The 133,846-nt window shown below is 37.8% G+C and overlaps 6 protein-coding genes and 3 long non-coding RNA genes across 13 annotated transcripts in view; 4 read left to right on the top strand and 5 right to left on the bottom strand.

Annotated features, from left to right (window-relative positions):
- Positions 1–3,304: 3,304 nt before the first annotated feature.
- On the bottom strand, positions 3,305–4,974 carry LOC149718638 (uncharacterized; the record flags this gene model as incomplete). The annotated part of the gene is made up of 1 exon (XM_089860957.1): positions 3,305–4,974. A coding segment is annotated over exon 1 (1,347 nt), but the record flags the coding sequence as incomplete, so codon positions are not given.
- A 42,001-nt stretch (positions 4,975–46,975) lies between these two features.
- Positions 46,976–53,080, bottom strand: LOC149718637 (uncharacterized). The gene is made up of 2 exons (XM_089860956.1): positions 52,925–53,080; positions 46,976–52,636 (listed from the first exon to the last, which is right to left on the bottom strand). Exons 1-2 carry the CDS (start codon positions 53,078–53,080, stop codon positions 46,976–46,978), a joined length of 5,817 nt encoding a protein of 1,938 aa, XP_089717082.1.
- A 1,315-nt stretch (positions 53,081–54,395) lies between these two features.
- On the bottom strand, positions 54,396–55,687 carry LOC149718636 (uncharacterized). The gene is made up of 2 exons (XR_016373805.1): positions 55,552–55,687; positions 54,396–55,491 (listed from the first exon to the last, which is right to left on the bottom strand). It is a non-coding gene; the product is annotated as an uncharacterized LOC149718636 (long non-coding RNA).
- Positions 55,688–79,059: 23,372 nt separating this feature from the next.
- Positions 79,060–83,873, top strand: LOC149718635 (uncharacterized). Its single transcript, XM_089860955.1, has 3 exons — positions 79,060–79,621; positions 79,711–80,955; positions 83,837–83,873. Exons 2-3 carry the CDS (start codon positions 80,318–80,320, stop codon positions 83,871–83,873), a joined length of 675 nt encoding a protein of 224 aa, XP_089717081.1. The 5' UTR covers positions 79,060–79,621; positions 79,711–80,317.
- A 20,482-nt stretch (positions 83,874–104,355) lies between these two features.
- Positions 104,356–105,558, bottom strand: LOC149718634 (uncharacterized). Its single transcript, XR_016372369.1, has 3 exons — positions 105,429–105,558; positions 104,658–105,370; positions 104,356–104,552 (listed from the first exon to the last, which is right to left on the bottom strand). It is a non-coding gene; the product is annotated as an uncharacterized LOC149718634 (long non-coding RNA).
- LOC149718633 (uncharacterized) lies at positions 104,417–108,168 on the top strand. Of its 5 annotated transcripts, none has more exons than XR_016372364.1 (9): positions 104,417–104,624; positions 104,692–104,731; positions 104,796–104,872; positions 105,065–105,389; positions 105,446–105,614; positions 106,297–106,514; positions 106,575–106,894; positions 106,952–107,288; positions 107,576–108,168. XR_016372364.1 is itself a non-coding variant. In XM_089850868.1 (9 exons), the coding sequence occupies exons 1-9, from the start codon at positions 104,572–104,574 to the stop codon at positions 107,160–107,162; spliced, it is 1,326 nt and encodes a 441-aa protein (XP_089706994.1). In that variant the 5' UTR covers positions 104,417–104,571; the 3' UTR covers positions 107,163–108,168. The 5 variants fall into 5 exon arrangements, 4 of the variants coding, with proteins under 4 accessions (XP_089706994.1, XP_089706993.1, XP_089706995.1 ...); XM_089850868.1 differs by having other exon boundaries at positions 105,065–105,137; positions 105,225–105,389; positions 106,952–108,168; XM_089850867.1 differs by having other exon boundaries at positions 106,952–108,168.
- Positions 108,169–109,627: 1,459 nt separating this feature from the next.
- On the top strand, positions 109,628–113,841 carry LOC149718632 (uncharacterized). Its single transcript, XM_089860954.1, has 10 exons — positions 109,628–109,680; positions 109,744–109,783; positions 109,861–109,937; positions 111,653–111,725; positions 112,388–112,552; positions 112,622–112,638; positions 112,714–112,790; positions 112,945–113,162; positions 113,226–113,545; positions 113,603–113,841. Exons 1-10 carry the CDS (start codon positions 109,628–109,630, stop codon positions 113,811–113,813), a joined length of 1,251 nt encoding a protein of 416 aa, XP_089717080.1. The 3' UTR covers positions 113,814–113,841.
- Positions 113,842–130,378: 16,537 nt separating this feature from the next.
- Positions 130,379–131,251, top strand: LOC149718631 (uncharacterized). Its single transcript, XM_089851047.1, has 3 exons — positions 130,379–130,597; positions 130,661–130,980; positions 131,041–131,251. Exons 1-3 carry the CDS (start codon positions 130,556–130,558, stop codon positions 131,249–131,251), a joined length of 573 nt encoding a protein of 190 aa, XP_089707173.1. The 5' UTR covers positions 130,379–130,555.
- Positions 131,252–133,373: 2,122 nt separating this feature from the next.
- Positions 133,374–133,846, bottom strand: part of LOC149718630 (uncharacterized) — a 1,255-nt gene continuing 782 nt past the window's right edge. The window contains exon 2 of the long non-coding RNA XR_016372360.1: positions 133,374–133,609. This is a non-coding gene — a long non-coding RNA (uncharacterized LOC149718630). The remainder of the gene's footprint in view (positions 133,610–133,846) is intronic.

The following is a 133,846-nucleotide window of genomic DNA, read 5'->3' as shown; positions in this document are numbered from 1 at the left end:
CCCGAGACGAAATGCATTGAACATATTCTACTATGTTCTATTAAGGACTCAGGTCCTGTTTTATTTCTATGTTACCTCAAGTGTGCTTAACGTAGTTTATGCTTAGTTTAATTATTTACTAAACATTACCCGATAGAAGACATTGTGAGATAAATGAAAACTGAGAGACTTTATTAGGTTCTTTACTCTTAACGTCCAAACCCTCTCTGGCTGTTGCTTTAGCCAGAGAGTAGTCTTACAAAAAATATCGATTGACCAGTATCTGACAGAGAAACATTACAGCGACATCTAGGTCGTTATTCTTACAGGTCCAAGGCCCAACTTTTGTACCAAAGGTTGCGTCGCTTAGCGGATAATTTGTACGATGCTTCTCCTTGGTTTTTTAAAATGCCCGGTATTCGAAAGAAGCGCGTTATCTGTTTTACTTGAGCAGCTTCTACAACAAATTCTAACCGTTTTATTCTTAAAAACTGGGTACACAACACGTTAAACCGACGAGCCTATATCTACCAAAATGGCGTCGGCACAAGACGAAGGGGAATCGGAGCTGGTTCAGTGTTAACGCAGAACCGAACTGAAATGAATTTGGGTTGATAGTGACTCTGTATTTATGACATCTCATGTTGCCCTCTATTGAATCTCTCAACAACTATCGTTAAATTTATTACTTAAATAACATAGATTTTATTAATTATAATATTAAAATATGTTACCTCAAGTGTGCTTAACGTAGTTTATGCTTAGTTTAATTATTTACTAAACATTACCCGATAGAAGACATTGTGAGATAAATGAAAACTGAGAGACTTTATTAGGTTCTTTACTCTTAACGTCCAAACCCTCTCTGCCTGTTGCTTTAGCCAGAGAGTAGTCTTACAAAAAATATCGATTGACCAGTATCTGACAGAGAAACATTACAGCGACATCTAGGTCGTTATTCTTACATCTTTTCCCTCAGATATGTTCTTTATACTTTAGAAAGGTTTGAAACTAGAAATTATATGGACATTGCAATACAGTGTAAATTGTTTCTTAAAGATTAAAGCATAGTTTTTTTTCTTGTTTGTTTAACTATCTATTATTAGAAATTTGTACTTTAATATTTATTTGAGCTGTATCACGTTTTATTAGAAATTTGTACTTGAATGTTTATTTGAGCTGAGTTACTTATTATTAGGAATTTTTAGTTAATACTAGACGTGTAACTATCACGTGTGGAATGTTAGATTATCACTAAAGATTTAGCCTCTTTACTGGCTTGACTTGTCTTGTCGACCGTCGAGCTGCAACTGGAGTCTCGTTCTGTGTCGGTGAGACGTGTTTATCGGAACTTGTTCGTGCGTCGTTTTCCAGTGGTGGTGTATAAATTTCAGTTGTGCTACTTGCTGGAGACGTGGCGTTAGGAACAAGTCTTGTTGGACTTTGGGGGTTAGGTGTAGCTGACATCCTGACTGGCGACGTTGGTAGCGCAGTGAAATTGAACCGTATTGGTGTGTCAGTACCCTGTATGAACGAGTCTTTCTCCAGCACCTGGCGGAGCTGTCGTCGATTACGTCGTAACGTTGTCCCGTCTTCGGTTTCTACTATGTACGATCGCGGTGCGGTTTCGTTTACGACTAAGGCTTTGCGATCCCAAACGCCTAGTTGGTTTTGTATGCGAACTTGCATCCCTTTTTTGAGATGTGGGAGTTCGTTGCCAGTTAACTTGGGTTGCTGTTTGACGAGGACGCCATCGCTGGTGTTGTTTTTGTCAACAACGGGCCTGTACTCAGGCAGACGTGTGCGAAGGGGTCTACCCATTAATAGCTCTGCCGGCGATCGGCCATGGGCTTGTGGAGTGTTGCGGTAACTTAAGAGACCCAACTCATAGTCTTGCTTAGAATCCACAGCTTTCTTGAGCAAACGTTTGGCAATTTGTACACCCTTTTCCGCCAGCCCATTTGATTGTGGGTATTTGGGACTAGAGGTGGTGTGCGTGAACCCATACTCTTGAGAAAATAACTGGAACTCTTGTGAGCCAAACGGAACGTTATCCGAAAGAACCTCCCGTGGGATGCCGTGCCGTCCAAAATGCTTCTTTAGGCAATGGATTACGGTTGGGGCTCCAAGTGACTTAATTTCATCTACTTCCAGGTAATTGGAATAGGCATCAATCACTACGAGATAGTCCTTATCTTGATAATGAAATATATCAGTGCCCACGCGTTCCCACGGGTCCATTGGCAGCGGGCGCATGATTAACGGCTCTTGGGGCTGGGTATACTGATACTTGTTGCATGTTGAGCAACTCTTGCAAGTACGCTCAATATCAGCGTTGATATTCGGCCAATACAATGCCTGTCTGGCGCGGCGTCTGCATTTTTCAATTCCCAGATGGCCATCATGGATTATGTCCAGCATGCGTTCCCGGAGCGACGTCGGTATAACCATGCGGGTTCCTTTTAGGACTAACCCATCTGCTTCGGTTAACTCTGAGTGCACTGTGGCATATGGGGACGTCACCCGGTCCGTGGGTTTCCAGCCTGTTCTGATATGGTCTTTAACCCTCGTTAAAACGGGATCCTTGCTAGTCTCTTCCTTGATGAGCTCTAACATAGCGTCACTAACTGGCAGGGACCTGAGTACGGAATTGACGTGTACCTCTAGCTCGTCAGATGTTTCCTTACATAGCGTAGCGTCGCCGTGAGTTAATGGCAAGCTCGATCTGGATAGAGCATCGGCTACAACTAGGTCCTTCCCAGGCTTATACTCCATTGTATAATGATACTTGGCCAGTTTGAGGAAAAGGCGTTGCAGGCGGGGTGGCACGTCAGCCAAAACCCTCTTTACCATCGCTAACAACGGCTTATGGTCGGTTTCCAAACGAAATGTTCTGCCGTACACATAAGTGTGAAACCTTTGGCATCCAAAAACGAGACCGAGGCACTCTTTCTCTATTTGTGCATACCTCGTCTCGGCATCTGTCAACGCTCGTGAGGCATACGCTACAGGCTTCCAGCCGCTATCTTCGGTCTGCTGCAATAAGACAGAACCAAGTCCACTGTTCGACGCATCCGTTGATATTTTGACAGGTAATGATGGATCGTAGAACTGTAGGATAGGACTACTTGTGAGCGCATCCTTTATGTATTGCCACTCTTCGTCATGCTGCGGTAGCCTTTGTGGGTCTGTTTCCGACTTGAGTAGCGAGCGAAGAAACGTTGTGCGTGAGGACAGCTGTGGTATATATTTACCGACATAGTTTACAAGGCCCAAAGCTCGTTGGACTTCGGCCTTCGTGCTTGGAGTTGGCATTTTTAATACGGCTTCGACCTTGCTTTTTTAGGCAGCCAATCCCCGTAAAAACTGTAGGAAATTCTTTTATGATGGTTTCCCGAAAGTTATCTTGTACTTCGTACGCAGGGAGTTCAGCAGTGTGTACTCGTTTAATAAAACCCAAATCTTCGCAGGACTTGAGGCCTAAAATTGGTACTAGGTTCGCCGAGACTAAGACGAAACTGGCGGGGTACCTGCGGCCTTTAAAGTTAACTTCTGCATCAAACGAGCCAAAAGACTGTATGTTCGACCCACCGTACGCAGTCAGGTTAGTCTTACTGCTACGTATTGCCGGCCTTGGTTCTAAACAGTTGAAGATGTCAAGTGGGAACAGGTTAGTTTGAGCACCTGTGTCCAGTTTGAATTGAACCGTCTTGTTGTTCAACGTGAGGGGTTCAACCCAATCGTTGGAAGATGCATTTGAGGTAGCGGTGTTTTGTTCGGCGACCGCCGCTCCTATGAAGAAATCTTCATCTTCCTCAGCTTGTACATCATGTATTTGGCCAGACGCTGAACTTTTGCAAGCCTTTGCATAATGGTTCCTCCCATGGCAGCGTAAACACTCCTGATTAAACGCAGGACATTTTCGCCTCTCGTGGGTACCCAGACAACGGAAACAGTTTTTAATCATCCCTTTACTTTGAGGTTGTCCTCCTGTACTCGTTGTAGTCGGTCTCCCTTGGGCTTGGTGTTGTGTATTCTTTGCTGCTTGCTGCTTTTTGCGGCCCCGTTTCTTATCGTAATTGGCGTGTATCGCATGTACGTCTTGATTTGCTGCTGATAACCCGTTATCGTCGAAAGATTTCAACTGTGTATTGAGGGTTTCCGCGGCTTGACATATCGCCATAGCTTTAGCAAACGTGAGATCCGTTTCTGCCAATAACTGCTTACGTACCCGAGTGTCTTTTATACCCGCAAGAATTTGGTCGCGTACAATCGAGTCTTCTTTAGTTTCGAAGTTACACGACTGGGCTAAAAGTCGCAATGCTACCACATATTGTTCTATCGGTTCGCCATCCTTCTGTAGGCGACAACGGAAAACATAACGATCATGTGCTTCGTTACCTTTAGGGGTACAATAATCGTCGAATTTTTGAATCACATTAGCATACGTGCGATCCGTAGCTGCTGCGAACGTGAAAGAGTTATATATATCTATGGCTTCCTGACCCGCAATAGTTAAAAACAGCGAGAGTTTCTGCTTATCAGTTCGTGCAGTCGTAGATTCAGTAGCCATTTCATATAATTCGAACCTCTGTTTGAAAACCCGCCATGCCTGCTGGGCATTTCCAGTTCGAATTTTAAGCTCCGGTGGTGATTTTACGTGATCCGTCATTTTTTATAGATCTGGGCGGGCAAGGCTTAAGGACACAATGAGGTGTGCAAGGCCTATCGCTCAACTTTCCCTCTCTTCAAACAGCGAAGAACGCGTGAAAAACGTAAAATTCTGGCACCATGTTTTATTTCTATGTTACCTCAAGTGTGCTTAACGTAGTTTATGCTTAGTTTAATTATTTACTAAACATTACCCGATAGAAGACATTGTGAGATAAATGAAAACTGAGAGACTTTATTAGGTTCTTTACTCTTAACGTCCAAACCCTCTCTGCCTGTTGCTTTAGCCAGAGAGTAGTCTTACAAAAAATATCGATTGACCAGTATCTGACAGAGAAACATTACAGCGACATCTAGGTCGTTATTCTTACAGGTCCAAGGCCCAACTTTTGTACCAAAGGTTGCGTCGCTTAGCGGATAATTTGTACGATGCTTCTCCTTGGTTTTTTAAAATGCCCGGTATTCGAAAGAAGCGCGTTATCTGTTTTACTTGAGCAGCTTCTACAACAAATTCTAACCGTTTTATTCTTAAAAACTGGGTACACAACACGTTAAACCGACGAGCCTATATCTACCAAAATGGCGTCGGCACAAGACGAAGGGGAATCGGAGCTGGTTCAGTGTTAACGCAGAACCGAACTGAAATGAATTTGGGTTGATAGTGACTCTGTATTTATGACATCTCATGTTGCCCTCTATTGAATCTCTCAACAACTATCGTTAAATTTATTACTTAAATAACATAGATTTTATTAATTATAATAATCATGTTAGCTAATTATAATTATTTAACTTTAAATGAGTATGTTTCATAGATTTAAATTATATTGCTAAATTAAAAAATTGGGGCGCGCCTTAAAGCCAGACAGCTCTCTCTCTCTCGTCTCCCGCTACAGCCACGCAGAAAGTGGCGGGCGTCGGGGAGGGGGGTGGGTGGGTCCAGATAGTGCTACCTCTCTCTTCTCTAGACTCTAACTTAACTCGCTCTATATCCTAAGCGAGCGTGGCTACGTGGTAGCGCGCGCGGGCGTCTTCACTGGAGTCTCGTATGGATCAGGACGTCGCAGGTTTGCCTCCCGGCACCGACAGGAAAATAATTTTAATTGAAATAAAATACGTTACGCCACGTATGAGGTGTAACGTGAACTACGGGTGAATTTCGAGTTGAAAATTCGCGGGAAATTTAAAATTCGTTTATGAAAAAATTCATCAGGTCACAACATTTCCAGTCACAACATATCCAGCCAGCCGACCAGTCAACAGAGGTCGGAACAATAGTTTTCCAGCTCTAAAGAGCAGCAAAACTAAAAATGAGCTCAAACAAAAACGTTAGATCTAGGAGGATATAGGGGTGAAGGAGTCTTCGACTGCCCGATCTTTGAGCTCAGCAGGTTTCGACCTCTCCCATGGGAGATTCGTTCACGCGCACCTAGTGACCTTGGTTACGCGCATCACGTGACCACGCTAATCCCAATTCAAAAAAGAGCGGGTTTTTCATGCTAGCTTAGGCCTTAGAAGCAACGACGCCTATATGTAGGCGGCGTTGTAAAAAGTAAGAGATTTGGGGAAAGAATGATATTTTTTAATGTTATCGGGTGTTAACTCTACTCTCCCACAGGCTTTAATCCATCTTAAACACTTTTTTACTTAAGTTTTTGGTTTAGGGATAGAGTAAAAAAGCGTTCCCTCTACAACAGTTTTATCAAAGAACCATAATTTACAATTAATAAAAAATTAAATAATGATAAATGTTCCGTTAAAGCACTAAAAAATGCAGCCTTTACCAAAAATGAAATCAAAAGAAAAGACGACGCCCGATGACAATGTGCGCGGAACTAGTTGCGCGGCTATGAATCTACCAGAACAAGACAGCACGGGGGGGGAAACCACGCCCGATAGTCTGTAAGCGCGTTTCAATGGGAAATCGGGCAGTCGAAGACTCCTTCATCCCTATATCCTCCTAGCTTAAGGCAAATCGCAACTTCAACCGGAGACTCCGAAATGAACTAGGCCCATGCGTGTCGCGAAGCGAGAATATTTTTTTAACCAATTTAGTTCGCCGTGGGTTTACTATTGGGGGCGCTTATATTACCGTAAAATAAACAAAGTTCAACCCCGTGACCCTGTCGACTGCTTAAGTATTTTGGGCCAAGGTCGCGGATTGTAAGTATACGTTTTTGTTACTCTTACTGAATTATTTTAATTGAAATAATTTATTTTGTTGTCATCAATACAATCTAACCGAAAGATTCAATAAAAAGTGAATAGCCCCAAAAACATTTACGTTAATTTTAGGATGAAACATTTCTCTATCATAAAAATTTTATGAGTGACCCCTAAAATATCAGCGATAATTTAAGGAAGACCCCTGTCACAACGGTAATATAAGCGCCATCTTGTACACATATATGGTGAACATATTTTCCTTAACAAACTGGATATTTCCCCACATAAAATTTGACATGCATGGGCCTAGTTCATTTCGGAGGCTCCGGTCAAGCTCAAAGATCCAGAAAATGGCCTGTTAGAGATTCCAAGTAGAAACATTTCTGCAAACACATAAATTTCTGGATCCCACAACAAATCTAACTCTACGCTTCTCATGTAGAGGACGCTTTCCACGCGAAACCGGGACTCGTGTAAGAATAGGTGCTGTCCATTTTATAACAGCTGATGCATGTGCCTCGGATCGATTCGAATACGTCAGCCAACTGTAGGGTGTGATATTCTCCCCTATTTCTAGTAGCCTCCCGCGTGTAGCGAACGAGAGCTTCATCTGGCGTTGCCTATTGGCGCGAGGAGCTAGCCTAATATGGCGGCCTCTCTCCTGTGTGTTGGTTTCTCTGCAAGTATTTAATAGAACCGGAAATAACTATGTCGAAAACTATCTAGAATATTTTGATGGCGCATACTCCCGGCTTGAACCGGTATAACTTGGCAGAAACCGTGTTGGTAGTTTTGTGAACCCCCCAAGTTGTTCAGGAAATATCTATTGGAACGTTTTTCCTTTTTTAATTCTGTAGCTCAGTAATGACATACAAGCATGGCTGATTCTCTAGCGCTCTAAAACAAATAGACCTCGTTATTGAAAACAGAATTGTTTACCAGAAAGACTTAATATAACTGCATTCCCTAATGGAAAACGAAGAGCCTTTGGCTAGATTCAGTACAAAACGAAATATATTTCATGTATTTCGAAATGTTTCCTTTTCATTTCGATTTTAACATTAACTAAGCATTTTTTGAATAACATTGCACGAGATCCGACTATATTTTAAATTAGAATTTTGACCCAGATTAAGAGCGTGTTTGTTTTGAATTGTCGTTGGTTCTCTGAGATGCGTCAGTGAGACGAGTACCGAAACTTCGACTGGAAACAAAATAGTTTACACCTCTTTTATATTCCCCCTCTCTCATGAGGAGAGGTTGACCATCGTTCAATATATATTTGGTAACCAATCATTTCGTGACTTTCTGTTTAGCCTCGCCTTAAATTCTATATTTCAACTCTTAAATGCCAAAAGTCGATGCGGAGCATCCGAGATATCTAGGCCCGTGCCTGTCGCGAATCAAGAATATTTTTTAATTAATTTAGTTCGCCGTGTTTTCTCACTTGGGGCGCTTTTAGTATCGTAAATAAAAATAAGTTCAGCCTCGCGAGACTGCAACAATATTAGGGGAAGGCATAGACGTAGAGCGGTGAAGCTGAGGTCGCTGATAGTAAAAAAATGTTTTTTAAAAATTTCGGAAGACCTTTATTAAACAAGCATGCCAAAGAAGTAAAGGATAAAAAAGCTAAGTTTAAAAAAATTAAAGGTTACGAAGGAGTAAAAAAATTCCTCTTATGGTATAATAAAACTGTGTTTTAGCAACTTTAAGAAAATCTCATAATTAATTTTGTTGTCCACACAAATCTAACTAAAAGATTGAATAAAAAATAAATAGTCCTAAAACAATTACGTTAATTTAAGGGGAACCTTTCTCTTTCATAAAATTTTTATAATTGGCCCCTAAATATCAACGCCAATTTATGGAAGACCCCCTTCGCAACTGTAACAAAAGCGTCATCTAGTACACATATTAGGTGAAAATATTTCCTCTATGAAACTGGATATTTCCGCACATAAAAATTTACACGCACGGGCCTAGATATCTCGGAGGCTCCGGTCAATGCTAATTGCAACAGAATAAATGTTTAACGATTTGCCTTCATCGCGGCATTAGAGCATTAGAGAACGTTATTTAGACGTCACTTAAGGTATGCTCTACGGTTATACAAAACTGTGCCTAAAATTCCTTTATCCATCGAAAGTATAACGAAAAATACAATAGAGTTCTCGTTTCAACGCTGTTCCTAGATTGGTGATTTTAATATGTTCATTTAGATACGTGCTCAATTAGCTAAAGCTTTCGCAAATTACTCTTACAACCCGCATTCTACTTGCTCTTTATTTACTAAATATTTATCAATCAAGTATTTAATTGATACTTTTTCCCAATGGTGCAAATTGTAACGCGACTTATTTCCGCCGTTCCTTTAAATGAGAGACTCGGTTAAAATTTTTAAAACGGGGAACGACGTGTTTCGGTCGAGTGAAAAGTAAATTAAAACTGTCTTTGAAATCAATCACCGGGAAGTGATAGGTGAGTGATTGAATTATTTGACGACATTATTTATATTTGTAATTTTTCACCAAATTTCTTTTACCGAACATAGGCCTATTTCATTTTAAGATTATGCGTTGTTTTCATGGGGCTTATGTCTGGGTGCACGGCAGTGCACCCGCCAAGTTGTCGTGCACTACCAGCAATCCTTTACCCGAAACATTTCAGCCTCATTTTGACCCCCTCGTAACTCGGTACTGGCGAATAGTACACCACTTATATTTGCACCTCAAGGGCACAGTGTTAATCCTAGGAAGTCCTCCAACTTCCAGCTTTCTAACTCATTTGGTTTCTGTGATAATCCTATGTGAAAATGACACATTATGAGACTGACTGACTGACTGACTGACTGACACATCATCAAAACCTCTAGGGCATTTCCGGTGGTGCTAGAATGATGAAATTTGGCATACTTGTACCACTAAGCATACAAGCAAAGGGAAAAGTCCCAAAAGCGGAATTTTTCCCCATTTAGCCCCTGAAATGGGGGTTTAGAATTAGAGTCATCATCTAAACCTCTAGGGCACTTCCGGTGTTGAGGGAATGATAAAATTTGGCATACAAGTAGGACTTAGCATACAAAGAAAGGAAAAAGTCCCAAAAGCGGGAATTTTCTCCTGTTAGCCCCAGAAATGGGGGTTTTATAATTTAGATCTCCTCGTAATAGGACATTATAATTCAATTTTTTCGTGTTTTAATATTAATATTTTTACTAATATGATTCTTTCGTATGGTAAAATTTATGTTTTTTACTTAATGTTTTAGTAAATAAATTTTTTACTCATTTCCTTTTCCTTTCGTCTGAAATGGTTCTAAGCGTGTTTTGATTCATTTAGTTTTTCTTAAATCTATTCTGTTGATTAAAAGTGTTACTTGCCACAATATAGTGTTCTTCGAATAGAAATACGGTTAACAACTGTTATTATAGTGTTCTTCAAATAGAAATACGGTTAACAACTGTGATAAATGTGGTAATGTGGTAAAAGTCGATTAAAAAAATATTTTTAATCTTTTAATAATAATTTCGCGCTTTCATACCATTGGCTCAATGCGCTTGAATTGGATCTAAAAGTACAAATGTTTATTTCACTTCATAATCCTACTTCTATAAATCTACAAGAACATGCACGTACAAAAAGGAGTGAAATCCCAACAAAAACATCTCTTTAAAAATATGCCAAGTTGTTTGGCCGTAAAAAGAAGCGAGATCTAAAATACGGCCAAGTTATTATCTCCAGGTGAACCAACAATTTATTCGACTTAAAACTTCTCAAGAATGTTTTTCTGACTTGGCCATTAGCATTCCAAACTTGCATCCTTCTTCTTTGCGCCCGTGAAGGTGAAGAACGGAAGTTACAAGTTTAACCACAAAGGCTATTCAAGAATATTTAACAAATTTGATTAAATATTTTAATTTCGACCCATATCTGGAATTAAACGAATTTTTCAAATGCTAATGGCCAAGTCAGAAAAACATTCTTGAGAAGTTTTAAGTCGAATAAAATGTTGGTTCACCTGGAGATTATAACTTGGCCGTATTTTAGATCTCACTTCTTTTTACGGCCAAACAACTTGGCATATTTTTACAGATTAAAACTAATTAGCTCGCACTTTAACTCCTCGAAGGAAAACTTAGCTGTTCAGCGACCGCTAAGGGTTAGAAGAATTCATTCTAAACAGCCATTAGTCTTAACACAAAGCGGCAGCTTGATCAATTAAAGAGCGAGGTTTTTCTATGTCGAGCCGAGCCGACAGACTCGCGAGCTTCGTCACTGAAATAGTGCTTTCTTTTTAGTCTATTTTTTCTTCATAAATAGCATTCCGTTGTATTTTTACATGAATTAAAGCATGGGAAAATTTGCTTTCTCTCGCCTTTAACCGTGGGAATATAACGATTTCTTCACTTTTTACTGAGTGGCTTGGTTTTAGCCACATCGTTTTATGCACGCATCAAAATAATACTACTAAACGTATAGATGGCACTTGTAGCATTTGTATTTTTATTTTTATTTTTTTTTTTGGCGGTAATTTCGAATAAGTGTCAAAAGTGATATTTAAAGTGGCCTGCCAGTTAATACGACTGTAAATACTTTGCGTTCCTGGAGAAGAAGGGTGCAGGAAGACAATATTTCTAAAATAAACTAGGTGTAGCGCCAACATTTTAAGGTTCCTGTCGGAATTTTGTCAAAGACGTTGAAAACCAAATTGTGGAACTAACTCCTGAAAAGTAGGGAGAGGAGACAATTTTATTTGAGAAAATAGTATATTTTATTTGAGAAAATAGTATATTTTATTCGAGAAAATTGTATATTTTATTCTTCTTTCTTTCATTCATTATTGTTGCTGTCTTTGAACCCGTACTGGAGACCACGGATTATTTTTTTTGGCCTGCGCGACTTCTATATCAGAATCGCTTTGAAAATAAGCGGTCATCTATTTCATAAAGATTAAAATTTAAATCCAGACCTGCCTTGTTAAAATCCCGCTAAATTTGTGAAGAAATTTTGGGATTAAAGGGAAAATATATGAAATCAATTGTAATTGTAAAAATTTCAAAACTGAATTAAAAGAAATTTTATTACTTTTTTTTTTACAGAAACATGCAATTCAAGATTTCAATGTCACAAGTACGTAACACATGAAAGTTAATTTTATGTGTAATACTATAAATTGATTTCATGTCGATTAATTGTCTTTGAGAGTTTTTATTATTTTAAATTACCATGTCATAAAAATCTTTGCTTAGAAGAACTAGTGTTCCAATCAGATAAGGATAAAAATTACACTCCGTTTCTATCAGTTATTATATACAAAATGAAGAACAAATTATGATATTTCCAAAAATTTAAAAAGGAACATGCATTTTACAATGTTAATGAGAGATTTTTTTATAAAATTCCCGTTCTCAGTAATTACATATATATTTAAATATATGTATATACACTTATAACAAACACTATGAAGCGTTCTCCGCCCTTCAATCTAGCTCGTATTTACACTTAATAATAATGTGGAATTGTTCTGTTGCCTGTGAAAGGGTGAGGCAAACGGAAAGCTACGCTCATCATTAACCACTAGTTTTCCGACAAATGAAATCGTTCTAGTTCCTTTTATTTCCAACTGGTTTTCTTTCGAACTACAATTGTCGTTTATCATTCGCTCTTAGAAAGGTTAATTTATAAAATCATTATGCACTTCGTTAAAATATATTAGTTTAACAGCGTCTTCATATTTTCCTCGGTTTTAAAAAATATTCCCATACCTCAAGATTGAGTGGTTAAATACATCCCGTAACTCGTTTCGTTTCCCTAGACAATTTCCCAGATGTATAGGACGCGTTGATCTTGATAGTTGTTAGTTTCAACTCATTTCAGAAATTATCCTAAAGACAAGAGTAGAAGTATAATGCATGTTCTGGGACAATGTATTTCTATAGCCGAAACTGCAGCGCATGCAGCAGCTTGAGTGTAAAACCAGTGGTAAAACCGATATCGTGTTCTTGTCGAATATGTTTCACTGCCGCTCTCCATTTCCGATCCCCATTGTCAACACCCTGGAAATCCCATGTATGGTACGGTCTTGTCGAATAACTTTGACTGCCGACCCTCGATGTCGACCCCTATTTCCGACTCCAGTGAGTCCAGTTGTCGACCTTCTTCTTTCTTCTCTCACTATTTCGAATTTTGTCAACGTTTCTCCTGAAAAACAAGCTACTAAATAAATGTAAACATCCATATTTTGGAAAAGGCATAATAATATTTGGGAAGTAAATGAAAACACGCTCTCTCTTAGAATATTCATTTTTGACAGAGGGACACAACACATACTGATGTTTATATACACATATCCAGATAATTGTTTTAAACACGGGAATACCCTACTGATATTATTGTTCATGTCCTGTATTCGACGGGTTTAGGCCTAAGGTTTCCATATAATTATTGTACTCAATTGAAAATGATATCGGATAATATACTTTTCGTTTTATTTGAAATAGGTTGCTGAGGAGTATTACGCATTGCGTATTTTTAACGGAAACATTTTCCCGTATGAATATGACCTTTACATGCAGTGTTCGTATATATACAGAAATATTCAAAATGTGACGTAAGTTTGATTTTAATATCAATATGCTAAACAATTCTTAATATCACAATATTGGTAGCTACTCTTAAAAAATCGAAATTTCAAAGTCCAATAATATACTTTGAAAAACTACGATTATTTCACAAATCAATTAAATTAACTAAATTTCGCTGGGAAAAAGGTATATTGTCATTTAAACGGAAGTATTTCAAAGTCAAAAAATTCCGCTCAGTCGTATTTTCATGAAATTTGCCATTATTTCATAAGAAAATAATATAGAGCTATAAATTATTTTCTTATGATTATATATATATATATAAAAGAGGAGAAACGTATTAAGCTTCATTTCCCAAACATTGACTACAATGGATTTGGTTTACCTTTTTTTTACGACTTACGGAAAGAGAAAGAATGTACGCAAAACTGATTATGGCATCTTATAGTGTCGTGGACACTGGATGACGCGACCTTTGAATTGGGCATACATTCCTTAAGTGTATGTGGCACTTTAGATACATTTTTAAAGTACGCGAGCCACTGAATAGCCATAGCGCGTTGTAAACCACACGGATTATTGCATAATGTTTTTAGCATCCTCTGATTTTCAAGATGTTGTTTGAAATATTTTCATAAAAACCGATAGGCGTACAGTAGGCCTCCATAATTACAGAATGGCAAGAAGTATGACACTCTTAATTGTCGTTTTTAATAATGGTTTTACGGGATTCCAAGTGCAGGGAAATTCTAAAAAAATATTTCTACAAGATGTTTGTACCCTTTGACTATGCCATAACAGGGGTCGCTATTATTGACAAGTATCAAATTATTTGGCCTTAAAATAGGTTTTTCTCAGCATGACAGCTCTATTAACGTATTTGTTTCGAGTGTCATACTTATTTATTATATGTTACCTAGGTTAATTACTTGATTCCGATGTATAATATTTGCAGGTTAGAACTGTTGAAGTATAACGACGTAGTATCCACACTCTATGAAATCTATGGAATAAATAAAACCTTTACTGGAATGACGTTGTATAAAGCTGTTGAATTAGGGGTAAGATTTTTGCATTTCTAAGTTTCTACAAGCCTGTAAAAAGGACGAAATAGCAGCGAAACGCTTTTTTATGGTGCATGAGAGAGTTAGCACAGAACTGTAAGTACAGTTTTCACACAACAACACTCGCGCGGCCCCTGAGGGTAGCGCGAATTTAGAATTTTAGCAACACTTGGTGGTAGATGTTTCCGAGGAATGAGGCAATCAAACGGTCACTTGCAGGAAAGAGAATAGGCAGCAAAGCAATGGGGAGAGAAAACGTGCCATCCTGACCTTGTCTTAGAGGTCAAAATCTTTGATAGTTCCGAAGAAACAAGTGGCAAAGGAAGGCCGTTGCTAGAAGGCCTTTAGGACAACTTTACTCGGCAGGCAACCACAATTTTCACTAGCCAATCTTAACCTGAAAGTTGTCTTTCCTTACGAACTCCAGTTTTGGCTTGGCAAAGCTAGAGGCATTTGTGGGCGGGATTTATACGTGCATGTATAAATCCCGCCCACTTGCCTTTGCCAAGCCAACGCGGAGTTCAGGAGGAAAGTCCCCTTGCAGGGGATACACTGGAGCCGCGCTATACTTTCCTGTTCGTTCTTTGGGTACCAAATGTTCTTATCGATCAAAGAAATGGTTTCCAACCTAATAATTTTCTACCTTTTTTTAGGTTTCGGACGCTGCTGTTGATTTTAACTTAGCACATCCAACAGAGGTGGAATTCTTTCACGTGTCATCTCCGGCTGATACTGCACGATTTTACATAATGACGACTGTGAAAGGCGTCGACAGCGCCAATGAGGAACGCTTATCATTACAAGGCTTCGATACAACTATTTGGCTCATTGCGATGGCGTTTATCGTGGTGGTGGCTTTCGTCTCATTTCTTGAAGAGACCATCAAAACTAAACTGCGTTGCCAGTTGAGGAACTACTACGAAAATCTCTGGGAGTTCATCTCTTTTTTCTTCGAAAACTGTTAAGTATTTACAAGTAGGAATTTGCCATAAGAAGGCTTAAACAAGGCGACCCAAGGGCTCGTAATAGTAGCCACATCGTACGAGTGAATAGCCCCTCTATACCCTACCCTAATGAGTGGATAACCCCTCTATACCTTACCCTAATGAGTGGATAACCCCTCTATACCTTACCCTAATTAGTGAATAGTTCTATATTTTACAATGCTTAAAAAATTTACCGTGCATAAAATCTGAGTGAATAGCCCCTCGACGCCCTACACTAAACGGTGATAGAATTATTACCCGTATAAATTTACTTATGCCGTAATTGTAATATTCCGGCGAAACGAATAACAGATAGTTTTAGTGATTATCCCCTCGATTAGTTTACAACATAGACTTATGCCGATGCACACTTATCGCTTCTTATAAATTTATAACATGAACTTATGGTCAGAAGAGTTTGAAAGAGAAAGAATTCGGTAAAACACCCAATAATTGTAATATCCCGGTGCCTTAAGACCATTCTAAAAAGAACGTCAGTAAATACTTGCTTTTGCTTTCAAAATTTCCCTCGATTTCTTTGAATGTTGAAAGAGAAGAGCTGTCAAACTCTTATTGTCGACGGGTGAGAGGAATTTTTAAGGGAGAGTATATGGCTTAACCTAACTATCATAATCCCCACCCTTTTAAAATACACGAACGAAAATTATCACCTCACCACAATTCTCTCCCATACACTCTCCCTTCAATGACGATCGAAAAATTTTATACTGTCTGAGGCAGTTCTCTTTCACGACGCCACCACCACCACCACCAACAGGCCAGGTCAAACTAAGACCCACATCGTAGATGTTCATCATACGATGTGGCTAAAAGCGTCCGGCGCTCGCGTGATAGTCAACAATCCCCCCTCGTGGGTGGGGGAGGGTGGAAACGGAGGCGGGACTTAATATTTTATCTTACTCTATGTTTTCCACCATCTATATCTTTTACCATAAGTAACAAAATAATATTATGTTACCAGAGAGAATTTATAATAGGGAGTGGAAACTGAGGAATATTATGTAGCTCAAAAATCACGTGATCAACAGAACTGGCCAGGTACATGTCCGGTATAATTATTTGTGACCCCTCTCTATAGGGCGGTTCTTGAATGTTGCGGGAGGGTCTCTAGGGGAAATTGACACTACCTTTTTAGGGAAATGGAAACGTCTGATTTAAAATAACTCCAAATGACGCCAGTCGCACTCGAAATCGCAAACCCTTATTGGGTAATTGAGGGCAAACTTTAAAATTAAAGGAGTGTCATGTGACCGGAAATTTATCTGGCTAGTTTTAGCGTCGCAGCCTACTTGTTTGAGCTACATAGTATTTAGCACTGTCAAGGGCAACAGCTTCCACTCCCTATTATAAATTCTCTCTGGTTTAAAAAGCTTTAATCTGTACTACGCAAACTGAATTAGTCTTAATAGGCAAAAGTTAAAATCTCCTTTAAGCTATTTAATTACTTTAACAATTTGACTATATCCGCGGTAAAACGACGAAAGTTCAAGAGTGGCTTTCAACACTACTTAACCCATGCTTAAAAGTCGCAAGTTTCACAGTTTGCATGTAACTAAAACTATGAAAAACTTATAGCGAATTCCACTTACTGCTCTCGGAGCGCTCCCATGGAGCAATAAATATAGGAGACCCTGATTGAGCAAAAACAGTCTTTAACGAAGCCGAGAACTACTTCTCCCATTTATATGGCTCCATGGGCCTTACAAAAATCTTCTTAAGAGTTCTAAAGGAATTTCTTTGGAACCCGACGGAGCCCTTGGGATCATTTTCTAAAGAAACTATTTCCAAAGACTTCCTTGGAATTTCCTAAAGAATTCTTGAGATAAATTTCTAAAGAATGTCTTGGGACTATTTTCTAAAGAAATTCTTTAGGAATTCTAGAGAAAACTTTCCTAAGAATGTCTTGGGATTATTTTCTAAAGAAATTCTTTAGGAATTCTAGAGATAAATTTCCTAAGAAGGTCTAGGGATTATTTTCTAAAGAAATTCTTTGGGAATTCTAGAGATAAATTTCCTAAGAAAGTCCAGGGATTATTTTCTAAAGAAATTCTTTAGGAATTCTAGAGATAAATTTCCTAAGAAAGTCTAGGGATTATTTTCTAAAGAAATTCTTTAGGAATTCTAGAGATAAATTTCCTAAGAAAGTCTAGGGATTATTTTCTAAAGAAATTCTTTAGGAATTCTAGAGATAAATTTCCTAAGAACGTCTAGGGATTATTTTCCAACGAAATTCTTTAGGAATTCTTGAGATAAATTTCCTAAGAACGTCTAGGGATTATTTTCCAACGAAATTCTTTAGGAATTCTTGAGATCAATTTCCAAAGAAGGTTTAGGGTTTATTTTCCAACGAAATTCGTTAGGAATTCATGAGATAAATTTCCAAAGAAGGTTTATTTTCCAACGAAATTAGTTAAGAATTTTAGAGATGAATTTCAAAGGGCCAGATATATTGCAATTATGCGCAGCTTTACATAAAATTATCTCAAAATATTTTTACCCTAATTGTTTAGCTAAAGTTTCTAGATAGACATTAACTTGATGGTTAAAAAAATTAAAAAGGCTTGTTCCGCAGCTAAGGCTCAGCAAGCGCTGAAATGGAATGTTATACAGTGTGGAAGAGATCAGAGCAACACCTACCTTTGTGGAAAACCCCCCAAAACCCCTGACGGACTACTTCACTGCAGTACATTTTCGAGCTCGTATACAGGGTGTGACATGTGTCATTGTATGCAAATGAGAACGTGCAACAAGTATCATAGTGAATATCGTTTAATGATACGCACTTTGAAACGTTAAAGACCTACGATTAAGCTTAGGAACTAAGGCATCACACTACAAATTAAAGGGCTGTTTGGTAAACCCATCAGCGTAAATGTTCGATGTGCCTACCGTCGTGGTGTAGGCACTTTTCAAGACGATTGTCCATGCCTTGTATTACGTTTTCTAGCATTTGAGGAGTGATTCGTTCAATTGCGCTTCGAATTCTGGCCGTCAAGTCGTCTACATTTAAAGGTTCTGTTGCAAACACCTTCCCCTTAACAAATCCCCATAAGAATAAATCAAGTGGGGTTAGGTCAGGGGATCTTGCTGCCCACGGAATTGGTCCACCTCTACCGATCCAACGGTTTGGAAAGTGCTCAGTTAGCCATTGGCGAACATTGACCGTCCAATGTGGTGGCGCACCATCCTGCTGGAACCACAGGTCCCGCATCACTGCTAGTGGTATTGCGTCTATCGCATCACTAAACTCGTGGCGCAGGAAGTGCAAATACCTGTCACCAGTAATGTTGTCCTCGAAGAAGAAAGGTCCGATGATTCTGTTCCCCAGAATGCCACACCAAACATTTATCTTCCATCGAATTTGATGTAAGTTATGTCGGTTTACCGTACCATCTCTGTGAAATGTCGCCTCATCAGAAAAAAGAACCTTTCTTAAGAACAATGGATCGGCTTCAATTAGCTCGCTCATGGTAAGACAGAAGTCTTGACGTCTTAGGTAGTCATCGTCCGTCAAGGCTTGATGGAGGTGTATATGATAGGGCCGGTAGTGATGCCGATGTAAAATGGCAAGAACGGTTGAATGGCTTAGACCAACCTCTTCTCCGACCGCTCTACTACTAGTATGAGGATTGGCTTCAAAACGTGCTAGAATGTCGACTTCCCTATCATGATTACCAATTATACGGTCTCTTCTACGTTGACGGTCTTGCACGAAAAAACTCCGGAAATCTCGTATGTTGTCTCTAATGTTCGTGAAGGTTCTTCGAACCGGCCTTCGTCGGTTTGGGAAGCGTTCGGCATAAAGCAATGCCGCTTGTTGAACGTTACCGCGACATTCACCTAAAATAAACGTCATGTCCAATTTTTCTCGGTTGGAGTAGGCTGCCATTCGTCTACGACACAGGACTTACAACGTTTATACGAACTAAGCTGCTAGTAACGACGCGTACGTTTGATTGAATAATGTGCCGAATTCTCAGTGCCGCGGAAAATTCTGACCTTCGTAACCTCATATGGATTCCTTATCTAAGTAGGCCAAAGCCACGAGTTTAGTGATGCGATAGACGCAATACCACTAGCAGTGATGCGGGACCTGTGGTTCCAGCAGGATGGTGCGCCACCACATTGGACGGTCAATGTTCGCCAATGGATAACTGAGCACTTTCCAAACCGTTGGATCGGTAGAGGTGGACCAATTCCGTGGCCAGCAAGATCCCCTGACCTAACCCCACTTGATTTCTTCTTATGGGGATATGTTAAGGGAAAGGTGTTTGCAACCGAACCTTTAAATGTAGACGACTTGACGGCCAGAATTCGAAGCGCAATTGAATGAATCACTCCTCAAATGCTAGAAAACGTAATACAAGGCATGGAAAATCGTCTTGAAAAGTGCCTACACCACGACGGTAGGCACATCGAACATTTACGCTGATGGGTTTACCAAACAGCCCTTTAATTTGTAGTGTGATGCCTTAGTTCCTAAGCTTAATCGTAGGTCTTTAACGTTTCAAAGTGCGTATCATTAAACGATATTCACTATGATACTTGTTGCACGTTCTCATTTGCATACAATGACACATGTCACACCCTGTATACGAGCTCGAAAATGTACTGCAGTGAAGTAGTCCGTCAGGGGTTTTGGGGGTTTTCCACAAAGGTAGGTGTTGCTCTGATCTCTTCCACACTGTATTTACCTATTTTTTGGATTTTTTTTTTTTTGCCTTAAATAATCTGTGAGGTGTTTATGTAAAGGATAAAATAGATTAAAAGTAAAATAAGAGTAATTAAAATCGTTATGTTTAGATTTACAGGGAATCTAAGCTGTCAGTCGGAATTTTTGCTTAATTCTCTTATGGCATGTTTTATCTTTATTTCGAGCGTAATTAGAGTCCAAAATAAATATTTTTTTTAAAAACATTGTGGAGAAAATTAGGTTAAATGCGTTTCTGATACTCGAAAAACTCTCAGTGAATATACATTATTAAATTTAACAACAACGTCTGTATCTACTGCTTGGCCGTTAAAGCCTCCAAAACCCACTTAGTACCCCATACAATTGCACAAGATTAAAACTTTCTGCCGTTTACGGATGTTTTTAAGTCGATTAAATGTCTGACTTCATAAGCAATTTCACACTGCATGCGAGAACTGCCCTCGCTATAAGGGGTGAAGTCGAAGGCTCCGGTGTAGTTCAGCATATAAGAACCACACTTCCAGTATTGGGATATGGTTCTGCATGTAAGAACTATCCTCGTTTCAAGTGGCTAATTTAATTTACCCATTTCTCTATATATTTCCGAAGAAAATTCCATAGATATTTCCCACGAGAATTCCAAAGATATTTCCCAAGAAAATTCCCAAAGACATTTCCCAAGTAAATTCCAAAGACATTTCCCAAGAAAATTCCCAAGTAAATTCTAAAGACATTTCCCAAGTAAATTCCAAAGACATTTCCCAATTAAATTCCAAAGACATTTCCCAAGAAAATTCCAAAGACATTTCCCAAGAAAATTCCAAAGATATTTCCCAAGAAAATTCCAAAGATATTTCCCAAGAAAATTCCAAAGATATTTCCAGTAGATAGAAAGTGTGCGAGCTGGGCCACTGGCGTCAGACAGTGCCAGATGGCACCTGCAAATATGGCGTCAATGGGCGCCCACATCATTTTTCTTCTTATGGCGCCAGTGAATCAAACATTTTTCCCCCAATATTGTTGTGACGTCAGTGAAACGTACACGACGTGTATGGCGTCAGTGAACCAATCATGGCGTCAATGTTAGGCTTAAGCGTCATATCCGACAACGCGGTAAATAACCCTTGTCATACACGCGGTTTAAACGCCATGTCGACTTGTGCGAGCTACCTCACTGGCGTCAGTGTGTCAAATCTGGCACATGATCTGGCACCAGTAAATATGGCGTCAATGAATCAAACATAGCGTCCACAGCATTTTTCTTCTTATGGCACCAGTGAATCAAACATTTTTCTCACAATCCTGCTATGACGTCAATGACGTGTCTTCCTTTGGCGTCAGTGAATCAGGTTTATATTCAAATTTAATACTATATAACTAAATATATATGCATATTCCAAATTTTAGGAGTTATTTCAACTTTATATCCGAATTTAATACTTCTAAATATAAACTTTAGAAATTATTTCAACTTAAACCAATTTCTCTTATTGATAGGCATATTTCAGGGATAGGAAATGTAAATACGAGGTTGGTGAACGGGAATGGAGAAACTCGGATGGTAAATAAACGGCCTATGTCAATAATTAGAAATCATGATAAGCGCTTGTATGAAAGAGGTTAGTGTCGACATGGGATGATAGTTGGGGTTGCAATGTTTGTTTATGCTAGGAAACTTGTAAGTAAACAAACTAGATTGAAACTTGGCGTGTATTTCGAAACATGGCGCGGCTCTCATCGTGACGTCAATGGGAAAACCCATATGATAGTTCAGACATAGATTAAACGGACGACGCCGCAATGTTTGTTTATGCTACGAAACGTGTAAATAAACAAACTAGATTGAAACTTGGCGCGAATTCCGAAACATGGCGCGGTACTAATTTTTATTATTAAAAACATAAAATTTCTCTTATCATAATGTATTTTTTATTTGAACTGATAAGGGAAATATACTCTATGTCCAAAACTCTGTCTCACATTGCCAACAGTAATGTGAACTTTCGATCTGATAAGAGAACCAATAATGATTTTGAAATGATAAAAACATATGCCTCGATTTATCCATTCTTTCACATACCTGCCGAGGAAATGAACAAATATTTAATCTTCCTAAAAGTATGGATTAACAGTAAATAGAAAAGATGGCAATTGTATCTCCTAAACACAAACAAAATCAAATTCAAACCATACTAAACAATGATGAAAGGGTAAAACTCCTTTCAAAATCATCGGTAAATTTCCTCCGAGCGTGAGCAAACAAAGGTTAAATTGATAAGTGCAGAAGTGAACTAATTTAAGAAATATGGCGGGTAGACTTTCGAACTACCCACGTTAGTCCATGCGTTTAATCCACTTCTAAAGTCAACATGATTAGAGCAAACTTTCCTATTAGTGTTCAAACCTTTCTGTTCAAAGTTTCACTCTTTCTGTTCAAAGTTTCACTCTTTCTGTTCAAAGTTTCACTATTTCTATTCGGTGTTTCACTATTTCTGTTCGGTATTTCACTATTTCTGTTCGGTGTTTCACTATTTCTGTTCGGTGTTTCACTATTTCTGTTCGGTGTTCCACTATTTCTGTTCGGTGTTTCACTATTTCTGTTCGGTGTTTCACTATTTCTGTTCGGTGTTCCACTATTTCTGTTCGGTGTTCCACTATTTCTGTTCGGTGTTTCACTATTTCTGTTCGGTGTTTCACTATTTCTGTTCGGTGTTCCACTATTTCTGTTCGGTGTTTCACTATTTCTGTTCGGTGTGATCTTTACTGCTAAAATAAACAGACTGGGATAAATTCTGCGTTCAAAACCTTGGTTTATATTTCAAACAAGTTTAGCAATTGTTAATTTCTCACCAATAGGTTTTGACTAGTATTAAGTGTCTAAAGGTCTCCTCGAAACGTCGTGATATACCGAAGTTTTGGTTATGATAGTATCAAATCACGATTGAAAACAAATGGGTTTATTTCTTGGTAATCATCCACATTTGTTACGTTAATGGACCAATTACTGGTAACATGCGTGTGATCAAATTTCACACACTGTTGAGATCTGCGAGAAGTATTTATACCCTTGTAAAATTTATAGAAATATTAAACACATTACTTACAATTGTACTTTTGTCATTTCATGAACGTTCAACTGCTTTTTAGTTCCTTTGAATGTGATTTGAACCACATTTTAGTAGTTTAACAAAACTTTGATCCACTTTCTTAGTCGTATTAGTTCGCTTTCAATCGAATGCTTTCATTTCACATCAATTTCATCTGAATTTCAGTAGATTAACAACACTTTCGACCTCTTTTTCGTCATTCAACTTCATTATCTGTTTTATAATAGTCATATACAAGTTGGGAAAACCAAAATATTACCTCTCCGAGTCAAGAGGTCTACTACTACAAACTTATTTACCTAGATATGGAATTATTTCTCTTTTTTGAAGTAAACATTTACGAAATATTGAAGCAGTATTCCAAGTATAGCGAATAATACAGTAAAGCAGACGACATTTTACATCCAATAAGGATAAATCTTGGACACATGGAAATCAGTCAATGGGGAAAAGATCAGGAAATGAAGTCTACGCTTCAGCTGTTTACCGTATATTCTGATAGCTACATTCACAACTGGTTTGCAGTGTAAACACTATCGTCTCGTCTCACCTCAACAATATTCTTAGTTTGCCAACATGAATGTTAATGTTAAATAACACCAAAGCTAAATTGTCGCTAGACGCACTAATAGTCAATGCGCACCATAAAGAGAAAAAAGTCTGTAGCTACTACCCGTTTACCATTAGCCCTTTTACTATTCTAATTGCCACCATGATCTTTTCTTCTATTTTAAAATCTTAACTTGATTATTGAATAGTGTATTTAACTTTCGGCTCACTCTGAACCGTTGATGTCTCTTCATTTCAGACACGAAAATCAAAGCCACAAGTTTACTTCACCTCAGGCCTCAATTATTTACTATTTGTTTCACTAAGCCTATTGCGGATGATACTTAATACTCCCGCCGGAGTCTAGGTCTTAGTTTCCTTCATGAAATCACTAAACCAGGGATTATTCTATATACAGATGTAGTATAGCTTAAGTAATATATAAACAGCCATTTCAAATAACAATATTAAAAAAAAACTTTGGAATATCAAAATGAAACAGAGCTTTAAAGCTACAAAAGTACTAAATGCAACATAATTACGAAAAATACTTCCACATATTCACTTTATATTATGGAAAAAGGGAATATTAAGGTTCTGTATGATTTCCTAACACATCAACACAAGGCTAACTGCTAACGCGACGCACTAGTGTAACAATGGACGGACACACACAGACACAAGTTGGGAAAACCAAAATATTACCTCTCCGAGTCAAGAGGTCTACTACTACAAACTTATTTACCTAGATATGGAATTATTTCTCTTTTTTGAAGTAAAAATTTACGAAATATTGAAGCAGTATTCCAAGCATAGCGAATAATACAGTAAAGCAGACGGCATTTTACATCCAATAAGGATAAATCTTGGACACATGGAAATCAGTCAATGGGGAAAAGAACAGGGAATGAAGTCTACGCTTCAGCTGTTTACCGTATAATCTGATAGCTACATTCACAACTGGTCTGCAGTGTAAACACTATCGTCTCGTCTCACCTCAACAATATTCTTAGTTTGCCAACATGAATGTTAACGTTAAACAACACCAAAGCTAAATTATAGCTAGACGCACTAATAGTCAATGCGCACCATAAAGAGAATAAAAAGTCTGTAGCTACTACCCGTTTACCATTAGCCCTTTTACTATTCTAATTGCCACCATGATCTTTTCTTCTATTATAAAATCTTAACTTGATTATTTAATAGTGTATTTAACTTTCGGCTCACTCTGAACCGTTGATGTCTCTTCATTTCAGACACGAATATCAAAGCCCAAAGTTTACTTCACCTCAGGCCTCAATTATTTACTCTTTGTTTCACTAAGACTATTGCGGATGATACTTAATATACCCGCCGGAGTCTAGGTCTTAGTTTTCTTCATGAACTCACTAAACCAATGATTATTCTATATTCAGATGTAGTATAGCTTAAGTAATATATAAACAGCCATTTCAAATAACAATTCTAAAACAAATCTTTGGAATATCAAAATGAAACAGAGCTTTAAAGCTACAAAAGTACTAAATGCATCATAATTACGAAAAATACTTCCACATATTCACTTTATATTATGGAAAAAGGGAATATTAAGGTTCTGTATGATTTCTTAACACATCAACACAAGGCTAACTGCTAACGCGACGCACTAGTGTAACAATGGACGGACACACACAGACAAAAACATAGACTGCTTTTTAACTCTTTCCGTATTAATTTTGAGTTGAGAAACAAGATTATCTTCAATATTTAAATAAATATAATTATTTTTAATTATTTTAATCTTCAATAATTAACATTAATAATAGTTAAATCGTTTAAAATAAAGTTATACCTATTATCATCTCAAACTTTGCTAATATTGACGTTTAAAGTGAAGGGTACCCCTCTTCCCGCTTTCTTCAAATTTTGGGGTATATATACGATTCGTTTCCATTATAATTGTAAGGAAAAACCGCAAATGCGAAAACCTTTGGTAGCGATCCTACCTTAGGGAGGCTAGACGTTTCTCGTAACCCTAGCTGATCGCCGCGTATATCCTAAAACCAAACGATGATAATGGAGTAGCAGCCAATGATACAGATTGGTGTCTATGTGGAATAGACGGAAGACCAGTGGATGGTGGTGTTAGAAGCCAGAATGTACAGACTGGTGTCCAAGTGGGATGGACAAAGATCAAAAGATGGTGGTGATTAGAAGCCAGTAAGTACAGACTGGTGTCCGTGTGGGATGGACAAAGACCAGAAGATGGTGGTGTGAGAACTCAAGTAGAGGAGCCATTTCCGTGACTGTGAAAGCAGTTCGGCAATGGCGAACACGTTTGCTCCGATTTGGAAACTGCGAACGCGGTCGCGTGGGGTCTGACAGACAGACAGACAGACAGACAGACACACAGACACACAGACACGGCCGGTGTAATACCTCTCCGTGACGTCATCGTCACTCGGAGAGGTAATTAACAATATCGGATATATTTAAGTCGAATAACGAAACGTTTACTAAACATTTATCGAAACTTTAACCAATTTTTAGTGTTTTGCCGATACTATAAAATGAATTATAGACACTTCATGTCACTTTCAACCACTTTTTTAGTTCCTTGTGAAGAAAACTTAATCGGAATTCTGTCATTTGAAAACGTTTTCTGTAACGTTAATACCTATAAACATATTAGAAACCAAACTGCAATAATATCAAAACATAAATTAATGTTAATGAGGAGATGGTGTTTCATTGATTTTCTGTTATTTAGTCTGAACTTTGAAATCATCCGTTTTACACTACGTATCTTTCACCTTGAAAATTCGTTTTCCATATAAACTTTTGCAGTTGGATTAGGAATTTATCTGGAGTTCTAAATCTCACAATACTAAAGTAATTTAAGATCATAAATTAATGTATTCCGATTAAGAGTAAGACGTTTATATTCTAGGAATTCATACATTATTAGGTAATAAGGTATTCATCACATTTATATCACATGGGAATTTTGGTTATGGAACATTGAAATTCGATTTCAAAACCATAGAAATTAGTAAAGCGATGTAGAATTTCGGAAAAAGGAATTAAATCGCCGAAATAATAAAAATTAGAACAGAAACATGAAAAGCTTGAGGAAAAAGGATAAATAAACTTGCAACAAAATAAGAAGTTTGAAACGTTTCAGCAGGAACAACAAAAGTTTGAATAGTAATAAAAAAACGTATCAGCACAAATAAGAAAAGTTTGAACAGTAATAAAAAAACCATTCAGCAGAAATAAGAAATGTCTGAACAGAAACAGGGAAAAATTGAACATAAATAGTGAAACTTTAAACATAAATAGTGAAACTTTAAACATAAATAGTGAAACTTTGAACAGAGAGAGTGTAACTTTGAACCGAAATAGTGTAACTTTGTACATAAAGAGTGAAACTTTAAACATAAATAGTGAAACTTTAAACATAAATAGTGAAACTTTGAACAGAGAGAGTGTAACTTTGAACAGAAATAGTGTAACTTTGTACATAAAGAGTGAAACTTTGAACAGAGAGAGTGTAACTTTGAACAGAAATAGTGTAACTTTGTACATAAAGAGTGAAACTTTGATCAGAAAGAGTGAAACCTTGAACATAAATAGTGAAACTTTGAACAGAAATAGTGCAACTTTAAACATAAATGGTGAAACTTTAATCATAAATGGTGAAACTTTAATCATAAATGGTGAAACTTTAATCATAAATGGTGAAGATTTGAACAGTAAGAGTGCAACTTTGAACATAAAGAGTGAAACTTTGAACAGAAAGAGTGAAAAATAGAACAGAAACAGTGAAACATAGAACAGAACGAGTGAAACATAGAACAGAAAGAGTGAAACATAGAACAGAAAGAGTGAAATATAGGACGGAAAGAGTGAAACCTAGAACAGAAAGAGTGAAACCTAGAACAGAAAGAGTGAAACCTAGAACAGAAAGAGTGAAACCTAGAACAGAAAGAGTGAAACATAGAACAGAAGGAGTGAAACATAGAACAGAAGGAGTGAAACTTAGGACAGAAAGAGTGAAACATAGGACAGAAAGAGTGAAACCTAGAACAGAAAGAGTGAAACATAGAACAGAAAGAGTGAAACATAGAACAGAAAGAGTGAAACATAGAACAGAAAGAGTGAAACATAGAACAGAAAGAGTGAAACATAGAACGGAAAGAGTGAAACCTAGAACAGAAAGAGTGAAACCTAGAACAGAAAGAGTGAAACCTAGGACAGAAAGAGTGAAACATAGAACAGAACGAGTGAAACATAGAACAGAAAGAGTGAAACATAGAACAGAAAGAGTGAAACATAGGACAGAAAGAGTGAAACATAGGACAGAAAGAGTGAAACCTAGAACAGAAAGAGTGAAACATAGAACAGAAAGAGTGAAACATAGGACAGAAAGAGTGAAACATAGGACAGAAAGAGTGAAACATAGGACAGAAAGAGTGAAACCTAGAACAGAAAGAGTGAAACCTAGAACAGAAAGAGTGAAACATAGAACAGAAATAGTGAAGCATAGTACAGAAAGAGTGAAACATAGAACAGAAAGAGTGAAACCTAGAACAGAAAGAGTGAAACCTAGAACAGAAAGAGTGAAACCTAGAACAGAAAGAGTGAAACCTAGAACAGAAAGAATGTAACATAGAACAGAAAGAGTGAAACATAGAACAGAAAGAGTGAAACATAGAACAGAAAGAGTGAAATCTAGGACAGAAAGAATGTAACATAGAACTGAAAGAGTGAAACATAGAACAGAAAGAGTGAAACCTAGGACAGAAAGAGTGAAACCTAGGACAGAAAGAGTGAAACTTAGGACAGAAAGAGTGAAACCTAGAACAGAAAGAGTGAAACCTAGAACAGAAAGAGTGAAACCTAGAACAGAAAGAGTGAAACCTAGAACAGAAAGAGTGAAACTCTGAACAGAAATAGTGAAACTCTGAACATAAATAGTGAAACACCGATCAGAAATAGTGAAACACCGAACAGAAATAGTGGAACACCGAACAGAAATAGTGAAACACTGAATAGAAATAGTGAAACTCTGAACAGAAATAGTGGAACTCTGATCAGAAATAGTGAAACTCTGAACAGAAATAGTGAAACACCGAACAGAAAGAGTGAAACTTTGAACATAAAGAGTGAAACTTTGAACATAAAGGGTGAAACTCTGAACAGAAATAGTGAAACTCTGAACAGAAAGAGTGAAACTCTGAACAGAAATAGTGGAACTCTGAACAGAAATAGTGATACATCGAACAGAAATAGTGAAACATCGAACAGAAATAGTGGAACACCGAACAGAAATAGTGAAACACTGAACTGAAATAGTGAAACACCGACCAGAAATAGTGGAACACCGAACAGAAATAGTGAAACACCGAACAGAAATAGTGAAACACCGAACAGAAATAGTGAAACACCGAACAGAAATAGTGAAACACCGAACAGAAATAGTGAAACACCGAACAGAAATAGTGAAACACCGAACAGAAATAGTGGAACACCGAACAGAAATAGTGAAACACCGAACAGAAATAGTGAAACACCGAACAGAAATAGTGGAACACCGAACAGAAATAGTGAAACACCGAACAGAAATAGTGAAACACCGAACAGAAATAGTGAAATACCGAACAGAAATAGTGAAACACCGAATAGAAATAGTGGAACACCGAACAGAAATAGTGAAACACCGAACAGAAATAGTGAAACACCGAACAGAAATAGTGAAATACCGAACAGAAATAGTGAAACACCGAATAGAAATAGTGAAACTTTGAACAGAAAGAGTGAAACTTTGAACAGAAAGAGTGAAACTTTGAACAGAAAGGTTTGAACACTAATTGGAAAGTTTGCTCTAATCATGTTCTTAAATTAGTTCACTTCTGCACTTATCAATTTAACCTTTGTTTGCTCACGCTCGGAGGAAATTTACCGATGATTTTGAAAGGAGTTTTACCCTTTCATCATTGTTTAGTATGGTTTGAATTTGATTTTGTTTGTGTTTAGGAGATACAATTGCCATCTTTTCTATTTACTGTTAATCCATACTTTTAGGAAGATTAAATATTTGTTCATTTCCTCGGCAGGTATGTGAAAGAATGGATAAATCGAGGCATATGTTTTTATCATTTCAAAATCATTATTGGTTCTCTTATCAGATCGAAAGTTCACATTACTGTTGGCAATGTGAGACAGAGTTTTGGACATAGAGTATATTTCCCTTATCAGTTCAAATAAAAAATACATTATGATAAGAGAAATTTTATGTTTTTAATAATAACAAGTTGGGAAAACCAAAATATTACCTCTCCGAGTCAAGACGACTACTTACAAACTTATTTACCCAGATATGGAAATGTTTCTTAAGTTAAAATTTATGAAATATTAAAGCAGTATACAAAGCATAGCAAATTTACTGTAAATCAGACGACATTTTACATCCAATAATGATATACTTGTACACATTAAAATCATCCGATGGGGGAAAAACGGGTCATCGGCGTTTTATAAATGACGCTAGCGCAATAAAGCGTGCAAGGTACCAAGGCTTAACAAAAATTGTAGGATAACATATTTATAGAGATAGATAACAACTTTTATAATTAAAATTAGAAACTAACATATCTCTTAAAATTCTCGCGTGATCAACTGGTTTCACGCCAATTAAATAGCTATAGTCCCATAGAGCTATTTGTATTAATTCCTCCATGGTTTTTTCGCCAAGCTGAGAACTACGCGTTTTACGTCACGTTATCATAAAAGCAGACTATTTTCTTTGAAGACCGCGCTAGCTCAGCGCTAAGCACCGTGACGTTAAAATTCAAAAACAAAATCCCTGGGCCCGTTCAGCAACGCGAGGCTCTGCTGAACGCGACCCAGATTTCCACCATGATTATAAAATCTAAGCCTAATTATTTAAAAGTGTATTTAACTTTCGGCTCACTCTGAACCGTTAATGTCTCTGCATACAGAAACGAAAACCAAACCCAAACTTTTACTTTTTGGTTCACTAGGCCTATTGACAAATAAGAGTTCATTTGACCAACATAGCAGCATTGTACTTGTATTCACTATGATTTTAGAAAGGATTATGCTATAAACAGATGTAGTATAGCTTAAGTAATATATAAACATCCATTTTAAATAATAATATTAAAAAAAATCTTTGGAATATCAAAATGAAATAGAGCTTTAAAGCTACAAAAGTACTAAATGCATCATAATTACGAAAAATATTTCCACATATTCAGTTTATATTAAGGATAAAGGGAATATTATGGTTGTGTTGGATTTCTTTACACATCAAAACAAAACGAACTTCTAACGCAGCTACTGTAACAACGGACGGACACACAGACAAAAACATAGACTGCTTTTAACTCTATCCGTATTAATTTTGAATTGAGAAACAAGATTATCTTAAATATTAAAATAAATATAATTAATATTTAATATTTTCTTCGTTAGTTATTCGCCTTATTGAACATTACATCGTTTTAAAAAAGAACAATTAAACACTCTTGAGAGACTTGACTAATATTGGCGTTTGAAATGAAGCATACGCCGGTTGCTTCGCCTTACTAAAATAGGTAGTATATAAGGGTTTCGAATCGCAGCCATGGATAAGAACAGCGCAATTGCGTGAACCTTTGGTGGAAGCCCCACCTTAGGGAGGCCGGACGTTTCTCGTAACCCTGGCCGATCGCTGCGTATGTCTTAACCTTAACGATGATGATGGAGTAGAAGCCAGGTGTGCAGACTGGTGTCCATGTGGGATGGACAAAAACAATGACCAGAAGATGGTGGTGTGTAGAAACCAGTGTGTACAGACTGGTGTCCATGTGGGATGGACAAAAACAAAGACCAGAAGATGGTGGTGTTAGAAGCCAGGTGTACAGACTGGTGTCCATGTGGGATGGACAAAGAGCAGATGACGGTGGTGATTAGAAGCCAGTGTGGACAGACTGGTGTCCATGTGGGATGGACAAAGACCACAAGAGGGTGGGGATTAGAAGCCAGTGTGTACAGACTGGTGTCCATGTGGGATGGACAAAGAGCAGCAGATGATTGTGATTAGAAGCCAGTGTGTACAGACTGGTGTCCATGTGGGATGGACAAAGACCAGAGGCTGGTGATGTTAGACAGGCAATGGAGTAATAGCCTGTAAGTGTAATACAATTTTCGAAATTTCCGGAAATTGAGAACACGTTTGCTCCGATTTGCAAACTGCGAACGCGGTCACGTGGGTGTAACAACAGACAGACACACACACACAGACACGTCGAAATTAGAACCTCTCCGTGACATACGTCACTCGGAGAGGTAATAAGCACCGTGACGTTAAAATTCAAAAACAAAATCCCTGGGCCCGTTCAGCAACGCGAGGCTCTGCTGAACGCGACCCAGATTTCCACCATGATTATAAAATCTAAGCCTAATTATTTAAAAGTGTATTTAACTTTCGGCTCACTCTGAACCGTTAATGTCTCTGCATACAGAAACGAAAACCAAACCCAAACTTTTACTTTTTGGTTCACTAGGCCTATTGACAAATAAGAGTTCATTTGACCAACATAGCAGCATTGTACTTGTATTCACTATGATTTTAGAAAGGATTATGCTATAAACAGATGTAGTATAGCTTAAGTAATATATAAACATCCATTTTAAATAATAATATTAAAAAAAATCTTTGGAATATCAAAATGAAATAGAGCTTTAAAGCTACAAAAGTACTAAATGCATCATAATTACGAAAAATATTTCCACATATTCAGTTTATATTAAGGATAAAGGGAATATTATGGTTGTGTTGGATTTCTTTACACATCAAAACAAAACGAACTTCTAACGCAGCTACTGTAACAACGGACGGACACACAGACAAAAACATAGACTGCTTTTAACTCTTTCCGTATTAATTTTGAATTGAGAAACAAGATTATCTTAAATATTAAAATAAATATAATTAATATTTAATATTTTCTTCGTTAGTTATTCGCCTTATTGAACGTTACATCGTTTTAAAAAAGAACAATTAAACACTCTTGAGAGACTTGACTAATATTGGCGTTTGAAATGAAGCATACGCCGGTTGCTTCGCCTTACTAAAATAGGTAGTATATAAGGGTTTCGAATCGCAGCCATGGATAAGAACAGCGCAATTGCGTGAACCTTTGGTGGAAGCCCCACCTTAGGGAGGCCGGACGTTTCTCGTAACCCTGGCCGATCGCCGCGTATGTCTTAACCTTAACGATGATGATGGAGTAGAAGCCAGGTGTGCAGACTGGTGTCCATGTGGGATGGACAAAAACAATGACCAGAAGATGGTGGTGTGTAGAAACCAGTGTGTACAGACTGGTGTCCATGTGGGATGGACAAAAACAAAGACCAGAAGATGGTGGTGTTAGAAGCCAGGTGTACAGACTGGTGTCCATGTGGGATGGACAAAGAGCAGATGACGGTGGTGATTAGAAGCCAGTGTGGACAGACTGGTGTCCATGTGGGATGGACAAAGACCACAAGAGGGTGGGGATTAGAAGCCAGTGTGTACAGACTGGTGTCCATGTGGGATGGACAAAGAGCAGCAGATGATTGTGATTAGAAGCCAGTGTGTACAGACTGGTGTCCATGTGGGATGGACAAAGACCAGAGGCTGGTGATGTTAGACAGGCAATGGAGTAATAGCCTGTAAGTGTAATACAATTTTCGAAATTTCCGGAAATTGAGAACACGTTTGCTCCGATTTGCAAACTGCGAACGCGGTCACGTGGGTGTAACAACAGACAGACACACACACACACACACACACAGACACGTCGAAATTAGAACCTCTCCGTGACATACGTCACTCGGAGAGGTAAAAATTAGTACCGCGCCATGTTTCGGAATTCGCGCCAAGTTTCAATCTAGTTTGTTTATTTACACGTTTCGTAGCATAAACAAACATTGCGGCGTCGTCCGTTTAATCTATGTCTGAACTATCATATGGGTTTTCCCATTGACGTCACGATGAGAGCCGCGCCATGTTTCGAAATACACGCCAAGTTTCAATCTAGTTTGTTTACTTACAAGTTTCCTAGCATAAACAAACATTGCAACCCCAACTATCATCCCATGTCGACACTAACCTCTTTCATACAAGCGCTTATCATGATTTCTAATTATTGACATAGGCCGTTTATTTACCATCCGAGTTTCTCCATTCCCGTTCACCAACCTCGTATTTACATTTCCTATCCCTGAAATATGCCTATCAATAAGAGAAATTGGTTTAAGTTGAAATAATTTCTAAAGTTTATATTTAGAAGTATTAAATTCGGATATAAAGTTGAAATAACTCCTAAAATTTGGAATATGCATATATATTTAGTTATATAGTATTAAATTTGAATATAAACCTGATTCACTGACGCCAAAGGAAGACACGTCATTGACGTCATAGCAGGATTGTGGGAAAAATGTTTGATTCACTGGTGCCATAAGAAGAAAAATGCTGTGGACGCCATGTTTGATTCATTGACGCCATATTTACTGGTGCCAGATCATGTGCCAGATTTGACACACTGACGCCAGTGAGGTAGCTCGCACAAGTCGACATGGCGTTTAAACCGCGTGTATGACAAGGGTTATTTACCGCGTTGTCGGATATGACGCTTAAGCCTAACATTGACGCCATGATTGGTTCACTGACGCCATACACGTCGTGTACGTTTCACTGACGTCACAACAATATTGGGGGAAAAATGTTTGATTCACTGGCGCCATAAGAAGAAAAATGATGTGGGCGCCCATTGACGCCATATTTGCAGGTGCCATCTGGCACTGTCTGACGCCAGTGGCCCAGCTCGCACACTTTCTATCTACTATTTCCCAAAAAATTCCAAAGATATTTCCAAAGTAATTTCCAAAGAAAAAGAGGCCAATATTCCCCAATTTCCTAAAGAACGCCTTAAGGATTAACAAAGAAATTTCCCAAGGAATTTTCTTAAGAGTTCTTAAGAAGATTTTTGTAAGGGTAAGTGGAATTCGACATTAAACTTAGCTTTTCTTAATAAAAAATAGGAGCCAATTATAAATATAGGGTTTTCATTTAAGACCGTTATCAAATCTATCAAACGTTTAGTTATTTTTGTAAGGGTATGGACAAAATTGGTAAGTTTGGAAAATTTCCCATGTTATTTCTATGGACATTTTCTAATTTTTCGCCAAAATCTGATTAATTTTATGGAAATGAAAAACACCCTTAGCAACTTTATTTTTTATAAAATAAACTATTGGAAGGATCAAATTGAAATTTTACCACATATAAAGGACCCGAAATATAGTTTTTCAAAAAAGTAAACATAATACGAAAAAGTTACATCCAATCAAATAACCTTCCTTATTCATTAGAGCCGTCATCAGGCCTTACCTAAAGAAGCTACCGCTATAAAATTGTTATGCCAAATTCCAGAATAATTGATATCTTCCTATGCTTCGCTCAGCATAACATTCTTAATGACTTCGCTTTCGTCTTGCCATGGTTAAAACTGAGCCGTTCGGAAATTTTCGGCAAAATACCGTGGAGGAAAATGTAGAATTTACCGGACCGTTTTATAATACACTGAATTTTGTAGTTATATTAATAGAGTTTACCATGCTAAGTTAAATTCAAACCCCAATCCTAGATCAGACATTAAAAAGCAAAAGAGCAGCCGACAATTAAAGTTCTGAAATTTGAGGCGTTGCTGAACGTGTTACCGTTTTTTGGCGGTCGATTCTCAAAAAGTGACTAGAAAAAGCGCGATCGCGTGAACTGTTGGTGAAAGACCCGCCATTGGGAGTCCGGACGTTTCTCGTAACCCTAGCAGATCGCCGCGTATATCACACTAACGATGATAGAAGAGACGACCATGTGACAGATTGGTGTTCATATGGCACAGACATGGATTTAGAAGACAATGTGTGATAGAAAAACGTGTTCCAACTTCCAAATTGCAAACACGGTATCCTACGGTGTAACAACAAATAGATAGACCGCGCCGAGCGAGCCGCCGCGTTCGCCACCTAGCGGATTTTAGAAGAACAAATTGGAGGGAAAATGACCGCGTCTTTAATGAAGCCATAGGGTTGTTGTGTAGTTACTTGTAGGAATTATTACTGATATTCCCTAGAAGGGGTGAAATTTTACCCATTTTCGAAGTTCTAGAATTCATTGCATTAAAGAGAAAAAGTAAGTTTTTAGCCATTATCTTATGTAATCCCAACACCCAAATTAAATGTACGCAACGCCTACCTCAAAAATGTGTCTATCTGGAAGCACTTGCAAGCTAACTTAATTTTAACTTACAATATAAACATATTTATTTAATTTGAACACTTACATAGATGGTAATATCATAAACTTGCTTAGTTACAGAAGTTTCCCTGAGCCTACGGTATTAACTTCGTTTGGTTTACAAACATCTCTTACGTTAAAAATGTGTTTAGTTTTTATTAGATTTTAGACTTTTCGACGAGTAGAATCCCTAAAATAATTTTGTAAACCTTCTAATGCTAAAAATGCGACGTATTTTATAATTGTAGCGCTCCCCATTTGTAAACTGCCAATCTACCATTCGCGAACTTCCCGCCAAAGAGTTAATTATAAAGACCAGAAAATCGTGGTGTTAGAAGCATGTATGTACAGATTGGCGCCTTTCTTTGGTAAACAAAGACCAGGAGCCAATAAGTAGATTAGTATACATGTGGAATTGACGACTAGCAAGGTAGATGAAGGAATAAAGGCCAGAGAAACAGAACTTAATGATATACAATTTTCTAAATTTCTGTGAACTGTGGTAGCGGTCAAGAAATTAAGAACATGTTTGCTCCGATTTGCAGACTGCGAACACGCACCCCTACGTTGTAAGAAAAGATTTTTCCCTTAATCAGAACCTCTTTTCATTTCCTTTGCGATTTGCTTGTCCCTAGTTTAATTGTCAAAGTCATTTTTCGTCTAATTTCGCTGGGCTAATATGTCTAAAAAATATCTCTAAAACGGTTTTTTTGCGATTAAGCTCATAGAACTACACTCTAAGAAATGGAAGTGTTAAAAACGTGATAAAACGGTGTAAACACCGTAAAAACACCCAAAAGAGAGTTTTATTACCTTGAGTTTTTAGGGGCCATTTAAAGTGTAAATTCGGTGTAAAATAACACTATTAAAACACCGTTCGAAATTAAACATGAACAAGTTGGGAAAACCAAAATATTACCTCTCCGAGTCTAGAGGAGGACTACTTACAAACTTATTTTCCCAGATATGGAAATGTTTCTTTTTTTATGAACAAATACTGAAGTTAAAATTTATGAAATATTAAAGCAGTATACAAAGCATAGCAAATATACTGTAAATCAGACGACATTTTACATCCAATAAGGATATACTTGTACACATTAAAATCATCCGATGGGGGAAAAACGGGAAATGAAAAGATAAAACTTTGGAGGGATATTACCTTTACGTGTTTGTAAAGGCCAAATTTTCTACTCCTCAACTGTATACCCTCTATGTTCAAAGCCATATTCACAACAGGGTTGCCATGTAAACACTATCCTCTCGTTTCACCTCAACGATTTTCTTACTTTGTCAACATGACTTTTAACGTTACATAACACCAAAGCTAATTTGTGGCTACACACACTGAAGGTAAATGCGCACCATAAAAAGCATAAAAACACGAAGCTATACTCCGATTACGATCAGACCTTTCTCTGATCTGGGCTGCGTTCAGCAGAGCTCACCAAAAAAGACAGCGGATTTTGGAAAACGTTTACCTGTGAGCTCTGTCGTCATAGCTTTTCTCCGGTCATTGGTGTTTTAAGAATAACGCTAGCGCAATAAAGCGTGCAAGGTACCAAGGCTTAACAAAAATTGTATGATAACATATTTTAAGAGATAGATAACAACAACTTTTATAATTAAAATTAGAAACTAACATGTCTCTTAAACTTCTCGCGTGGTCAACTTGTTTCACGCCAATTAAATAGCTATAGTCCCATCAGAATCAGCAAGAGCTATTTGTATTAATTCCTCCATGCTTTTTTCGCCAAGCTGAGAACTACGCGTTTTACGTCACGTTATCCAAAAACCCGACTATTTTCCTTGAAGTACGCGCTGGCTCAGCGCTGCGCACCGTGACGTCAAAATTCAATAACAAAATCCCGTTCTGTAGGTCACTGCTAACAGCGCTGCCTATTGACAAACAAAAATTCATTTGACCAATATAGTTGCGTTCTTCTTGAAATCACTTTAGAAAGAATTATGCTATAAACAGATGTAGTATAGCTTAAGTAATATATAAACATCGATTTCAAATAATAATAATTAAAAATATTCTTGGGATATCAAAATGAAACAGAGCTTTATAGCTACAAAATCACTAAAGGCATCGAAATTACGAAAAATATTTCCAAATATTAATTACACATTATGAGAAAACCAAATTTTAAGGTTTTGTAGGATTTATTTCCACAAAACAAAGCGAACTGCTAACGCGGTGCACTAACGGACGGACGCACACAGACTAAAACATAGGCTGCTTTTTAACTCTTTACGTTTTAATTTTGAGTTGAGAAACTAGATTATCTTAAATATTAAAATAAATATAATTAATATTAAATATTTTCTTCGTTAGTTTTTGCCTTATTGAGCGTTACATCGCGTTTATAAAGAACAATTAGACATTCTTGAGAGACTTGACTAATATTGGCGTTTGAAATGAAGCATACGCCGGTTGCATTACCTTACTCAAATAGGTAGTATATAAGGGTGTCGAACTACAGTTAAAAGCAAGAACAACCGCAATTGCGAAAACCTTTGGTGGACAACCCACCCTAGGGAGGCTAGACGTTTCTCGTAACCCTAGCTGATCGCCGCGAATGTCTTAAACCCAACGATGACGATGGAGTAGAAGCCAGGTGTACAGACTCGTGTCCAAGTGGAATGGACGAAGACCAGAAGATGGTGGTGATTAGAAGCCAGTATGTACAGACTGGTGTCCATGTGGGATGGACGAAGACCAAAAGATGGTGGTGATTAGAAGCCAGTATGTACAGACTGGTGTCCATGTGGGATGGACGAAGATCAAAAGATGGTGGTGATTAGAAGCCAGTATGTACAGACTGGTGTCCAAGTGGAATGGACGAAGACCAGAAGATGGTGGTGATTAGAAGCCAGTATGTACAGACTGGTGTCCAAGTGGGATGGACGAAGACCAAAAGATGGTGGTGATTAGAAGCCAGTATGTACAGACTGGTGTCCAAGTGGAATGGACGAAGACCAGAAGATGGTGGTGATTAGAAGCCAATGAATACAGACTGGTGTCCATGTGGGATGGACGAAGATCAAAAGATGGTGGTGATTAGAAGCCAGTAAGTACAGACTGGTGTCCAAGTGGGATGGACAAAGACGAGAAGATGGTGGTGTGAGAACTCAAGTAAAGGAGCCATTTCCGTGACTGTGAAAGCAGTTCGGAAATGGCGAACACGTTTGCTCCGATTTGGAAACTGCGAACGCGGTCACGTGGGTGTAACAACAGACACACACACACACAGACACACACACACGTCGAAATTAGAACCTCTCCGTGACATACGTCACTCGGAGAGGTAAAAATTATAATACTGCGGGTTTCTTAAATAAGGTCTTTCATTTATTTTTCATTAATGTTTTAATATTAAAGTCAATACAAACAGTAAAAAATTATTGAAAAACGTAATTGTTAAACCATTTTTAAAGATGATATTCATGAAAGAAAACAGTTTTATCCTTTAAATAAAATTAACAAAGAAATTGGTAATCTTCATAAAACTATGCTAAACGTGTTAGGCGACACTCTTACAGGTGTTAGGCGATACTCTTAAAAAACGAGACTAGGTTAGGTACTGGCCTCACAGTAGGGCCAGCTTGAGAAGCCAAAGTGAGGCACTTGCTTTTGTGACATGTTTTATCATTATTTTGAGAAAAATTAGAGTACTAAATGGATTTTTTTTTGTAAAATCTGTAGTGCAAATTAGATTAAACGCGTTTCTGGTGCTCGAAAAACTCTTAGTGAAAAGAGATTATAAAATTTAACAAGAACGTCTATATCTACTGCTTGAATATTCTAGCCTCCAAAACTAATTTAATACCCTATGCATTTGTACAAATTAAAAACTCTCTGCCTTTATCAGAAGTTTATAAACCCGTAAAAATGACTTTAAATGCAACAACCCTCGCTTAAAGAGGTATAGTTCTGCATGTGAGAACTTTCCTCCCTATAGGTGATGAAATTCTCTCAAGATGGAACCCTGCTATGAATATAGCACTAATTGGTAATAATACTGCGGAATGGCGGATAATCAAAATTTAATTAAACAGGAAAACCATACTCGATATTTGAGTTATGCCTCATGAGTGGTCAAAATGTAGCTACTATAGTGTTTTTTACGTCATCGGTTTTGCTCTTAAGTCTAGGAAAAGTTCTAGAATTTCTACTACTCTCCTACCAAAAATCTCCCACTCTTAAAGGTGTTACGCGACACTCTGAAAGGTGCTATGCCGCACCCTTTAAGGAGTTGCACAACACTAATATGAGAGTAAAAATTCACTTTCAGTGCGGTATAAGAGTTAAAAAGGTGTTAAACTGCACCTCTGTTGCACAATTTGATACTTATCTTTGTCACCAATTGCTCAAAATAGTGTTATTAAACCCTTTCAGGGGTGTAAATGAACACCTGTAACGGTGTCAAATTTGGACCCATATAAACTACTTTTAAACGTGTTAAAGCACACCCCAATTTCTTAGAGTGTAGTTCACCGAACTTGAGCCCAACCGTTGGAGATTAACATAGTTTAAATCTTTACAGATTCAAAAAACTTTGGCATCCGGTCCATCTTTGTTCAATGTGGTTGGTTATTCTTTTCCTTCATTTTCTTAAAATGCTATTCTTCAGCACTCAAAAGCGAAATGCTAATTGACAATACGAAGTACATCGATAATATTGATGACCTCCTACGGCAACCTCGTCTTGTACCAATGATCCGAAAACCCTTCTTGATATACAGTCAATTAGGAGTAAATATATTGACGAATTATTTTTTTTCAGTTGAGCAAAATCATCTCTACTTTAGGATTGTCGTGTTTTTATTGCACATACGTTGTTTATAAAGTTTTCATTGAATTAAAGTTTTCTCGCCATTCACTTCGATGTTTTATGTTCTAGGCAGGGATAAGGGAGGTGAGATGGATTGGAATTATGATTGGCGCCCTGCGGCACAGTAATTCTCCCAGTGTACCTCGCGCACTCCCCTGCGTTCGGTAGGTGATTGCTAAGTGCTGCCGCGTAGCGCCGTTATATTTGTATGAAAACTAGGTTCTTTTTTAAAGATAGCGGGAGCGTCCTTTACAATTTTGTACTGAACGACCCAACCTAACCGCTGAGGATGCTGGGAGTACTACGATGCCGTAGGTAGGGGTACAGAGGCAATGTTATAGTTATTGGGGTTTCCACTCCATCTCTCTCTCCTTAAAGTTTTAGTCAAGGCAGTTTGCTCCTCTCAGTCTTTCAAGTTTGTGATATTTTTACATATTTTAAGTATGTTCCATTCAGTAACATTACAAGAAATTTCTAGATTATGTAGCCTTAGCGTATAAAAAGTATCTCTTTTTTTAACGTGTTCTGGGGTTTTTATCATACCCGTGTGTTATGGGACAAAGGTGGCACCAATAACATTCGAGGGGTGCACCATCCCGTTGGTAAGAGTACCAATAATATTCTAGGGGTACTCCAGCCTGCTGGTACAAGTACCAACATAAGAAAATAATATATAGCTCCCTATAAGTATGAAACGTAGTACATTTTCCTACTACAGCATTTGCTCCCAAATTTGGTGCACTTACGCTTTTACGCCCCGTGGGAGTTTCGGTATTACGAGTAAAAGGGGGGCGAAACCACCGCCGCCACCTAAGGTGTCCGCGAAAGGCACGATGGGCCCGGGAAATCGCCGCGCCCGTAGAGACACAAGATGCTCCTTACCTCGTACCAGTGTAGGCGCTAGCCTCGTTCGTCAAAATCTCGGGCCATCTATTAATTTATTATGATAATTTTGACATGTACTTAATCAGTTATAATTACACTCTAAGAAATTGGGGTGTGCTTTAACACGTTTAAAAGTAGTTTATATGGGTCCAAATTTGACACCGTTACAGGTGTTCATTTACACCCCTGAAAGGGTTTAATAACACTATTTTGAGCAATTGGTGACAAAGATAAGTATCAAATTGTGCAACAGAGGTGCAGTTTAACACCTTTTTAAAGGCCGACTTCCACCGAAAAGGGTTCTTACGAACTGAAGACCGTGCATCGATTCTTAACAATAGAGCAACCGTGCCAATTTTCGAGTCCCCACTGGGGCAAAATTTGGAGGGGTTCTTACGAACTGAAAACCTTGCTATGCGGGTTCTTACGAACTGAAGATAAACAATAGAAAGTCTCTTAAATATTTCATTCCCGATTTTTACGACCCTCTGAAGGAAAATATCTATTGTTTATCTTCAGTTCGTAAGAACCCCCGTATCAAGGTTTTCAGTTCGTAAGAACCCCTAAAAATTTTGTCCAGCGGGGATTCGAAAATCGGCACGGTCGCTCCATTGTTACTCTCGATGCACGGTTTTCAGTTCGTAAGAACCCTTTTCGATGGAAGTCGGCCTTTAACTCTTATACCGCACTGAAAGTGAACTTTTACTCTCATATTAGTGTTGTGCAACTCCTTAAAGGGTGCGGCATAGCACCTTTCAGAGTGTCGCGTAACACCTTTAAGAGTGGGAGATTTTTGGTAGGAGAGTAGTAGAAATTCTAGAACTTTTCCTAGACTTAAGAGCAAAACCGATGACGTAAAAAACACTATAGTAGCTACATTTTGACCACTCATGAGGCATAACTCAAATATCGAGTATGGTTTTCCTGTTTAATTAAATTTTGATTATCCGCCATTCCGCAGTATTATTACCAATTAGTGCTATATTCATAGCAGGGTTTCATCTTGAGAGAACTTCATCACCTATAGGGAGGAAAGTTCTCACATGCAGAACTATACCTCTTTAAGCGAGGGTTGTTGCATTTAAAGTCATTTTTACGGGTTTATAAACTTCTGAAAAAGGCAGAGAGTTTTTAATTTGTACAAATGCATAGGGTATTAAATTAGTTTTGGAGGCTAGAATATTCAAGCAGTAGATATAGACGTTCTTGTTAAATTTTATAATCTCTTTTCACTAAGAGTTTTTCGAGCACCAGAAACGCGTTTAATCTAATTTGCACTACAGATTTTACAAAAAAAATCCATTTAGTACTCTAATTTTTCTCAAAATAATGATAAAACATGTCACAAAAGCAAGTGCCTCACTTTGGCTTCTCAAGCTGGCCCTACTGTGAGGCCAGTACCTAACCTAGTCTCGTTTTTTAAGAGTATCGCCTAACACCTGTAAGAGTGTCGCCTAACACGTTTAGCATAGTTTTATGAAGATTACCAATTTCTTTGTTAATTTTATTTAAAGGATAAAACTGTTTTCTTTCATGAATATCATCTTTAAAAAAGGTTTAACCATTACGTTTTTCAATAATTTTTTACTGTTTGTATTGACTTTAATATTAAAACATTAATGAAAAATAAATGAAAGACCTTATCAGGGAGTAAGGAACGTTAGAGGAAGTTTTGATCTAATGCTAAAAAAACCGTCATACAGTGGCAAATGGTAAAGAAAGTGGGGGGGGGGGGTAGGAATTTTTATCTCCGTTCCTCAATTTTTGCTAACGCGCAGGCGCGAGTGACGTCGTTTACTACCGCCAGCAGAGAGAATTTAAAAATTATCTCTGCAGCCAGCGCCAGCTTCCGCTTCCATCGACTGCTGCCCCACTCACTCTGTTCGACTCGCCGTCGAGATAACCGGGAAGCCCGGAAGGCGAATTTGCGGTATCGTTCGGTAGGCGTTATAAAATATTCAACGTTTAAAAGCTCAAGTTTCGAAATTTTTTGAGACATTTACCAAGTCTTCAACTAAATATTATAACATTTTCTTTAAATTTCAACATAAATATAGCTCTGAGAATAAAATTAGACACGAAAACTACACTAAGCCTTGGTTAGATATCATCGGCTGAGGCCGAGCGGCGCATCTCGAGCCGCCGGCGGCCGAGCTTGCCGTAACGGCGAGAACAGAAAAATACCTCGTTAAAAAACAGATGCACGACGGTTTTTAAATTTGACGCATGCGCGCGGACACCGCGTTGAGTCCCCGAGTCAGCGCCAGAGAGAGACGATTTTAGCCACGAATCTAACGAACGCGCCTATTCACTTTAATACTCCCTCTAACGTTCCTTACTCCCTGACCTTATTTAAGAAACCCGCAGTATTATAATTTTTCATGTTTAATTTAGAACGGTGTTTTAATAGTGTTATTTTACACCGAATTTACACTTTAAATTGGCCCCTAAAAACTCAAGGAAATAAAACTCTCTTTTGGGTGTTTTTACGGTGTTTACACCGTTTTATCACGTTTTTAACACTTCCATTTCTTAGAGTGTATCATAATAACAATTTCTAGACCTTTAACTATTTAATTACAAAATAAAATTTGAAAATTTTCTAAACAAATATTTTATCTTTTTAACGCCAAAAACTCTTAATAGGTGGCATTAGAAACTTTTTATTAATTTTAATGTAAGAAAATGCTGTTTACATGGCTTAAATGGAGAGTTTCATACTTATAGGGAGCTATATATATTATTTTCTTATGGTACCAATAACATTCAAGAGGGGCGTGTTTTCTTGGGTAACGTGGTACCCATCGTAAATGATCACTTGGTGTACGATAACCATGATTGGATGAGTTGGTTACATGATCTCGCCACTACTGACCCCTTCACCCCTTTTAAATTAGTGACGCGCACATTGGAACCGCACACAGAAAGCTGTCAAAGGTTATTAATGACATCTGCGACCACAAAATATATACCGTAACAACCTTATTATTTGTTAAATATAATAAATGACCATTCGCGGCCGCCAAAGCGGCCAAACGCAGAAAAACAAAATATACACAGTAAAACAGTTAACAATCTTAAAGTTTGGTTTGTCAATTGGCAACACATTTCTCAAAAGGCATTAAATTCTAAACAAGATGGCCCCGGCCATATTAACGTTTTGCCTGGGCTAGCTAAATTTATTGTAAGGTGACCCCGGCCTATATACTTTACCGGTTTTTTTTCTTTTAAATATCAAATATCATTCCAATTATGAATAAAAATAATCTAGCATGATTTTGGGTTATAGATTAATGAAACAAGTAAATAGCAAACTTCTGTCCTATGAATTGGAACAACTTTGTTGATATTTTTGTTGCAAACCTAATATTTGTGGGATAATAGTAGTGTTTGGGTACTAAAATTATTCTTGCCGGCTATTTTTACTTAACGGTTTTGTTAATTTAAATATAAAATAATATTCCGATTTTGAGAAAATCAATCTAGTATGATTTTGGTTTACAGTTTAATGAAATTAGTAACAAATTTCTTTCCAATGAACAAATTCTTGACTTTTTCCTTAATGCAAAAGTAACATTTGTAGCATAATATATGACTGATGGCTAAAGTTATTCAATGTTTGTACTATTATACCAATATACAACCATTGCCTAGAATTAGCCCCCAGTCATGTTGTCTGAAATTTGATACCAGAGAAAACAAATAGCCTGTCTAATGAGTAAGAATCATACATTAGTAGGTTTCTTTATCAAAATTGTTAGATTACTTTCTTACTAATTGAAATTAAATTGATAAATTAGTAGTTGTACTGTTTGGAAATGCTTCCCTCGTTGGGGGGCCTTGATTCCCTTATTGAAAAAAAAAATTAATTTGCAGTGTTGGCTCTATTACAAGTATAATGTATTTTTGACCTGGTAGTTTTACTTACTTCAATTTCGAACAGTGCTGATTTCTTAGTTTTATCTGGGTTAATGTTGTTGTTGCAGCTTATATGGGGGGCCTCTTTTTCCTATAATCTGAAACGTAAATGGGTGTCTTTCTCAAGGATCCCAAGCCTTATATGGGTGTCTTTGCCAAGGGTCCCAAGCCTTATATGGGTGTCTTTGCCAAGGATCCCAAGCCTTATATGGGTGTCTCTCTCAAGGATCCCAAGCCTAATAGGGGTTTCTTTTTCTGGGTTCTCAAGCCCACTGTTGATCTTGACAGTTGTAGGTAGCTCAATCTGGACATTGTAGATCAAGTAGTTCTATTTGGGCTACCATAGTACCGTTCAACTTGTAGCATATATGTGGACTTCATTTTGTAGGATCCTAAACCTAATATGGGTGTCTTTCTCAAGGATCCCAAGCCTTATATGGGTCTCTTACTCTAGGTTCCCAAGCCTAATAGGGGTATCTTTTTCTGGGATCCCAAGCCCACTGTTGATCTTGACAGTTGTAGGTAGCTCAATCTGGACATTGTAGATCAAGTACTTCGATTTGAGCTACCGTTCATCTTGTAACATATATGTGGGCTTAATTTTTCAGGATCCTAAACCTAATATGGGTGTCTTTCTCGAGGATCCCAAACCTTATTTGGGTTTCTTACTCTAGGTTCCCAAGCCCACCATTGACCTTGTAGTTGAAGTTTCATCTTGTTACTGCAGATCTTGAAGTTTCAAGTTGCACTTGTAGATTCATCTGGAATTCTGTTAATTACTTAAAAAAATATGATTATAACATTAGATCATGTTTTATTGCGAGTGAGAGCATCTTTCTCTAGGGCGCCAAGCCTAATTTGGGTTTCTTTAACTAGGATCCCAAGCCTAATATGGGTTTCTTTAACTAGGTTCCCAAGCCTACCATTGACCTGTAGTTTCATCCAGACAACTGTTGACCTGTAGTTTCATCCAGACAACTGTTGACCTGCAGTTTCATCCAGACAACTGTTGACCTGCAGTTTCATCCAGACAACTGTTGATCTTGTAGCTTCATCCAGATCAATCTTGATCTTGTAGCTTCATCCAGATCAATCTTGATCTTCTAGTTTCATTAAGAATAATGCTGATCATTGAAAATTTGAAAAATTGGATTGAGAAGTCAGATGATCTCTTAGATTCTAGGTTATTTAAAATGTAAACATATTCCTTTATGATAAGAATAGTAACATTCTCGATAACTAGCGCTGAAAATGGTGGAAAATTTCTCATCGCCAAATGCTAAATCCAGTTGAGTACCACCATCAGTTGATTGCTTCAAGTTAAGACCTTGTAAAAGTTGAAACCCATTATCAGAGAAGAAATCGATTAGCTTCTTGGTTTCAAGAGATGATGTCTCAAGAAGGTTAATGTTGAAGTCACCAACAATGACGCTGGGAATATCGTCATCATAATATTCCGCCACGCATTTCCCAATACCATATATTATGTCGCGAATGTTGCAAGCTGGGGAAGAGTAAACTGCTAGTACAGAAAGGCGTAAATCATTTAACGATCCATCCAGCCACAAGCATTCAATATGAGAGGTTGTTGTTGGTTCGGAAGTGTACATACGAATTCTGGTGTGAGTTACAGTTTCTTTGATATAAGCTGATACTCCATATGGTTTTCGTCGAGACTGACGAGGAAGGCATATACCATTTAGCTCCGAAAACCCAGGAATTTTAAAATTGTCAGTTTCTTTGGCCCAGGTTTCCACAAGAAATATCATATCCGATTCCATTATCTTGAGATCCGAGGTTACATCTTGTAAATGACAGTTTAAAGACTGTACGTTATGCACATAAATAGACATTTTTTGATCCAAAATAGGTAGCATCAACGGGCAATCTTTTCGAAGTCGCTCCATCTCTAAGGCAACAGAGTCTTTACTTTTAACCACTGGGTTAGGCGCCGTGAACTTTCCCACGATGAACAAACCGTTTGAAGTTTTGGCTCTACTACAAGCGACGTATAACTGAGGCCTTTTCATCTTTCGCTTTTGATTAAGATGAACAACTACTTCGGAATAGGTGTCTCCTTGGCTCTTGTGTACAGTAATAGCTTCGGCAATTACTAGAGGATACTGCTTTCTTGAAACGTAGATGTTTTTTTGTCCTGAACGTCTAGTGAAACTTCTGACAACCTTCTCAACAGGCGTCCATAATTCATTAATATTATTGGCTATCATTAATCCTTGAGACTGGGCTCTAGTCTCTTTTCCAGTCTTGTTATCGTTAAATTCAATCCAAACTCGAACGGGGACTTGTTCACCTTTTTGATTTTGACCATACTGTATTTTTCTTAACCTTCCAGTTGCACCATTTACTAGACCATCGGCGGTGTTCAAATTATTGGTGATCATGTACCTGATACCAACCATTAGGGTTAATTCTCTTGGTAAACCGCTGGTTTCTTGGGGTTTCAAGGTTTTTACGGCTTCAAGAATTCTTGTTTTGATTTCATTGCTAGCGTCACCCGTAGCCGAGTCAAATGCGACAGAGCATATCTTTTCAGCATTCCGTGAACATAACTTTGATTCATTGAACGCATTTACTTCATCATTTGTTGCAAACAAATGAAGGGCTTCCAGAGGTAGAGGCCTTGAAATAGATGTTTCCAGGCTTCTAAACAAGTCAACGTCGGCGGGTGTCATCTCTCCCATGGACATTCGATTTAAAGCCATAGCGAATATTTTGTCATCTTTCTGTCTCATAATTTCATCAAGCTCATACAACTTAAATTCCTCCCACAGTGGACTTCCAATTAGGGCCGCATAGGGGTTGTTCTTTTCTTTTAAGGGCATAAATGTGTAATTATCCCCAACAGGGGGTAACTGGTTGAAGTCTCCCACGAGAACAACTGAAATACCACCAAAATGCTTTGGAGATCCGAAGATTTGTTGGGCTCTTACATTAATATAATTGAAGATTTTGGCTCCACACACAGATATTTCATCTATTATCAGAAGTTTCAGGCCTAAAAGTGAACATCTTTTTCTGTTCAAAGTGTCGTTGTCCAAAGGATTCATCTTGCCAGAAAATTGATTTGTTGGCAAGTTAAAGGCAGAGTGAAGAGTGACACCATCAATATTAAAAGCCGCTTTCCCGGTGAATGCCGTTCTTAGAACAGATAATCGTGATGGATCGGCACCGGGTTTATTCTTTTCATGCCTGGATACGGCTTCAAAAATGGCTTGAATCAAGAGACTTTTCCCAACACCAGCACCTCCTGTTATCAGAATCCTCAAAGGTTCTTCTTGAGATGTTTTGAAATGATTAAGTACGTAGTAGAAAATTTCTCGCTGCTTTAAATTTAGTTTTCGAAGCATGCTGTAATATTCTTCATTGTTGACAAGAGTAATTGTTGGAGTGAAGTCGGCAGCACTAGACTGTTGAATATCAGAAGTTACGTCACAAACGGCTTCTTGAAGAGAGTTGACAAAAAATTCCGGGTCATCCAATGTGAAACTTCTATCACGCTCGTTTTGATGTTCAATCATAGGTTGAATGTTTTGAACGTCATTTGAGTGTTGGTTTTCTCTTACTTCTTGAATCATTTGGTCCAGATCCAAGTCATCAACTTCACTTATAAATTCCCTTCTAGCTTCAGATATTTCCTGCTTATGGGCTTCATAAATTTCTTCTACGTTAGCTTCTAGCAATTCGGTTTCCTCACAACGCCAAGGTAAAAATAACATAATTTCAACTCGACAGTAGTTTTTGAGATCTTTCACCATACTGTACTTTTTGAATCTGATTACTTTAGCCTGCATCCTTTTCCTGACGTATCCTGAAGAATCTTTGAGCTCAAGAGACGTTTCCACAGAAGTCGTTTCAACTTCTTGGTCTTCATCTTCGTTCAAATTTTGGGTTCTCCTATTGCGTTTGGTTCGGGAAAACTCATACCATGAGGCGAAAGTGGCTAGACTGAGATTTTCCAGTTCATCGGGTCTCGCAATGTAGTGCTCGATGATTCCATCGGAAAAAACGTTAGTACTATCATCAGGCAATAATTCCAATTCAGATGGTCTTTTCAAAATGTGTACCCTTTCTTCAGGGGGTGAAGTGTTTATGAAAATATAAGCACGACTGCTCCGGCAAATTGGAATGGAAAGTAGTATGTAACAGCATTCTTGGGCACTAATTTCTTCACAATGAATAAACTTATTAGCAATAACTTTTAATCTTTCTTTTATACCACTGCCTTTATTTTTCGCTTCCTTGATTGCCTCCCTCAAGAGCTGTGACATCCCCTTTTGGGCTTTGCCGATGTAGGAAACTATATACATGAGACAGGCGTAAGGGTCTAGGACGTATTGAAGATCCATATTAGCGTTCCATAACTCCAAAATCTTCTTGTTGTATGGATTAATTCTTATTTCCTGCGGTGACCTTTTCAGAAGGACAGTGAGCCTTCTAATTGGATAAGTTATAGCTGCAATATATTGCTCTTCCGTTATGTTCAGCGTTTCCAAAAATTCTTCAAATGTTTCCGGTGCAGTTTCGACTTTCAAATTCTCGATAGCATTTCGCACCAATTTGCTTAAGGCTTCAACCTCTTCAACGTTTTCGTTTTCATCACGCTTAGAAGGGTCGTAAATAAGGGTTCTTCCCATTGGCGGAAAAGGTATGCCAAAACGACACGATGACTGTCCACTATCGTTCTTCTTACGACAGGTTTTGGAATGCTTGTGAGTTTGCAGCTTGACCAAGTTGTTCCATTTTTCACTTCCATCCCCTTTCGAGCAGGTAATGTTGGAATCAATGAATATGATAACCTCTTCTAGATTGGAGTTATCGCTTCTCAATTGTGGGGCGTTTTTATTCCATAGTAGAATATGGGCGTGTGGTGATCCCCTCATTTGGAACTCTATTCTAATGTAGTAATCATCAATGATTCCAATCGGTGACTCCTTGCTTCGCAGAAACTTGAAAAATTCTCTCAAACGATAATCAAAATATCGGCTGCAGGTGACAGGGTCCTCGTTGATAAGCTTAGCTCTCTCCATAAATCCCAAGGTTTTTACATACTCTTTCGCAGTTTCTCGAGGGTGCCCGGCAATGACGCACAAGGACTCCAAAAGCTCTTCCCATTTCGTCTCAGCGGCACTCAGAGTGAGGAACCACGTAGGATTACCAAGTTGGCGAACCATAGCCAGAAGATCTTTCTCACGCTGTTGTAAATAGCCAGGGGAAGATCTGACGCTTTCTAAAACTTTGTAACCATCATCGTGTTTCACCAAAGAATCCAAACTTCCAGGCGCTGTTAATGCTCCCGCTGTGTATGCTTGGCCAGCTTTGGACTTGGTTTTCCTCATGCAAATATTAGTAGCGCTCCGTAGTTTTGACGATACTAATTTAACATAGGAATAAAATATTTTTGGAATACTAGAGGCACAACGCCTATCGCTGCATCTGAACTCCCATTTTATTTGCTGTGTGTACGTTGCCTTAGGTGGTAGCTTCAAAGCTTGGCCAGCGTAAATACTCGGGAAAGAAAGGTATTCGGAGTCCTCATCATAAAGAATTGATTGTGGTGTCTGCCCTTCTCCAGGAGCATAAGCAATACTTTCAATCTGGGGCGTAATTAGATCTTCAGATGAAAGCAAAAGGGTATCACTGTTGCCATTGTTCAATGCTGTTTCTTCATCAATTTCGTCCCATTCCTGGTCGCTGTCAGGTGCTTGTTGAGGTTCTACAGCAGAATTACTTGGTTGATCTGTACCAACAGGAGGCGTGTGCTCCACTTCAGTTGGCATATCTTCCTCATTCGATACGAAATTATTTAGTTGATCTGTACCAACAGGGGGCGTGTGCTCTACTTCAGTTGGCATATCTTCCTCATTCGATACGAAATTTAAACTATTAGATTCGCTGAACTCCAAAGCCACTTCATCTGGAACTGTAACTTCATGTTTCAAATACAAAGGAGTTGTTATTAGAATCTTTAAAGCATCCAGTATTTTTCTGGGACGAACTGTTTCAAACATATAGTGGTGTTGATATTCCTTCTTCCTCATGAGTTTAATTTGAATAACTTGAGTGTCAGTGGGGCCTCTGGGCAGAATTGAAACAGAAGAGTCGATTGAAACTGGTACATTTACGACATTACCGCGAATGCCTCTTTGCTGATCAACTCCTAGTTTTCTTATTTGCATAAACGGTAATCGCGGAGAAATCATTCTACATTCAAGTTCTGTAAGATCTTTCAACTCCATGGGCAAATCAGGAAAAAAATAGCCGTTTTCTCTAGAGAGTGGTGGTACTTTCCTTCTAGAAACGTAGCTGTGGCAAGAACCACACAACAAAATATGCGACGGAAGCACTCTCTCGTGTACTCCTTCAACTGACAAGTATTTCACCGACTCTGTTTTTTTAACAGAAGTACGGAAAAATAGTCCAGAACAGCATTCGCATTTATAATCTGGACCATATGATATATTTTGCAGATAGGCGTTTTCGAAATATTGTGAGTGTTGTCTCCTAATCTGCCTTGTAGCGTTGTCCCTCTGCATTTCGGCTTCTCTATAGTTGGGATCTTGACGCCTGACAATTCTTGACAGATTATCTCTCTGGTTTTCGGCTTCACAGTACACAGGATTTTCACGCCTAATTTGCCTTGTAGAATTATCTCTCTGGATTTCCGCCTTAGCATAATCCATATTTCCTCTTCTTTTCTTCCTGGAAAGATTATCCGTTTCTAACTCAGATTGAGCATAATTTGAATCTGTGCGCTTTTGTCTCCGTTTCAAAAGATAAGTTGATGGTTCCTGCTGAGTTAAAGAACTCTGACTAGTTGATGGTTCCTGCTGAGTTAAAGAACTCTGACTAGTTGATGGGTCCTGCAGAGTTAAAGAACTCTGACTAGTTGATGGGTCCTGCAGAGTTAAAGAACTCTGACTAGTTGATGGGTCCTGCAGAGTTAAAGAACTCTGACTAGTTGATGGGTCCTGCAGAGTTAAAGAACTCTGACTAGTTGATGGGTCCTGCAGAGTTAAAGAACTCTGACTAGTTGATGGGTTCTGAAGAGTTAAAGAACTCTGACTAGTTGATGGGTTCTGAAGAGTTAAAGAACTCTGACTGGTAGAAGGGACCTGACTAGGAGGAGATTCTAACACCAACTGCCTCTCTCGCTTCTTTTTGGCCGCATATCTCTCTAGTCTTCGAGCTTTTTCTCTTTCTCTGTATTCTGGATTCAAACGTAGCCTTCTCATCTTTTCCGCTGATGTTTCTTTCACATTAGATGCCATTTCTGAACTCTCTCGTATTTGTATAACAGCCGAGTTAAACGGCACAAAGTCAATTTTGATTTCAGACCGTTGAAAATGTCCTAACTTAGTTCATGACTTGTTAGATATCCTGAAAATAATCTTAGTTTACGCGTAAATAGGCCTAACTAATAATAATATATGACAAAACTACCCGTTCAAAGAAATACTTACTTGAAATTAATTCTGAAAATAAACTATAATTAGTGGTAAATTAATAGGCCTAATAAAAAAATGAGAACTATGGTAACAAAATTCAAAACAAATACTTATTTCGAACAATAAGTTTTCAATTGGCATTCACAAAAAGCAGAAGAAATCTTCCACAACCGTTAAACGCAGAGCTCGCAAGAGAAAGGAAAGGATGTTCAAAGCAGTGATGCCAGGTGGGAAAAATGAAATTTCCCTTTCTCACCCTTAAAATTTCCCTTTTTGGACCAAAATTTCCCTAGTTCAGGGCTGCCAGATTCCGCGCCTAGAACCAAAAGTTTCACTAGTGCCACCGTGCGGAGAAAACGCGAAGCTTGACCTAGGGGAAACCTGTAGCATCAGCGGCAGTGTATTTGACGTTTAAACTTATAATTCAGTGCCAAATGAAAATTAGTTCTCGAAATTTCTTGCAATGAATGAACCACAATTTTCAGAAGAGAATATTTTCAAAAATTGTAAGTGTTGAAAACCTAATCACCCTAATATTAACCAGATTAGTTATGTAAACTCTTAAGCCTTGGTCATAACATGAGTATAAAAATTGGTAATACTGTTTTGTTTTGTTTAGTACCTGTTGCTCTCTCTCTTGTCAAAATTGCTACGAGTATTACACATATTTTCCAAAAAGATCCTACTGAAAAAATTCAAAAAGCTCTTCAGTCAAACTTTAAGGCAAATTAATTCACACAGTATGGAATTACAAACGGAAAAAAAACACTTTTTTCTTTAAAAGTCTAATTTAAAAGTACCGAAGATTGGTTTTGAAGTCAACCCTTCTTATCCATTCTTGGGGTGTTCCCCTGACGGTCTAGTCAACCATAATTTGGTCGAAATGAAGTGTCCAGTCATTGGTGAAAAAGGAAACTTGGAAACAGTCCTCAAGAAAACTCCTTACGTAATCAAGAAGGACGGAACATTTTCTTTGAAACCCTAACAAATGTATTATGGGCAAGTGCAACTTAGACTTATTTTAAAAGGTTTTTTTGCTTATTTTAATTACTACATTCCAAATTATTTGAAATGGAATAAAAAGGACGGAATGTAAAGGCGCAAATAAGGCTGTGATATTTTTAAGTTCCTTAAAATCTCAGAATCTTACAAATTTATTAAATAAAATTGTTTTACAAAATTTCAGGGCTCATTATTTATTTGCATTTTTTTTCACGGGTTTTAACAAGCTTGGGAACTGCGTAAGAGTTAATTTAAAATGATTTGAGGTCTGAACTTTACTTATTCCAAACAAAGCTGATAGAGCGGTGAATGAAATCAAATGCTAAGTTTTGGTTTCATGAGTGTCAAAAATACCCTATCTCGAGACTCGTAGTTTCCCCCATTCTTGGCCCTCTCTACCTTTTTTGTCCATGAAAAAGGGGTATGAATTTACTGTTAATATTTTTAATGATCGCATCAAATAGACCAGTACTTTGTAATCCTGTTAATGAAATTATAGAGGTGGCATTCAATATTCCATTAGAAGCATTAACATAACATGTATGATTTTCCAAGGTGTTGACCATAAAGCATTTACAGGGTTGCCACGGAATATTCAAAACCAAATTCCATGACTTTTCCAGGTTTTCCAATGTATTTTTCACACCAAAACGATTAAGAAACATTTTTCACCAAATTATTAAGAAACATTTTAACTATAAATAACAGTCTGAGAGATTTCTTTAGAGAGCATTAACTTTACAAAAACAATTCTAGACATTTTTTAGGATTGCTCTAGAGTTTTCTGTGTTAAGAGAAGATGAGAAACTTTCATTACTCTTTCAATAAAGACTTATCCCCAGAAATTTTACCTACTAAAATAAAATTCCCTGACTTTTCCCTAACCTTTTTGGCTCATTTTCAAATTCCCTGACTTTTCCAGGTTTTCCAGGTTCTCCCTGACCCGTGGCAACCCTGATTTATCATTGGGGTTTGGAGTGGTGCATTTGTCGGTCGTAGTTTCCTCGGTAGTTTGTTGAACAGCATCAATCCCCAATCTTTCAGCTAGAATTTCTGCGTCTGCTGGTCCATTTATTTCAGCATGCAAAGTTGGAGATTGTGAGAGCTGATTCCGTTTTTCAGTCTTTCCAATCTCCCATTAGCCTTGAACTTTTGTTGATCATGTTTCCTTAACGGGAGTTTTTTGGAAGGAACAGCCAAGGGTCTAAGTCTCGGAGGGTAACTTAACTTATCTACAATAATAATTCTTATTATAATTGGTTTTAAATTAATATTATACGCTTAAAACATACCTGAATGTTCATATTTCGGTTGAAGGCGGTAATCTTCTTTGAGCAATTCAATTTAATTAACTTTAATTAAACCATGAGTATGTTGATTGCGTTTGTCATTAATCATGGTATCGCCAGGATTAAGTTACATTTAAACACCTGATTAAACTATCCAATGCCGACTCAATTTATAAATTGAGTCGGCATTGAACTATCTAATCATCGATCATCTGTTAAGCCTTGGACCTTGCAATAGGACAACAAACTAATATTTATGACATCTCATGTTGCCCTCTATTGAATCTCTCAACAACTATCGTTAAATTTATTACTTAAATAATATAATTTTTTTTCAATATAATAATCATATTAGCTAATTATAATTATTTACCTTTAAATGAGTATGTTTCATTGTTGATTTAAATCACATTGCAAAAAATTATTGGCGAGCGCAGGCAGTCTACGGAAAATTCTCTCTACTCTCTCTCCTCTCCCACTTACAAAATCCAGCTGCAGCTGGTTGGCACGCGCCGGGAAGGGGAGGGTGGGTGGGTAGGGGATCCACATCCTTCTACCCGCTCGCTTCTACCTCTCTCTACTCTACAGTCTAACTTAACTCGGGTTTTGTACTAAGCGAGCGTGGGTCAGTTGGTTGAGTCACGGATTCAGGCGCCTTCACTGGCGTCTAGTATGGATCGGCACATCGCAGGTTCGAGGCCCCGCACCGACGGAAAAATAATTTCAATTGAAATAAAATACGTTACGCCACCTATGAGGTGTAACGTGAACTACGGGTGAATTTCGAGTTGAAAATTCGCGGGAAATTTAAAATTCGAAATGTTCATTTATGACAAAATTCATCAGGTCACAACATTTCCAGCCAGCCGACCAGCAGAGGGCGGAACAATAGTTTTCCAGCTCTAAAGAGCGGCAAAACTAAAAAGGGGAAGGTTTGGTTTTGTAAAATTCTATTTGAAAGGGGTTACCAAGATCAGAGACCCAGACAAGGCCCAGGCCCGTCGTGCTTCAGATAGAGATAAAGGTCGCTAAATGTATATGGTGGATACTACCTGACCAGCAGATCATCCCCTCTCACTACACAAATAAAAGCATAGTTATCGAGCATCGATCCAAGTACCGGAAAACTCGGCGACACATATTGTTTGACAGCTGAAGCCCGAATTTATTTTAAAATAAACTTGTGGGAACTGGAACAATTTCAAATCTTAAAATTTGTTATATTTTCTCAAAATAATTATATAATCCTACTATTTTAATATTTTTATATTTTTTGATAAAATAACGTAACAATTATTTTATTTACCTTAGTTAAAACACAGTCAAATCAGTAATAAGACCTATCTGACACTCAAAACCCAATTATTTATGAGTTTAAATTAAAGCTTTTGTTTGTTCTGTTTTTAAGGATAACAGAACTAAGATATTTAAACTGCTTTCGAATCGCATGGAACAGAACGGAATTTACTTCGAACACTTTAGCCGTAAAATTCATTACAAATTCGTGAAAGGACTTGGAGCACTGTTTCTCTCGGATAAGGAAATACCTTACGTTCTGCACAACGTTCAAAATTGGTTGAAGAAATTGGATAGGAAAAGATACACTGGAAAAGAGGTTATTGCAGAAACCTATGGATATTTTCTTTTCAACAAACGACTTCCTCGCATCATCCTCGACAGAGTGGATTACTTGTGAGTTAGAATTAAACACGCACTATTTTATCTACAAAATTCATTTAGTGGCAATGGGATATTTTTTCTTGAAAAAGTCACGCTATAGGATCTGGTGCCTTAAAACAGACTTCGATAGTTCCTGTAACGCTAAAAATTTGCAAAAATGTGCAAAATTATATGAACACTCTGCATGTGTTCCCGTTTCATTTCGACCAAAAATCCCTATATTACTCGATGATTCTCGCAAATCCTGAAACCATTTACATGTTAATTCAAATATTAGTTAATTAAGAAAAGCAATGATTCTCTATTGGAAGTATCAAATTTTATCTCTATTTTACCTGAGTTTTGTAGGTGCAAACTACAACTATTCTGCTTATTCCCATTTTGTACCGTAGTTTTTCTTGTCATTCGATTTTAGTGTAAATTTGATACAAAAAAATGTTTTCACTAAAGTACCGTAAACCTGATGGAGTTAAGATTTAGAACCATTATTATTCCAAAATAATATAAAAATAATTTCAATTATGTTTCAGAATTTTGAGGTATGCCGAAACGAGACAACTCGAACCAAGGAGAAGATATGTAGCTTGGTATACCAGATACATTATGATTGATGAAAAGATTCAGCTTCAGAAAGTTGGACCGCTCTCGCTTGAATTTCTATCCCAAGTTTTTGTAATCATTGCATGGGGACTGACTTTGTCAACGGTGGTGGTGTTTTGCGAAATCATAAACTCGACTTGCTTGTCGAAGCCGATGAAGACAGTCCCACGCCTCTTCGAACATCGATAAAAATGCTGCCTTGTAGGTGGAGTGCGTAGTGGTTAACGCAGCGAGAGAGTTCCGGGTTCAATGCTGGCTGGTGCGACACCGGGTACAAATCCTTCTGCGTAGAGTTTGCAGGTTATGTGACCACTTCTTAAAGGAATTTTCCCCCGCTATGTTACCAGTTTCTCTTATCCATCAAAACTTGCCGAGATTAATGGTAAAGCTAGTATATTGAGCAGGCGGCTAGCTGTAGCATAGCAGCTCGCCACCATCCTTCTATGCGTTGTAAAGAGACCCACCTGCATATAAGGCGTATGCTTAGTTTCGACACCCCTTTGTATGTAAAAATGCCTAGATTACTATTTGAGTTCTATGGGCGTATCCCGAATCACCATACTTTCACTATTAATAGAACCCCTCTAGCTCTATTCCATAACCAGGATCAATTTTAGAAATTTCAATTTCTACATATTTTAATCGCAAAATAATTTAAGAATCTGGACATAAGTTTATAGTGAGTGAAAGTTATCTAAAAAACTTTAAATCTAAGCTTTGTCTATGAAGGAATGTCTACACTATTAACTTGATTTCATTAATTTAAATTGTTGTGTCCACAGACGGTTATTAAATTTTGCCGCTTTCCCTCAATAATTGTTAAAACTTCAGTCGCCGTCTAAAATCTCGCCTGCGTCAAACATATCCGCGATTTCACATCAAGATAAAAAAGTAATAATGCTGTAAAATAATCAGCCTTTCCGTGTAGAAGGTGCAAATAAAACCAATGCGTATTTGCCGTTCTTATCCGCATAAGTCAATTTTTTTCGAAAATATAAAAGCCTTTTATACATGGGGGGGGGGGGGTATTTGAGTCTCACTTAGGGAATAAAGCTGCATTGACAGACTACAGAGGCGTGAAAACTTATTGTCACTTCAAAGCGTTAGTACTTGATGCGGTTACTATACCTGAGAAAGTAGGAAACTAGAGGTTAGAGACACTGGCTGTTTTTAGCGTCCCGACAAGCTAAAAGCTATAGAGCCGACGGTCGCGTAATTATGCGTTACCAAATCGTAACGACAACACAAAAACAAGTATTTTTAACAGTTATAGGTTTTTTATACTGTACTGCCAACCCTGGAATATGTCTTGAATTTGTGAGTGTGATTCGGCAGAGTGAATTTAGCTCATAAAAATAATTGACCTAAATTTTTTACCGTAATTGCAACCTTTAGTGCCGTTTCATATTTTTGCTGAACATTCACTATTTTATCCTAAAATTTTGAATTTCGCGCCTATTTAAGTACTTTAAAGATAATTTTTACTTAAGTCTGAAAAGTAAACCTGGAGTTTTACCAACGGCTTCAGTAGTTTTAATCTTAATTATGTAGTTTATTTTAAAGTTGAGTTTGTATCCATTTAAATGTTTATTTTTGGTTTAATTTCACGTTAATTAGGACTGTGATTCGGAAGTGTTCATTTAGCTTATAAAATGAGTTTCAAAACACTATTCACCTAGATTTCAATTTTAGTGGAGCTTGTTTTAACTGCCGTAGCGAAAACACATAGAATTTTAAGACATCTTTCCTGTAGTATTTTGAAATTGAATTTTTCGCATTTTCATTTCAGTCAATTTCAATGCCTTAATAATAGACTCAACCAATAAATAAACAAGTTGGCTTGGATTCGTCTCCATCTAAGGGATAGGATCACGTGACTAACAAAGTATTTCCATCCGTCGTTGAGCGACGAAAATAAATCTCTTATTTTTCTGATTGGATTAGAATCAGACTATTGGGGTAAAACAGGTTCTGCGCATGGCAAAATCAAGCCAATCAGGCTATCCCTTTCTCGCCTCAAAACCCGAGAACGAGACCTGAGCCGTTATAAAAATTGAAACCATTCGTTGGTTGGGTCTATTTGGATAGATATGCCATTTTTTACTTCAAATTGGAAGTGCCAACGAACATGAATGTAGTGTTAACTCGTGAATCCCAGGGTCAAAATAAGTCCGTACTTTTAGCATGAAACGAAACGGACTATTTTAGACTGGAAATGAGGTTTTTTTTTTTATAATATTTGAAGAGGAAAGACACTATAAAGATTATATTACATAGACGAACTAAAATACGACTTAAGCCTTGGCCGTAAAGACCGTCGAAAAACTTACATCAAATGATAAAAGAAAATTATTAACTGTAATTATTTACTTAATTACTTTCTTAGACGAAAACTCGAACTGATAACGAAGTATCTGTAATTAAGGGTGCTAAATAAACTCAGATGATAGTGCCAGTTTATTTTCTGTCACGAACTTGAATGTGGTAACGGATCTTGACTGAATTCGTTTCTAGCCACACTTTTTTTCGTGTACCCTCCACAGATGACACACTATGGTCACAATAGGTAGTCTGGTTTTTACATAACCACACCTAGCTTACTAGTTACTGGAATCTTCTTCTTCAGAAATCTTGCGTGATTGGCTGGACGCTGTGGGAGACCTAAGCGCTCAGTCTTGAACAAAAGCACAGTTTTTTCCGGGATGAAAGTATACTCCTAGATTAAACCAGGGGTTTTAAAATTTTATGAAAAAGAAAGGTTTCACCCTTAAATTAACGTAATTATTTTATTGGCTATTCACTTTTTATTGAATCTTTTGGTTAGATCGTATGGATGACATCAAAGAAAATTATGACATTTTAACATTGTTGTTTGTAAAAGTAAAACAAAACTTCTCGAAGTGGCTAATTCACAGTTTTAAGAGGAATTTTTTTACACCTTCATAATCTTTCAATTTTTTAACCTTTTGTTTTTTATCGGTTATTTCTTTGGCATGATTGTTTAATATAGGCTAAATCATTATAGCGCCTAGCACTCAGGTAAATAAGGATTTTTTTAAACCAGTCCTTGGGACCAGTGACCCCCTTGATTCATAAATAATGAACTGGACCTTGGACTTGTCTCCCCCCCACTTAGTTTTCCTACATATTTTCAATTAATAAATTGGTCCCGAGGACCAGAAACCACAGGTACTTCTTGTATTCAGAAACTGGTTCAAGTATTAAATAAATGGGTGTTCGACAGAGTAAGTGTGCTATTTCCCAGACTGGCGCCACATAGTTACGCGTTACTGCCATGTGTCAAAAATTCCCACGTATTTTACCTCGAACATAATTGCGAAAAAGCGAGAAATCACTACATAATTTCTATAATGAAAATGTATGGTACAATCCAACTTGAGAAGGGATAAATATTCCCGATGAAAACGTGTTTTTTACAATGTTAAACTCTACTCCTTCTAAAGGTGCGATTAGATACAGTTATTATCCACAACACTAGAAACAATAATGATGAAACGTTTGGTTTTTTGGCGTCACATGAAAAACAAAGTAATTTAGTTACATGCATTTACTTCTACATAGAGTCAAGCTTGATTCCCCCAATATTTTGCCATTTTTTTTTGGACCCGAGAAGCAGTTTAATGTTCGGGAGAGAGTGGTCAACAATCAACGCAGTTAAAACGCTGGTAATGACTCATTGGCCAAACTCGACTTGATTTCAACCTTCCAAAGGCAAGTGCAGTTTAGTTCTTCTGGCTGTATTCATGTGCAATTAATCTCAAACCAAGAGCGTCGATAGAGCGCAACTATAGCAAATAGCTATAGTTGCTTTAAAACCGTCATCGAAATATACACAGAAAAAAAAGTGTTTAGGTTTGCAACATCTGAACATGTTTTAAAGTTAAACATTGGTGTGAGGTAATGTTTAATGCTTCAATGTTGATGTCTAATTACATCTCTGTTTCTCTATAGGGGTCCTTAAAATGTGTTCCAAATAGAAACACTTCTTATTTTATCACGTTTAAGAGGTAAACACAGAATAATCTTAACACTAAGCTAAACATCAACGCTTGCCAGGTGTTATTAATTGTAACATGTTTTTAATACGTTGCTATATGGTTTAATTTTTTTAAATCTTTATTTTATGAAGAATTATAATATTTTAGAAAAACAATTAAAAGGTGAAGGTATATTTTATCACAAGGTGAATAATCTAACACATTGTGGCTATATTAATCAGACATGGGCGCTCTCCTCTCCTTTTGGAGCGAAATGAGCGTTTTGAGAGGAGATAATCAGAAATTATACTATTGTGAGTGGAGGGTGAGTGGGAGTGGTAGGCCTTAAACAAAACTATAGGCAAAAAATGAGTGCAACGTTATAATATCATGAAACATTGGAGTGAACCTCTTGGCCAATTCGAAACACAAATTTTAAAAGAGCGCGAGTTTTTACGGGCGGCGTAGAAGGGGTGTAAAAGGGGGTGAGTTTGAAAGGCATACGTTTAGCAATGGCTCGTGAGTGTGAGAGGTGAGTGGGACGAAAAATGTTTTGGGAATTTAACGACATCTAAATTTCCAGTTCTGCAAGCCTCGAAAAACGGTGTTTCTCCAAACATGTCAGTCGTTTCAACTTTAGCTCCCTTTTCCACAAAGAATTTGACGACAACTAAATTTCCTTTTTTGCAAGCCTCGAAAAACGGTGTTTCTCCAAGCATGTCAGTCGTTTCAACTTTAGCTCCCTTTTCCACAAAGAATTTAATGACATCTAAATTTCCAGTTCTGCAAGCCCAAAAAATTGGTGTTCGTCCAAATATGTTAGCCGTTTCAACTTTAGCTCCCTTTTCTACTAATAATTTGATGACATCTAAATTTCCACTAACGCAAGCGAAAAATAGCGGTGTTTGTCCTATGTTGTCAGTCGTTTCAACTTTAGCTCCCTTTTCCAATAAGAATTTAACGACATCTAAATTTCCACTAACGCAAGCGAAAAATAGCGGTGTTATTCCAAATCTGTCCGTCGTGTCAATTTTACCTCCCTTTTCTACTAAAAGCTTGACGATCTCTAAATTTCCATTACTGGAAGCCGCTAGTAAGTTCCAGACATGGGCGCTCTCCTCTCCTTTTGGAGCGAAATGAGCGTTTTGAGAGGAGATAATCAGAAATTATACTATTGTGAGTGGAGGGTGAGTGGGAGTGGTAGGCCTTAAACAAAACTATAGGCAAAAAATGAGTGCAACGTTATAATATCATGAAACATTGGAGTGAACCTCTTGGCCAATTCGAAACACAAATTTTAAAAGAGCGCGAGTTTTTACGGGCGGCGTAGAAGGGGTGTAAAAGGGGGTGAGTTTGAAAGGCATACGTTTAGCAATGGCTCGTGAGTGTGAGAGGTGAGTGGGACGAAAAATGTTTGGGAGAGGGGGTTCTCTCCTTTAAGCTACGCTTTTGGAGAGGAGAGAAAATCACAAGTTGGGAAAACCAAAATATTACCTCTCCGAGTCAAGACGACTACTTACAAACTTATTTACACAGATATGGAAATGTTTCTTAAGTTAAAATTTATGAAATATTAAGCAGTATACAAAGCATAGCAAATATACTGTAAATCAGACGACATTTTACATCCAATAATGATATACTTGTACACATTAAAATCATCCGATGGGGGAAAAACGGGAAATGAAGACAAAAAACTTTGGAGGGATATTACCTTAACGTGTTTGTAAAGGCCCAATTTTCTACTCCTCAACTGTATGCCCTCTATGTTCAAAGCCATACTCACAACAGGGTTGCCATGTAAACACTATCCTCTCGTTTCACCTCAACGATTTTCTTAGTTTTGTCAACATGACTGTTAACGTTACATAACACTACGCGTTTTACGTCACGTTATCCAAAAAGCCGACTATTTTCTTTGAAGACCGCGCTAGCTCAGCGCTGAACACCCGACGTCAAAGTTCATAAACAAAATCCGGTTACATAGGACACTGTTCACAGCGCTGGGGTCTGCTGAACGCGGCCCAGATATCCACCATGATTATAAAATTTAAGCCTAATTATTTAAAAGTGTATTTAACTTTCGGCTCACTCTGAACCGTTATTGTCTCTGCATTACAGAAACGAAAACCAAGCGTTTACTTTTTGGTTCACTAGGCCTATTGACAAATAAAAGTTCATTTGACCAACATAGTAGCGTTGTGCTTGTATTCACTTTAGAAAGGATTATGCTATAAACAGATCTAGTATAGCTTAAGTAATATATAAACATCCATTTTAAATAATAATATTTAAAAAAATCCTTGGAATATCAAAATGAAATAGAGCTTTAAAGCTACAAAAGTACTAAATGCATCATAATTACGAAAAATATTTCCACATATTCACTTTATATTAAGGATAAAGGGGATATTATGGTTCTGTAGGATTTCTTTACACATCAAAACAAAACGAACTTCTAACGCAGCGCACTACTGTAACAACGGACGGACACACACAGACAAAAACATAGGCTGCTTTTTAACTCTTTCCGTATTAATTTTGAATTGAGAAACAAGATTATCTTAAATATTATAATAAATATAATTAATATTTAACATTTTCTTCGTTAGTTATTCGCCTTATTGAACGTTACATCGTTTTAAAAAAGAACAATTAAACATTCTTGAGAGACTTGACTAATATTGGCGTTTGAAATGAAGCATACGCCGGTTGCTTCGCCTTACTAAAATAGGTAGTATATAAGGGTTTCGAATCGCAACTATGGATAAGAACAGCGCAATTGCGTGAACCTTTGGTGGAAGCCCCACCTTATGGAGGCCGGACGTTTCTCGTAACCCTGGCCGATCGCCGCGTATGTCTTAACCTTAACGATGATGATGGAGTAGAAGCCAGGTGTGCAGACTGGTGTCCATGTGGGATGGACCAAAACAATGACCAGAAGATGGTGGTGTGTAGAAACCAGTGTGTACAGATTGGTGTCCATGTGGGATGGACAAAGACTAGAAGATGGTGGGGATCTCATTAAAAGCCAGTGTGTACAGACTGGTGTAAATGTGGGATGTTCAAAGACCACAAGAGGGTGGTGATTAGAAGCCAGTGTGTACAGACTGGTGTCCATGTGGGATGGACAAAGAGCAGCAGATGATTGTGATTAGAAGCCAGTGTGTACAGACTGGTGTCCATGTGGGATGGACAAAGACCAGAGGCTGGTGATGTTAGACAGGCAATGGAGTAATAGCCTGTAAGTGTAATACAATTTCCGAAATTTCCGGAAATTGAGAACACGTTTGCTCCGATTTGCAAACTGCGAACGCGGTCACGTGGGTGTAACAACAGACAGACAGACACACAGACACACAGACAGACACACAGACACGTCGAAATTAGAACCTCTCCGTGACATACGTCACTCGGAGAGGTAAAAAACTTTCCACTGTTACTGGATGGGGGTTAGGGAGACTAGGGAGGGAAATAGAGAAACATGACTGCGCTTTGAAATAGTAACGGGGGTTTATTTGTAAGCCAAGGCGAAGGTTAGTGATTCATTGAGGTGGAGACACGGCTCTCTAGGTTTGAACATGCTGTAAACACAAATTGTATTTGACAGGCTACAGTCACGTAGCCTAGTGAAATACGAATGCTTATTGGCTGAGCCAAAACGTTGAGATTTTCGAGGAACGTTGCTAGGCTGGTAGTGTGGGAAACGCTGGTATACAAGATTCAATAGAATAAACGAAGTGTGAGAGTTAAGCTGAAAGTTTAGGAAAGAAAATTATGACACTGACAGTTTCCGCAGCTCTCACCCGTGGTGTGCCTTGACGCGCTCTCTTTTTTTATTGGATGGTACTTAATAAACTTAGTTTTAAATGCCAAAATTAGAAAATAAATCTAGAAACAAAGTTCGCTTTAGTGTAGGACCTTATCGAAACCAAGGTAGAACTTGAGGGGCATCGTCTTCAGGTAAGCTAATCGTTCAAGAATCACTGATTTCCGGACGTTTCTGGACAAAATAAGTAGTCGGTGCTTTACACTACAAGTTCTGATTCTGATTCAACAAATAATGAAGCTCAAAAGCAGAAGTTATAAAAAGTATATATATTTTATGTTGCAATGAGTGTTGCCACAATTATTACAGTGACACGGAAGTTGTGCTAGGCCTAGGTTTTAATCGAATTTATCTTAACGGTAATTTATCTTAATTGAGAATAAGATGAGATATAATAAAACTATGAAATAAAATGAGTATAGTGAGAGGAGTGGAAAACTTAATCTTAATTGAGATGAGAGGAGGTTTAATAAAACTACGAGAGAAAATGAGCGGTGAGAGGAGTGAAACATGTTCAATTTTATCTTAATTGAGATGAGAGGAGGTTTATTAAAACTACGAGATAAAATGAGCAGTGAGAGGAGTGAAAAACCTTTAGTCTTGAATTAAATACTGGTGAGAGGCGTGAAAGTTACAATGATGTTTTGTTAGGGAAAGGAGTGGAGCTTCCCAGTTTTGTGGGTATACATTTGGGAAAGGAGCGAGGTTTACTGGAAAGGCCTACTATGGAAAACCTCTTGGAGTGAGCTACTCGTTCCCCGCTAAAAAACTTTGAGGAGTGGGAGTGGGAGAGGCGGATGGTTCGCCCATGTCTGAGCCCTACTTCTACCATAAGTTTATGAGATATTTTCCATATGTATGACATTACCTATCTCCTTCCAAATGCTAGAGACTTACAGCTCGAGCTAGTTCGAGAACGACAAGCGAGAAATCACCACACTCGGTTAGTTTTGCAGTCCATCTTCCAATTTAGTCTGTACTAAGCCTTTGACAGCACCTCACCAGGCGTCGCTTCACCTCGAATCTATGACCTACGTCACTTCATGACAAGCTCCAGTTTGTAACCAGTGACAAACGTATGCTACGTATCTTATGAATTTAATATGTTTCTACTAAATGCTTAATTCATAATCCTCCATGTGCGCTTTACTACATGTATATATTTAAACCATAGCTATATCTAGTTGGCTATGTTTAAACAATAGAGAGCTTTCAGATGGGTACGTCACACCCTCCCAAGTCTTACCGCTGTTCTGGTAGCCATATTGGGTGGTCTCAGCTTCATTCCTGCTTTAAACCCACCAATATGGCGTCGTAAATTATGTCACGAGACTCAGCTCCTCCTCCAATTGAAAGCTCTCTATATAGTTGCTAAGCAATCCCTTTGGGCTTACGAAGGTCTACGGCGCGGTAGGTTTCGGTTATGATTCTAGGCGACGAACCAGAAGGCAATGTGTCCTCTGATTGATTTTAGAGATCTCGTTCGCACGTTCATTCCAAAAACAACCAAAGTGACGTGCTGAGCTTTCTAGGAAAATTTCAAGGTAGAGAGTACCCCCTCGGAAAGAGCGTACGTACGTATTTGAAGAGTGAAGGAAGGAGGGGGAGTGAATCTTGGCTTTTACCATCTGTAGAAGGGTCGACCCTTTGGGCAGGCGTTAGACTCTTATCTATATATATATTCGTCCCTAGCAGCAACCCTTTTTAATTGGCATTTCGTTCTCAAGAGCTCTTACGCGCCATTTTCTCCTTTTTATTAGTGGTAGAGAATAGGAGCTCCTCGCAGTTAGCAAGGTGTAAGGGAATGGGCGTAGGACTCGACTTCTCTTTGGGGCGCTAAAAACCCAGGCCCCTTACACGGAAGCCTCGCTGCAAAATTGTGTGAATTAAATGGCAGTTTTACCATCGTTTTCTACATCTATACATAAAAGCAGAAGTGAGATGAGACTATACAGTACTGAGCTAACGAAATTCTTCGCTTGGCGAAAGTGAATATTCTTGATAACACACCAACGGTTGGCCCTCTGGTAGCGGTTTCTGAATTTTCCCTCTAAAATGTGAGACGCTCGTGGCGGTAGACGGCCGATCTAGATTCAAGCACCCGCGTCCGTGTTCCGCCGCTTTAGGTTGAGGGGAAGGGGGTAGGAAATTTTTTGGAACTCGACCAATTTTTTTATCTCTAGTGTAGTCGCGATGGAGCGGCATAAAACCCTCAAATTTGTTCACTAGTGCCAGGATCTACTACCAATGCTAGAGCTCTTTACTTCTAGTCTCATTACGTCTGATAAAAGTGAAAATCCTGACTGAGTGATAACAAGTTTTTATAAAAAAATTTGGTTCATGACTTCAAAATATGTTATTTTGCTAATTTAGGCTTTTGAAAAATAGTGGTTTGCTCATTTCATTCTCCCTTAGAAGTATGACTTACATAATGGTCGTAAACAGAAGCGTGTTATTTGATTTTGCGCGTTTGATTAAACTGTATGATTCAAATTTACAAAGGTAAAGCACTTTCTATTTGAAATATACACTGTTTTCACCTTTTTTTAAAATAAAGAACGGTCAGTATTCTTTTCTAGTACTTTTTTAAATATTGATAGAACAGTGTGAAACATTTTACTGGTGTAGTAATTCCACATGGTTCCTGTTCCAGATGAAAAGACATGGTATTTTCTGAAAATTTAAAGGACTTTATACATCCCAGATATAAGCAGCCCCCATCGGCAGGTTTCAAATCCCAGCCGTTAGATAGAATCTCCTTGCAGCACGGAATTAACTCACTAAAAGTATTACTAATGAAGTATAAAGTTTTTATTCGTAATTACAAGCAATGGTATAAGAAAGTCGACGCGTAAGTTTATAGTACTTGGTTATTGCTACAGTTTTCGAGGCTTGCACCATATAAGGGCGTCCGGCCTAATTTATCCGCGTGTCTAACTTGCGCTCCATTTTCTACTAAGAATTTGAAGACCTCTAAACGCCTGTTAGCGGAAGCCTCTAACAAAGGCGTTCTTCCAGAATTGTCCGCTGTTTCAACTTTAGCTCCATTTTCTACTAAGAATTTAACCACATCTGAATTTCCAGATCTGGAAGCCGCTAATAACGGTATTTCACCCAGTTTGTCCGCCACTTCAATTCTGGCTCCCTTTTCTACTAGGAATTTCACCACATCTAAATTTCCCTTTTTGCAAGCCTCGAAAAACGGTGTTTGTCCAAATTTGTCAGTCTTTTCAACTTTAGCTCCCTTTTCTACTAAGAATTTAATGACATCTAAATCTCCACTTCTGCAAGCCCAAAAAAATGGTGTTTGTCCAAATATGTTAACCGTTTCAACTTTAGCTCCCTTTTCTACTAAGAATTTGACGACATCTAAATTTCCACTAACGCAAGCATAAAAAAACGGTGTTTGTCCAAATATGTTAACCGTTTCAACTTTAGCTCCCTTTTCTACTAAGAATTTGACGACATCTAAATTTCCACTAACGCAAGCATAAAAAAACGGTGTTTGTCTAAATCTGTCAGCCATTTCAACTTTAGCTCCCTTTTCTACTAAGAATTTAACGACATCTAAATTTCCTCTTACGCAAGCCTCTAAAAACGGTGTTTGTCCAATTTTGTCCGCCATTTCAATTTTAGATCCCTTTTCTTCTAAGAATTTAACCACATCTAAATGTCCAAATCTGGAAGCCTCCAATAACGGTGTTTCTCCGTGGCGGTTCGTTGTTTCAATTTTAGCTCCCTTTTCTACTAAGAATTTAACCACATCTAAACGTCCTAATCTGGAAGCCGCTAGTAACGGTGTTTCTCCCCGTTTGTCCGCCACTTCAATTCTGGCTCCCTTTTCTACTAAGAATTTAACCACATCTAAATGCCCAGGTCTGGAAGCCGCTAATAACGGTGTTTTTCCGTCATAGTCCGCTCTTTCAATTTCAGCTCCGTTTTCTACCAGGAATTTCACGACGTCGAAATGTCCGCCTTCTGAAGCCGCGAATAAAGGTGTTTCTCCATCATTGCCCGCCCTTTCAACTTTAGCTCCCTTTTCCACTAAGAATTTAACCACATCTAAATGTCCAAATCTGGAAGCCTCCGATAACGGTGTTTCTCCGTGGCGGTTCGCTGTTTCCATTTTAGCTCCCTTTTCTACTAAGAATTTAACCACGTATAAATGTCCAAATCTGGAAGCCGCTAGTAACGGTATTTCTCCCCGTTTGTCCGCCACTTCAATTCTGTCTCCCTTTTCTACTAAGAATTTAACCACATCTAAATTTCCATTTTTGCAAGCCGCTAAAAACGTTGTTTTTCCGTCATTGTCCACTCTTCCAATTTCAGCTCCGTTTTCTACTAGGAATTTGACGACATCTAAATTTCCTTTTTTGCAAGCCTCGAAAAACGGTGTTTCTCCAAATTTGTCAGTCTTTTCAACTTTAGCTCCCTTTTCCACAAAGAATTTAACGACATCTAAATTTCCTTTTTTGCAAGCCTCGAAAAACGGTGTTTCTCCAAACATGTCAGTCGCTTCAACTTTAGCTCCCTTTTCCACAAAGAATTTAACGACATCTAAATTTCCAGTTCTGCAAGCCCAAAAAAACGGTGTTCGTCCAAATTTGTTAGCCGTTTCAACTTTAGCTCCCTTTTCTACTAATAATTTGATGACATCTAAATTTCCACCAACGCAAGCGAAAAAAAGCGGTGTTTTTCCTAGGTTGTCAGTCGTTTCAACTTTAGCTCCTTTTTCTAATAAGAATCTAACGACATCTAAATTTCCAGTCCTGCAAGTCCAAAATAACGGTGTTATTCCAAATCTGTCCGTCGTGCCAATTTTAGCTCCCTTTTCTACTAAAAGCTTGACGATCTCTAAATGTTCATTTCTGGAGGCCGCTAATAACGGTGTTTCTCCCTGTTTGTCCGCCACTTCAATTCTGGCTCCCTTTTCTACTAAGAATTTAACCACATCTAAATGTCCAAATCTGGAAGCCGCTAATAACGGTGTTTTTCCGTCATTGTCCGCTCTTTCAATTTCTGCTCCGTTTTCTACCAGGAATTTCACGACGTCGAAATGTTCGCCTTCTGAAGCCGCGAATAAAGGCGTTTGTCCAAATTCCTCCGCCCTATCAACTTTAGCTCCCTTTTCCACTAAGAATTTAACCACATCTAAATGTCCAAATCTGGAAGCCGCTAATAACGGTATTTTTCCGTCATTGTCCGCTCTTTCAATTTCAGCTCCGTTTTCTACTAGGAATTTCACGACGTCGAAATGTCCGCCTTCTGAAGCGGCGAATAACGGCGTTTGTCCATCATTGTCGGCTGCTTCAACATTCGCTCCTTTTTCTAGCAACAATTTGACCATGTCTAAATACCCTTAGACTCAGAAATAGAGGAGTGCGTCCATCTTTGTCGCTCTTGTTGACGTCTTCCCCATTGGACAATAAGATATTTATCGAATCTTGGAAGCCATTAGAGAAAGTGTCGTTTATAATTGACAACCATACTATTAACCACAAAACCTTCATTGCATCTAAAGGCAACCTTTGCAAAGTGGCACACTTCGGATGGCGATACCTGCGTTAGAATTGTGAAACCATGCGTTATTTAATGATTCCCATTATGATAGTAAGGTTAAAAATGCCCTTGATTCCATTAGAGGACCTAACCTGGCTGAACACTATTGGGGCTCAAATAATTAACCAAACCTAACCTGGCCTATTGGGGTTCAAAAATATTAACTTTACGCTGACCAGACCTAACGTAACAAAACCTGACCTAAAACTATTGGGATTCAAATAATTAACCAAACCTAACCTATTATTATCCATCTGACTTAGTTCTAGTTCATATAACCCAGCCTACACCATAATAAACAACTCGTTTTTCGCATCCCTGTTTTTCTGCTCTTGAGAGAACTGCTGTAACGGTACGCCACGTTTACTGCTCTTATTATTTTTAACATTTCATTGGATATTTTAATTCTTACCTTTATCCCAAAACTACGAAATTATTCCCAACTGCTTGACACACGACTTGTCTCTATAATTCCAGCGGTGTTTGTGCCAAATTTCTTCGCGATTAACTACATATATATATGTTTATATCAGATAAAGGGTAAAACGACACTGAAACGTTCAACGTGGCAATCATAGCTTAATTTTAAAGGAAAAACGCGTCCCTTCATTTGAAAGAGTGTATCCAACAACGAATAGTTTAAATTGGCGCATATGTATTCGTCTACAATATTAAAACTTAACGTTTGTATGTTACTTTGATTTTTCCTTACGAGTTTCTATACAATTCTTCGGATTGTTACGAAACTTTGGTGAGTTGTTGAGCGCAAGTCCTTCAAGGTTTTGCAAGTCCTTTGGTTCACTTACTCAAGCTTGGGACGGAGGTGAACCCCTAGCCATTAAGCCTCTATAAAGGTCGTCCTATTCCAGATGCGTAACATTTTAGCTTTATGAATAACCCCCCCCCCCACGGTTTCTACTCCCTTAAAAATATCCCGGGAAACGCTGGGAAGACGATACCAACAATCAGGAGAAAATAGCAGGAGTGGCTCTATGTAGCTTTGACCTGTGCAAGGCGTTCCAAAACCAACGAAAACACTCGCGATATAGATAGCCGGAGAAAATAGCTCAGCAACAATTACATGAATTCGAGGTTGTTACGTAAAATTATACGGGATGAAGTTAATATTACAACCAGCTGTCTTGTTCGTGGTCAGCTTGTACCACGTGACGGGTCCCCGGCTTAGCTTCATCACACTGAAGCCTAACGCGCGTACGCTCTTGTTGGTATCCACTTTAATATTGTTAGTGAATATTCATTACTTATTGTGGTCTTTCATTTTGATAAAACGAAAAATTAAACGATGAGTTTTTCCTTTAATTGATAAGATACGAAGAATTACTGAAAACTAAATACTAGGAAATTTTTAATATATCGAAAGAGTTGCGTATATCATATAATATTTCCAAGGATTGAAACGAGATACGTTTATAAGGGAATATGACCGGTCTCAATCGAACTGAAAAGGGAGTATGACTTATGCAACGTTGAACGAATTCATTATGAAACCAGGGACATTAGATGATTTAAGAGGGACTCGAAGGAGGCCCAGCATTTTTGGGACGTCCTTAACGTGATTAGCGAATATTCCCCATCTAACCCTAACCCCTATCGGCAATCTGCAGAATCAAGAATAAGGGAGGGAAGAAAAAACTTAACCCTACATTGAACTTGAATGAAAAGATATTTTGTTCATACGCTGTTATAGATATCACAAACATATTGATTGGAAAATATTCATCCACAAGCAGCGCAGAACCTGTAAACATGGTAATTCGCAATAGAGAATTTCGATGGAACTAAGAGGGTAAGACACGGGGGTAAAACTTTTGACTTTTACCTCGCTTTTTGGCGCAAGCGCTGTAGTCTTTTTGTATCATGAGACTGCGCCGACGGAAATGTATAAACCCCATGTATGTCCTGACTTTTTGGTACTAAATCCTCAGCAATCAACTCATAAACCTCGTCTTGACATGGGACAAAATTCCACAAGCGCACCAAGGTTAAAAAGTTTATAGTAGTAGTCCTCCTCTTGACTCGGAGAGGTAAGATTTTGGGTTTTCCAACTTGTTATCAGATGAACTTGGGCGCGTTCGTTTACTTAACCAGAAAGATCGGGTAGAACGCGCTTTTGCCGCTCCTTGCTCCCAGCTACATGTCATAGCCTTGGAGATTTTATCCAGAGAGAATTTATAATTGGGAGTGGAAGCTCTTGCCCTTGACAGTGCTAAATACAATGTAGCTCAAACAAGTAGGCTGCGACGCTAAAACTGGCCAGGTAAATTCCCGGTCACATGACTCTCCTTTAATTTTAAATTTTGCCCTCAATCACTGTGGGTTGTACAATTACCCAATAAGGGTTCGCGATTTCTAGTGCGACTGGCGCCATTTGGAGTTATTTTAAGTCGGACGTTTCCCTTTCCCTAAAAAGGTAGTGTCCATCTCCTCTAGAGACCCTCCCGTAACATTCTAGACCCACCCTAGAGAGAGGGGCCACAAAAAATAGTACCGGAAATAGACCTGGCCAGTTTTGTTGATCACGTGATTTTTGAGCTACATAATATTCCTCAGTTTCCACTCCCTATTATAAATTCTCTCTGTTTTATCCTAGGAAGCGCTAAAAGCCCTTTTATAAAATAAATTTTTTTCCTACCTCTTCCTGACGTAATTTCCATTAAATTTTCCAAGGGTCCCCTCACAAGTCAAATTTTATTTTCCTTTAGGCTCGTTTTCGAACCCCACGGTGTTTTCAAAACCGAATTTAGCTTCGTCCCTTAGCTCGTAAGTAACGTGTTATGCTCTGGTTATACCAACAAGATCACTATTTATATATTTATATTTCCACCGAAAGGTGGCTACATTCACTGATACCAACCAAAAATAGCGTTTTCTGTCATTTTTACACAGCTACAGATGGCTACTTTCAGAATCAAGCTTTACTAATACAAAGTTGTATCATAGCCGCTGAACTGTGTTCTTTTGGAGTTCTATACCTATAAAGTTGATTCAAAGGAGTCAATAGATATAATTGTTTCAATCTTTTATTTTTAAGTTGATTTGTCAGTTCGTTTGTTAGGGTCACTCAAGTTCAATGGGGATTTTTGGGAATGTGAGGGTAGGACTTGATTGCCGTTGATGGGGGTCGTTATAGGTTGATATCGTAAATAAACCGATGTCGATAGAGGTACCGATATCGAAATTTTACCAGAACCGTTACCGATTTTAACCGATTATTTTACCCAATGAAACCGATTATCAACCGACTTTTACCGATAAATCGGTAAAAAGCCTTAAAATAACATCGAACTGATTTATCGGTAAAAATCGTTAAAATAACCTCGAACCGATTAATCTGTAAAAATCGTTAAAATTACCTCAAACCGATTAATCGGAAAAATAGCAGCAACCCTTTTTAATTGGCATTTCGTTCTCAAGAGCTCTTACGCCCCATTTTCTCCTTTTTATTAGTGGTAGAGAATGGGAGCTCCTCGCAGTTAGCAAGGTATAAGGGAATGGGCGTAGGACTCGACTTCTCTTTGCGCTAAAAACCCAGGCCCCTTACACGGAAGCCTTGCTGCAAAATTGTGAGAATTAAATGGCAGTGTTTTCATCGTTTTCTACATCTATACATAAAAGCAGAAGTGAAATGAGACTAGAAGTAAAGAGCTCTAGCATTGGTAATAGATCCTGGCACTAGTGAACAAATTTGAGGATTTTATGCCGCTTCCATCGCGCCTACACTAGAGAGAAAAAAAATTGGTCGAGTTCCAAAACAATTTCCTACCCCCTTCCGCCTTCCCCTCAACCTAAAGCCGCGGAACACGGACGCGGGTGCTTGAATCTAGTTCGGCCGTCTACCGCCACGAGCGTCTCACATTTTGGAGGGAAAATTCAGAAACCGCTACCAGAGGGCCAACCTTTGGTGTGTTATCAAGAATATTCACTTTCGCCGAGTGAAGAATTTGGTTAGCTCAATACTTCTAGTCTCATCTTACTTCTGATAAAAGTGAAAATCCTGACTGAGTGATAACAAGTTTTTATAAACATTTTGTTCATGACTTCAAATTATGTTATTTTGCTAATTAAAGCTTTTGAAAAATAGTGGTTTGCTCATTTCATTCTCCCTTAGAAGTACGATTTACATAATGCTCGTAAACAGAAGCGTGTTATTTGATTTTGCGCGTTTGATTAAACTGTATATGGTACAAATTTACAAAGGCAAAGCATTTTCTATTTGAAATATACACTAGTTTTCACCTTTTTTAAAAAAGGAAAAGTCATTATTCTTTTCTGGTAAATATTGATAGAACTACAGTGTGAAACACTTTTACAGGTGTAGTAATTCCACATGGTTCCTGTTCCAGATGAAAAGACATGGTATTTTCTGAAAATTTAAAGGACTTTACATCCCAGATATAAGCAGGCCCCATCGGCAGGTTTCAAATCCCAGCCGTTAGACAGAATCTCCTTGCAGCACGAAACTCACTAAAAGTATTACTAATGAAGTATAAAGTTTTTATTCGTAATTACAAGCAATGATAAGAAAAAGGACGCGTAAGTTTATTGCTACAGTTTTCAAGGCTTGCACCATTAAAACAACTTCTTTTAGCATGATTCATAGATGTAATACCAATAAAAAACATAAGAATTCAATAACGGTAAACCAAAAGTAAATTGAATTGAAACCATAAAAATAAAACCAAAAATTGAAAACTGCACTGCACGTTAATAAAAGTATTAAATGGTATAGTGTGTTGTAAGTAATTATATCTGAAAGCTAATGATTTTCGACAAGTCATGACGTGGTATTACATTCTCCTTGGTCATTTCGGACACTCAATTGCAACTTCAGTTCCTCTATTTTTTCTCGCATTTGCTTAATCTCATCATTTTTCTGCGCAATAAGCGACTGGAATTGGGCTTCCGCTTCGTCTTTATTCTTAGAACGAGCTATTTTTGCTTTGTGCTCCGATAACATATTTTTAATTTCTTCGTTTTCTATCGCGTTCAAATCGAGTTGGTCAATCGCGCCAATACCGGCACCATTATCGAGTAAGAATCGAACAACTTCCAAATGTCCAAAGCGTATAGCCTCCGATAAGGGCGTTCGGCCTAATTTATCCGCGTGTCTAACTTGCGCTCCATTTTCCACTAAGAATTTGACGACATCTAAACGCCCGTTAGCTGAAGCTTCTAACAATGGCGTTCTTCTAGAATTGCCCGCTGTTTCAATTTGAGCTCCATTTTCTACTAAGAATTTAACCACATCTGAATTTCCAGATCTGGAAGCCGCTAATAACGGTATTTCACCCAGTTTGTCCGCCACTTTAATTCTGGCTCCCTTTTCTACTAGGAAATTGAGGACATCTAAATTTCCAGTTCTGCAAGCCTCGAAAAACGGTGTTTCTCCAAACATGTCAGTCGTTTCAACTTTAGCTCCCTTTTCCACAAAGAATTTGACGACAACTAAATTTCCTTTTTTGCAAGCCTCGAAAAACGGTGTTTCTCCAAGCATGTCAGTCGTTTCAACTTTAGCTCCCTTTTCCACAAAGAATTTAATGACATCTAAATTTCCAGTTCTGCAAGCCCAAAAAATTGGTGTTCGTCCAAATATGTTAGCCGTTTCAACTTTAGCTCCCTTTTCTACTAATAATTTGATGACATCTAAATTTCCACTAACGCAAGCAAAAAATAGCGGTGTTTGTCCTATGTTGTCAGTCGTTTCAACTTTAGCTCCCTTTTCCAATAAGAATTTAACGACATCTAAATTTCCACTAACGCAAGCGAAAAATAGCGGTGTTATTCCAAATCTGTCCGTCGTGTCAATTTTAGCTCCCTTTTCTACTAAAAGCTTGACGATCTCTAAATTTCCATTACTGGAAGCCGCTAGTAAGTTCCAGACATGGGCGCTCTCCTCTCCTTTTGGAGCGAAATGAGCGTTTTGAGAGGAGATAATCAGAAATTATACTATTGTGAGTGGAGGGTGAGTGGGAGTGGTAGGCCTTAAACAAAACTATAGGCAAAAAATGAGTGCAACGTTATAATATCATGAAACATTGGAGTGAACCTCTTGGCCAATTCGAAACACAAATTTTAAAAGAGCGCGAGTTTTTACGGGCGGCGTAGAAGGGGTGTAAAAGGGGGTGAGTTTGAAAGGCATACGTTTAGCAATGGCTCGTGAGTGTGAGAGGTGAGTGGGACGAAAAATGTTTTGGGAGAGGGGGTTCTCTCCTTTAAGCTACGCTTTTGGAGAGGAGAGAAAATCAAAAACTTTCCACTGTTACTGGATGGGGGTTAGGGAGACTAGGGAGGGAAATAGAGAAACATGACTGCGCTTTGAAATAGTAACGGGGGTTTATTTGTAAGCCAAGGCGAAGGTTAGTGATTCATTGAGGTGGAGACACGGCTCTCTAGGTTTGAACATGCTGTAAACACAAATTGTATTTGACAGGCTACAGTCACGTAGCCTAGTGAAATACGAATGCTTATTGGCTGAGCCAAAACGTTGAGATTTTCGAGGAACGTTGCTAGGCTGGTAGTGTGGGAAACGCTGGTATACAAGATTCAATAGAATAAACGAAGTGTGAGAGTTAAGCTGAAAGTTTAGGAAAGAAAATTATGACACTGACAGTTTCCGCAGCTCTCACCCGTGGTGTGCCTTGACGCGCTCTCTTTTTTTATTGGATGGTACTTAATAAACTTAGTTTTAAATGCCAAAATTAGAAAATAAATCTAGAAACAAAGTTCGCTTTAGTGTAGGACCTTATCGAAACCAAGGTAGAACTTGAGGGGCATCGTCTTCAGGTAAGCTAATCGTTCAAGAATCACTGATTTCCGGACGTTTCTGGACAAAATAAGTAGTCGGTGCTTTACACTACAAGTTCTGATTCTGATTCAACAAATAATGAAGCTCAAAAGCAGAAGTTATAAAAAGTATATATATTTTATGTTGCAATGAGTGTTGCCACAATTATTACAGTGACACGGAAGTTGTGCTAGGCCTAGGTTTTAATCGAATTTATCTTAACGGTAATTTATCTTAATTGAGAATAAGATGAGATATAATAAAACTATGAAATAAAATGAGTATAGTGAGAGGAGTGGAAAACTTAATCTTAATTGAGATGAGAGGAGGTTTAATAAAACTACGAGAGAAAATGAGCGGTGAGAGGAGTGAAACATGTTCAATTTTATCTTAATTGAGATGAGAGGAGGTTTATTAAAACTACGAGATAAAATGAGCAGTGAGAGGAGTGAAAAACCTTTAGTCTTGAATTAAATACTGGTGAGAGGCGTGAAAGTTACAATGATGTTTTGTTAGGGAAAGGAGTGGAGCTTCCCAGTTTTGTGGGTATACATTTGGGAAAGGAGCGAGGTTTACTGGAAAGGCCTACTATGGAAAACCTCTTGGAGTGAGCTACTCGTTCCCCGCTAAAAAACTTTGAGGAGTGGGAGTGGGAGAGGCGGATGGTTCGCCCATGTCTGATATTAATAATGTAAGCCACAATGACTTTCATTTTATATTGAGAAAAGGGACTTCCTTTACTCAAATTTTGAGCAAAATATCTGTTTAAAGTGATGGTTCGACATGAAGAATAAATAAGCTTTCTTGGCTTGAATAATAGAACAACATTTCCAACAGGTCGGCTAGATTTGTTTAAATTGGTATATTCCCATTGCGCAGAATGCCATTAGACCGAATCCCGCCAAAGTTTCTAATGAATTTAGAGACCTCAAAAGTCCTAGCGTTTTCAATACATTCTTACTGCCTTGGAAGCGCCACTATTTGACAACTATGCAACAAGACGATAATAAAAAACGACCTCGGGAAGTTTTCTAAATATACAGGGTGTTTCTGAAAAGTCCATCACAAATTAAGGGGCGTGTTTATGGGACCAAACTGAGCGGAAAGTACCAAAGAACATGGGGTGTACAACATTTTGTTACGGAGATATGGCCTTCCAAACATTCGCCCCTAAAACAAGGAAATATCCAAAAATGAGGAGTAACACTAAAGACCGACTAACCAGCTTGTTTAAAATTACTAGACAATTTCAATAGCCTTTAATCGAACAATTGATTTCTACCTTTACTAATCAGAAGCGTATAAATGAGTAGAAGTATGCCTACGGTGGTAATGTAAAATTAATCCCAAGTGACATGATGTTTCAAGATCTTCCCAGCACCAAGTAAAATGGTTCTGATTGAAGGGACTTTTATTAGCACAGCGTAAACAACGTTATTTTCAGGAATTAGTCCAAATGTCCACGGGCGGCATTACAAAAACGAGGCAGTCTTTCGAATGATACTTGGACATGTTGGAAGATCCCTGGCTTGTTCCTGTTATCTCAAACCGTAAAAAGCTACGCAAATCTTCATCATCACGGACAACACTCTTGTACGTTAGGTATGACCTTGAGAAAACCTAAAAGGACATCTCGAATGTATTTGAAAAACCCATCTCCAATTAAGGGGCGTGTTGTTTGTTTCCAACAGAGTAAACTCGCCCAGAGAACAATTACAATGCAGAGCCACGTTTCGGCGTTAATGGCCCACAAAGGTGGTCCCAAACAAAAGAACAAACTTTAATTTGTTTCGTTCAGTAAGTATTTCATGTGTCATAGATAAAACGCCATGATTAATGCACAAAGAAAATGTTATTGACAAGTTTTCGGACCGCGATGCTGAAATGTGGTGGTGCACCATCGTGCATGAACCACATTCTGTTTATTAAACCTAAGGGTACGTCTTCGAGTAGTTCTGGTAAATCGTCCCGTAAGAACTACAAGTAAGCCACACCGTTTAACCTGGGCTCTAGGAAATATGGCCCAATTAAATTGTCACCCACAATACTACACCACACGTTTAAGCTGAATTGTACTTTGTGAATTCTAACGCAAGTTGCGTGTGGTTTTTTCTTAATCAGCAAACCAATTGGCGGCTGCTTGTTTTTGGATCGTCCTCGAAAATAGTGAGAACTTCGCCTATTCTTAAAAAACAGAGCACTAAAACAGAGCACTATGTTTTTTAAGAAAGGAATAAAAGAGGTTTCACGTACATGTGTTTGTTTTATTAAACTCATAATTCAACGAAGTCTGTTACAATGCCTTTCTTCACAAATGCCGAATATGCGGATATGCACCTAATGTATGGACTAGCCGAGGGGAATGCCGCTGCAGCTGTACGCTTGTATCAGGAAAGATTTCCGCAGAGGCGACTACCAAATCGACTGACGTTCGAGGCTGTGGACAGACGTTTGAGGCAAGATGGACGAATCCAACCGGCTGGACCTCAACCTAGAGCGAGAGCCATCCCAGAGGCCGTAGAAGACGAAGTTCTCACCATTTTCGAGGACGAGCCTGAATCAAGTACCCGCCAAGTTGGTCGCCGATTAGGCGTAAACCACACGCTCGTGTGGAAAATCCTCAGAAGCCACCGGTTTCATCCTTTCCATGTTCAAAAAGTTCAAGGTTTGAATCCAGCGGACTACCCACGACGCACGGCGTTTTGTCAGTGGTTTCTGGCTAAAGTAAACGATATCGATTTCCCACGGGATTTGTTGGTTACTGACGAAGCTAACTTTTCACGGGATGGTATTATTAACTTACATAATAAACATCAATGGTCCCAGCTAAACCCCCACGCAACTTGCGTTAGAAGTCACCAAGTACAATTCAGTTTAAACGTGTGGTGTGGTATTGTGGGTGACAATTTAATTGGGCCATATTTCCTAGAGCCCAGGTTAAACGGTGTGGCTTACTTGCAGTTCTTACGGGACGATTTACCGGAACTACTCGAAGACGTACCCTTAGGTTTGGTAAACAGAATGTGGTTCATGCACGATGGTGCACCACCACATTTCAGCATCGCGGTCCGAAATTATCTTAACGCGACCTTCCCTTTGCGGTGGTTAGGTCGAGGTGGACCTGTGGAGTGGCCTGCTCGATCACCCGATCTGAACCCTTGTGATTTCTTTCTTTGGGGCCACCTGAAAGACTTAGTTTATCAGACTGAAGTGCCCGATGTTGAAGAGCTACGTCGACGAATAATTCACGGCTGTCAAACAATTCGCGAAACTCCAGGCATTTTTCAACGTGTAAGGGAATCATTTGTAAGACGTGCTAATGTGTGCCTTAACGCGGGTGGTGAACACTTTGAACAATTTTTGTAACTAGTTGCAATTAAATGTTAAAACTTGTCAATAAATTCATTTTCTTCGTGCATTAATCATGGCGTTTTATCTATGACACATGAAACACTTACTGAACGAAACAAATTAAAGTTTGTTCTTGTTTTTGGGACCACCTTTGTGGGCCATTAACGCCGAAACGTGGCTCTGCATTGTAATTGTTCTCTGGGCGAGTTTACTCTGTTGGAAACAAACAACACGCCCCTTAATTGGAGATGGGTTTTTCAAATACATTCGAGATGTCCTTTTAGGTTTTCTCAAGGTCATACCTAACGTACAAGAGTGTTGTCCGTGATGATGAAGATTTGCGTAGCTTTTTACGGTTTGAGATAACAGGAACAAGCCAGGGATCTTCCAACATGTCCAAGTATCATTCGAAAGACTGCCTCGTTTTTGTAATGCCGCCCGTGGACATTTGGACTAATTCCTGAAAATAACGTTGTTTACGCTGTGCTAATAAAAGTCCCTTCAATCAGAACCATTTTACTTGGTGCTGGGAAGATCTTGAAACATCATGTCACTTGGGATTAATTTTACATTACCACCGTAGGCATACTTCTACTCATTTATACGCTTCTGATTAGTAAAGGTAGAAATCAATTGTTCGATTAAAGGCTATTGAAATTGTCTAGTAATTTTAAACAAGCTGGTTAGTCGGTCTTAAGTGTTACTCCTCATTTTTGGATATTTCCTTGTTTTAGGGGCGAATGTTTGGAAGGCCATATCTCCGTAACAAAATGTTGTACACCCCATGTTCTTTGGTACTTTCCGCTCAGTTTGGTCCCATAAACACGCCCCTTAATTTGTGATGGACTTTTCAGAAACACCCTGTATAATATAATAGTATACTGAAAAAGTGAAAATTGGACTCGGGTTAAGCATTAAACAAAAAAACTTTCGTCCAAAAAAAGGTTTTTTTTTTTCAAATCCAGGTTAGGTTAGTAATATTTTATAAATCATTTAACACTGTTACGCCTTTTCCAAAATATTGATGTTTATCTTCATTGACTTCTCAAATAATATGCCTATTCCAAAACGTTACTGTTCGGTTAGGTTTGGTTTGGCTTGGTTAGAAGTACGTCTCTTCCTCTTTGGGGCGGTTATACACTTCAAGTAAAGTAAAACGGCTGGCTTAAAGAATTTTCATAAAGAATATAACATAAAAATTAAATCAATATTAGCATTTGGTTTTATTATGTCATATTTTGCTGATTTATTACTATTTCGTTCTTATAATCCTTAGTTCTAAAATAATAATTTAGAAAATGTTTGGATCTAGTGTTCATTTTACGTAGGCCGGAAATTGTTTTAAGCTAATTTAATTTACATTCCATCGGGAAAAACCCAAAGTGCAGGTTTTTTGGTGTAACGGGATTGTCCCATTGGACAGCATCGTAAATCCGCCAAAGTGAGGGTTTTACGGTCGAATGGGATTCGGCGCAATGCTACTGAAGTGTTTAAATAAAGCTAATTTGAAGTTCAATGGAAATTTTCTGTTTACCCACTAGAAGCGGCACGGGTTATTCTGAAAACAATGTATCTTATTTCGCAGGAATTATTTCAACCCATGTATTTAAACCGACGCACGTCGTAACATTATTCAAAATATTTCAAGATAAACATGCAAATATCTTTAAAACTAAGCATATAAACCCTTAAACATGATAGGAAGCTAAGCTTAAAAACCTTTAGTCATGTTTAAAACCTAAACATGTAATCCTGAAAACATGTTAAACAACTAGGCATATAATCGTGTAAAAACGTCTTGTTACTAAGCATTATAATATAATAACATGACATATACCACCTTAAACATGTTTAAATACCAGATATGACAAGCGACCAACACATTTTGAACCTAAATATAAGGTTTTGCAAACCCAAACACCATTCTTACTTAAATATGAGTGTTTTTAAACATGATAAAATATCTGTTGCATTGTCGTGTTTAGGCAAGTGTTTAGTTTCTAAACACTTTTATTTCTGTGCAGACATTACATCATTTTGTATAACCACGAGTAAAAATCTAACTGTGCCTACTGAATTTTCCGCCATTGTTTAAAATGTTCCACTGCGAAACATGCCGGGCACAAATGGGGGGAACCTTTTAAAACTCAATGTCATACACGTACTCTCTCAAAAGTAATTAATGTAATGATAAAATGTTTTGGGGGAATGGAATTGTGCCCGAAAACCCGAGACAAGTAAACTTTTGAAATTGATTACCTGTAAAATAAGTTATTTCAACGGAAAACGGTAATGGAACGTTTTTTCTTAAGCATGCCTTTAAGTTTCAATTAAAAAGGAAAATTAATATCTGATCAAGTGATAACCTCAGTCTTATCGATACTTTTTTAAGTCTTGTTGTAATCAAGGCATTTTTGATTAATTAAGATAAGGGCTGGTTGAATCAAAGAACTTATTTTTAACTAGCAGCAAAGAAACTTGCATGGCTTTGCCGCCCTTTTAAAATATGGAGTACGTCATGTTAATTTACCCCAAGGGTTTACCGTAAATCTTGTTTATACTAAATAGTACCGAAGTACATTGGGGAGTTTGGTGTGGCTATGGCAAATCAATTCTGAGTCCAAAATGTAACCGATATAACCGATTTTGACTTAAGGAACACCGTTTAGAAGTTAAATTTAAGTAGTAAGCTTAAAGACAATGATTTCTAATTTAATCAAGTGGTCAACCGTAAAACAGTCCAGTTATAACTTGTTTAGGGTGTCCTTTATCGACTTTTGTCCTACTCCGAACACCTTGCGTAGTTTCATAGATTTTCAGTATCATGTGATTTCTGATGCCGTAGGCAACAGTTGAACAAAATGCGACCAAAAGGTTTTTTTTCGTTTATGTAATCTTATTGGGGATTGAATAGAAAAGTTAAGAATGAAACTCCATTTAATTGAGAAGGAAATACTTGACGTTTCTAACTTATATAATAGAAATAAGTATTTGAAAAATTGATTTGAAGACGTGTGTGCGTGCCTACTGTTCAATACTTGAGGTATGTCTTATATAGAAAAATTCCGACTGCCACCTTTTTAATAAAATATACTGCATTCATCTCTAACCGAATTGCGCAATTTTGGAATTCATTGTCCATCCTTTCAAAGGAATGTTTTTACCTCTCCGTGTGACGTAGTCCAGGAGAGGTTCTGTAACGGCCGTGTCTGTGTGTCTGTCTGCCCGTTGTTACACCCACGTGACCGCGTTCGCAGTTTGCGTATCGGAGCAAACGTGTTCCCAATTTCCAAACCGCATTGACAGTTCACAGAAATTTGCAAAATTGTATTTCTCTGCGTTGGCTACTCTATACTTGAGTTCTCACACCACCATGTTTGGTCTTCGTCCATCCCACATGAACACCAGTCTGGTACTTTTCTGGCTTCCAAAACCATCATCTTCTGTTCTTTGTCAATCCCACAATGACACCAGTCTGCACTTACACTGGCTTCTAAAGGCTCGTTTACATGTGCGCGAGAAATGAAAAAAGTCGAAGCGTAAAGCTGAGAGATGAGGCGTATTGGGGTTTGCGTTCCCTAGGCGTACCGTTTACAAACAAGCGAGAACTTTTTAAGTCGCGCTTGTTGCTCATAGATGAAGCGGGTTTTTCGAAAAAGCTCCGATCTGCCGTGGTAGATTTTTCAGCTCATGTTTGCTTGTCGCAAAGAGTCACGTGATTTTCCAAGCCAATAATACCGAAGGACCGAATATCGTTAGATATTTTTGCACTAGTTTATCTCGCAAAATAGGCCTAGGCACCACCATTGAGAATATCTTTAAAAGAAAGACAAGAACAAGATAAAATTTTTGAAATACGTGTAATCACATTGCCTCATCCTTTCAAGCTAGACAATTAAATCAAAATTATTCTCAAGCTCAAGTAGAGAAAATATACGTATCTTGACAAATTATATCAAATAACGTTCCAAAGTGCGAAAATAGCCTAATTTGTTTCTCTTTCTCCACATAGGATGTACCCACCAACGACGTTTCATTCTAATTTTCTAGTTTTATTTGTTAAAATGTCGAATGTTTTTCAAAAGCAATAGTTTCTTTTTAAGCAGAAGCAAACTAACGACAGTCGACGCCATTTTAGTTGTTTACTTCTGACTGAAAAGCAACTCTGCAATATCGGCTCATGCTACCGCCCAGCTCGTATGTAAACGAACGAGCGGGTGGAGCAGCGGGAACAAACGCTTTTTGCAGACGCGATTTATTTAGGCGCGAGAAAAAGATTCGACTTTCAACTTCTACTCTCCGCTTTAAAGGGTATGAGAAGCTTCGTTTGAAAAACCTCTGATTTATATAGCAAAAGATAGAATTAATTACTGTGAATTCAAATATATCAAGCTTTTAATTCTCCGATTTCTAGTTATTTGGCAATATGCATTTGAAAATGCTTCATATGAAATTATTTAAAATCCACTTTTTAAAAGTTTTTAAGAAAGGCTACATCGTTTTCTTGTTTTTGACGTCACGCACGCGAGATGGTGCCACTCTCTCCGCGGACAGAGCTCGAGACGCGTATAGCTCGGCTAAGCTCGCGCTCGCGCGTAAGCCGCGTATAGCTTTCCCGCGCTTTTTTTCTCAACGTCATAGTGATGTCATAAACCAACCGAACAAGCTGACAAGACAAAATTATTTATATATCGAAACTGAGTTTTCGTGATTTTCCAATGGATTTTAAAAATAGAAACTTTGGTTCAATTATATTAAAAACATTATATTTTGAAAGTAGAGACTTGAAAGTGTAATATAATACCACTTTCGTGCTAAAATATGATATGAAATTGTAAATTCTCATACCCTTTAAGCTTAATTCTCGCGCACATGTAAACGAGCCTTAAATTGCCTCCTATATCTATCAAGGCCCGTGCATTGTGATATATTTCATTCATTGCCTCCTATATCTATCAAGGCCCGTGCATTGCGATATATTTTTCAAAACAACCAAAATGGGAAGCTCCTCTCAGAAACATAATAATTAATTTTCTCTGTATATGAAATAAAAATATGGATGATATTGCGCTCCTTCTTTAATGGTATGAATCCTTGCCTGTCTATTAATATTTTACCTAGGACTAATAAGTTTTTAGCGAAGTCTAGAGAGAATAAACATAAACGAGATGGTTTCGGAAAAAAAATACTGCTTCCACTAATGGGTTTATACTCCTTGTTACTGTTGTATAGGGTGATCATGATAAAAGCTTAAAAAATTACAAGAGGACAGACCTTTTTTATCCTCTTGTTTTAGTCTTAATAAGAATATAAAACATTTATTTTGTATCAAAAATATTTTTGGTGCTAAGATTGCTTTAGAAAAATCCAAACGGTTAGGCATTGCTAAAAAAGACATGTGTAAGCAATTTGCAGAGATGATAATGGTTTTACATGTTTTAAATAAGACTGAAGCTTCCACTATTGTGTTTATGCTCCTTGTTTGTTTCACTGAAAACCATCTAGGTGTAGATAACAGTCAGACCAAAAATTTCAAAAATATATATTTTAAATCTAATCAGATACGCCCACCTAGTTGAAAATAGACATTTTAAATTTGCGGGAGCCATACTTGAGAATTTTTCTTTGCTTGTAGGTTGTCAATTTATCTACCAATAAATATTTGTGTTTGGAAGTTGGATAGTAAGTCAAATTAAGTGGTTGTAAAGAGCCAGCAGGTTTTTGCCGCTTCTTTTTGTGAGTATTTGATTTTTGTATGTAAAACGGAGGACGATAATGTTGAGAGTAAGGATGAAATGCGGAAGCGCAAAGCGCGGGAATGGATGATGGCAAAAAGGTCGACGTTTTCATTGGGTACTTAAGGTTATTTAATCTTCTCGACACGGAGAGGTAATATTTTGATTTTCCCAACTTGTTTTATTATTATTTCTTTTGCATCGAGATTTAAGGATAGTATTATAAAATAGTCTATAGACCAGGAAGATTGATACCATTTACCCCAGGAGGCTAGGTTAAGTAGGCGGACACAGTACAGAACTTACCAAGTAGCCTTTGTAATATTATCCTATACACTCGGTTAAACCTATGTGTCTGTCGTTGAATAAATACACGTGGATAAAATTAAGTTAAGTTTATTACTCGACGTCTCAGACAACTCTGACTTATACATAAAACGTTATCGTAGTAGTAACCTCGTATTTACATAACAGTAGGCCAGTTTATTCTTTATACATTGTTTTTTCTCTATCAGTTAGCTAGTAGGCCTGGGTGTATTTTTTAAGCTGCTTTAGCTATCGTTACATCTTTCCTTTCAGCCAGACTTTCCTATCTTAACTTTAACATTTTGGGTTGTATTTTAATAGTCTACATCTTCGAAGCTGTAGTGATTTAGCCTGCGTGGCGGCTTCCGTTGCCGTTGCGACCTTCTGACTGGTATTCCGATCTGTTCGTCTTTCTTGCTTCTAGCTTCTCTTGGAGCTTTGCTTATCTGCACCTCCGGTGTTGAATCTGTTAAGGACTGAGCTTCCGTGTTGCGTTCTGGAGTTGTCAGATCCTCGTGGGCTACATCTACCCTTGGCCTGCTCCTAGTTGCTACCTCTGGTGTCGAGGCTCGTAGTCTCGGTCCGTCGTCAATTATCGTCTGGAGCTCTCCTTGCTCTTCGTTAGACACCCGATATATGAGAGATGTGTCCACAATGCTTTGGTTTTCCGGTTTGCTTGTGGCTCTGTCAAGTCTTTCGTCAACTCGTCTTAGTTGTCTTCTGTTTCTTCTCCATATTCCTCCTTTCTTTAATTCTATCTCATACGATCTTGGTGCTACAGCCTGTCGTACAACTGCCCTGTTCCTCCAAACTCCTTCTTGGTTCTGCACTCTGACCACATCGCCTGGCTTTAGTTTTCCCAGCTCCTTTCCTTTTAGTTGTTGCTCCTGTTTGATAGGTTTACGCCCTCGTACTTTTGTTTCCAACTCCGGCAGACGAGTTCTAATGGACCTTCCCATTAGCAGCTCCGCTGGGGACTTTCCACCTTCTAATGGCGTATTCCTGTAGCTCAGCAACCCCAACTGGCAGTCTTCGCCCGATTCCAAGGCTTTCTTCAATAGGCGTTTTGCAATCTCTACACCTTTCTCTGCTAGGCCGTTTGATTGCGGATACTTCGGACTTGATTTCGTGCTGATAAAGTCATATTCCGTCGCGAAGTCGTTAAACTCTTGCGACTGAAACGGCATGTTGTCGGACAAGAGTTCACGTGGGATTCCGTGCCGTCCAAAGATTCGTTTCAGAACGCTGACTACCGTTCTAGCTGACGTGGTTTGTATTTCTTCCACTTCTATGTAACTCGAGTACGCATCTATGACCAACAGGAAGTTTTTCCCTTCGTTGTGGAAAATATCCGTGGCTACCCGGTCCCATGGTCGGTCTGGTGTTTCTCGTAGCATGTAAGGTTCTTGTTGTTGCGTGTATTGGTACATGTTGCAGGTGGAGCATTTCTTGCATTGTTCTTCTACTTGAGCATTCATATTCGGCCAATAGACAGACTGACGGGCCCTTCTTCGACATTTTTCGATACCCATATGGCCATCGTGAATTATTTCCAACATTCGTTTCCTCAAGGCCGTCGGAACGACTATCCTGGAGCCTTTTAGTATTAGTCCGTTTGCTTCTGTCAGCTCTTCTCGTACACTTGCGTAACTGCTTGTTCGCGAGCTCTTCTTTTTCCAGCCCTCTCGTATTTGTTGTATCAGATCTTGGAGGTCCTTGTCCTTGCGGGTTTCGTCTACTAAGCGATCCATCATTGACTTGCTCACTGGCAAAGACTGGACTACCGCATTCACGTGGATCTCTACTTCCTCGTGCGTTCTGTCATCTTCTCCTGGTTTCTGAGGTATGCTTGCCCGTGATAGTGCATCTGCCAGAATTAGACTTTTCCCTGGTGTGAAGGTGAGCGTGTACTGGTACTTCATCAATTTCAGAAACAGCCTTTGCAGTCGCGGTGGGACTTCAGCAAGTGTTCGCTTTGCCATAGCTAGCAGCGGTTTGTGGTCAGTTTCGAGGATGAAGCCGGACCCGTAGATGTAGTTATGGAACTTCTGACAGCCAAAGACTAGCCCCAAACTTTCCTTTTCAATTTGCGCGTATCTTGTTTCCGCCTCAGTCATGGTTCGTGAGGCATAGGCTATCGGACACCAACTTTCACCGTGTAGCTGCATCAGCACGGCTCCTAGACCGTCTTTTGAAGCGTCGGTTGAGATTTTCGTAGACTTTCCCGGATCGTAGAACCTCAGTATTGGCTGCTTGGTTAGGACCTCTTTAATGTGATTCCATTCTTTATGATGTTCGGGCAGGATTTGTTGGTCGTCTACATCCTTGTTCTTAAGACTTCGTAAGTGGACTGTGTGTGCTGAGAGGTTCGGAATGTATTTTCCAACGAAGTTGACTATGCCCAACGCTCGTTGCACTTCTGCTTTCGACGTTGGGGTTGGCATTTCCAAGAGCGCCTCTACTTTCTTTGGATCAGGTTTTACTCCGCATTTGGACATGATTTCTCCCATGTACGTGACCTCTCTTGCTCTGAATACACACTTCTTGGCATTTAGCGTCGCTTTAGCTGCTCTCAACTTTACCAACGCTGCTCGGAGGTTCCGATCGTGTTCCTCCACCGACCTACCCCACACCAGGACATCGTCATGTATTGGTCTTGCGCTTGGCACCCCGTCAAAGATTTGGCTGAAGTGCTTGAAGAAAATTTCTGGAGCGGACGCTATGCCAAACGGAAGTCTCTTGAAGCAATATCTTCCGAACGGAGTGTTGAAAGTTGTGAGCAATTGACTTTGCTCATCCAGTGGGATTTGATAGAAGCCTGATGCTGCGTCTAGTTTCGTGAAGAACTCTGCTCCCGGTAAGTCTGCTTCAACCTCTTCTTTGGTGGGTATTTGATAATGCTCCCGTTGAATATTCTCATTCAGTGTTTTCGGATCCAAGCAGAGCCGTAGAGTACCGTCTGGTTTCTCTCTGATTACCAACGGGCTGACCCAAGACGTTGGTTCGTCGACCTTCCGAATCACCTTCAACTTGTCCAGCCTTTCCAACTCCGCCTTTAGTTTCTCCCTTAGTGCGTATCGTATTCTCCGGGGTGGTATGATAACTGGAACCGCCATGTCTTTCAGTTTTATGTGACATACCGTCTTTAAACAGCCAATTCCGTGGAAGACTTCTGAGAATTCTTTAACTATTTGCTCGCCAAATTTCCGGCCTCCTGTCTCCTCGGGCTCTGACTTTCTGTTATCTTCCTTTTCCGCCACCACTTCGTAGATCAGTCGGACCAACCCCAGGTCCACACAAGTTTCTCGGCCCAAAATTGGTCTTTCTCCTCTCTGTACCAGGATCATTTCGGTGTGCACTGTAGCCCCCTTGACTTGAGCCAGTACGCTGATTTGTCCGAACGTTTCAATCTTCGAGCCTCCATATGCGTTTAGGACTCCGGTGGTACTCTTCACGGGTCTGGGTGACATTCTCTCTAGATATTCGAGTGGCAGAAGATTCGCTTGTGCTCCCGTGTCCAATTTGCACGGTACTGAGATACCATTTATCGTAACTGGTACTATCCAGTCCCTCTTCTCATTCCGGGTTTCGATTGCATCGATTATGAAGTCGTCGTCGCTGTACTCTACTTGTTGTACCGCGTCTATCTTCGCTTTCCAACATGCGTCAGCGAAGTGGTTTTTTCCCTGACAACTATGGCAGGTCTTCCCGTAGGCCGGACACTTGTTACGGTCGTGCGTGCCCTTGCATCGCTTGCAATCTTTAACTCTCACGGACCCAGACGTTCCTTGTTGCGGTTGACTGTCCCTCGTCTGTTTGTGTGACCTTGGTTGTTGCCGCCGCCTGTTGCCTCTCTCGTTTCGTCGTGGACCTTTCCCCGTGATGGCCTCAACGCAAACCGCGTTCGTCGTACTCTCGGTCCAGGTCTGCATTTGATGGAGCATGGTTTCTGTCGCTTGACATAACTGCACTGCTCTCTTCAGGGTTAGGTTTTCCTCAGCCAGTAGTGTTCGACGCACTTTCTGGTCTGTCACCCCGTACACAATTTGGTCTCTTATTAGCGAGTCTTCAAGGTCACCAAAGTTGCAAGATTTCGCTTTTAAACGTAAATCGACGACGTATTGCTCGATACTCTCCCCCTTTTTCTGCATCCTCCCTCGGAAAACGTAGCGTTCGTATGTTTCGTTACGCTTCGGTGTGCAGTAAGCTTCAAACTTTGCGACAGTGTCTTGGTAGGTGGGATCCTCCGTGGCAAAGACAAACGTGTTGAAGACGTCTATTGCTTCCTGTCCCGCAACATGGAGGAGAAGTGAGAGCTTCTGAGCGTCGGATCGGCCCTCGCCTTGTGACGTGGCTCTCTCAAAGAGCTCGAATCGTTGTCGGAACACCCTCCATGACTGATCCGCGTTGCCAGACAGACGTAACTCGGGTGGTGTTTTTAATCCGTCCATCGTTGAAGACGCAGGAGAACGATGTCTTGAGTAGGCGCGTGGAATTCTGACACCATGTAATATTATCCTATACACTCGGTTAAACCTATGTGTCTGTCGTTGAATAAATACACGTGGATAAAATTAAGTTAAGTTTATTACTCGACGTCTCAGACAACTCTGACTTATACATAAAACCAGAAGAAATATAAGAAACCTCCCTACGGGAGGGAAGTATACAAGGCGCCATAGGCATAACGTTAAAACACGCGAGACATCCTCGAACCGCCAAATACCATATTCAGACACTATTGCTCATGGACAAGGTACGGTAGATCTTAGTCCTTTGATATGGTCGTTGGAAAGGGAAAGAGGAAAAAGCGCTTCAAACTAGTGTAGTCTGCTTAGCCGTCTGTCGTAAAGAAATAGAAGATTCCTGATTTTGCTAATAAATATTCATATACGGTTATTCCGAAAAGAAAATCTAGTTTGTTGTGATGCCAAGAAGATGATGAAAATTATGAATACAAGAACAAAATTTCGAGATAGATAATAACACCATTTTAAAATCTATCTATGTATAGTGTTAGTCATATACCTTGGCAAGGTAAGGGTTTAATTTTATGCAAAAACCTATGAAAATCCTATATCGAGTCACTGCCTGTTTATTAATGATTGATTATCATCAAAATCTAAAAATACTGCATGAATTATTTCATTGGAAAAGTTTAAAATTACAATGAGTCTGTGAAATTGACTTAACTTAAGCAGCCGACGCAATCGCGAGATCAGAGAATGTATTCGTACGCTTTACGCGGCCCGGCCCTATTTTTGTAACTTTGTTTACGGCCGTATAAGTGCGCGGGGACATTCTCGGTACGAGGATGTATCGGGAAAAATTCGCCTTTGTATACTTTCCTCCCGAAGGGAGGTTTCTTATATTACTTTTGATAAAACGTTATCGTAGTAGTAACCTCGTATTTACATAACAGTAGGCCAGTTTATTCTTTATACATTGTTTTTTCTCTATCAGTTAGCTAGTAGGCCTGGGTGTATTTTTAGCCACATCGTAGTATACGATAGGCTCTTAGTTTGACCCGAGCTGTAGTAGTAGTAGTAGTAGTAGTAGTAACAGTAGTAACAGTAGTAACAGTAGTGGCCGGAGTTTTCGCTTTCGTTATCGTCAGATTTTAGCTTAAAAGGAACTTTATATTACCACAACCCACCCATAGGGGTAACTGGGCTCGGTTAGAGATTTAATTTTAATTAAAAATTTTTTGAGATCGCGGCCGGGATTCGAACCCGGGTCGCTCACGTAGAAGACGGAAATTCTACCACTGAGCTATAGAGACTTGATAGAAACCCCGAGTTTTTTATTATTTATTTTTATCTCTAAAATGTCAGGGTGATGTGGGGTGGGGTACCTCTTAATCTGTGGGGTCGGATACTTTTGAATTTTTATCTGTGGGGTCGGATACTTATGAATTTGTATGTTTGGGGTTTTTATATTTATTTCCATTTTGTTTATGTGCTAATTAAATAGATAACGATTTTCCCTGTTTTCTATTGCGCTCCTCGTGTGTTTCGTTCTCGTTCGGTAGCTTTGGCGGTTAATTCAAATGTGTCTCAAGAGTCGAGGATGGGGGCGTTGGGGGAGGGTACCTCTCTATCTGTGGGGTCGGATACTTTTGAATTTTTATCTGTGGGGTCGGACACTTCTGATTTTTTTTCTTTTAGGTTTTTACATTTATTTTCTTTTTATTTATGTGCTAATTAAATAGATAACGATTTTCCCCGTTTCCTATTGCGCTCCTCGTGTGTTTCGTTCTCGTTCGGTAGCTTTGGCGGTTAATTCAAATGTGTCTCAAGAGTCGAGGATGGGGGCGTGGGGGTAGGGTACCTCTCTATCTGTGGGGTCGGATACTTTTGAATACAGATACATTGTATTCATTTCTAGAGAAAAGGGTTTTACATCTTACATTCCTATAACGAAAGGGTATTACATCTTGCATTCTCAACGAAAGGGTTTTACATCTTGCATTCCTAGCGAAAGGGTATAACATCTTGCATTCCTAGCGAAAGGGTTTTACATCTTGCATTCTTGAGGCCCTAAATGCTAAACTTTTAATAACATGCATATGTGTACCTATACAAGTAGAAGAATTTTTTTTCCGTGTAAATTTCTTTCAGCACTAAACACTATAATTTTGTACTCGGGTTCTAAGATATTTTGAAAAGCTGAAATCTGTTCAATACTAACGGGTCCTACAGGTAAGTTTGCTTCATAGTAAAGTTTTAGGGCTTCTTCCCTCTGTAGTCGTCTGTCAGATGCCTGTATTCTACGGTATCGGTTATAGTCGAAACCAGATCTGTCTAGTTTTTGTTGTTTTAAATAGGTTAAGTCTGCCACCATTTTTCCGCACATTATGCTTCGAGCTACGCAAAGATCATCATCGTTTAAAATTGGTAAAAAGTGCTTCGGTGTAATGTTATAATGATTAACATCGCTCTATTTCTGACTGATTTTCTATACCAGATATTGGAATATCAGATTTTAAAAAATTGCATCAATGCTAATGTCACCGTCTAAAATGAATATACGATTTGATTGACTAACTTGGCTTATAGCAGCAAAAAGCCTATCAGCTGTCAGTTCATTCAATGCCATAAATCTTAAATCTCTACCCGAGTTGATAATAGTCTCAATTATTGATTGAAATATGAGTTTCAATTTTTCAAATAGTTCCGTTACGCATATTTTATCAAGGTTTTTAAAGACAATTTTGTATTCTTAAGATAAACAATTAAATTTCCTACATTTACTTTAACTAATTCATAAAAGTTTTCTGGTCTAAAAATAGAAAGGTCAAGTGGTTCATCTTCAGACATTTTACTGCTTCAATGTAACCTTCTTCAAAATGCACGATATTAGTTCCACGACTTCCGGTATATCAATGGCCTTCAAATCCAGTTGTTTATCGCGCGATTGGCCCCTGTATTTCGTTATCAGACATCCCTTTTCATTTATTTTTTCGATTTCCACCATACTAGGTCAGCAGGCATTTTGCGGTAATTAATTTAGAGATGCTAACTTTAAAGCTTTAATTAACTCGTCTGAGGTTTCTCTGGGAAACTTAACTCCTATTTCTTCCGATTGACTAAATTGAAGGTGAAGAGTTTCCCATGGATTACTGCAGGAGCTTTGAGCCTAAATAACGTAAAAAATGGGGTATTAAGAAAAAGTACCAAAAATATTTATATAGGCCTATATATTTTTTATTACCAATAATGAATGGAGGGGAGTTGGAATGGCTAAGGTCAAATCATAGTAGGCGTGAAATGATCTTGGAAACATCTGGAGTGGCTTATTTTATGTTAGCGACGTCATAGACTGACGAAATACGATTATTTCCCGCTTAAATATTTTCACTGGCTGCCAAAAAAGTGAAAATTCTTCTGCTAACTCCACCCTCTATCCGCTCGGTCCCTAGTTTGAAACGACTAGACATTTACCGCCTTCAGGAGATGGCTAAGCAGACGATGGGGGAGGAGCTACACTTTTAATAAAAATAAGGCCTCGCCATATGATTCCACCATCAAGGGAACACCGGGAGCCCCTTTAGCCATTCCTGATACTACTTACCATTTTGAAGAAATTAATAATTTTCGCAGAGAGATTAAGCGAAAGCAATGAGGATATTTTACAGTTTGTGGGGCGGTATTTATATTGTTTCAGACTTCTTAAAGGGAGTGTGAAAGGTAATTTATGTAGTTTATCATGCCTACCACTTTTGCACGTGAAAGCAGGGAACATTGGCGCGAAATACTTTGACGAATAGAGAAATAAAACTTAACAACCACACCTTTAAATAAAATTAAAATTTCTTGAAATTCAAGCCTTGGAAACAATCACGTTTTAGTTAATTCAAAGTTCTGGCATAAAAAGGATTTTTCTTGGAATTATGACTCAACGAAATCTAATGAGTCTTATATATGCTTTACTATACTTAAACTACCTTTGCCAAAAAATCTAAAATCACCTCCGTCATACATTGTATAGAAAGTAGTTATTGGAAAAATAGATCTCCTATAGTTTTACACGCATAGACCACAGGTAAAGTAAGATCGATTGGTAGCGTACTGTCTGATAAATATGGAGTTCGACGGATCCTAGTTCAATTCCGGGTATCGGTAGGTAACTTTTCAATCTATCTAATGTTACTTTTGGCAAATATTTTTTTATCTAATTAGCCGTTGGTATTTAAGTGGATATTAAAAATATTATGGCACATACAGCATTCAGTTATTACCATTTAAACATCTCTTCATTTATTTACAATCAATGGGGAATCTCGTTCATCCATGTCTTTGAAATCCATTGCCGCGAGAGTTTATTTTGGCAAACCTTCAGTGACATTAAGAAATGAGTTCCACGCCATCTTTGGGGAATATGTGAACGTGTATTTTGGAAAGCGGCAATTGGTGAGCGAGAGAACCTAGGCGAAGAATATTTGTATCCCGAAGAAATCCCAAATTGGCTTTGGAACATAGAATCTGATGAACGTGTATTTTGGAAAGCGGCAATTGGTGAGCGAGAGAACCTAGTCGAAGATGATTTGTATCCCGAAGAAATCCCAATTTGGCTTTGGATCACAGAATCTGAAATAGAATTCGAAGTAGAAAATCGCTTAAATTTTGCTCAATTTCAAGCTACGCAGAGGAACAGAGTTACCGTCCCTTTTTCTTATTGGATGAATACCATCGCATAAAATATAACTACTTCTTAAAAACATGGAAAAAAGGAAATGCATCTTGCATTCCTAGCGAAAGGGTTTTACATCTTGCATTCCTAGCGAAAGGGTTTCGCATCTTGCATTATAGCGGAAGGGTTTTACATCTTGCATTCCTAGCGAAAGGGTTTTACAACTTGCATTCCTAGCGAAAGGGTTTCGCATCTTGCATTCCTAGCGAAAGGATTTTACAGATACCATTTCCAGCTTGATAAGAAAAGGGTTGGATTATCTATCATTTGAGACACCTAATTAGATGAAGCTCTATATGCATTGCTAATTTAACTGAAAAGGAGGAGGAATTCGCTGATTTTTCGTTCATTAACAATTTATTTCATGTATATTGATCTTATTTTAGTGGTCGACACCCTGTCACGTTTATAACTTATCAGTTATAGAACATTTTCCTTGAAATTTATTTCAAAAAATATGCACCTCAAAAACTATTTTAAATATAGCAAATAATGGTACCTTTCAATGTGAATATATGCATTCCTTGTGTTGACGATGACAAAAACAACCGCGCGTTTTTAAGCGAAAATTACACGCTTGATACCATTACATCCACAAAAATTATATTTTGCATTCATACTTAAAATCGTTTTCATCACAAACTTTAAACCAAATAGAAAACAAAAAGCCTTTTTTAATATTGACAATTTTTCTATTGAAATTTTAGCTAGCTTGTAAGACCTCTAAAAGACCGTCTTTAACTGATTTCTAAGAAACTTCCGATTCCAATAAATACTTGTAACAGTAAAATCACGTGCTATAAACGTTCCAGTACACAATTTCTAATTGGTTAGTTTTGAACCTACAATCTCAGATGGTTAAGTTAGCCAATAAGCTTAGCACTTCTTTATACAAACGTAGATCTTTCGATTTCTATTCCATATAGCTGTCTTGTAATATTTAATAAGAAAAGGACGTGACTTTGTAAATATCGTTTTCATTATTTGCCATTTGAAAATGCTTACGCGTCGACCCTCAAAAAATAAAGTAACTTTATCACTAGAAGTGTGTAACAAATAGTCCCAGTACAACAATAAAAACGTTTGCATCAACTAAAATATTAGAGTAAAACTTTGGCTGCGTTCAGTAACCGTCATCAAAAACATCGATGACTAAAAGATGACATCGATGTCTTACTGAACGGTTTTTCGCGTCTTTAGGCGAGACGTCAGTGGCCCATCAGAAAAATCAGCTGTGCAGGAGGTTTTTTTGATGAGCATCGGAATCATGACGTAAATTTCGTCATTTTGCGCCGTGACAAAAAAAAATTGGAGGGAACTACATCCCAATCTCCTACAATTTTAAATAATGAAAAATTGACAAATATTATCTTCCTAAAAAAAGGATTATGACAGAATTTTAAGGGGTAGGAGTTTTGATTTAATGGATAAATTGAAGTACAATATCTTTGTAAATAGTTCGGTTTTATTATTTAAGCCTCTGCCATAACGTTATCATAATATCGTCGCCATTTTGAAAAGCATCGATTACACAAAATTGTGCTGATCAACAAACAGCAACGTCATCACGACGTCAAAAGAACGCCTATTTCATTTTCCCAAACATCGATTTTTTTCCTGATGAGTGTTACTGAACGCAGCCTTTAGGTAAAAATGACGTCATTCGTCGAACATTTTTAATATAACAGCATTCATTGGTTGAATTATATATGACGTCATTCGTATTACTTTTTATTAGATCGCCTAAACTTTGAAGAAAAACTAAATAATGTAGGAACTCAACGACAAAATGGTCATTTCTTAACCGCTTTAAAATGAACCAACTTAACCAAGTTCACAATATTTCGGTGAAAGTAGAAGTTTCGGTTGGTAATGTCACGACCCCAAAGGCATATTTTAGACGTACTGACACTTGCGTACAAATATCATTAAAGAAACACGTTTTTGTCTAAAGTTGAAACTATGAGAGAAGCAAGCACAAGGGTCGAAAAAAACCTAGTGAAAGCTTTAAAAGTAATTAACTACGATAATGTCATAGAAAAGTTTCGAAAAGATTTTGGTACTAATCTACCTATTGATGAACCATTTCTTTACAATTACATTATAAACGATGTAAATGATTTAAAAACTAAACTAATATATATTTGAAGGCATTGAATAAAACATTATATCGCCATTTCGTGTTGTTGAATAAATAATTCCTATTACTGATTAGTCACACGTAAGGTAGTATGAACAGAAAGGTTAATGTTTGTTGTTACCGAGGGAAAAAGATCTCTTAATTCTTTAAAAGTACAGTCTCAGGATAAAAAAGTAAAGGGATAGTCTCAGAATAAAAAAACGAAAGGGATAGACTCAGTATAAAAACCAAAGAGAAAGCCTCACGTAACTATTTTCCTGGAATATACATTGAGCCTTTCAGGTACGAAACTAGCGCCGCGCTCGGGGTTAAAATGGGGGAATGAACTCGCAGCGACCAGTTCAAACCATTGAAATATGCAAATTTTTAGTTCCCACGCTCTTAATTATACCTCTACCGTGGTAAATAGTGGGACCTTATACTAATCAGCATAAGTCCATTAAATAAGCCTAGGAAGTAACCAGTTACAATAGATGGTATAGCGTACTTTGCTGGGGTAAGAACTCCATGGATGGGGGGTTAATTTTTCCCCCTTTCCTAACACTTTCTTCACGTGAGCGGGGCGTAACTTCTTCAGTCCATGAACGCTGGATGTCTAAAGGGACCGGAAAACGGGATTGTCTACCATTGGGTCGAATCTCCTTGGATCGAATGTCTTGTTCGACCGAATCCCATTAGACCGAATACCGCAATTTGGGCGCTTTTCCAATCATGAATTTTCCTTTCATTCCTATTTTTCAATTGATTTTCTAATTAAACTTCTTGATATTGAAGCAAATAATATTTATGTTCACCAATAATATTCTTCAATAAATTTTAGTAATTAATTATCATTGTTGGAAATTGTCTAACCTAACCAAACCTAACCTAACCTGACCTAACCTAACCTAACCAAACCTAACCAAACCTAACCAAACCTAACCAAACCTAACCTAACCTAACCAAACCAAACCTAACCTAACCTAACCTAATCAGACCAGACCGGATAATAAAATTTATATTCTTATTAAACTTCTTGATATTGAAGCAAATAATATTTATGTTCACCAATAACATTCTTCAATAAATCTTAGTAATTAATTATCATTGTTGGAAATTGTCTAACCTAACCAAACCTAACCTAACCTGACCTAACAAAACCTAACCTAACCAAACCTAACCTAACCAAACCTAACCAAACCTAACCTAACCTAACCTAACCTAACCAAACCTAACCTAACCTAACCTAACCTAACCAAACCTAACCTAACCTAACCAGACCAGACCGGACAATAAAATTTATATTCTTATTAAACTTTTTGATATTGCAGCAAATAATATATATATTCACCAATAACATTCTTCAATAAATTTCAGTAAATAACTTTCATTTTTGAAATTGTCTAACCTTAACCTAACGTAACCTAACCTTACCTACGTAAGAGATCTCCCTCCCAACACGGAGCTTGTTAATAGAAGCTCCGTGCTCCCAAGTATACTGACGGCGCTCGATGCTGCTTAACTTCTTCGATGATCCAAATCACTTAATCCATTGCGCTACTGGAGCTCGGCAACTCAAGGAAAACGCTATGATTTAATGTGTAAACCCATCCCATTCAGTCGAAAGCTCTTCCATATAAATATTCCCATTCAGTCGAAAGCTCTTCCATATAAATATTCCCATTCAGCAGAAAATCGCTCCTTGGGCTATAAATTGTTTTAAATTTGGCTACAATTGTAGAAATCTGAATTCGGTGCAACGGGATTCTATCCAATAGGAGTATACCGAAAAGATTGATGATGCCACTATATATCACGTTTGCTTTATAAATAAATAAAAAAGGAACGGCCACGGTCGTTAAATAATTTTTTTTTTTCAATTAAAATTTAGGGGCCGGGCCAGGCCGGGCTTTTTGTTTATTTTCCAAAATTCCGGATCGAACTTGATTCTCCTTTAATCCAAAATTCAAATGAAAGATAATTTAAATGAGTATAAGCTTCTAAGAACAAATGTGACGTTCTGACGAACAATTATCAAAATAAATGAATAATACACGACCAGAAGCGAATAAAAGACACGACGTTAAAGCAAATATGAATTCAATTCATTGATATTATGTAAAAAATATAAAAATTACAACTGCACTACGCGTAATGGGCCGGGCCCGTTCAATTCATGCAATATGCCGGGCTTGGTTAATACCAGAAGTAAGATGAGACTAGAAGTAAAGAGCTCTAGCATTGGTAGTAGATCCTGGCACTAGTGAACAAATTTGAGGATTTTACGCCGCTTCCATCGCGCCTACATTAGAGAGAAAAAAATTGGTCGAGTTCCAAAAACATTTCCTACTCCTTTCCCCTCAACCTAAAGCAGTGGAACACGGACGGGGGTGATTGAATCTAGTTCGGCCGTCTACCGCCACGAGCGTCTCACGTTTTGGAGGGAAAATTCAGAAACCACTACCAGAGGGCCAACCGTTGGTGTGTTATCAAGAATATTCACTTTCGCCAAGTGAAGAATTTCGTTTGTTCAGTACTTCTAGTCTCATCTTACTTCTGGTTATAATTATCATAATAATACCTTCTAGACCTTTAACCATTTAATTACAACATAAAATTTGAACATTTTTTAAACAAATATTTAATCTTTTTTAACGCCAAAAACTCTTAATAGGTAGCATTAGAAACTTTTTACAAATTTCAGAGGAAGAAAATATTGTTTACATGGCTTAAATGGAGAGTTTCATATTTATAGGGAGCTATATATTATTTTCTTATGATTTAATCTTATTAAAATCATTTTTGAAAAACGTTGGTATATGTTTTAATGTAAAAATCTCCTCTTAGTTTTTTATTTTTCAAACCGCTTCTTCCTTATCAGGATGTTCATATTGAGCGGATAATAGCATGGGTATAGAACACCTACTACTTTTACTGTCAGCAAGAGCTTTATCGTACGATTTTTCTTTTGGCATTTTTCCTCTAGGTTTTGAATTAATGTTCCGACATATTCTATAACATTTGGTTCAATTAAAGGAAATTAATTTTTCTTCATGCAAGATATATACCATATGTCGATTCAAGCATTATGGGTTTAACCACGGATGTTTATTGTAGAAGGAGTAGGCCTAGACAAAAGCGTACTAGTGCTCCGCGCACAATTTTCGCGCATACCGAGCCTATGTAAACACTCACTGACGTCATGTGTTTTAGTGTTTTAAAGAGGGCGTAATTTTCTTCTTTCCCGGCTTAATTCTTTGAATATTTTCCATATTATAGTTGATATAAATAGAAATAATAGTAAAAATAAAAATTTAAATAAGATTTGCAAACGCTTGAGAAACTCGATACACAAAAGACCGAGGCTTAACCTTCCTCAACGTCCTTAGCTCGCGCCTTGCGGCCATCTTTCTTGTTTACATTGCCTCGCCTAGGTTTGGAGGAAGGGTCAAAATTCATACCCCCTTTTTATGGACCAATAAGTTCTAGCTTTTTTAGTAGAGGGGAAGCTACGAGTCTCTACTCCTTCTACAATACAGCTCCGTGGTTTAACCGAGTATTCTCATTTTTTAGCTTTTGGGAAAAACATTCCTTCTTAATTTCCCATCTTTGTTCTAAGCTGAATCTTCGTTGAAGTGAAGCGCTGCCAAAACATCCTACAGATAATACTGTATCATAAGAAAATAATATATAGCTCCCTATAAGTATGAAACGTAGTACAACTACATTTTCATACTACAGCATTTGCTCCCAAATTTGGCGCGCTTACGCTTTTACGCCCCGTGGGAGAAGTTTCGGTACTAAGAGTAAAAGGGGGGGGGCGAAACCGCCGCCGCCACCTAAGGTGTCCGCGAAAGGCACGATGGGCCCGGGAAATCGCCGCGCCCGTAGAGACACAAGATACTCCTTACCTCGTACCAGTGTAGGCGCTAGCCTCGTTCGTCAAAATCTCGGGCCATCTATTAATTTATTATGATAATTTTGGCATGTACTTAATCAGTTATAATTATCATAATAAAAACGTCTAGACCTTTAACAATTTAATTACAATATAAAATTTGAAAATTTTCCAAACAAATATTTCATCTTTTTAACGTCAAAAACTCTTAATAGGTGGCATTAGAAACTTTTTACAAATTTCAGTGGAAGAAAATGCTGTTTATATGGCTTAAATGGAGAGTTTCATACTTATAGGGAGCTATATATTATTTTCTTATGACTGTATTCATGGTTCTCGTTTCACTAGAAAATATGTTGATTGAATAGCTTTCCTCGTTTTATGGTAAAATCACAGTTCAAATTTCTGTTATTTATTTGATTGATTTTAGTACAAAGATTAAATTGTACCAAAGGGTTAAACGAATTAAATATAAGCTGGCAACATTATTTTGCCAAATCAATATAGCGCCTAGCAGTCAGGTAAATAACAATTTTTTAAAACCAGTCCTAGGTACCAGTGACCCCTTGTTTCAAAAATAATAAACTGATCCTTGGACTTGTCCCCTCAGCTTAGTTTTCCTATAGATTTTCAATTAATAAACTGGTCCCGAGGACCAGTAACCACCGGTACTTCTTATATTTAGAAACTGGTTCAAGTTAAATAAATGGGCTTTCGACCAGAGTAAGTGTGCTATTTCCCAGACTAGCGCCACATAGTTACGCGTTACTGCCATGTGTCAAAAATTCCCATGCATTCTACCTCCAACATAATTGCGAATAAACGGCCAATCGTTACATAATTTCTATAATGGAAATGTATGGTACAATCCAACTTGAGAAGGGATAAATATTTCCGATTATAACGTGTTTTTACTATATTAAACTCTACTCCTTCTAAAGGTGCGATTAGATACAGTTATTATCCACAACACTGGAAACAATAATGATCAAACGTTTGGGTTTTTGGCATCATATGAAAAACAAAGTAATTAAGTTGCATGCATTTACTTCTATATCGAGTCAAGCTTGATTCCCCCAATATTTTGCCATTTCTTTTAAACCCCAGAAGCAGCTTAATGTTCGGGAGAGAGTGGTTAACAATCAACGTGGTTAACACTCTGTTAATGATTCATTAGCCAAACTCGATTAGATTTCAACCTTCCAAAGGAGAGTACAGTTGAGTTCTTCTGCAGGTTATCTCCATACCTACGAAACAGCAACGACGTCCTCCTAGTATCCTCGGGGGCGTTTCGGTAGGGTCGTACGGGTACGAAAACGTAAAGGATGACCCCTGTGTTTTAAAAATAGAAGCTAGTTCTCGTACAAATACAATGGCGCCACGCGGCTGCGCTTAACAATCACCTAGCGAAGGTAGGGGTGTGCGCGAGGTACACTGGGAGAGATACGGTGCCGCAGGTTGCCCATCATTATCACCACCAAACAGCCTGGACGTTACTCTTGATACCTTTATGTTAATTTACTTCGCAATGCGTTAAAAGTTTGGGCACTTAACTGAAAGGTGCGTACTAGAATTCATTGTTTATTTGAAACTATGGGGGGTATTATAGTAGAGTACTTATAATTAAACGTGTATTTCAATGAAATTAGCACAAGAAAGTCTCGTTTTAAAAACTAAATTCAATTGACTATTCTCCATGTGTCCAAGACATATCTTTATTAGAATACTGCTTTAATAATTCGTAATTTTTACTTAAAATAAAGGAGAAATAATTCTATATCTAGGTTAATACGTTTGTAGTAGTAGTCCTCCTCTTGACTTGGAGAGGTAATATTTTGGTTTTTCCAACTTGTTTAGGTTGTAATAGCCCTTTTTGAAAAAATTGAAGTTGTTATCAGAAAGCGTAGCATCGATGACCGACAACAAAAGCACCTAAGAAGAAGAACCCAAAATGACAATGAACCAAATGACATTTCTTGGAAATAACCGATATTTTAAATACAGGTACAAATCGCATTTTCAAATCGTAATGCTTACATCGATTTGAAAAATCACTTTTTTTCTATTAAAGGTACGTCCAAGAAACTCCAATAAACGTTACGACAATTACGGTGAGCTTATCGACAATTGGTGGCGTTTTTTAATGGCTAGTAAACTTTTAATATTTCTTGTCAGGAATCGTGGAGCTTGGAGCGAATGATCACATCTTACAACATCATAGCGGAATATGCAAAACGGTCCTTCAACACCCGGTATTTTTCACACTACTCTGAATTTGTAAATTGGGCCGAGCGAGAAAGAATTATGTTGTTAACTCGCCATAGTCTTCGCTCGCTCGTTCGGTCAAATGAGGGCCCGAATATTCGAGAATTTCACTAAATGTTTAGCCTTTTGGCTTGATTAGGCAATGTCTCTATGTAATTTAATTTTGACGATGATTTTAGACTATATTACGAAAACCATGAACTTAGCTTTTTCGATCTTGCCAAAGTATACAATGAACCTGATGCTTTCAACGTAAGTGAAACTGAAAAAGAAATCATACCGAATTTAAATACAAAAATAGAACAAAGTTTGCATAATTCATCATTAAATTGGTTTAAGAAATCAAATATTATCATGATTCCCTTGCCACTCTCAACTTTCTATGGTCGACAGGAACATTTCACTCCGTCTCCTGTGTTTGAAACGGCCAGGCTGCTTATCGTGTCAGCAGCGCCGAAAAGAGTCTTGTCCACATCCTTGTCCTTCTTAAATATGGACACGAATGTAAACATTGTTTAATTACAATCCAATTCGTTGAATTACATTTTTCGATCAATTAGGTGGTGATTTTAGTGGGGTTTACCTTGGTGCTTCTGTCATTTTTGCTCGTCATTCACTCCATCGTAACCAACAAATACAAATCGGTGCCCACCAAGAGAATCGTCAAGAAAATGACACAAGAAACCCTAGGGAATGTCTGGGAGAACGCCTCCCTCTTGTGCGCAGAACGTAAGTGATGGCTTATCTATATCAATATAAATCAAAGTCCTGACTGACTTACTGACTGATAATCAACGCCCAGCCCAAACCGCTTGCCCTAGAAGACTGAAAATTTGCAAGAACGTTACTCATAAGTAGTAGGCGCGTACTAAGAAAGATTTTTCCAATCCGCCACTATCTTAAAAAATGGCGCCCAGAAATGTAAAAAATCTTCTCTATGCAACAAGTCCGCGCGTTTCAACCGATTTCGCAAATATTTAGTACACTGGTTTCCTTTATTCTATCGGGCTGAATGGACTTTTGGTTTCGATTTGTTGCCATGTTTTTAAATGGCGGCCAGAAATTTAAAAACCCTTCTTTATGGAATGATGTCCGCGTGAAAAGTAATAAAATATGTCCCGACGGGCTGACGGGCAACGCCCAGTGCCTTCGCTCCTAGGGGGCTACAAAAATATTAGTCATCAGTTAAATCTACCCATTCTTTATATCATTTTAATGGAAGTTCCTATTACACGGGAGCGACGCCGCGGTCAACAGCTACTATTTGATAAAAATTCCTCATTATGTCAAATTGTACAGCTCCACCCACTCCACGTGGATAATTCAACGATGCACAGATTATGCCCCCTTACGAAAGGTCACAAGGTGGATAGCGCTGCGCTTTAATAAAACATAATTACGTTCCCTGTAGCGATTCCCTCGATTTTGCCTCACATTACTTGTCGTCTGCTCGCTGCGTCGTGGCTGATTGGAGTGACTTTCATTCTGTTTTTCTTGGGTTGTTTCTTGCGGACGGAGTTCACGACAGAAAGCTTCAATACCATCGACACCCTCTCGGACTTGATCAAATCGGGAATTACACCTATCATGGCAAAGGAAACCGGAACTTTCGATTTTCTGAAGTATTTGGTAAAATGGCTTTTTCGTGTTAAGAAATCTATTCTTCTGATTACTGGTGCGCATCTATAGGCAACCCAGGATCCAGTTGTTAAGGAATGGCTAGACGCACTCGATAAGGAGAAACTATTCGCTGATCCAATAGAATATCTGTCGCTTGAAGCATACATTCCGATACTTTCTGGGGAAAAAGCTGTGATCGTGAAAGACACTTTTCTGGTTCAGATCTTGAGGCAACTCTTGACATCTGATTACGAGAATAAAAAATTCATTGACGACAACGGGGGGCTTTACTTTTCGCAACAAGAACTTACCTTCGACTACTTACACAGCATGTTCAACACCTCTTGGATGAAAAGCAGCCCCATGGTGCACGAGTCCCTCCAACTGATGTCGGTATGAATTTTATCGTAAATTAATCCAGGGGGTTGATGAATGATCTATTGCAGCATGGAACCGTTTTTAGAAACGCAAGCGTTGGATTATCTGGATTTCGAGATGCGTCACTTAATTGAACAGATCACTTGGAAGAGATCGATGAAGACCGCGGATAATTTGGACCTCAGTAGCGTCATTGTTCCTTTCCATTTGCTTTTCTTGCTGTTGTCAGGAACAGTAGCCGCGGTCATTACCGAAATATTTTTTAAGCAATGTTCTTAAACGATGAAAGTTTCAGTCCCGAAATCAAATTCCTAAAAAGACAGAGATTTTCTTCAACTTGAATCCAGTACACGAACGAAATTACAGTAGTTTACGTCACTTCAAATAGACTCTAACTTATAATTGGTAATTACATGCTTATGATGCCATTGAGATTTAAAATAACAATTTGCACTCGAGTGTGAACCTTATTATTGTTCTAACCCAGACTTAATTGTCTTACATTAATAACAAGTTAGAGAAGTACTACCTACAAACTTATTTACCTAAATATGCAATTATGGCTGAAATTAAAGTTAATGAATTATACTATAATTATTCAAAGCTATAATCGCTAGTACGTTGGCATGTAAATACTATGCTCTCATTATACCTTAAAAAATTCTTTGTTTAAGAACGTAACTGTTTTGTAGGATTTCATTACATACCCACACGAAGCAAACTGATAACGCGGTGCACAAGTGTAACAACGAGCACAGACACACAGATAGACGACTTTAGAACTCTTTCTGTACTAAAATTGAGTCGAGAAATCTGCATTATCTTAAATATAATTAATATTTATATATTTTCTTCGTTAATTATTCGCCTCATTGCGCGTTCAAACTTGTAAATGACACACTTTTACAATTTCAATTTCATGGAAACGATTAATTAGGCTACCTTTTTAAATCCAAAATGTACTACTTGATATAACTCTTATCGAAATCTCGAATTAATCGTACACTTCATTTCCTAAGAGTAAAGTATGTTGGGAATATTGAATTTTATTGCAAATCTTGAAAGCTTAATTGCGAAGACAAAAAACATATTCTGCTTCTTAACCATAAAGACTAAAAAATGTTACATAAATTAAACGTATAGTGGCAAAAATAACGACGCCTCCGTGAAAGTTTTGACTTGTACGGCAAAATAAAAATTAGCGGTCGAAAATTGAAAACGGCAAATGTAGAATTTGAATTTTTATTAATTAATGCAAATAAAAATTGCTTTTTCAAATCTAAAATATCATCGTTGATTGTTAAAATAACAGGCATACGCCAAAGACATTCCGAGCTAAGGGAATGGACTTGATTTTACACGAGTGAACAAAGTTTTGGTTTCTGGTATCGAATTTTCTCCTAAAAGTTCAAAAGTTAAATTTTAATGAAGGCTTGAAAGCATAAAAATAAACCGAGCTCTAACTAAATCCATTACGAGAATAATTACCCAAAGTGTTTTAACTAACTTTGTTTGAAAAATCATCCAACCGTAATATCATTTAAATGGTATCAGGAGTGAATTGAGGGGAGTTGGAATGGCTAAGGTGGAATCATAATAGGCGTGAAATGATCTTGGAAACATCTGGCGTGGCTTATTTTATGTTAGCGACGTCATAGACTGACGAAATACGATTATTCCCGCTTAAAACTTTTCATTGGCTGCCAAAAAAGTGAAAATTCTTCAGCTAACTCCACCCTCTATCCGCTCGGTCCCTAGTTTGAAACGACTAGACATTTACCGCCTTCGGGAGATGGCTAAGCCGACGATGCGGGAGGAGCTACACTTTTGAAAAAAAAAATAATAAATAAGGGAACACCGGGAGCCCCTTTGACCATTCCAACCCCCTCCATACATTCCTAATGGTATGTAATATGAACCTGCTTCTAATAGAATTCAGTCTTAGAAAGGGTAAATATTCCCATATCAAAGTAAATACTCTTTCATGTTCAAATTTACCCTTTCTGGGTTTAATAAAACTTTCAGAAATATAGAACAAATTTTCCAAGTTCAATAATTATGAAAGTTAATAAAATTTCAATGTCGCGTCAAGCTTCGTGATTCCATTAAAACCCCAGCAACAGTTTAGTGAGCGGTAGTCGGTGGTTAAGAGCGGTTCGAGCGGTTCAAGCGCTCTCAATGGCGCGTTGCACCAAAACTCAGCAACGCAACGAGTCGAGAATTACTTGATGCCATAAACGTACTTAAAATACTAGTGCAAAATTTCCTTTCAACTCTCGATTATAGGTTTGTTACTTTTCTCTTCATATAATTAACTTCTTACCCCAGCAGAGACGTACGCTATACCAGCTATTGTAATTGTTTACTTCCTAGGCTAATTTAATGGACTTCCGGACCATATTTATTCCCAATTAATTGGCGCCTATCAAATAAAGAACGTCGATTTCCCGCAACGTTAGTACACTAGCTTGAAAAAGCGCTCTTCTAAGTTTTTTCTCGACGCTAACCTAAACCAACAATTATAGCCTAGGTTACTAAATACTAACACTTTACAAGGGTGGAAGTGAATTAAAAGTCAAAACAAAGAGCTTTTACTTCGTTTCTGACTGTTGAGTTTAGTTTAAAACTTACAACTCTCGTTTTCCGCGAAATGACAGAATAGACAATCGCAAGTCTATCAGTAACTCGTTACAATCTTCGAATGTTTCGCATTGAATACTTGCTGGATTAACACGGAATCGAAAATGACAATGAACCAAACTACATTTCTTGGAAATAACCGATATCTTAAATACAGGTTCAAATTACATTTTCAAATCGTAATGTTGTCGTTATTCGAAAAATTACTTTTTTAATATAGGTTCACAGAAGAGACTCCAATAAACGTGACGACAATTGAGGTGAGTTTATGACAACATTCATTTGGTGGCGTATCTCGTAGAATGAAATTTCATAAAACTTTAATATTTCTTGTCAGGAATCGTGGGAATTGAAACGCGTCGGGACAACTTACAGAATCGTAGAGGAATATCTAAAACGATCCTTGAACATAAAGTATTTTTATCTCTCCGAGTGACGTATGTCACGGAGAGGTTCTAATTTCGACATGTCTGCCTGTCTGTCCGTCTGTCTGTTGTTACACCCCAGGGGACCGCTTTCGCAGTTTGCAAATTGGAGCAAATGTGTTCTCAATTTCCGGACCACATTTACAGTTCCCGGAAATTAGGAAAATTGTATTCCACTAACACTGGCTATTACTCCATTGTCGGTCTGACACCACCATCACCTGGTCTTTTTGTCCATCCCACATGGATACCAATATTAGTCAAGTCTCTCCAGAATGTTTAATTCTTCTTTATCAAAACGATGTAACGCTCAATAAGGCGAACAACTAACGAAGAAAATGTTTAATATTAATTATATTTATTTTAGTATTTAAGATAATCTTGTTTCTCAAATCAAAATTGATACGAAAAGGGTTAAAAAGCAGTCTATGTGATTGCCTGTGCTTGTCCGTCCGATGTTACACTATTGAGCTAGCAGTTTGCCTTGTGTTTATGTGTAATCACGATGCCTTTAGTAGTTTTCAAGCTATAAAGCTCTGTTTCATTTTGGTATTCCAAGGATATTTTTTAATATTATTATTTGAATTGGCTGTTTATATATTACTTAAGCTATACCACAGCTTATATAGAACAATCCTTGCTTGAGTGGTTACAAGAAAACGCTAAGGCTTAGACTCTGTCCGTTAAAGGGTATTATCCGTAATAGGCCTATTGAACTAAAGGACTCAGTAAACTATTGAGGCCCGAGGTGAAATAAACTATGGGTTTTGATTATCGTTTCGGTAATGAAGAGATATTAACGGTTCAGAGTGAGCCGAAAGTTAAATACTCGTCTAAATAATAAGGTTCAGTGAAAGGGCTAATCGGGTTGTAGCTACGGAGTTTTCATTCTTGTTATGGTGCGCATTGACTTTCATTGCGTCTAACCACAAGTCAGTTTTTGTGATATTTTGAACGTTAACACTCATGATGGCAAACATCGTTGAGGTGAAACGAGACAATGGTGTTTATACTGTAAACCAGTTGTGAATGAAGCTGTGAGAATAAAGGGTTAACAGTTGAGGCGTAGACAATTGGGGTTTTTAAACAGATGAAGGTTATATTTCTCTCCCAAAGCTGTACACTTCATTAATTTTTTTTCCATTGACTGATTTCCATGTGTCCAAGACATACCTTAATTGGATGTACAATGTCGTCTGCTTTACTGTACATTCGCTATCCTTGGAATACTGCTTTAATAATTCGTAAATTTTTACTTCATGAAAAGAGAAATAATTCTATATCTAGGTGAATAAGTTTGTAGTAGTAGTCCAGTCCTACTCTTGACTCGGGAAGGTAATATTTTGGTTTTTCCAACTTGTTCATACCACTTTGCATTTGATTCAACTATTAATTGGGTCGAGCTAGAATGAATTGCGGTGTTAAGTCGCCATGTTGTAGTCCTCGCTCCTTCGATCTGATTGATGTGCGAATATTCGAGAATTTAAATTTTATTTGCTGTGTTCTTCTCAATTAAACTAAAAGTTTAACCATATATGACGAGAAGCACAACCAACACTGAAATAATTGACAAATAATGATTGAAGTGCACAATTTAGCTTCCCAAAAGTGTGGCTCTTTTTACACTTTCAAATGTTAACTATCTCAACATCAGCTAACTCACGTATATCTCATCGATTATTAATTTTGTCCATGATTTTTAAGAGTATGTTACGAAGACCATAAAGTTAGCTTTTTCGATCTTTCCAAAATATACACTGAACCTGATGCTTTCAACGTAAGTGAAACTGAAAGAGAAACCAGAATTCAATTACACAAACCAAGAATTTATTTACTATAAGAATGCCTAAGTCACTAGATTTTACGCTTCTACTCTTACGCCGGTGTTAGTGGACAAGTAAGCCCCACCTCTTTCATGTCCGTCATTGCTCTGCGCTTTCCTATTGGATCCCGTGGGGGTAGGTCATACAGACGCGATTGACGTATTCCGAATAGAGAAAAAAAACCTCGAACAAAGTAAACAGAAAATGGAGGCTGCCAGCGCGGTGCTAAAACGGTTAGGGAATGGTTTTAATTGCCATTAACAAGTTAGTTAAAGGTTTTGAACCTAACTTAATGGATTTTGAATACGTGTCTCTGCGTAAAAATCGTTCGTTGTATAATTGTTTCTAAATCGAATCAAGTGTACTATACTTATGATTTCGTGAGTTCCAAAAACCAAACCAAGGCTTAACGAAAAGGTGAAAAGAGATAGATGGTGGAAAACAGAGTAAGATAAAATATCAAGTTCCGCCTTGGTTTACAGCCTCCCCCCACCCATGAGGGGGGATTGTCGACTATCACGCGCGCACCGGACGCCTTTTTAGGCCTTCTTATAGTAAATTCCTTCTTGCACAAACTTAACAAAGTTTGAATGATCCATCTAAACTTTGGTTTTAGAAATCAAATTTGATTCTGTTTTCCGCACCACTCTCATATTTTGATGGCCGACAGGAACATTTTACTCCGTCTCCGGTGTTCGAAACGGCCAGGATGATTATCGTATCCGCCGCACCGAAGAGAGTTTTGTCCACTTCCTTGTCCTTCTTAAATATGGACACTCCAGTAAATTTCCCTCAATTACAATACATTGACAATAACCAATTCATTAAATTACATTCTTCGCTTAAATAGGTGGTGATTTTAATGGGGTTTAGCTTGGTTCTTCTGTCACTTTTGCTCGTCATTCACTCTATCGTAACCAACAAATACAAATCGGTGCCCAGCAAAAAAGTTTTCAAGAAACTAGCCCAAGAAACCCTGGGAAATGTCTGGGACAACGCCTCCCTGTTGTGCGCCGAGCGTAAGGGATTAACCGGTCGCTTACATTTGAAAATAATATTTTCCATATACGTCAGAACGTAGCGCGAGCCAGTTTCCACAATCCAATTAGCGGAGATTGCCTCCCATAACAAAAGATGGCTAGCGCTTTAATGAAACATAATTACGTTCCATAGCTATTCCCTCCATTTTGCCCCACGTTACTTGTCGTCTGCTCGCTGCGTCGTGGTTGATCGGAGTGACTTTCATTCTGTTTTTCCTGGGGTGTTTCTTGCGGACGGAGTTCACGACGGAAAGCTACAGTCGTATCGACACCCTCTCGGACTTGATCAAATCGGGAATTCCACCTATCATGTTCAAAGAATCTGGAACTTTCGAGTATCTGAAAATATTGGTAAATAGGCGTTTAAATGTTAAATAATTCTATTCTTCCGACGTCATTTGTGCGTATATGTAGGCAAGTCAGGACCCAATAATGCAGGAATGGCTAGGCTCACTCGATGAGGAGAAACTATTCGCTGATCCAGTGGAATATCTAGCTTTTGATGGATACTTTCCGATTCTTTCTGGAGAAAAAGCTCTGATCACGAGAGACACTTTTCTGATTTGGTTCTTGGGACAATTCTTGATATCTGACTACGAGAATAAAGAATACTTTCTGAGCAATGGAGGCCTATACTTTTCGCAACAAGAACTTGCCTTCGACTACTTACACGTCATGTTAAACGCCTCTTGGATTAAAAGCAGCCCCTTTGAGCACGAGTCCGTCCAACTGATGTCGGTATGAATTTTATTGTAAAATGATTAAGGTCGTTGATTAATGTTCTAATACAGCATGAAACCATTATTCGAGACGCAAGCGTTGAACTATCTGGATCTCGAGGTCCTTCACTTATACGGACAGGTCACTTGGAAGACACCGATGAAAAGCGCGGCTAATTTGGACCTGAGTAGCGTCAGCGCTCCCTTCTACTTACTTCTCTTGCTGCTGTCAGGAACAGTAGTCGTTGCCATCACCGAAGTTTTCTTTAAGCTAATTTCTTAAGCAATGAAAATTTAATAATTCAGGCCCGAAATCAAATTCCTACGATGTCAATAAGGTTTAAAACAATAATTTGCACTCTAATTTGAACCTAACTATTGTTCTAACCCAGCTTTAATGGTCTTACCTTATAAAAACTGACAAAAATTTATAGTCAGAGCTTTTGCTTCACTTGCAAAGTTGTTTATCGCTTGATGTCTTTATGGCAGTTTTGACTTTTAGACAAAAACTACAGTTGCAGTTTAACAGTTCAAACTTGAAAATTGCACATTCTCAATTTGAATTACGTGGAAACGATCGATTATCTTTACAAATCCAAAATGCAATAATTGATTTAATTCCGAGTTAAATAAAGAATTAATAATACCCCCTTTGACTTGTTGATTGATTAGTTTGACGCCTCTGTGAAAGTTTTGACTTGTACGGCAAAATATAAATTACCAGTCGAATACTGAAAATCGCAAATGTAGAATTTGAATTTATTATTAATTTCAGATGAAAATAAAAATTGCTTATTCAAATCTAAAATGAAATCGTTCATTTTAACAAGTCACGTAAATACAATTTGCGTATTTGCTTGATGTTGTTGGGGTTGGTAAGGCTTGTTAGTTTCGTAGGTCCAATATTCATGTTTTCAAACTCGCTAAGGTAATATTCGAGATGGACAACTACTGGGATACATTAAATTCTTACCACACCTAGCCAATAAGGTATTTTTGCCTACCAATGTCCACACACAAACCACAAACGTACGCCCTGACAGATCATAATCGAAAAAACCTCATGTCTTTCACACTCGTAGCTAATAACCTGTTGAAGGGTCAGGAAAGGTTTTCAACGACAAATATAATAAAAAAACCCAGAAATCCAGACTATATAAATAGTGCCCTTTATGAATGAGAATGAATCTTTAATTCTAGCTACTGCACCCGAATTCCCTGTCCCCCGCGTTAACCCAAAAACCGGAGTTTAGAGAAAATATTTATATTTGAAACGCTTTCAAAAAACCGGAATCCGATACATGTGTCCATCAAATTAATCTGTTTCTAACCTTGCTCGAACACACACACAAACATGACGAAAAGCTAGGTCTGGTTACATAACCACACCTAGTAAAAATGGGTCAATTATATGCACACGCCAAAGATATTCCGAGCTAAATTGGAAATTAAAAATCGGAGCCTCCGACATATCTAGACCCGTGTTTATCGCGAAGCGAGAATATTTTTTTACCTAATTTAGTTCGCCGTGTTTTCACACTTGGTGGCGCTTTTAGTATCGTAAAGTAAAAATAAGTTCAGCCTCGTGACCCCGTCGACTGCTAGAATATTAGGGCAAAGATGTAAAGGATAAAAAAGCTAAGGTTAAAAAAATTAAAGGTTGCAATGGAGTAAAAAAATTCCTCTTATGGTATAATAAAACTGTGAATTAGCAACTTCAAGAAGTTTTGTTTTACAAAACAAAAGAACAATGTTAAAATCTCTAAATTAATTTTGTTGTCCACACAATCTAACCAAAAGATTCAATAAAAAATAAATAGCCCCTAAAACAATTACGTTAATTTAAGGGTGAAGCCTTTCTCTTTCATAAAATTTTTATAATTGGCCCCTAAAATATCAACGACAATTTATGGAAGACCCCCTTCGCAACTGTAATAAAAGCGCCATCTGGTACACATATTGGGCGAAAATTTTTCCTCTATGAAACTGGATATTTCCCCACATAAAAATCGACACGCACGGGCCTAGATATCTCGTTAAAAATAGAATTTATTTTTGAAGTAAAATTCTAATTTCAGATATCAAATTTTCTCCTCAAAGTTCAAAAGTTAAATTTTAATGAAGGCTTGAAAGCATTAAGTTAATCCGAGCTCTAACTAAATCCATTATGTGAATAATGCTTAACTTACTTTGTTTGAAAAATCATCCAACCGTAATATCATTTAAAATGGCATGTAATATGAGCCTGCTTCTAATAGAATTTAGTCTTGGAAAGGGCAAATATTCCCATAGCAATGTAATTCTCTTCCATGTTCAATTCTACCCAATCTAGGTTTTATAAAACTTTCAGAAATATTGAACAGGTTTTCCAAGTTTAAGGCGTCATTTAATGCTAACAGAAGTGGATCATATTACAGCTCCCTATAAGTACTGGACCTAGGTTTCTTCCAAGCCATTCAAGCCCGCCATCTATAGCTCAGTTTTACAAGTATAGTTTGTCCATTAACCCGGATCTGGACTTACGTTAACCTACGGAAGTTCCTGTTGATGGTAATGGCTGTCAGACCGCCGTAAGTGTCTTGATTAGTGTTAAGCTTGTTATCGCGTTATAATTTTGATATAGAAGGGCTTATGTTTCTTTGCTAATTAGGAAAAACACCTAGGATCAATGTAACTAATTACAATTGTCGCATGCCCAAATGAAAGACACATCTGAACACGATTTATGTGATATTAAAAGCGGAGCCTCCGTTCAAATACATGATGCATGATATCAGGGGTGACGATTTCTACACCTCCCCCCCTTTAAGTCAAGCAGAAAGACCCAGAACATGACCTGTTAAAGATTCCAAGTAGAAAAATCGATGTATTCCTGCTTGCTATAACTCTCTTAAAAAGTTAGAGAATTGCCCCCACTGGCGTATAATTTATGACCATTCTCGATGTAAGTCTCGAATCGAAATATTTTTCTCGATGGGAATTAAACAATATTATTATTTTTCTTGTCAGGAATCCTGGAAGACTGAGAACATCGTGTCAGTTTTCATTGTAATGAACAATTATTTGAAACGATCCCTTAACATGAAGTATGTTTCGTAGTTGGCCTACTTGGAATTCGATTCGAGTAACTGAGTCAAACGAGGTCCAGTATACAAATATTCGAAAATTTTAAATGTATGAAACACGCGATTATTCATTTTTAAGAATTAAGAGAGCAATTTTGATTTCTACATTAAATTTTCAATTAGTCAATTCGTGTTTAGTATTGGGGTCAACCGCGTAACAAAAGAATGTACTATAACCATCGTAACTCAAAAATCGAATTAAATTTACAATTAATCTTTAAATTAACAACGAAATACCTTAAATTAACATTATAAATATATTACTAGCCCTTTAAACTTAAAGCTATCCCTTTAAAAAACTGAAAAGAAATTCTTTCGTACAATAGAAAAGGAACTAGCCCATATATGTTGACACAGAACTTTCTAGAACTATCCTATACCCCTATATCCACTGTGCAAAATGAAATACCTAGCAACTAAAATACTTTCCAAGAACCCAGAGAAATGTAACGCTGATTTAGACCCCAAGCAACAAGACCTTGAGTTAATATATCCTGGTACCTGACCCGAGAAACTTCTAGAACATTTTTTTTTACCCTTAAACTGACCAATCCGTATTTGGTCCCAAAACAAATAGTTTTGCCTATTCGCTGTTAACATGAATCCGCCCGGCTACGTCATAAATATGGTCCACTATTCGCCAAACTAATGTCAATCAACAAACGTCATTGTCCCAGAAATCCTTGCGATAAACTAGAAGTTATATATACGAAGTCCCTCCTGTCCCACCCTCAGTCGATACGTGAACTGTCTTAACAAGACCCTGTCGGCTCACCCTTAAGAAACCCTTAGAAGTCCGGAGTATTATTTTATATCGAAACTTTTATTTTATTCATTTTGATACCTTTATTTTTCATCAATTTGAATCCTTAATTTTTCGGAAGAGAATCGGAGATTTTATTTTATTAATTTTGATACCTTTATTTTTCGTCAATTTGAATCCCTAATTTTTCGTAAAAGAAACTCGGAGACATTTATTTTTAACCCCTAAATTGAAGAAGAGGAGCGCGAGTGCGCGAAATATTAAAAGAAAAAAAAAATAATAATTAACCTTTAAGTCGTGAGAAAAGAAAAAATTCATAATTATCTCTTAACTCGAGAAAGAAGAAAAAGAACCCTTAACCCTTAAGAAGAATATGGAAGAGGAGCAACTTGTCGTAAGAAATTAAAAACTTGAAACTATTTTGATAAACTGAACTGAATTGAAACTATGGTTAAAGAACTTAGATTATGGTTGACGGATTGATTCATTTTTTAAAATCTTAATTTTCTATTTTTGAACATTATTATTTTAGTGCATAACTGCACGATTTTAACCCAAACACTCCTAAAATTTAAATTCGAAACTTAAAGGAGACATTCCATAGAGGCAGAAGGGAATAAGAGAGAAGGGAGACATTAGAGCCTGCTTTGGTAACGAGAGTCCGACCAACCTCAAGAAAACCGCGAAAACTTTGCGCAAGTACACAGCTTTTAACCAATTTACTGCAAAAATAGTTCTTTAACTTCTCCGCGGTATCAGGCGGCCTATTTGTCTGTTAGATTTTCATTTTCCAAAGGCTTAGGGCTGTCGATGTTTCGTTCTTGTGTAATTATAACCTTAAGTATGTATTTTATTGAATTTAATTTTTATTTTTTAATGTTAATTCAGAATAGTTAGTTTTCATCTATTTATTACCTTCAAATTATCTGATTTTGGTATGTTCTCAATTCCCGTGTATCTAAATTAATTGCACAGCTTGATTTCGTTTACCAACATGAAATTCGGCCATTTTTATCTCCTTCAATGTAAAGTTGTAAACAAAACTACTTTTTATTCGTCAACCGAGACGTCACCTTCTTATGTGACGTCACCGCTAAGACAGAAGTTAGATAGCGAATCAGTGAAGGGTAGTTGATTTGAGGTTAGTAAAACCAGAAGTAATATACTTACTTCGATGTTTCTTATATTACTTCGAGGTTTCTTGTATTACTTTTGGTAAAACTGTTGTTACGAGTGTAAAGCATTATGGAGATATAAAGTGTGTCCCTTCTCTCTTATTCCCTTCTGATAGAGGTTATAAATTGCAAACCTCCCTTAGATATAATTTTGATTGTTTTTGTTTAATGTTTTTATTTTTACCCTTATAAAAGTGTGTGAAAATTTATGAAGAAGATTGAATATTATGTTGAATATTAAAAATTGGATTAGAATCTATTTTGACTCTCAATTGACACATACCATCCAACGCGGTCACTTCTGATTCAGAAATTTTGTGAGCCCTCGTTCCCGCCCGTACAAAAATTTTAAGCTGTAATTCATCTGCATACGCGCTTTTTTATCGCTACCACGCTGTAATAGGTATAAATTAAGGCTACATTTTCTGCAGCTCGAAAAACGCGAAAATTTCACAGAAATTCCAGAACTGCAAATTGTCTGCCGTTTCTACATTTTCTGTTTATTATCTGTTAATTGTCTGTACTGGCAGAAATATGCAGTGCGATTCTGCAAACGCGATGCAAAAGTAGAAATAACAGCTTCTAGTTTAAAACTGCAATTTGACTATATTTATTGACATGTTACAGGTTTGCAAAAGTGATGAAAAAGTAGAAATACCAGCTGCTAGTTTAAAACTGCAACTTGACCACATTTATAGACATATGTTACAGGAATGCAAATGTGATGGAAAAGTAGAAATCCAGATGCCAATTTAAAACTGTAATTTGACCACAGTTATAGACATGTTACAGTTCTGCAAAAGTGATGGAAAAGTAGAAATCCAGCTGCTAATTTAAAACTGCAATTTGACTAAATTTATTGACATGTTACAGGTCTGCAAAAGTGATGAAAAAGTAGAAATACCAGCTGCTAGTTTAAAACTGCAACTTGACCACATTTATAGACATGTTACAGGCCTGCAAATGTGATGGAAAAGTAGAAATCCAGATGCCATTTTAAAACTGTAATATGACCATATTTATAGACATGTTACAGGTCTGCAAAACTTATGGAAAAGTAGATATTCAGCTGCCAATTTAAAACTGTAATTTGACCATTTTTATAGACATGTTACAGGTGTGCAAAAGCGATAGAAAAGTAGAAATACCAGATGCTAGTTTAAAACTGTAATTTGACTACATGTATAGACATGTTACAAGTCTGAAAAAGTGATGGAAAAGTAGAAATCCAGCTGCCAATTTAAAACTGCAATTTGACCATATTTATAGAAATGTTACAAGTCTGAAAAAGTGATGGAAAAGTAGAAATCCAGCTGCCAATTTAAAACTGTAATTTGACCATAATTATTGACATGTTACAAGTCTGAAAAAGCGATGGAAAAGTAGAAATCCAGCTGCCAATTTAAAACTGCAATTTGACCATATTTATAGACATGTTACAAGTCCGAAAAAGTGATGGAAAAGTAGAAATCCAGCTGCCAATTTAAAACTGTAATTTGACCATATTTATAGACATGTTACAAGTCTGAAAAAGCGATGGAAAAGTAGAAATCCAGCTGCCAATTTAAAACTGTAATTTGACCATATTTATAGACATGTTACAGGTCTGCAAAAGTGATGGAAAAGTAGATATCCAGCTGCCAATTTAAAACTGCAATTTGACCACATTTATACACATGTTACAGGTCTGCAAAAGTTATGGGAAAGTTGAAATCTAGCTTCCAATTTAAAACTGTAACTATTCAACATTTATAGACATATTGCAGGTATTAAAAAGTAAAATTTCCTACTTTTGAATACCTGCAATATCTCTCTCAATGTGGTTAAATTACAGTTTTAAATTGGCAGCTGAATTTCTACTTTTCCATCACTTTTGCAGACCTGTAACATGTCTATAAAAATGGTCAATTTAGGTCAAATTAAAGTTTTAAATTGGCAGCTGTATTTCTACTGTTCCATCACTTTTGCAGACCTGTAACATGTCTTTAAATGTAGTCAAATTGCAGTTTTAAATTAGCAGCTAGATTTCTACTTTTCAATCACTCTTTCAGACCTGTAACATGCCTATAAATGTGGCCAAATTGCAGTTTTAAATTAGCAGCTGGATTTCTACTTTTCTATCACTTTTGCAGACCTGTAACATGTCTATAAAAAAGGTCCAATTACAGTTCTAAATTGGCAGGTGCATTTCTGCTTTTCCATCACTTTTTCAGATCTGTAACATGTCTATAAATGTGGTAGAATTGCAGTTTTAAATTAGCAGCTGGATTTCTACTTTTCCATCACTTTTGCAGACCTGTATCATATCTATAAAAACGGTCAAATTACAGTTTTAAACTAACAGCTGGTATTTCTACTTTTGCTTAGCGTTTGCAGAATTGCGCTGCATATTTCTGCCAGGCTAGACAGTTAACAGTTAACAAAAAGAAAATAAAGAAACGGCAGTCAATTTGCAGTTCTAGAATTGCTGTGAAATTTTCCCGTTTTTTGAGCTGCAGAAATGTAGCCTTAATGTATACCTATTACAGCGTGGTAGCGATAAAAAAGCGCGTATGCAGATGAATTACAGCTTAAAATTTTTGTACGGGAAGTCAACTTCGAGCGCACCCTAAATTTTTATCTGCTTCTGTTAGGCATTAATATTACTGCTTTTATTTTTCTAAAATTTGACTGAAGAATTGGTTAGGCCTAAAAAGGCATCTTAAAAAAGCTTTACTCATTCATCTTAATAAAATCTTTTGATCTAATACTGTCACGTCTCGATCCTAAAAATATTTAAACCACCATAAAAGATAGAAAATTGAAACATTTTTTGGTCATAAATGGGCCAGTATTGTATATACAGTTATCATAAGTTTATCAGATATGTTTCAATAAGTATGACACTGCCTATACTTCGTAATGCTAGAGACTTACTGAGAGCTAGTTCGAGAATGACGCGAGAATTGAATACACTCGGTTTTGCAGTCCAACTTCCTATTTAGCCTTATTAAGCCTTTGACAATGGCTCAACAGGCGTCGCTTTACGAGAATATGACGTTTCACCTACACCACTTCATGAAGTAACCAGTGACAAACTTATGGAACACATCTTACGAACTTATGCAGTTATGTTTAAGGTGTATCCAATACTAACAACATAAGGATTCCAAGCTTTCAAAGGTGTTGGCAGTCAAGTTCTATAGATTCAAAAACTAATAAAATAAGAGTTACATCTATTTGAGGTAAAAAGTCGTAGAAAAACAATTTTTCATCCAAAAAAAGTAAATAAAGTTAATTTCAGTTTATTTTAGTGATTTTATTCCAGTTTTTGAGACCAGACCTAGCTTTCTGTGTGTGTGCATGTGTGTGTTTGTGGCCCCGGGTACACGAAAAACAAGCGTGGATAGAAACCGATTAAGACAAGATCTACTATCACCATGGCGCTCGAAATGTGAAGGAAATTGCGAACCAAAGTACTTTAGCGCTATCATATAAATTTACAGCAGTTTTCCTGGTTGCGGATAGACGTAAAACAAGCCTGTCGGGACCCTTCCCTTCAGTTGTAATCGGTTTTTAGCTATAAGTTTGAAAGAATTTTTCGATTACGTTCTGTGAGTGTGTATGTTGTGGATGTTAGATAGACGAAAAGACCTTCTTATCTAGATGTGGTGAGAACTTAATGTACATGTACCTAAACAGTTGGATCATCTCAGATATTACTTTAGCAAGTCAGAAAAGCGTGTATTCAGATGAATTACAGCTTAATATTTTTGTAAGAGATGAGTACAAGTTGGGAATCCAAAATAAACCTCTCCAAGTCGAGACGCAATTTAGAGGCTATTTTTAAATATTTAAATAAATATAAATGATATTTATTAATTTAATCGTCATTAATTTACCTTAATTCTAGTTAAATCGTTTTAAGAAACTTTATTCCTAAAATCATTTTAAACATAGCTATTGTTGACGTTTGAACTCAAGCGTAAGCCTCTTTAATTTTTTTTGGAAATTTAGGGTATATAAGGCTACTGATTCACAATAATTGATAGGAAAACCCGCAATGACTCTGCAAAGCATATGAAACGCGCCTGAAATGATCCTGCAAAGAATCTGAAATGCACCTGCAAATATCCTACAAAGTATCTGAAACGCACCTGCAATGACCCTACAAAAAATCTGAAATCCACCTGCAATGATCCTGCGATGTATCTGAAATGCACCTGCAATGATCCTGCGAAGTATCTGAAACGCGTCTGCAATTATTCCACAAAGTATCTATATCGCGCCTGCAATGATCCTACAAAGAATCTGAAACGCGGCTGCAATGACCCTGCAAAGTATCTGAAACGCACCTGCAATTATCCTACAGAGTATCTGAAATGCTCCTTCGAAGTATCTGAAACGCGGCTGCAATGATCCTACAAAGTATCTGAAACGCACCTGCAATTATCCTACAAAGTATATGAAAAGAGCCTTCAATTAATCTAAAAAGTATCTGAAACGCGCCTGCAATTATCCTACAAAGTATCCGAAATACGCCTGCAATGATCCTAAAAAGTATCTGAAACGCGCCTGCAATGATCCAAAAAAGTATATGAAAAGCGCCTGCAATATTCCTACAAAATATATGAGAAGCGCCTGCAATTATCCTACAAAGTATATGAAAAGCGCCTGCAATTATCCTACGAAGTATCTGAAATGCTCCTGCAATTATCCTAAAAATTTCTGAAAAGTACCTGCAATTATCCTACAAAGTATCTGAAACGCGCCTGTAATTATCCTACGAAGTATCTGAAGTGCGGCTGCAATGAACCTAAAAATTATCTGAAAAGCACCTGCCATTATCCTTAAAAAGTATCTGAAACGCGCCTGCAATTTTCCTACAAAGTATATGAAACGCTCCTGAAATTATCCTGAAAAGTGTCTGAAATGCGCCTGCAATTATCCTACAAAGTATCTGAAACGCGCCTGTAATTATCCTACAAAGTACATGAAAAGCAACTGCAATTATCCTACAAAGTATATGAAAAGAGCCTGCAATTATCCTAAAAAGTATCTGAAACGCGCGTGCAATTATCCTAAAAAGCATCTGAAAAGCACCTGCAATTATCGTACAAATTAAAGTATCTGAAACGCGCCTGTAATGGTCCGTAAAAGTATCTGAAACGCGCCAGTAATGATCCTGAAAAGTATCTGAAACGCGCCTGCTATTTTCCTACGAAGTATATGAAAAGCGGCCGCATTTATCCTGCAAAGTATCTGACATGCGCCTGAAACTATCCTAAAAATTATCTGACATGCGCCTGCAACTATCCTAAAAATTATCTGAAACGCGGCTGCAATGATCCTGCAAATCATCTGAAACGCGGCTGCAATTATCCTACAAAGTATCTGAAACGCGGCTGCAATTATCCTGAAAAGTATCTGACAAGCACCTGCAATTATCCTACAAAGTATCTGAAACGCGCCTGTAATTATCCTACAAAGTATATGAAAAGAGCCTGCAATTATCCTACAAAGTATATGAAAAGAGCCTGTAATTATCCTAAAAAGTAACTGAAACGCGCCTACAATTATCCTAAAAATTATCTGAAAAGCACCTGCCATTATCCTAAAAGGTATCTGAAAAGCACCTGTAATTATCGTATCTGAAACGCGCCTGTAATGGTCCTTAAAAGTATCTGAAACGCGCCTGTAATGGTCCTTAAACGTATCTGAAACGCGCCTGTAATGGTCCTTAAAAGTATCTGAAACGCGCCAGTAATGATCCTGAAAAGTATCTGAAACGCGCCTGCAATTTTCCTACGAAGTATATGAAAAGCGGCCGCATTTATCCTGCAAAGTATCTGACATGCGCCTGAAACTATCCTAAAAATTATCTGACATGCGCCTGCAACTATCCTAAAAATTATCTGAAACGCGGCTGCAATGATCCTGCAAATCATCTGAAACGCGGCTGCAATTATCCTACAAAGTATCTGAAACGCGCCTGCAATGATCCAAAAAGTATCTAAAACGCGCCTGCAATTTTCCTACAAAGTATATGAAACGCGCCGGCAATGATCCTGAAAAGTATACGAAACGCGCCTGTAATGGTCCTGAAAATTATATGAAACGCTCCTGCAATTTTCCTACAAAGTATCTGAAACGCGCCTGTAATGATCCTGAAAAGTATCTGAAACGCGTCTGTGATGATCCTGAAAAGTATCTGAAACGCGCCTGTGATGATCCTGCAAAGTATCTGAAACGCACCTGCAACTATCCTACAGAGTATCTGAAATGCTCCTTCGAAGTATCTGAAACGCGGCTGCAATGATCCTACAAAGTATCTGAAACGCACCTGCAATTATCCTACAAAGTATATGAAAAGAGCCTTCAATTAATCTAAAAAGTATCTGAAACGCGCCTGCAATTATCCTACAAAGTATCCGAAATACGCCTGCAATGATCCTAAAAAGTATCTGAAACGCGCCTGCAATGATCCAAAAAAGTATATGAAAAGCGCCTGCAATATTCCTACAAAATATATGAGAAGCGCCTGCAATTATCCTACAAAGTATATGAAAAGCGCCTGCAATTATCCTACGAAGTATCTGAAATGCTCCTGCAATTATCCTAAAAATTTCTGAAAAGTACCTGCAATTATCCTACAAAGTATCTGAAACGCGCCTGTAATTATCCTACGAAGTATCTGAAGTGCGGCTGCAATGAACCTAAAAATTATCTGAAAAGCACCTGCCATTATCCTTAAAAAGTATCTGAAACGCGCCTGCAATTTTCCTACAAAGTATATGAAACGCTCCTGAAATTATCCTGAAAAGTGTCTGAAATGCGCCTGCAATTATCCTACAAAGTATCTGAAACGCGCCTGTAATTATCCTACAAAGTACATGAAAAGCAACTGCAATTATCCTACAAAGTATATGAAAAGAGCCTGCAATTATCCTAAAAAGTATCTGAAACGCGCGTGCAATTATCCTAAAAAGCATCTGAAAAGCACCTGCAATTATCGTACAAATTAAAGTATCTGAAACGCGCCTGTAATGGTCCGTAAAAGTATCTGAAACGCGCCAGTAATGATCCTGAAAAGTATCTGAAACGCGCCTGCTATTTTCCTACGAAGTATATGAAAAGCGGCCGCATTTATCCTGCAAAGTATCTGACATGCGCCTGAAACTATCCTAAAAATTATCTGACATGCGCCTGCAACTATCCTAAAAATTATCTGAAACGCGGCTGCAATGATCCTGCAAATCATCTGAAACGCGGCTGCAATTATCCTACAAAGTATCTGAAACGCGGCTGCAATTATCCTGAAAAGTATCTGACAAGCACCTGCAATTATCCTACAAAGTATCTGAAACGCGCCTGTAATTATCCTACAAAGTATATGAAAAGAGCCTGCAATTATCCTACAAAGTATATGAAAAGAGCCTGTAATTATCCTAAAAAGTAACTGAAACGCGCCTACAATTATCCTAAAAATTATCTGAAAAGCACCTGCCATTATCCTAAAAGGTATCTGAAAAGCACCTGTAATTATCGTATCTGAAACGCGCCTGTAATGGTCCTTAAAAGTATCTGAAACGCGCCTGTAATGGTCCTTAAACGTATCTGAAACGCGCCTGTAATGGTCCTTAAAAGTATCTGAAACGCGCCAGTAATGATCCTGAAAAGTATCTGAAACGCGCCTGCAATTTTCCTACGAAGTATATGAAAAGCGGCCGCATTTATCCTGCAAAGTATCTGACATGCGCCTGAAACTATCCTAAAAATTATCTGACATGCGCCTGCAACTATCCTAAAAATTATCTGAAACGCGGCTGCAATGATCCTGCAAATCATCTGAAACGCGGCTGCAATTATCCTACAAAGTATCTGAAACGCGCCTGCAATGATCCAAAAAGTATCTAAAACGCGCCTGCAATTTTCCTACAAAGTATATGAAACGCGCCGGCAATGATCCTGAAAAGTATACGAAACGCGCCTGTAATGGTCCTGAAAATTATATGAAACGCTCCTGCAATTTTCCTACAAAGTATCTGAAACGCGCCTGTAATGATCCTGAAAAGTATCTGAAACGCGTCTGTGATGATCCTGAAAAGTATCTGAAACGCGCCTGTGATGATCCTGAAAAGTATCTGAAACGCGTCTGCAATTATCGTAAAAAGTGTCCGAAACACGCCTGCAATTATCCTACAAACTTAGCAATTTCTGACTGTAACATGCATACAATATATTTGTAAGGTACAGTACTTGTAATGAGCCTACAAACATCCTGATTTCTTACGGGAGTTACTATTTCCCCTCTGTTTTCTAGGGTAACTATTTTATGACTCTAGAGTTGCTAAATTTTGTATACTGTTGTACTGAGTTTTCCAACGGAAGATATTTTTTCTGCAAAACGTCTAAAATGTTCTGCATTGCTCTCTGGAATCATCTTAATTTTGTCTGAAATTGAACATTTTTCAGGTTTATTCCAGTATTTTTCCAGAATATTCCAGTTTATTTGCAATATATTGCAGATTCTAAAAAATCTAATTAACAGCAAAAATGCAGCCGTGAATTTTTGTACGGGCGTTAAAAGGCCTTAACTCTCCACAACTGACTGCATTCTAACATCTTGTCTAGCGTTAGCGAGGTTGAATCATAAGTGAAAAGAGGTAGGTGTTTGTCTTGCATCTTCACCCCTCTAGTAAGACGTCGAAAACCCAACCCCACCCCCATAAACAACAAATGAAGAAAGGTGATTAAAAGGCTTATAGCACTGCCAATAGATTATAATACCGTTTCCCAAAGTGGGGCGAGTGCGAGCAAAAAATGAATGGATTTTGAACCAGAGTAAGTGTGCTATTTCCCAGACTAGCGCCAAGTAGTTACAAAAAGTGCCATGTGTCAGAAACTCCCACGTATTTCTAAAATGAAAAGTAATGGTAGAATCCAACTTTAGAAGGGATACATATTCAGATTAAAACCAGTTATTTTCGATGTTCAACTCTACTCCTTCTGAACGTACGATTAATTACAACTATTATCCACAACACTAAAAACAATAATGATCAGTCTGGCAGGCTGTCACATGAAAATCAAAGTAATTACGTGACACGCGTAGACTTCTATATCGAGCCAAGCTTGATTTCCGCAATATTTCTGTCGCCATTTTATTTTATATCCCAGATGCAGTTTAATGTTGGAGAGAGAGTGGTTAACATGGTGTTAATGACCAAAAGTCTGATAACACTTCATACAAGTCTTATCAGACTTTTGTAATGACTCATTACCCTAAGTTGACTTGGAAATATACCTGATTAAAACTTCCAAAGGCGAGTACAGTTGAGTTCTTTTTATATTTACGTGCAATTAATCGGCGACTATCAAACCAAGAGCGTCGATAGACAAATCCTAGATTATTATTATTATTATTATTATTATTATTAAATTACAGACTAGCTTAAAAACTGTCATCGACATAGATGTTCTCTTGAAAATCTTTCTTATTGTTCCTATTATGCACTGGAAAATGTCAGTTTTTTCCCTTTACGTAATTGTGAATAAGCACTTAACCTATACAGTGTAAATCAAAACTTTATTAAGAGCCAACAAAAATTTGTTTTCCTGCTTTAGTTTATATTATCTTGTTAGAAAGCAAGCACAATTAACCGTTTCAGTTTTTCCGCTTTTTCTGAACTAACGAAAATCTTTCATCAATTCTCAACAGCCTTTGAGGGTTTCGAATTTGGACTTCAAAATGGCAATGAGTCAATTTGAATTTATGGGAAATGATCGATATTTTAAATACAAGTACGAAGAATTTGTGTTTTCAAATTTGTAATGTTATCGTCGATTTAAAAATTTATCAATTATTATAGGTACGCCCAAGAGATTTCCGTAAACGTGACGACAATGGAGGTGATTTTATCAACATTCACTCGGAAATCTGTAATTCTTTTACCTTGTTAAACTTAAATACTTTTTTTTTGTCAGGAAACGTGGGAGTTTAAGAAAATGGCGTCGTTTTACAAAGCCATGGCGGATTATTTCAAACGATTCCTCAACATGAAGTATTTTTCATACTACTTTGAATTAGTGTCAAGTAATTGGGCCAAACGAGTATGAATTATAAATTGCACGAATATTCCAGAATTTGACAATTATTCGTATGTTTGTAGTCGAATAATTTTAAACAGATGAAACTGGCGATTATTCAAAATTTTTAACGATTAAAAGAGATTTTTTTGTTTATTCTTTAAATATTCAATTTATCAAAACGATTTAGTATAAAAATCGTCAATTTCAATAATCATAAAAACCCCTATCCGCGCAACAAACAACAACAGACAGACAGACACACACAGACAGACCTGTTGAAATTAGAACCTCTCCGTGACATACGTTACTCGGAGAGGTAACAAAGCGCTTTTAGTTCATAATAAAGTTTCCATAAAAGTTCCGCTCTTCGTGTAATCAGGGATATTAGATGTCTAATATCCCAGGTATAATTTGTAATGTGAACTAAGTTTTTTCACTTATGTTAATAACATAATGTAATTTAAGATTATCTACGACTTTAGGTTAATTTACGAAGGAAATAAAGTGAGCTATTTTAACTCTTCTAAACTATTTACTTCACCTGAATTTTTCAACGTAAGTGAAAGAGAAATCAGGGAGTATAGGGGGAGTAATAATGTTAATAGGCGGATTGGTTCGCTTCGTGGCTAAACTTGTCTCTCTCCGGCTCTGGCTCAGTCACTCACCGCGGTGTTCGCGCGCATGCGTCAAATTTAAAAATTCGCTCTGAACTGTAAGTGGGAGCTGACCGTAGTGTAGTAACCGTCACCACTGGCGCGTTTGCGTTTGTGTTAGCTAGAATCGAGGGAGAGAGAGGTAAAAATTTATACCCTCCCTTTTTTCCCCTTTCCATTTATATTACTGCTTCTTTAACATTATACTAACACTCCCTCTAAAGTCTCTCCTCCCTGGAGAAATAAGATCAAACTTAAGGCTACGGATGTAAAATATTTTAATAACTTTTATTCTTGTTTTAGAATGCAAATATTATCATGATAGCCAAGTTACGCTCATTTTTCGATGGCCAACAACAATATTTCAGTCCATCTGCGGTGTTCGACACGGCCAGAACTATCATCGTGTCCGCCGCCCCGAAGAAATTTACGTCCACTTCCTTGTCCTTCTTAAATATGGACACTCCAGTAAACTTTTTAATTGCAATTAATTCAATATCCAGTTCATTAAATTACATTCTTTGTTGAATTAGGTGGTGATTTTAATTGTTTCAACCTTGATCCTTCTGTCACTTTTGATCGTCTTTCACTCTATCGTTACGAACAAATACAAATCTTTGCCCACCAAGAAGGTTGTAAAGAAAATGGCACAAGAATCCCTGGAAAATGTTTGGGAGAACGCGTCGCTTTTGTGCGCCGAACGTAAGTGATTATTAGTAGTGATTGTGTTCCCAGGGTGGGAAATAAGGCGGTGGCACAGGGCAAATGAAAAGTTTCAAAATTGCATGGTCCAGTTTAAAAATTAAATCGCGGGGGGGGGGGGTCAGTGGTCCACGGGACCACTAAGAGAATTCAGGGTTAACTAGAGTTCAGACATTAACTCAAATATTTTAACTATCCACATCTTTAGTTTAGCAGACGATGTGCCCTGGTCAATGCTCAAGGACCAGTTTATTTATTGCAGACCAGGGGGGTCACTGGACTAGTGTCCAGTTTAAAAAATCCTTATTTCCCACTCTGATCGACATATGGCTTTCGCTCTAATCTAATTATGTGCCGTAGCTATTCCTTCTGTTTTGCCTAACATTACTTGTCGTCTGCTCGCATCGTCGTGGTTGATTGGAGTGACTTTCATTCTGTTTTTCTTGGGTTGTTTCTTGCGGACGGAGTTCACGACGGAAAGCTACAATTACGTCGACACCCTCTCGGACTTGATCAAATCGGGAATTCTACCTATCATGTTCGAAGATAGCGGAACCCTCGGCTTTCTGAAATATTTGGTAAAATACTCGTTGTCGTGTTACGTCCTCCATTCTTTTGATGTCATTGGTTCGGATCTATAGGCAACACAGGATCCAGATGTTAAAGAATGGCTAGACGCACTTGATCAGAAAAAACTCTTCGGTTCTCGAATGGATTATACGAAGCTTGATGCATATATTCCGATTATTTCTGGGGAAAAGTCTCTTATCGCAGTGGATCCCTATCTGACTTGGTTATTGGGAGAATTCCTATCTTCTGAACCCGAGAGTAAAATGTTCTTGTCAGAAAAGGGTGGTCTTTACTTCTCGCAGCGTGACATTGGCTTCGACTACCTACACTTCATTTTCAACACCTCTTGGTTGAGAAGCTCGCCACAACTACACGAGAAACTCCAACTAGGGTCGGTACGAATCTGTTTTAGAAAACCAGCTAAAGCACTTGACCAATGTTTTTATTATAGCCTGGAACCAATTTTTGAAACGAAATTTATGAAGTATCTGTATTTTGAAAAGTATTACTTAATTGAACAAGTCAAGTGGAGGAGATCGTTGAAAAGTACGGCTGATTTGGACCTGAGTAGCGTCAGCGTTCCTTTCTACTTCCTTCTCGTGTTGTTGTCAGGAACAATATTCGCTGTCATGACCGAAATATTCTTCAACCAATTTACTTAACAGCTGATAATTCATTACACGTCACGAGATAAAATTGAATTTTGTGAAAAATCAAAAACACTTTCCGCATTGATATGTAAAACGCGTAGTAAGTCAGTTTAAAGCTACTCGAATTTGTACTTGTAATGTTATTGTGATTAAAAATTTGCACCTGAGTGTGAAATTAATTAGCAATCGTACCCAAACTAAGTTTGGTTTTCGTATCTCCCTGGCTCTATTTTATCGACAAAGCGTATATTTTTTTCCAAGCGCCTGTATACGGTTTCTTAACTTCTCCCGAGTTTGGAAAGCACAAAACTGAGTTGGTTTTTGAACGATTAAGCTTATTGTTTAGGCCTAATTTATTCTCAATTTGAGCGGATTCATTGTTACGAAAGAATATGAAGAAAATAATTCCGTTGCTTTTATATCTATCCGAAGTCAGAATTGTCCCTGTAAACTCGTATGATTGAGCCAATGTATTTTCTTTCCGCATTTCTTTCAAATTATGTAATTCATTTTTACCTCTGTAGCTATGACCCGCCTCTTCATTCATAATCCCCCCCTTTGACACGAGCCTAGATTACTCTTTTCTCCATTCCTGCTTCTAAAATTGCATATATAACTGGTTTTAATTTGAATATCGTGAAATTTGGCTCGGATTTTGCAGTTTCATCATGGATTTCTTGAGTTTTCGATTTCATGATTTCGCTACTGATGTCGGATTTGCAAGATGGCAAAAATGTCATTATTTTTAATCCGGATTCCTGATATTGTTTTTGATTTCAGATTTATAAAGTTGGATTTCGTGAACAAGGATGCCCATTTCCGCACAATTTTCGAGAATCATAGCCCAATTCCGCACACCTTTTATGGCCCATTTCCGCACAGTTTGTACATTGAAAATTTAGTTCACCATTTTTACCCTAACCCATTTCCTCACAGTTTGCAAATAAAACATCTTTATTTTCTTGTTGATTAGGTTTGGTTCGGTCTCGGTTAGTGTTAGGTTCGGTTATACTACAATAGAGGGACATGCTATTAAACTTGTGATTTGGCAATTGCAATATCACTATCGATATCGAAAAATGTATTGATAGACGTAATCATAAAACCAAGTGTGATTTTGTAAAAAAAATACAAGTAAAAGAATCATTTTTTAATTCCGTTTGTTAAATCTGCATTAAAAATAAATTTATCGTTAAATAACATCGAAAACTTTATAATCATAAAACCTCAGATTTTGGCTATTTCGGTCCAATGGGCCAGCAGCTTAAGTTTATGGTTGTTAAAATGTTTTACAAACTGTGTTGAAATGTGTTATGAAAAACTGTGTGAAAATGGGTTATGAAAAACTGTGTGAAAATGGGCTATGAAAAACTGTGTGAAAATGGGTTATGAAAAACTGTGCGGTGTGAAAAATAAAACGGCCGACCACCTTCGTGAATGGCCGATGCCTCGTATATAACTCACCTTGTTCGTGCAGTCTGAAGTATTCTTGTTGGGCTCAAATTCGCACAAATATCATTCGCTGAGCTCACCCGGGGCTCGTGCTCCAGACAAACTATTCGTTGGGTGTAGTTGCGCAATTAGTTCAAGGTTTAAGCGCATCACAGATTTTATTTAAGAATCGAAATTAGTCTATATATGTTTATTTCGTCTCACGAAGTTAGGATATCATATGTTTCCTTATTCCAAAACTATTAATAAATTATGAATGTCTTATATTGGTAAATACTTTTGACCTGGATATCAAGACTGTTGACACTAAATCGCGACTCTTTATGTGTTCAAAACATTTTGTTCATGCTGCTATAGCTAACGGACGTTTTATTTTCTTATCAAGATTTAAACAAGATTTGAAAAAACACTATCTTAGTTAAAAAATATGCGCTATAAAAAGCAAACTTCATAATAAGCCTAAACGTGTCGTCACGTGACGCATTTCAGCCCAAAAACTAACTCTAATCCAAGCCTAGTCCATCACTACAGTATACCAGTCCATAATTATAAGTAATTATTCTATTTCCATAGCCTAACTGTATTATAATTTGAAAGCTATAATCATGGCATTCAGCTTGCATTTCGAATTGTCAGCTACAGAAAAAAAATTCTTTGCGTAAAGAAAATTGAACAAAGTTAATTAAAGGTTATCAAGTTCAATTTTTATTAACAATTTAAATTAATATATTTGAAAACATTAACAAACTTTTATAGTGTCTTTGAAAATATTATTAATCTTATATTGTGTTTTTGAAAATATTAACAATCTGGTATAGTTCATGAGATAATTAACAATTAATTTTTTTCCTTTATAACATTTAAATACTTCGCAGAATATTACGGAGCCACTGGTCAGTCCGGTGAGTTCAAAGGTGACTATAAAGAGAAAACGCTAGAGTTAAAATTGAAAAGCAACACTGAAAACCTGAGTTTTCAAAATGGTATATTTAGGATTAAAAATTAAAATTGAAAGACCATATTGATAAAAAAATTAAAATTCAGTTTCGGAAACCGCGTCTTTAAAACTCAATTAAAGGAACTGGCATTAAATTACCAATTAGTTAGTGTAGCCCAAATTTTGCTTGCCAGACATGTGTCGCACATTTGCAATAA

The sequence above is a fragment of the Phalangium opilio genome, unplaced genomic scaffold, assembly GCF_054372755.1.
Source record: "Phalangium opilio isolate 3A_F unplaced genomic scaffold, DU_Popi_V2 ptg000002l_1, whole genome shotgun sequence".
NCBI lineage: Eukaryota > Metazoa > Arthropoda > Arachnida > Opiliones > Phalangiidae > Phalangium > Phalangium opilio.
This window is presented reverse-complemented; position numbering and strand designations above follow the sequence as displayed.

What these genes read in the sequence shown, in the direction of transcription:
- LOC149718631 (XM_089851047.1), top strand. Translation starts at nt 130,556, where the DNA reads ATGTTCGAAGATAGCGGAACCCTCGGCTTTCTGAAATATTTG. An exon ending in TCGGCTTTCTGAAATATTTG is followed by an intron (nt 130,598 to 130,660) that starts GTAAAATACTCG and finishes TCGGATCTATAG; the next exon opens with GCAACACAGGATCCAGATGT. An exon ending in CACGAGAAACTCCAACTAGG is followed by an intron (nt 130,981 to 131,040) that starts GTCGGTACGAAT and finishes TTTTTATTATAG; the next exon opens with CCTGGAACCAATTTTTGAAA.
- LOC149718635 (XM_089860955.1), top strand. Translation starts at nt 80,318, where the DNA reads ATGCCTTTCTTCACAAATGCCGAATATGCGGATATGCACCTAATGTAT. An exon ending in CCATATTTCCTAGAGCCCAG is followed by an intron (nt 80,956 to 83,836) that starts GTTAAACGGTGT and finishes ATTTTTAACTAG; the next exon opens with CAGCAAAGAAACTTGCATGG.
- LOC149718632 (XM_089860954.1), top strand. Translation starts at nt 109,628, where the DNA reads ATGACAATGAACCAAACTACATTTCTTGGAAATAACCGATATCTTAAA. An exon ending in AACCGATATCTTAAATACAG is followed by an intron (nt 109,681 to 109,743) that starts GTTCAAATTACA and finishes TTTTTAATATAG; the next exon opens with GTTCACAGAAGAGACTCCAA. An exon ending in TAAACGTGACGACAATTGAG is followed by an intron (nt 109,784 to 109,860) that starts GTGAGTTTATGA and finishes ATTTCTTGTCAG; the next exon opens with GAATCGTGGGAATTGAAACG.
- LOC149718637 (XM_089860956.1), bottom strand. Translation starts at nt 53,080, where the DNA reads ATGGCATCTAATGTGAAAGAAACATCAGCGGAAAAGATGAGAAGGCTA. An exon ending in TAGAATCTCCTCCTAGTCAG is followed by an intron (nt 52,637 to 52,924) that starts GTCCCTTCTACC and finishes TTAACTCAGCAG; the next exon opens with GAACCATCAACTAGTCAGAG.
- LOC149718633 (XM_089850867.1), top strand. Translation starts at nt 104,572, where the DNA reads ATGACAATGAACCAAATGACATTTCTTGGAAATAACCGATATTTTAAA. An exon ending in TCTTAAATATGGACACGAAT is followed by an intron (nt 105,390 to 105,445) that starts GTAAACATTGTT and finishes TCGATCAATTAG; the next exon opens with GTGGTGATTTTAGTGGGGTT. An exon ending in TCGATTTTCTGAAGTATTTG is followed by an intron (nt 106,515 to 106,574) that starts GTAAAATGGCTT and finishes GCGCATCTATAG; the next exon opens with GCAACCCAGGATCCAGTTGT.